Genomic DNA, 130042 nt, shown 5'->3' on the forward strand with positions numbered 1-130042 from the left:
TGAGCATAGCTGGGCAAACATTTGTAATTCTGAGTAAGTGGTGACAAATTCTTTGAATTTGTTCGTCTTAGAAGATCTTCATTTCACCTTCATCTGTGAATGAAAGCTTTGCTGGCTATAGTGTTATGGGTTGGCAGGTTCTTTTTTACTTCTGTTTTCTTTTAAGACTTGGACTGTCTCTGCACTCTTTCCTGTCATGTAGGATTTCTAATGAGAAATCTACCGAGAATCTAACTGAAGGTCTTTTGAAAGTTATTCGGTAGGACCGCACCAGGTTAGATTTTTATTTGCTCTTTTGTTTCCCTGTAAATCACTTTGGAGCTTTCTGTTTCTCAAATCTGGAAGCAGCAGGCGTGTAATTTTGGCAGCATCTTTCCCAGTGAGTTCCTAGGCATTTTATTGCTTATTTAGGATGTGGGGGTGGGTAATAACAAAGAAATTGGTACCATAAGTTTAAGACCAGGCAAATCTGTGTTTACAGCTCTGCATTCTGGGCAAAAGGGAGGGTTAAGCCAATAATGCAGGTGGTTGAGATAAAAACAAAGGGAAGATGTAATCGGATGTGCTCTCCCATCCTGTCCTTGTAATTGAGGTAGCATCCAGAATGCTCAACTTCTGGTTATGGACACTTGAGCTCTGCCTGTGACTTGCTGGGGAAGTTTATATGTCCACTCAAAAGTTTGTAATCGTCTGTGTGTGACAGAAGGAATATATGGCATTAACTAGGACATATAGATAAACATGATCTAATTCTTAGTTCAAAATGTATTCTTTCCTGCTTTGTTTCTTTTCCTTTTTTCCTATGCTCTCAAATCCCCAGCATAATTTGTCACCAATATATTTAACCTGGTGTGGTCCTACAGAGCAGGTTTTACTGGTAGAGCTACAATTTTCCTAGCAGGCTGTGAGAGTGCACTATTCCCCACTGAGGGCCATGCCCTCGGGCAGCTGGACGGCCTCCCATCACCATCCTGTCCCCAGAGGGTATGTATCAGTGATAGCTGTTAGGATGGCAGGGAAGACATTATTTTGTTTTACTAAAATAAACTTATTTTTTGTTATTAAAAGTTATGATGACTGCACCTTCAATATAGCTCAGCATGTGGGGTGTCAGTTTTGCTGTGCATTATTTTCCTATTACTATTCCGGGAAAGGTCTCTATCAGGGATTGCCTGCTGAGTATGAAGGAGAAAAAAAGTGTAAAGTGGAGCATTATAACTTATAGTCCAGAAAACAGCAAAAGCAAAGGAAAAGCAGAAAAAAAAAAAAAACACAACCTGCCCTGCATTCCCATATCCATGTGACATTTAGGAAAGGGGAAGATGAACCTGATTTGGGGCAGTTCTGTTCACATACACAAAGTTTTTTGTTTTTGTTTGTTTGTTTATGCCTACCAGAAAAAGTGTTTCAGCCAAAAAAATTGAAGTGCATTTAAGATGTGGAACATATGAAAAAACCTTGCAGCTGTGGGACATTGCCTGTCTTTCCTGAACTCCATATGATTCATCCTCCTCCACACTATTTGTATGTATGCCGGAATGCTCCATATTGTTCTACAGTCTCTTCCATTCCCACCTTTGGCCCTCTTAAAAAAAATAGCATCAATGATCCTTTGCTTGAAGAGATTTTCCCTGCCGTTTTTATCAGTCTTTCCTGCTGGAGCTCTCGTATGAGTTCTTCATCAAAATTATTATGGATTATAATTATTTAACCTATTTTTTTTATTTCATCTGTTTCACTCAATAAAGTTTAATTTCTCAAAGTGCAAAAAAAACAGTTACTTAGTATTCTCCTTGTGCATATGTTAGCATCCTTTGTTTATGTTTTACATTTGAAACTAAATGTCACGCTGAAGATCTTTTATTTCCATGTCTGTTAGAAGGTCTACGTACTTCCTATTTTGACTGTCCTTATATTTCCCTAAATTATTTCCTACTGTCATATCTTTGAATAGTTATTTCAAGGGATTCTCTTTTTATAAGTAAGGCATTCAGTATCCATGACTACTAAACTATGTGTGTTTGATCACTTGATATAATAAATCTGAAATACTGCTTTTTTTTTAATATTTCCTTGTTTTTTCTTCATTGAGATATTTTGAAAGTTTTGTTTTCCAGTTCAGAGTTTCTTTCTTCTATCTCAAGGAGTTCAAGTGTCTTTCTATTATTATATTTTTTATACATTGAGTTTTTATTTTAAATATTTCAGTTTGATTTCACATTAGTATCACTATGTGAAAAAAGTTTGCTCTTCCATGTCTTATATGGATTCTTGGTGTTCATGCATTTACTTTTCAGTATTTCTGGATAATCTTATGATCATTATTCTGATTTTCTTCTCAAGCATTTCATCCACCTGACTTTTTTAGGTTACAATATCAAAATGTTTTTGTTTTCTGTTTGTGGACTCATTATTGTCTCCTTTCTTCATGCTTCTTTTATTTCTATTTTCTTTTAGCATTTGTGAAAAATGCTGATTTTTCTCTTCTGGAGGCTTTCATCTTTGAAAGAAGGCTAAGTAGCCAGTGCATTAGGGTGTGTTCAGAAGGGTGTTCTGGATGGGTATGGTAAACTCTGGCTGAGGTTTGGATGTGGGGCCACTGTCCAAAGTGACACCCAGGTTGGTTGTAGATCTCCTCTGTCGTGGGTAGGAAGAAAGATGTGATCATGTGAGCCTTCATGATCAGATAAAGTCCTCTCTGTCAAGGTAAACAATTGCACAGGATGAGCCCCACTGCCTGTGACCTCACCCGTGCAGCTGTCGGAGGCACACATAGAAACTGTGCACTTTTCAGAGGACATGTGCCAACACCTCTCCTGAAAAAGGCTGTGGGGTCCAAGTGTCTGCCTGTCTCTGTTAAGTGCATTACACTGTGCCAGTGTGTCTGTGTGTAACCTGTTTCCCTATGTGTGCCTCTATGTGCACATGTCTGTGTGTCTGTGTGTATCTGCCAAAACTTATGAGTGAGGTCTCATTTCTGACTTTGATCCACTTATTCTGCACGAAGGGATTTCCCAATTTTATTCTCTCCATTTTTTTTTACCTGGTTGTGGTGATTGTTTTGTAAAGCAAAAATCATTTATTGAGGCTTGTTCACATTAATGTAAATCTGCTCTGTGCTTTCATGTAGACTCAACTAAATTAGTATGTGCCCTAATGCCCTTATTGGTAATGGTGGTACATTCAAGGGTCACATTGCTCATGCCAGCAGGTGGCATCTGAAACTTATCAGGCGGCACACCATAAAGCTTTTGCCAGTTCCTTGTAGAAATGTGGACAGGTTCCCTAACCCAAGGCTTCTATGATCAAGGGGTTTGTAACTAGCAATAAAAAGAGCTTCCTGTTTTACCACTGTGTTATTTTGTACTTAATTATGTGTGATCCTTTGGACTTTGGCCATTAGCATGGGTTGGCCATTTTCCCACTGCTGAGATGGCCCTGCATTATGGACAATGCACACAGCCTGTTTTCAGAAACTCAGGTCCAGGTCCATCCTCACTGCTCGCCAGTCTCACTGCCCTCACAGCACCCTGATCTTTATTCTGAGATTTCCTATCTATGTCTCCTATATAAGGTTTCATTTGATTCTGCTCATGATCTATTTCCTCTGTAACTTTAATTCTGCTATGTGTCTTGTCCTGACCCGTCCATGTGACTCATGATATGCCATATCCCAGATTTCAAGGAGGGTTTCTTTTTCTGTGTAAATCTCATCCTATTTCTGGTGCACAAATATGCACTGCGGCTGTTTAATGTCTGCAATGTGATACAGAATCTGGGTTATTTCAGATAGTGAGTGCACATACAGACGGCCATTAATTGTGGCACTGTACAAAATGGATGATTAGGACAATGTATATGCTTGGATACTGCTTCTCGCTTAACTTTCACTAAGGTCTCAAACACCATCATGCTCTTCAGCCTTATGGGACATACTTTGCCCAGACATAGAGAAATTAAGGACTGGAGTACTGATATATATATATATATATATATATATATATATACATATATATATATATATAAACACAACATGTTTATAAGCAAACTGAATCTGAATTTTCTGAATGCCTATGAAAGCCTGGAAATGAGAATAGTGTTGTTACCTTTCTAGTGGGTCCTTGAACCAAACTGACTTAGTCTACACCTGTGCTAGCAGGAACAGTGACCTTGCCCAACTGGCCCACACCCATTCTGCTTCTTACTGTTGGGTGCTACAGCCCAGCCACATCCAGTCCACACCCAAACACAGCTTTCACATGGCTCTACAGCAGCCAAGAACTAGACTAGCCCGTCTTGCACCCAGCCTGGCTCTCATGAGAACCAGTGGTTGCTGGAGTCTATCCAAGTCTGGCACACTCCAGGCCCAGTCCACACTTAAGCCATGGGGTACTACAGCCATGTCCAGCCCAGATCACCACCCCCATTCTGGTTCTTGTGTACACTATTGGTAACCATAACCCAACTCGGCCATCTCTTTATCCCCAACCAGGCCTGTTCCCAGCCACAGATCTTGTGCGTGCCAGTGGTGCTGTTACCCAGCTCAACATAGTCCCTCCCCTGCCTTGGCCTTTGCCATCAGATGCTGCAGCCTGGCCTGGCCTGGCCTGCTTCCAGTCTGAAAATTTAAATGTAATTTACAATTATAAAATTAACTTATAATTTACTATAATTTACAAGCAATTTCAGGATACCATATTAATATACAACTTCCTTTTTTTAAAAAAACATGAGAAGGCATTAGTCAACTTACTCATTCATGCAAAGGGACTGTACATGCTGTATCAACCAAAGTTTAAATCTGCTGTTTCACTTCCATTAGAAACCATAATATATGACAAATTTAATTTTATTATTAAACAGGAAATCGCACTTAGGTATCAGTCCTTCAGTCACATTCACAGTACAAGTATTCATGGCTATGGATTTCTAGTGTCAAATACACAGAAAAACAAACACACTTTTAGGTTTATAACCAGTTTCTACCTGCTAATTTTCTTGATTTACATTTTGAAACAATCATGTGAGACTTTAAATTAAGACATTTTCTAAATAAAAGCATACCAATTTTAAACACAATGGCTTTAAGCAATTTTTAACCATTTCTCCCAATTCGTGGAAACATTTTAACATAAACCCACCTTAAAACCTGGAAGCAGCAAGTTTTTCAGATTACCTTCTTCTAGCTGATTTGAGACTTTTTTTTGCAACAGGACAGGGCCACCGTCCTGAATTTTTTAAAGGGCCAACTTTAAGCATGCCTCTCTCTTTTTATGACTGTTAGTCCTGGAGTCTCTTCTTATTTTCTATTTTATTGAAGTCAAGGATGTTCAGGAAAACAAAAATCTTCAGTTTGGTTGTTGTCTTAAGAGGCTACCTAAGAATTTACTGAAGTTAGTTAGCAGGTTTAGTTATCAATAAGATGAAAATAACTTAAAAGGACATGTTAAAACAATATAATTATTTTTTCTACACATCCTTTAAGAATTTGTTGTATTTCTGTAAAGCAAATCTCACAAAGGGTACTTTTTGTAAATGAGAACACAGATAATCTTGAATTATGATCAGTTTTATCATTAAAAAATATTTTAACCAATAACCATAAACGTCAATACGCATTCTTTGTAACTTTGCAAATATTCATTTACTTTAATAAAACATATGAAGTAACAAACTTGTCACAACTTTATAACACTAACACATTATGATTCAAATTATTTTAAATAATAATTAAATTATCCATTGCCCAGCAGCGTGGCCTAGCAGCTAAAAGTCCTCCCCTTGAACATATGGGTGCCGGTTCTAATCCCGGCAGCTCCACTTCCCATCTAGCTCCCTGCTTGTGGCCTGGGAAAGCAGTCAAGGATGGCCCAAAGCCTTGGGACCCTGCACCCATGTAGGATACCTGGAAGAAGTTCCTGGATCCCGGCTTCGGATCGGCATAGCATCGGCCGTTGCGCTCACTTAGGGAGTGAATCATCGGACGGAAGATCTTCCTCTGTCTCTCCTCTCTGTATATCTGACTTTCCAATAAATAAATAAATCTTAAAAAAAATTAAATTATCCAAATTTTGTCTCTATCTTTGAGAGTTCCAGGGGTTCTGCTGGATGTCCCAAAGTCAGAAGACTTGGTTCAAATTCTTGAAGTACTTAGAGGTCCAATTGAATTTAATAAACAAAGAAACCTTAATTCAGCAGAGGGAAAAATCTCTCAGGTTAGAAAGGGTTAGTGAAGCCAAACCTCTCTCTGGCCGGGAAGGGTGGGGGAGTCTGGTTTGGCCAGCTCCTGCTAGGTATCCTTTCAAGAGAGAGCTTTCTCTCTCACACACACACATACACCAGTTTAAGAATTTAAAGGGAATTTACTCAAGACGAGGACAGGGCTGGAAATAAGTGGACTCAGGGTGATGCATTGGGCTTAAGACCCTCATTTTCGCTCTCAGTTCCAGGAGCCAGCTGCGCTGCGAGTTTACTTTTTTTTTTTTTTAATCATTTTCTAACTCACTGGGAAAAACTCCCTTTTTATGTATGTGTTTATTTATTTTTTTATCTCTAGGAGCATTGAGGCTAAATAGAGCCACTTAAAGCAATAGCCTTTTATTTTGCAAACTGCGCCCTAGGACACTGCAAGAATCGAGTTTTGCTTATCAGTTATCTTGACACTGAACCTGTTAAATCAGACAATTTTAATAAAAAGACATACATGAAGACAGACATAGGTGGCCCCACACTCACAGAATTTAGAAATCTAATGGATAGGTAAAGCTCAGTGTAAATCTTGTAAACTTGAAAGCCAGGATCGGCAACTGGGGCTGTGTTAATCATCACGGTGGCCAGCCCCAGACTACCGAGCTGGGTTCCTGAACACAGGATGTCACTGCCCTTGACCGAGACCTCAAATCTGAAGCTTTTGAGTTTCTGAATACCTGAAAGGAATGCCAAAATTATCTGATAGAAATAGGATCCTTTTGTATAACACAATATAGATTGTTGATATAATACCATCGCTCAAATATGTCTAAAGTGAGAACACAAATTTTGTTATTTTTAAACAATGAGATGGAGAATACAAAGATTACCTTAATATAAAAGGTTGTAGATAAGAATTACCACATTGCTTTAGCTCATATTTATGTTAAGAGTTTTCAGTGTCTTGTTCTAAATTTTTAGCCCATTTTCATCCCATTAATACTGAGAAGTACTACTTGAACAAAGCCCAAGTTATCCAAAATTGCCCTGGAAGATGCTCATCTTTTCTATTTGCTTTTAAAATACTCTCTTTTACTCTTTCCCAGACATCTAAGTCTAAGGTCCGTTCACCAGGCAACCAAGGATTGTTTTCTCCCACAGTGTCCCAGCACTGCTGCAGCTGGGATCTTGAAACCACAGTGCTGTTCTGCTTCAAAAATGATGAAGCAGTTCAATGTAGGGAAAGCACTTTCCTTCCCCTACCATTTGCCCCATTCCGTCCCTGCTTACCTCCTCCTGCAGGGTTTGTCTCCTCCCTTTTTCCTTTTTCTCACTTCAGGTCCCCTGTTGTGGCACCAGTTGCAAGTTTACCTTGCGGGTTCCTGGGAGGAGATGCAACCTGAAGAAGGGGGGGGGGGTGCTCTCTTTTGGCAACTGACAAAGTTTATTTCCAGGGTTTCAGTTTTGATACATTTCATGAAACAATGATTCAGACATAACTCAGAATTAGATCATGTCTAAGAACACAGAGACAACAAAGAAACTAACAAGGCGACCTAGTCAGAGTTATTGTAACAGGCAATAGGTAACATCCTTGATTGACTAGACAGAGCACAGATGTCTGCCTATCTTCAGGGAGAGCACAAAAACACATCCAAGGACTCACTGGGGCAAGAGCACACTGTGGGTGAGAGGCCTTCTGCCTGCTCTTTCCTGGAGCCTCTTCTCAACAGGATCCAACACGCCTCTGCTGTCCCAGCTTCCCTATGGGCTGTGTTCCTTCAGTCCAATCTGAAAAAACTTAACAGCCACCACTGACATCGTTGCTAGTGTCTAGACCTCTTATCACAGATGTCTATCCATGGCTCAAAATCACTCTTTCCAGGACATTTTCTGCAAAGGCAGAGCTCAAACCTCAGACTTCACTTTCAACAAGGTGGATTTCATCCTTGCTGAAGAACCAGACTTTAATGATTTTGAAATTTATTTTGTCACTAATGTTCTACTTGCTGTATGGAATGTATTCCTTATGATTTGTTTTAATTTCTGCTCCTTCCTCAAGTATTAAAAATTAAAATTCTTGTGGTGATGTATTGTGTAATTTTAACATTTTCATTAGTTTAAAAATTTTCTGATAAGGAAAACATTTTATGCATTCCACAAGGTATAGTTTCAAAAACACAATGACCCTTCCCTCATCCCCTGCTAATCTTCATATCCCTCTCTTCCTCTTTTCTCATTTTCAATGACATATTTTAAATCCACTTCATTTTCAGAGGTTAAGTTTTGGACTACACCTAATATTCCATAACTAAATACGAGAAAAACTGCAGTTATATTGCTGTATAAATATCGAAGAAAAATAATATCCCAAAGTGATCATCTACTGCATTTTTTGTGTTCAAGAATACTGCCACATATCAGGAAAGCATATTTGTTTTAGACATATGTTTAAGACAGACATTTTTACTAAAAATAATGGATTCCAGTTGCAACTAATAAAATGTAAAAGAATTTCATTGATTTCTGCAACCAAGCAGTATTCTATATCATAAACATACATAGGCATGTATAATGTGAATTTATATAAATTATCTTTATAGAATTTCCACTAATGGAAATATGAGCTACTTACAAAAAAATAGCATGGCAAAAGCCATAGAACAAAGCACTGACACCAACATCTGTGAAGGGAGGCAAACCTTAGTTGAATTCCACAAGCTTCTGGATTTATTGAATCCAGATACAGACATTCACACCATTGGGGAGCAAGTCATTGGGGAGCAAGCCACTGGGGAAAAAAAAACAAACAGCTAGCCAATGGAGGTAACCAGGAAACAAAAGTGGAGTCCACCCCACACCCATAAGTTTCACATCCTAAATACCCTGAGGATATCAGAACCACCTGAGAGGTAGATGATGTAACCTGAGTATAGGGCACAAGCTAGACTGGGATTAGCTAACTGAATCCTAAAGGAAGCCATAGTGAAAGTCAAAGTGCACTTGCATCAGTGGACACTAGGACCTTGACGTTTGGACTTCAGCACGCAAGGCTTGAGCAAGGCAGAAGTGGGAGTGAAGGCTGAGACAGTGCAGGCATAGGCAGTGGTTCCGGCCCAAAGTACATTTGAGCAGTCCAGGACCACAAGGGTTGAAGTTGGAGACTACAACCACTGGAAGCTTGATTATTGGTGCACACCTGGGAGAGGCAGGAAGGAACAAAACCACTGCCCTGATTGATTTTGCTGCTCCACAGGCTATGGGGCAGAGAAAAACACAGTACGGCACTGTCCAATTTGACATGCAACTCTGTGGCTCTGAAGCTGCAGTGGTACCAGCCACAGCCCCTGACCCAGTGACCAAGGTACCAGCGGAACAGTGATCCTGCACTGTGCCCAGCAAATTGATGAAGTCATAGAAGCAGAGCAGGAGTACTGGGGTCAGTGCTGTACGTGTAGATGAAAGAAGGTGTGAAGAGAACAGCTCCCCTGTTTGGCAGGGCCCAGAGGAGCTTCCACCTGTTTAGCAGCGCCCAGCAGATTTCTCTCTGACCACCTTGACACAGTCTCAGCCCCTTTTGCTTGGACACTCAAGCACCGCACTAAGAATTCTGTATTCTATTGAGGCATTGTTGTTTGCCCCTGTGAGATGGTTTTTGCAACCGATGTGAGCTTGAGAGTTAATGTCACTGATAATGTCTTGGTGAGTGGATCATTGACAATTTACACACAGGAGCACAATTAAGCCCATGCCATTTTTGGACACTTTATTGGGTACTTAACCATTGCCTCAGAATCTGGCCCCGACATGTATCACTTCTTCTGGAAAAGGGCTTGATAATGTCCTAAATAATAATGAAAGTGATGAGAGTAAGAGCTGAAGCTACCATGGCAACATAGTTGTTGTTATCTCAAAGGCTAACCTGTCTTTGCAATTTCTTTGGAGCATAGAAAATATAACTGTTTGAACCACTTTTATCATTTTTAGCTAGAGGAATTAAGGATGCTTTTATTAAAGAAATATGCTTTTGATTATTGTTTTGTTGTTTATGGGTTTTTGGAGCCTATAGTTGTAGGGGAATTTAGCATTTGAAACTTTTGTCTTGGATTTTTGTTTTTTTCACTTGTAGCCATTTTTTCCCATTAAATAATGGGTGAATTGTAGAAATAGAAATGTGGTAGGAATGTACTACTGATTAGCAGGTAACCGCCTGTCCTTGGCCTTGGAGTCCTGGCTCTTGCTCCATGACTACTACTGAAGAATGAATAATGGCTTGCTTTGAAGAATATGAATACAGTATCTCACAGAATTATCTTTAGGGGCATCTGCTTAGCCCTGAAGTGCAGACAGAATGACCAAATATCTGTGCATGCCCCATTAGTCTTGAAGTAAAAATGGAACAATTGGTTGTTTGTGTAGAAGCTTATGATGTGTCTGAGTAAATAAAAAAGGACAGCTTCTTGAGCTGTTGCAAGAGGGCACCAGGTGACAGTGTCCCACAGTTTCTTTATCGCCGACTCCACGCACCCTTCCCAAGCTTTGAACTGGGCTGGAGCTGGTTTCGGGCACAACAGACTGCCACAGATAGCAACAACAAATAGGAATTAGGCATAGAATTCCAAGGAACCCCTCACTCTTCTCTCCAAAATAGAGAAAGAGAGAGAGAGAGAGAGAGAGAGAGAGAGAGAGAGAGAAAGCAAAAGGACATCTCCTTACTTCTAATCCCTACTCACTTAACGAAACTTGAGCTAATTAAAGAGGAACAACATAGTTTAAAATAGTGGCAGTAAGTCCCTGTTCCTAACACCCCTAAAACCATGAGAGAGAGAAGCTAGGCAGACAAAAGCTGACTATGACCTAGGAATGCCCAGGCCAAGGAAGGCAACAAGGTTGGCACTGCATGCAGAGACTGAGGCTGAAGCCCCCAGGATCAGTGAAAACAAAACCTAGACATCATCCCCGAGCAAGAATGAATAGGAAATTGTTGTTACTGAATGAGACGCTTAAACTCTACCCAAAAAGTTGGGAGTGACAGAAAAAAACAAAAACAGTATGCCATAAGTGAGAACTTGTTGATCTAAAAGCTGATGGACATGGGCAACAGAAGAATCACAAACAGCACAAATGAGTATTTCCCTCAAAAAACAAGCAAAACACCATTTCAGTGTTAGAGGTACAGGATGAAGACACTGAGGATCTACAGAAAATTGATTTTGAAAAACCATTATAAAGCTCTTCAGGGACAGGGAAAAACAAGCATTTAATTCATTCAAGGAAAACAACAAAATACTAGCCAACAGATTTCAACAATACATCAGACAGATCATTCACTCAGACCAGGCTGGTTTGCCTCTGTTATTGGGGGGAACACAACAATAAATGTGATACACTACATCAACAAATTGAAGATAAAGACCATAGGACTATTTCAATAGATACAGAAAAAAACTTTTGCTAATATTCAGCACCACTTCATTTTACAAAACATTGAAAGAAAAAAAGAAACAAATACAAGAAGATTTGAATAGATGGAGCAGTTACCATGTCCCTGGAGAAGCAGAGTTAAAATTATCAAAATGTTCATAATGCTGAACGTAATATAGATGCAATATGATCCCAAACACAATGCTAAGAACATTTTTGCAGAGTTTGAAAACATGACACAAAAAGCCATCTGGAAACACAAGAGACTGCAAATAACCAAAGCTGTCTTGAAGACTAAGAATCAAGTCAGGTGAATCACAATACCAGATATCAAGATATGTAAGAGGGCACTGGTCTTCAAAACAATCTGGTGTGGATACAGAAACAGAAAGATCAATGGAACAGAGATGAAACACCAGAAAGCGGCACACACACATACAGCAAACTGATCTCTTCAACAACAGGTCCGAAAGGAAAGCAGAGAGCAGTTTGGTCTCGTCAACAAACATTGTTGGACAATTGAATAGCAGCCTGCAGAAATAAGAAGGAAGGCCTCCACCTTTCATCATTACAAAGATCAAATCTAAATGGATCAAGAACCTAAATCTGAACCCAGAAATCATCAAATTATTAGCAGAAAACAATAGGAAACACTCTACAAGATATAGGCATAGGCAAAAGTCATAGAAGCACAGCCCATGGAGACCACAATAAATAAGTGTGACTGTATCAAACTAAGAAGTTTCTGTATAGCAAAGGAAATTGTCAACAAACCAAACAGGCAACCAACAGTACGGGAGAAAATCTTTGCACACGGCACAACAGAAAGGGGGCTGATATCCAGGAACTACAAAGAGCTCCAGAAATACAACAATGGCAAAACAAGCAAACCAGTTAAAAAATTTGCAAAGGAAATGAGCAGACATCATTTAAAGCAACAAATTCAAATGGCTACCAGATACGTGAAAAAGTGTTAAGGTCGCTAGCAACAGTGGAAATACAAATGAAACCACATTGAGATTCCATAAGACACAAGTCTGTGAAATCGGAAGTTTATTATTTCAAAAGTAAAATTTAAGAAAAATACTAAATAATATCTATACTGTATAATGCCAAAGAGGAAGAAAAGAAACAAATGAGAAAAGAGGGATCATAGTTCACAAAAAGAATAAAATTCACACAATTCATATTTTGTCATGAACTACATATTCACAGATCATAGAGAAACTGTCACTAAAGCTGGAAGTGGATACTTAATTATCCAACAAAGACAATTTTGTTTACTTTCAGAGGTAAAAAGAGCTGTGGATTAGGTTTCAAAAGGTGCTTATATGTGAGCACACCCCCCAAAAAAATGATTCCTGTATTAATTGCAAAAGTGCAAAAGGCAGAAATTTAAACACATGGGGAACTTTGAATTCAGAGAAGCATTGTAGCAGGGTGAGAGCGAAATTATGCCAGACACGTCTAGGACATATTAAGAAGTCTTTATTAACCACGCTTAGTGATAACAGGGACCCCTAAAATTTAGCAGATGACAAGTCCAGTGACGATCCAATCTTAACCAAAACTTTGAGAGGAAAAAATTAATGGTCATAACCATGAAACCCTTTACATTCAACTGAAGATCTGTGTCTTAGCCTCCTGGGCAACACAATTTACCCTAAGAGACATGCAACAAACAACCTGGAAATACTTAGAAAATTCAACATTCATCTTTTCTTGATTTCTTGTGCATATTCCATTTCTGATAGGCCTTACCTCTCCTATAATACTTGAAAGCACATAAATTAGAAATACAAAGTATCTTAGCATTGACATCTTTACCACCCTGCCCAAGCAGTGAACGGAAGTTGATGATTACAGACACACATGGCACATGCTCAGGGGATACCTATTCTTGCAATCTGCTCATGAGAAGCCAGAGAGCAAGTAGGTACGATGCTAGCCAAGATACAGAGTGCCAGCATGAAGGAAGCATGCAACCAACAGAGTGAGTGCTTCCCTACCAGGGGTCTTTATGGGAGCCTGTGAGGGGAGTGGGTATGCAATAACATGCTACTTCCCCATCTCAGGTTCCAGGTGACCATAGGTGAGCATCACATGTGGGTGGAAAGAATTATGTGGTAGTTCCTGAACATGAACTAGCTGCCTAAGACAAAAACATTGCACAAATTTTGGCAGTGTCCAAGGGAAGAAAATTAAGATACAGATTGAAACTGTTAGGTTCAGAACAGATTAATAGACTTTTAATTCAAGCAAGAGTTTCACTGGTCAGGAGAGAGTCTAATGGACCACACCCTGGTGTGAGATGGCATGGGACCACTTCCATATGGCAGAGTGAATGCAAGAGGGTGAAGAACTTTTATACATCTTAGTTGAGGGGCTGGAAAATAGCAGCTCCTCAGTTTGGGCCTACCTGTGATGTGTAATATGAAATACTCATCATGGCAGGTGCTGACCTTCTGCACAGAGATGAGGTTATGGTGAATCAGCATTCCAAACATTCCTGGATGGGAGTGTCACCTTGCCTTCAGCAGGGTGCTGGAGTCACTTCTGCTCTGCCCAACCAAACACAAACTGTAAGTAAGATCTGCACATTTATATTAGCTTGAGAGCCATGGAATTCTAATTAGCATATGACAGAATTTATCATTTCAACTTGCTTGAACTTGTTAAGATTCTTACATCAAACATGTTCTGTGAGCCCCAATTATTCTTTTCTCAGAACTAATTAACACCAAAGAGCTGACAGTAGCATAGACATTTGTCATCGGCTCCTGTACATACAAGAGAACTAGTTTGTATTCCCACAATACAATTGAGAAGGATGAGATGATGATATTCACACAGTACATAGTCACAAAGAAACTCACCAGCACTAGGACAGTACAGGTGGCCCTTTTGGCTGGGGAGATTCTTGGGGAAATGCTCCTGCTGTGCAGGTACTCAGACTTCCTCTGGTGACAGCATAGGATGTCTAAATTCTCACAGTCTGAGAGATGTCTACTGTAGGGTGTCAAGCAGTTGGCTCATTGCTGCCTCATGCATTGTATGGACACTCGGTCACCTCTCCTATATTGTTTCAGGGAATTCATGTTGTTTTCCTGCAAATGTGAAATGGTTTGTGTGACTGATTTAATGCTGGAAACTGATTTTATCAATCATGTTATGGCAAAAGGGTTTTTAGCAACGTAACATAATGAGACATGGCTAAAAGCGTACAGTAGCACAATTGAGCCAATATCGTTCCCAATGTCAGATTGTTGTCCACTTTTCACCCGGAACTTACTCTAAGATGTGTGAAGTTCTCCATAAGAAATGGCTTGATAATAACTTGGAACAGATGGCAATTACAGAGATACAAACAGTTTGTTTACTGTGCATCCTCAAACTGTTGGAACACATAAATGACGCATTTTGATTTCTCACCACGGAAAGCAGAAAGTATAGGGGACATCTTCTAAAGGGAGACAAATGCGAACCCCCAGAGGAAAATGGCTTAAAATTTCTACCTTATATCGGCACTTATAATTAGGGAAAGAAAACAGTTTGAAAATATAAAAAGCATTTTGTAAAGGCCCTCCATTTGCAGAAAGGCTGAGGTGCCCCGATCATTTCCACTGCCGTTTAACAAAAGAACAAAAAACATTTGAATCAGTACTAGGTGAAAGGTGATAGTAATTAGTGTAAAACTGACTATAAGATTTAATAAATAATCTATGCTATATGCCTCTGTAAATTCCTTTAATTTATAAACTTTCTTTATAATTATGTATTCTTGATATTTTAAGTGATATTAGTTTAAGTTTAGTGAAAATTGATTTTGGATGTAAGTAAGCCACCTGTCACTATGTAACTGCATGTTCTGCCAATGGTGGAGTTCCTGGTTTCAGCCAGTGACTGCAGGTTTGAATGAGTAATGGTTTCCTGAAAATACTTTCTTTGAAGTAAAATAATAATGATTTTTAGGATCGTTTTTGTATTCTCTTTGGTGTAAGCCTCAAAGCATCATCTACTATTTATGTGGATTTCAAAGTCAATTCTGTATATTATATTTTTATGTGAGTAATCTGGCTGGCACATCTTGGAAGGATCACTGACTTTGCAATAAATACCACTGATTGGGAGACACAGAATAGAAGAACATTAGGGCACAGACACTATAATCTGACTCAGTGTATTTAGTTCTTTTTTGGAGGAACTTAACACTTCCAACATTCTGAATATGCAGCTCAGTTCTAAATGCGAAGAGTGACAGTCTGGCATGTTTGGGTCTGACAGTGAAGTCCCAGGGCAGCCTCAAGAGACAGAAAATGTGGACAACATTCACCCTCTTTATTCTGACTTTCACCTCAAACTCCAATGTCTTCATGTAATCTTTCACCACAGTGCAGAAAATAACACAACTAAATGGACCAGGAACCGAAAACCCATGATGAAATCTTTGGGCTTGTAGTAGCAGGTGCGTAAAACAGAAGCAATCCCTTGTCCACTTGTCCACAAACTGAAGGACTAAGTTGTAATGAAAGTGTACTTTTAAAATGATTTACTCATAAAGAGCAGTGGTTCACTATGTCAGCCAGCCAGATGCCCACAAAATTGTGGTTGGGCATGGCCAAAATTAGAACTTTAGAATTTCATTGTGTATCAGGGTCCAAGTGCTTGGGTGCTCAGCTACAAGGGTATTAGCAGTTAGAAGCCAAACCAGAAGCATGCAGCAACCAGGTTTGGAACTCCCAATCTGATATGGGGGTGCTGCTGTTCCAAGCGACAGATTAACCACAATGGTACCCCAAGAAAAATGATAGTATAAGTCATCTTTTTCCCTCTTGGTCACAATTTTAATGATTAAAATATTGCTGTAATATGACTATATATTACAGTGTTATTTTATGAGTGAATTTTTGCACTCTGTAAAGATTTAAGACTATACATAGTAAAACATACTATTATTTTATTATTATATCAATCAAAAGCATTATCTTCATTATAAGTTTTACCATATTTATTTTTTAGCATTTTAAGATATATTAAAACATTTACAACATTAAAACATCATGAGAATTTCAAATGAAGGAATATATATGATTTGATAGCATTGTTGATGGAACAAAGTCAGATGGAAAATTAAGAAATAAGCATCTTTTCTCTCATGACTAGCTCCACAAAAGGATTTTTTAAATAAAATGGACAAATTCCAGATAATAAATAAGGCAAACACCCAATAGCATTGAATTACTGGAATGTGTCACCTACTCTTCGGAACCAACTATAATGTAGGTACAGCCAAAACACAGTTAGAGATTAGATTATTCACAATGTCGTCATCCCCCGTGCAACTGGAAAAAAGAAGAGGGAACTAAACTGTCACTGAGAGGAAGGAGAACAAAGCCACAGCAGGAGAAAACAATAAGAAATTGCCAGAGTCCAGCTCCAGCTGAGTTCAGGACTCAAGAAGGGTGTAGAGAAGTTAAAACGCACCTCTACAATCCCAGGATCATAATGAACAATGCGAGAAAGCTGTCCGCTTTATTTATACAGAAGCTGTCACAAAGACTGGCATAGACGTTTAACACCTGGTCAAGCCGACATTCCTAAGGATATTTTTGCCACATGTTTCCTTGAGTCAGGATATCCGCCCATCCTAATCCTGTGACCAGGAAGTTCTCAATAGATGGCACATAGCAATCAGTAACACATTCCTACTACAACCCTCTTACTATAACTTCGTCTTGAATCAGTTATGGAAGGGAATGCATCACAGAAGAAGGGAGCTGAAGATCAGGAAGAGAGGGAGAAATAGATTCCCACTGCACCTGGGAATCTATTAGCATATAGTCAATGATTAGCATATAGTCAATGGGGGCGGGGGGAGGGGGGAGAGCCCTAAGCATAGGTTCCTGCTAAACCCTTGATTAACATATGATCCATGGGGAATTTAACACCCTGGATTAGCATATGGTCAATGGGGGAGTCTGAGACAGCATGAATAATAAAAGGCCCTTTGGCTAAAACAGTATCAGCAACATCAACTTCCAAGCTCACATTGGTAGTAAATACCAACTCCAAAGTGGCAGACACTGTCTAAATATATGACAGAAATCTCAGCGGGATTGTCCTGTGTCCATGCAAAGGGAGGCGGAGCTGCATTCAGGTGGTTATAGAGACATCCACCGGGTCCTGCCATGCAGCAGGAATTTCCTTGCAGCCCTGCTTGCAATGTTCACACCTTCCTGCCTTCCACACCCACCACCCAGCAGGAAATCATAAGCAGTGAATCTTGGGACACTGAAAACTGCTCCACACAGGCACATTATAAAAACCACTAGATTACATAGACACAGGAAAGAGTAAAACTTTTTTTAAGGGCTAATCATATGCCTACCTGAGCATCACTCCAATGAGGAGCTGATAGCCCTCGCAATCCTGTCAATGGTGAATTTAGAAAAAAATCAATGTGCCCTGTGCTGCCTGCTCGCTAAAGTCAGCCTCATTAAGACATTAAAGCTGTACATGATATGTAGATTTTATGAATTATATAAATGCACATATAGGCTTGCAAAAGAACAGTTGTAGTTTGTTTTAAGATTATATTTTTATTGCAAAGTCAGATATACAGAGAGGAAGAGAGACAGAGAGGACGATCTTGAATTCACTGATTCACTCCCCATGTGACCACAGTGGCTGGAGCTATACTGCTGTGAAACCAGGAGCCAGGAACTTCTTTCAGGTTTCCCATGCAGGTGCAGGGTCCCAAGGCATTGGGCCATCCTCAACTGCTTTCCCAGGCCACAAGCAGGGAGCTGGATGGGAAGCAGGGCTGCCGGGATTAGAGGGTGTGCCCATATTGGATCCCAGTGTGTTCAAAGTGAGAACTTTAACCACTAGGTTAGGCCACTGCACCGGGCCTCAGCTGTAGTTTTTTTTTTTTTTATGTACTTGAATTAGAATTACATTTAGTTTCCCTCATTTTAATATATTTTCAATTAAACTTACGTTATTCATTTCAGTTAGCCTTATTTCCACCAAACATGAACTAATTTACTATACATTCTTATATTTATTTTACTTCAGATAATTTCATAGTTGTTCTGTCTCATGGCAATATAAATCATACAATATTCCAACTCTAAACAATGATGAGCTTTTATCTGATAGCCACAGGAAAAAAGTTTCCATTAGTGATTGATAGTTGTTCTCCTTACTATAAAATAACATTTGTGCCTTTTTTCACTGATTTCCCAGGCATATTAGCAGAGAACCATAAGAGCGAGCCTTAGAAACTCCTCCTTCTACCATGACCACCCCATCCTGTCTCTGCACACCCAATTTTAGTCCCATTTTGAGTAGAAGTTGGGGGTTGGGTCTTCTGCCTCACCCTTTCAGGACTGTTCCCCACATGCCTGAACCATTCTTCTTCTTGATGATCTAAAGCTGAAACAAGAGATAACAGGAAGTATTCGAAGCCAGATTAAAAATATGCTCCTTTCATTTTGGCATAATTCCGTCTTGGGTTTTAATATAGATTGATTGAAGTTGCATCTGTAAGAACCAACTAAGGAGCATATTGGTGCTGTCACAGGTGTTCCTGTGACTCTGTCAGTCACAGCAAGAGGAAGTCCCTGAAAACATCCCATGAAGTGTGCTCATTTTTTTAAATTATAAGTTTTCTTCTTGTCTCCTTTAAATCAGAAATCAAATGGAGCCACCCTCCCTGGAAAAATCTCTTTTGCCTTCTGCTCCACACTGCCTATTCTTTCTCCTGCCTACTCCTCAAATCCTCACCTCCAACTCTAACTCCATTCACCTAGCCATGCTCACTGTCCCAGGTGTATGATTCACATGCCCATGAAATGTTGATCACAAACTCTTGAATGCCACAGGCCTGTTCCAACGTATCAGATGTGCTTGGGCTGTCCAGATACTAGTCAGAAATGGGCAGACTCATTTCCTGCCTCCAGCAGCCTTGTGATTCCCACAGCTTGCATTGTCACCCCTGGCCTGGTTATTTTATTCAATTATTCCAAGTTACTATGGTCTGGGGAGCTTACCCAAAAGTTATGATCCCTGTTGTGTCTGAGGCATTGCTGGGTTATCATCTGACAGAGAGCTACAAACTGTTGCAAGGAGTGACAGATCATGCCAGGCATTTCTCGCATGTCTAAGCTTGGTGATAACCGTGCCAACTAGAAATCAGCAAATGAAACTCCAGTAACAAACCAGACTCAATTGAAATCCTGAGAGGAACCAATAGTCATTACTGTGAAACCAATCCATTAAACCGAAGACTTATTTCCTACCTTCCTCAGCATTACAATTGATCCTGAGAGATATGCTATGAACAACCTGGACACACTTAGATAGCTGCAAACAGCTGAGAAACCTGACGCATAAAACGAAAGAATTATTTCTGAAACTTGATCAGATTTGGTTTGCCTTTCTCCTACTGCCAAGGAGAAATTACAAAACCCTTTCCAGCAAACTCTCCTCTTGTAAATGAGTGATAAAATTAACCTGTGGATTTAATGACACGACACAAGGAACTGATTCCATTAACCTGGCTTCTAGAAGACACCCAGGAATGCTAGTTCTCTATCCAAGTCCCCTGTTTATGTTTCTGTACTTGCTGAACTGAAAGGATGCTATAATGATATTGTAAAAGAATACAAACATGAATAAATATTTTCATCTTATTTGTTTAAAATTTTCCCCCAAGTTTATTTTATTTATATTGGAAAAGCATAAGGAAAAGAGAAGGAAATACAGAACAACCTTCCATCTGGTGATTCAATCCCCAGGTGGCCACAATGGCTGGAGCTGAACCTATCCAAAGTCAGGAGCCAGGATTTTCTTCCGGGTCTCCCACAAAGGTTCCGAGTCCCACAGCCTTGGGTCCTCCTCCTCTTCCTTCCCAGGCAGAAACAGAGAGTTGGAAGGGAACCTTGGAGGAGCAGGAACAGGAATCTTCACCCATATGGGATCCAGGATCCTAAAAGGGAGGACTTTAATCACTAGGTTATCTCTCTGGACACCAAACATTTTATTTTTACAAGTGGATGGTAAGCTGTATCCTCTGCACACACCCCACAGTTATTGCATTCACTCTCGATGAGTTTATTAGTTGATTCATTAGTTGATTCTTACAGGTAAAGATGCAGAGATGCTTTGCAGGAATAGAGCAGGTTATGAGGCAGCCAGGATGTGATCCTCAGTCAGAAGCAGCAGGTGTCGCTGTTACAGTTATTTGTTCTGTAATGGAAGAAGAGCCTGGAATCATCCTTGGAATTTAGAGGTGGGGCGGAGGTGGGGAGGCTGTAAATAAAAACAAACACCTTGTAATTGTCCCAGGTTTCCGCTGGAAGCTCCAGCCCCTGGTGAGCAGCAGCAGGTGTGTTGCCTGCGTGCGCCCTGCGCGCGGACTTCATTTCCCAGAGTTCCCGCGTGCCCTCCAGTGCTCCGTGCCCTACGTGCCCGTGTGCGCTCCGGCCGCGTTGGAGCGGGGTCATTCGCCGACCAGAGCCGGGGCAGAGACGGCGCCCCGCCTTCCCCGGCGAGCGCGGGCCTCGCTGGGATCTGCCCGCCCTCCGCGTCCCCGGGCGGCCGCCCGCGCTTCCGCTTCCGCGGACGGGCCCGCGCCGGAGCTCCCCTGCCGCTTGCGCTGCGCCTTGCTCGGCTGGTGCGTGGAAGAGAGCCCGGTGCGCGGGATTGAACGGCAAGTACAGAGCCGGGCAGGGGCGCGGGTGCAGGGGCGCGGGTGCAGGGGCGCGGGTGCAGGGGCGCGGGTGCAGGGGCGCGGGTGCAGGGGAGAGGTGGGGGTGCTGGGGCGGCTGTGGGATTAGACCCGACTCAACTTTCCTGGCGCGTTTCTGGGGATGCGGGCTGCTGCCCCCCGGCAGGGGCAGGGCCTTGGGGAGGGGTCGGGTCGGGGCGGGGTAGGGACCCGGGCCGTCTTGTCCCTGACCGACGCCCCCAAGGCTCCCCGTGCCCTCCGGGCCGTGCGCCCTGCTCAAGGCTCCCCTTTATGCGTTCTACTTAGCGGTACAGGCGGGGATGGCGCCGACGCGGGAACAGGACTAGCAGGGCAAGCTAGAGGTGGGTGCAGAAAAACCGCTGGACTCCTGTGCTTTTTTAGTAAGTCCAGGCTCACTTGGTGTTTGCAGCAAGGCCCTCCTTCCCCAGGGTACGCCCTGGACTTTCCAGCTGGGCCGGTGGGCTCCGCGGAGGCTCAGGCGGCCTGCTGGGTGGGGAAGGTGATCCCGGGAGAGAGTGCCATGCGGCCCCCATACAGCATGCTGCTGGTCAGAGGCGAAGCTGTGATCAGGCTTGGCAGCTGGGACCCTAGGAGCTTGGCTGGCTCCTCCAAGACTTTATAGCACCTGCGACTTGTCCAGCTGTGGAGAAATAACTGGAGATCTGTTTGGCCTTTCAGTCTCTCTTAGCAGGAATCGCAGCTCTTACCATTGCCTTTGTTGCTTTGCAAAGGGAAAATGTCAGCTGAAGTTAGTGTAGGTCTCCTGCTTGGGAGGGTGATTGGAGCTGCGTTCGTCTAGATTTGCCTGCAGTGCTAAACCACAGAAATATTCAGGCAAAAGTAACTTGGCTTTTTCTGGTTCTTTACGGTCGCCTCAGGGTGCACCGATGCTGTGACAATACATGTTGTTTTGAACAAGAGGGCGAGCTGACTTTCCCTGTTTATAAACCTGAGGTTTTTGGCCTTGGGAACGTATCAGCTCTGGATTTCTACAGTAACTGGTTTGCTGGAGTCTGTAGAAGTGTGAGGAGGGCATAAGAAAGAAAAGGCAAGAGGAGAAAGTGCCCTTCTCCCAGGGAGAAGCTCCCACAATGGGGTAGTTGAGATGTGGCCTTGAAAATTGTTGCAAACTTGTTTTCAGCTTAATAAGGTCTTCAGATGAGTCTCCAGGCTCCAGGGACTCATGTGGCCATGTAGCCTGTTTGAGGCTGTCAGTGAAAGTTTTGAAGCTTACTTGTAAAGTGAGAGTGACTAAGAAAGTAAAAGCGGTGACTCCTGGAAGGGAGTGTTAGGTAGCAGCATTCAGTCCCTGCCCCATGCCCCAGGGGTCATTCTTGTCCTTCTCTTTAGCATACTTACTGTCCTAGAGCCTGGGGCTGGAGAAGTAGCTCTGTAGAGTTCACTCTGAAGAGCTGTTCAAATCCTAGAATCTTCCCTGGGCCCACTTTGAGAGCAACCTTGTTGTGAGGGTTGACTTGGACATAGCAGGTGTCAGGGTGACTGGTGATCCTTGGCGGCTCACTCCCCGTGTTGCTATTTAGTTGGTAAGCACACTAGTTAAAATTGAGAAGACGGTTTTTAGAAATATGTGGTGCATAATCTGATGATTGAACATCTTTTTTTTTTTTAACACATTTTTATTTTTATTGGAAAGGCAGATATACAGAGAGGAGAGACAGAGAGGAAGATCTTCCTTCCTATGATTCACTCCCTAAGTGAGCACAACGGCCGATGCTATGCCAGTCCAAAGCCAGGAGATTCTTCCGGTTTTGCCACGCGGGTGCAGGGTCCCAAAGCTTTGGGCCGTCCTTGACTGCTTTCCCGGGCCACAGGCAGGGAGCTGGATGGGAAGCAGGGCTGCCGGAATTAGAACCGGTGCCCATATGGGATCCTGGGCGTGCAAGGCGAGGACCTTAACCACGTTGCCACCGCGCTGAGCCCATAATTGAACATCTTTAATGAGGAAGCAACTGGATGCAGTCCTTGAGATCTGTCACAGATACTGGAAGGGAAAACTCCCTTTGAACTGCATTAAACCGGCTGACTCATCTCCACTTTAACTGAGATTTCTGCTTCAGGGAACAGCCAACATGCTTCTTTGTGCTGGTGGACTCTGAAAGGATGAGGACTAAGCATTTCCTGCTGACTCTCAGTGCAGCTCTTTTCTGGTACCTTGGACTAGCATCTCTGGGTGCCTTCATCCCCCTGGACACTCTGTCCTGTTGTGCATTTGTGGATGATCCTTCAACCACCTTTCTGTCCCTTTTTCTCCTTAATATTTTGTAATTTCATTGTAGAGATCTTTAATATCTGTGGTTACATTTATTCCAGGGTATTTACATTTTTTGTTACTGTTGAGGATAGAAGTGTATTGCAGGTGCTTTGTCAGCCTTAGTGTTGCTACTGACTTACTGGCAATACTATATGAGAAGTATGCTGTTTTATGTGATGTACATACCAATTTATTACCTTAGCTGAACATGTCTATTATTAGGAATGATAACATTCAGACACTGAATAATATTCTATTATATATGGAAGTATTTTCTCATTCAAAAGGAGAAAGGGAGGAATATGATTTGAGTAAAGGAAATATTTTTTCTGCTTCACATTATCATGCAAACTCAAAGCAACTGCAATGTATCCTGGAAGTAAGTATTTACGTATCATAAGGAAAGCCCACACCTCCCTTCTTTGCATAATGGAGGTATATTGTTGGATATCATGGGGAAAAAAAAAACCTTTAAGATCAAAGTAAAATAGGAAGTGAATATCTACTTTTCTTTGCCCAATGCCTTTCTGCTGGACTTCCAGCACCCAGAGTGATTGAAGAAGGAAGCCAGGATTAGTGCAGTTGCTCTGGGGAGTTCTTAGAATGCCATGGGACATAAGAGAATGCTTTACTGTGGAGCAGCTCCTTCCTCTATCTTGGATACCAGTACTTTAGGGGATGGCATAATTAGAAAGTTCTGAAAGAAAATAGATTCTCCTGTGATTGCCATACATAGGAAATATGGTGTGAGTCATTTCATGGTTAATAACCCAGCCTGTTACCTGAAACTCAGTTTGGAAGCCAAAGGAAATCAGACTTTATCTGGATTTGGGACAGCCATTGGATTTCCTATCAGTAGGTTGTGAACTGTAATGTATTTGTAAGAATGCCTTTTTGAAGAGATTTGTTTAACTTGATAGAGTTAGAGAGAGAGAGAGAATGAATGAATGAATGAATGAATGGATATATCTTCCATCTGCTGGTTCACTAACCAAATGGCTGCAATGGCCAGAGCTGAGCTGATTTGAAGCCAGATAGGAACTTCTTCTGGGTCTCACACTTGGGTACAGGCACTCAAGGTCTTGGGCCATCTGCTGCTGCTTTGCTAGGTGCTTAGGAGGGAGCTGGGTTCAAAATGGAGCTGCCTGGACACAAATTGCAGCCCATGTGGGATGCCTGTGTAAAGGATTCTAGGGGTTACAAAGAGTATGACTGACTAAATATTATTAATATTAATATTAATACTATTGCCATTATTAATATTAGTACTATTAATATCAGTGTTAATATTGATCATTTTATATGACATTACATCACATATTTGAGTCTTTCAATAGGTTCATGGAAAATGGGAGAAAAAGCCATTTTTCTTCAAAAGTTCTTTGAAATTCATGTATAATTTGTAAAAATAGTATGCATTTCCATGAAGCTTTTTAAGATGTGTTTGAAAGCCAAAGTGAGAGAGAGACGAAAAAGGAAGAAACGCTCATCAGTTTGTTGATTTACTCCTCAAATAAGGAATGCCGGCATCTCGGGCAGTGGCTTAACTCAGTAAATCTCAAGGCCAGCTCCAGTAGCTTTCTTGTAATAGCTGTAAATAATAAGCCTCCCAGGTAGACAATGAGGACCCCCAGAGAAAACTCCCAGGGCTCTCAGAGCCTCTTGGAATGGGCACAAAGTTAGAATTTGTAAGAATGGAATGAGGAGTAGACATGACACAGAATGGCGTGAGTGGCAGCACTTTAACCCGGTGAGTGTTGCCATGGTGGATGCTGACCAGACCCAGTTCCAGCATCTGGGATGTGCTGCTGAGAGCCACGGCCCACTGCTACACTCCTCCCTGACTTTCACTAATACCTACTTAAATCACATTTAGCTAATAAAAAAAAGAGAAGGCTTCTTCCAAAACAGTTTGAATTTTGAGCTTGTATGTTTCCTGAGGGGGAGGAAGCATCTCTCTCTACTTCTGCTGGCCACTTCTGAGTTCTCTGCCACATCCCCAAGACAGGGAGACTCATCCATGCTAAGTGGGAAGGGGAGTGTTCACAGGCAGAAGCGACTGCATGTAATCCATTGTTCAGGAGACAGTAGTATTTCTGAAATGACGGGAAGCGCTGTGATTTTTGTAAACACATGTGCATTTTCTGTAGCTAGTTTCCATCTGAGAAATTATTTGTGATATGTTTTAGTCTCATACCAGAGTGATGCTGGAGTGATCCAATAACAGGAGTATGTTGAACAGGTTGGAATGAATGTTCTAATTTTACTGTTTTTTTTTTTTTATTTGAGACATATTTGATTTTAAATGGTGATACACTCCTAAAATAAATTCAAGTAAAATGTCTGAAGCATCCTTTGAAAATTTTGAGGCACCCCAGAGTCAACCATAATAAATAAAGAATATCTCAAGCGTGCATGCATGTATTCCTTATTTGTTTACTCAGTTCTGTTTGTAGAATTCTGTGTAAAATGGGAATACTTCAGACCATTCATGGAAAGTGACACTGTAAGCTTGTTTTAGTTAAAGATGCTGAGCTTTCTGTGTTGTGGCTGTCACAGCCTGCTTTGTCCGTGAGTGTTTAAGCTCCTGGTGAGAAGCCAGAGGAAGCCCTGTCCTGCAGCCCATACTTCTTTCCGTGCTCTAACTGCTTAGTCACTTGGTTCTAGACCTTGTTAACTTTATTTACTCCTTGCTCCAGAAGTTGCTACTAACGTTTGTATAAAATTTTTGCAGCTGATTTGTGAACAGTTTCGATATGTGTGATAGGACTTACCCAAGCCATGTATCTCCAAGTATAACCCACTTTAGATTGTCCTGGGAGGTTTGTTAAAACACTGGTTTCTAGCTGTGACTTTTGCTCCCATCACTGACTTAGCTATGTTTCTTTCCATGTAAGGGCCTTGGCAGATCTTTTTGTGAAACAGTAGTGTGGTGTGGTTTTGTGATGACTCATACTAACCAGGGGAGTCTTGGTTCCCTTTTTGCTTACAGAAATTCATGTTTAAATTTATGTTCTAGCTTTAATAAAATATAAAGTTTCTGTCTCAACTTTTGCCAAGCCTTGCTTTCCTATTCCAACTTTTGCGTGTGTTTATCTATTACAAGTTCATATATAGCTATTCTTAAAACCCAACTTCTCTATGCAATAATATATATCTGTAGCTATAGATACACACACACACACACACACACACACACACACACACTACAGTTCATGTTCTTTTCTTGGGAATTTGGTCTTAAATTTAACTCAAAAAAAGAAAACCCATATTTTGAATTTTTGAAATACCCCATCTATGGGTGTATTTGTCCAGAACCCTTTGATTGGTAACTCTAACTAAAAGATGAAAAAAAAAGTTGGAGACATGTAAGAAAGTTCTCAATAAAAAATCATGATTATTGTATTTAACCAACACAAAGGCAGTAGGATTTACAAGCAGAAATACTTTTGTATGTGTATATGTCGGCAAATATTTACACACTGAGCATCTAAACTTTGCAAGTAAAAATTAGAAATGTCTAAATCTTGTGACATCTGACATGATACTCACAGTGAGAGATTGTCTGACCTGATGTTTAAAACCCAAATGTACTGAAACTGTTTGTGAAAGATATGCTTACATTTGTACAAGGTGATATGAAATGTAAATAAATTTCTGGTTTGGACTTAGGTCCCATTCTAAAGATTTGTTGTTATGTCTCTGCAGATCTTACAAACTGAGAAAATCTGAAGTCAAAACAGTTGGTATCCAGGTACTTTTCATAAAGGGTGCTTGACTTGTATAAATTTTTTTTTTAAGATTTATTTATTTATTGGAAAGGCGGATATACAGAGAGGAGGAGAGACAGAGAGGAAGATCTTTCATCCGATGATTCACTCCCCAAGTGAGCACAATGGCCGATGCTGTGCCAACCCGAAGCCAGGATCCAGGAACCTCTTCCGGGTCTCCCATGTGGGTACAGGGTCCCAAAGCTTTGGGCCTAGGATCGACTGCTTTCCCAGGCCACAAGCAGGGAACTGAATAGGAAGTGGAGCTGCCAGGATTAGAACCGGCGCCCATATCCCGGGGTGTTCAAGGCAAGGACTTTAGCCGCTAGACCACGCCGCTAGGCCTGACTTGTACAAATTTTAAAGTTGAGTATTACAGTGTATATATTTAAAGTAGATTCTCTTTGATTATTGAATGAAAAGAAAAGGAATGCGTGGTGCTGCACTGCTGTCAAATGCTGGTGGGTTTCAAAGCTTTTTCTTTTAAAGACTTATTTATTTTTTATTAGAATGGTAAATTTACGCAAAGAATTAAAATATGATGGAGACCTATCTTCTGTCTGCAGATTCACTCCCTAAGCAGCCACAGTGGCCGGAGCTGAGCCGATCCGAAGCCAGGAGCCTAGAGCCTGTTCCAGGTCTCCCCCAGAGTTGCAGGTTCCCCAGGCGTTGGGCCATTCTCCATTGCTTTCCCAGGCCACAAATAGAGAACTGGATGGGAAGTGGAGCAGCTGGGATATAAGCCAGCTATTATAGGATCCTGGCTCATGCAAGGTGAAAATTTAGGCACTAGGCATTGCACCGGGTCCTTAATCTTAAAGTCTGCCTAACCTAGTATTGTATATAACACCTAACCACATTTCAAAAATATAGGCCAGGACTTTAAAACTAACTTGACAAACAATTTTTAAGAATAATAAATTACATAGACATCAATTATATTGATTGATGATGTTGACCACAATAATTGAATGATGGTATAATCAGACTAGATATTGTCCAACAGGTAATCAGATAGGACTTCTCAAATGTTAGGCATTTGGGCCCGACCCGGTGGCCCAGTGGTTAAGGTCCTCACTTTGCACGCCCGGGATCCCATATGGATGCCGGTTGTAATCCTGGCAGCCCCGCTTCCCTTCCAGCTCCCTGCCTGTGGCCTGGGGAAAGCAGTCAAGGACAGCCCAAGGCTTTGGGACCCTGCACCTGCACGGGAGACCCAGAAGAGGCTCCTGGCTTCGGATTGGCATAGCATCGGCCGTTGTGCTCACTTGAGGAGTGAATCATGGGACGGAAGATGTTCCTCTCCGTCTCTCCTCTCTGTATATCTGCCTTTCCAATAAAAATAAAATAAAACAAAAATAAAAATAAAAATCTTTCCAATAAAAATAAAATCTTTAAAAAAAAAAACTTAAAAAAAAAGAGGCATTCCAAATCCGAGTATCAGTTATTTTCCATGTGATTTTTCTATCTTCTAAGTGGGTAATCTGAAACTCAATGTCAACCCAGCTGTTATTCAGATGGTTCCATATCTGTAATTTTGGGAGACATTTAGTCTGGTGTTCCAGGTGCCTGAACCTGACATCAGAGTACCTCCATTCTGTAAGCATCTTCAGGTTCTGGCTCTGTTTCCTGGCATTGCAGGCCTTAAGCGACAGCAGTGATGGCCCGTGTTGTTGAGGGCTTGCCTCCCTTGTGGAAACCTTGATTGTGGTCCTGGTTCCCAGCTTCGGTGTTGGCTCAGTCCTGGCCGTAGTGGATACTTGGCAAGATAACTAGAGAATGTGAGTGTTCTCTCCCTGAGGGGGAGGAATTAAAAATGTCATGCAACCTTCAATTACTGAAAGGGACACTGGTTGATTGGAAACAAGTGAGATGAACTTAGCAGACTAAGAATTTATCAAAATGTTCTGTTGTGCTCCATGCAATCTTTTGTGAAGTGAAAGTTGTTGAAAGTAAACACATAATTTCTTCTTAACCCGAAATTTAACTCTCGTCTGTTTCCTGGAAGTGCTACTTGGCCTCCTTCCTGGTACATCTAACTATGGATCAGTTGCGTTTGCTGAGGAAGCATTTCCCTCTCATTGCACGAGAACTCCTCTCTCTTTGCCATTTCCTTTGTCACACACGGGTAAACACACTGTGACGCTCTCGTGGTTAATGAGAATATTTTCTCCCCAGTGCCATGGGATAGAAGAAAACAGCATTTTAATGTTTACATAGTTGAGAAGGATTCAGGATCATGTGGACTGTTGGTTAGGGTGAACAAGGTCAAGGAATAGGTGAATAAATGAGACCACTGTTTCCAATTTTCCTTCATTGTGTATCTTGGGAAAGGTTGGGGAGAGAGAAACTGCTCCCAGCCTTTTAACCACCTTAGTGCTCAGGGATGGAGGACAGCCACACAGTGTCATCCCAGGGCCCTGATGTGGCACACACTCCAGCGGGACTGCTCAAGTGGTTTCAGTAGTTCTGAGGTGTTGTTGATCTCATTGAGGAATCTTTCCAAGATCCATTGACTGACACAGTCCAGCTTGCATTCTTTACTTGCCCAGATAACTTGCTTCGACACTTGGCTGGGAGAGTTGTCAAATTTATCCTGCCCTCCATCCTCTGCCGTGGTACTAGCTGCCCTCTGCAGGCCCCAGTGAATTGTCATATCCTCCATGTGCATCTGGGCATGCTGTCCATTGCCCGGGCTTCTGCCACTGAGGAGACACAGTTCTGACACATGAAGTCCACAGTCAATTCACAGATCCTGTGATTCTCCCCATGGTTGGAGTTCTGAGTCCAGAAGTTCATTTGGAAGGGTCCCCAAAGAAACTTCATCTCAGGTGGTCCCAGACCTGACTCTTGTGTGTGTCAGCTAGTACGGGGAAGGCTCAGTCTGTCATCCATATCAGCGTATACCTACACTGGTGGTTGCAGTTGCTGGGTCAGTTCTGCCTCAAGCCCCTTCTCTTGCACAAACCAAAGGATACTGTAGTCCATCCTAACCCTACCCACCACACACTTATAGGAACTGCAACCCAGTTCAAGAATCCCCCGATAACCTCCACCAGACCTGGCCCCAGCCCTGGTTCCTGGGCATGATGGTGAATGCAGCAGATTGGTCTATTGCCCATTTGGCTTTTGTATACATCAGTGAGTGCTGCAGTCTTGCTCAGCCCAACCAACCCCACTATCAAGCCCACGTTTAATCTGGTGGGTGCTACCACCTGTTCAGCCAGTTCTACCTCCAGCCCTGCTTCTCATCCTCACTGGTGAGAGCTGCTGCCCATCAGAAGGGTGCCCCCAGTTTCTCTAATAGGCTTACTCCCAGCCCCAGAGCCTGCACTTTCCAGATGGTTCTGTTGTCAAGCTTGAGAGGACTTGTGCTCATTCCCAGCACTTGCCAGCTGCTGGAACAGCAAAGCCCAGTCCCAACTCTTGGCTGGTGGGTGCTGCAGCCTAGCCTGTCCCAATGCAAATCAGTAGTTGTGCTAGTCTAACCCAGCATGGGCCACACTGCATTCTGGCTCCTGCTGGTGCCAGTATGCTAAGGTTTGGCCCAGCCTCCCCTCCCACGCCCCCCTGCCGCAAGAAGCAATCCATACTCTTGCTGACAGGTAGAACAGCCTTGACCTGCTTGACCAATACCCATTCCTGATTTTCATACTCATCAGTGAGAACTACAGCCCACCATGGAACCTGCTGCCACTAGACCCACTCCCAGGCCCAGATCTCACATGTGCCAAGTGGATAGGTCCTTATCCAACATAGTCTGCCCCCTCTGTCTCTATTTCTGTGTGTGCAGGTGGATGTTGCTACCCAGCTCATCACATACCCTATTCCTGGGTGTGAGTGTAAGTGCTGCAGCCTGGAGCAGCCCAACCTGCTCCCAGCCCTAATACCCATGAGTGTCAAGGGTTGTCAGGGTCATGTCTAACTCAGCCTGTCACCCCCTTACCTCTTGAACAAACCAGCTGTATAATAGTCCCACAGGGTGAGTCTACAAATCCACCACAGATTTTACTCCCAGATCTGATTCTCTTGCTTGCTGGTTAGTGTCACGGCCAGCCTAATGTGAGCCATACCCTGTTCTGACACTCACTGGTAGGTTCTGTGATCTAGTTTTGTCAGGTAGGCCCGCAGCTGTAGCTTTAGTGTATACCAGAGGGTGGTGGTTGGCTGTGGTCAATGATAGCCCAGCTGGGGTATCCCACAAGGTCAGGCACATCATTCTGACCCAGAAAGGCTCTTTAGCTTCCCTGCAAACTGGGCAGCCTCAGCCTCCTTGCTTACCTTCAGGTACAGTTGTCTTGTTAGCAAAAGCCTCCCAGAAATCATTCATCGGGTGTGAATTATTCCCTCAGTGGTCCCCCCTCTCCAACATTCTATACCAGCTTTGCTGATTAATCTATAGCCCCACCTGCAAGTGCCTGGGTTCCCCAGCCTGGTAGCATGATGGCCTGAAGACCTGTCTGCACAGCTGGGACTCAAGATTCAGCCCTCCAACAGACAAGACAGCCATGGATGCTACCCCTCACCCAGCTGAGACGCACGCATGTGAATGAGTTCCCAATCCCAGTCCATTAGAACACCATACCAGCATGCCAGCATGGGCCCCAGTATTCTCCCCCTCCCCTGCAGCTCTGGAGTCAAACACACATGGGAGTACCCAGGCCTGCTGTGCTCCATTGGGCCCCAGAGTGAGCCTCCAAGCCCCCTGGAGGCCTCCAAGGCACCTGCTGGAAGCGAGGCGCCTAGGCAACCCGATGCTATATTTCCACCAGTGTCCTAGTGAAATAAAGTAGGAACTTAACATTTCCTGAGTGCAGGTGGAAGCGCCAAGCTAAAAGAATACTGTACCTTTCCCTGACAGGTATGGATTTATATGACTCAGCTCTTAAGTTCATTTTCATGAATTTGGTGGACATCTGTTTGTCTTTTTGTATCTGCAAACAACGGACAAATCTGGAAAGAGAGAAAGGGGGTGTGGGATTGCAGCCTTTCCCAGCATTTCTGCACGTCCCACCTACAAGTCCAAACATCCACCTGGAGGTGATCTTCCGTGAGCAGAAGTTGCATGTACTTGCTTAGTTACCTAAGACCCAAAATAGGTGGTCCTTACTCTCCCAGATTCATGTAGAAGAGGCGTTGGATACCACATCTCACAAGAAAATATTGATATTCTCCTTTGTTTTTGTGATAAAAATATGTAAGATGCAATTTACTGTCTTCCACATCCTAAATATACACTTCAGTAAGGACACATTAAACATAGTTATTCAATATATGTCTAGAACTTTTTCATCTATCTGAATTACTTAAAGGACAAAGCCCTATTGGGTCAATAACCCATTTCTGCTTGCTGTTTCTGGGAGCCGGACTTCATGTGAATGAAAACTTACAGGATTTTTGCTTAGCTAATTTGCTCAGCATAGTATTTCCAAAACTTCTTAAACAGTGTTTTTTATGGTTTTGTAACATACCACTGTGTGTATAGATCATATTTTCTTTAAAAAAAAAAGGCTACTGCACCAAGCAGTAGCTAAAGTGGCTAAAGTCCTTGCCTTGCATGCACTGGATCCCATATGGGCACCGATTCCAATCCCAGCGACCCCACTTCCCATCCAGCTCTCTGCTTGTGGCCTGGGAAAGCAGTTGAGGACGCCCCAAGGCCTAGAAACCCTGTACCCACATGGGCGACCTGGAAGAAGCTCCAGGCTCCTGGCTTCAGATTGGCTCAGCTCCATCCATTGCAGCTGCTTGGGGAATGAATCAGTGGATAGAAGATCTTCGTCTCTGCCTCTCCTCCTCTCTGTATATCTGACATTCCAACAAAAATTTTAAAAATTATATGTGGAGTGACATTTTTTCCCCCAACTCTTGGCCATAGTGAATTATGCTGTGGTAAATTTTTTGGCTATATAATCAGAAGTGGAATTATAGAATATGGACACCACCAGAACACCTATACTTGCTTGATTTTCCACTGACCTATTTGCTACATCCTAATTCTGGTGTGTTCTTGAGCCTACTAATCACCAGACAGACTGAAGAAAGTCAATGCTTACGTTTCTTGAGAACAGTAGAAGATTCCAGTTTGGAGAAGAAGCATATCCATCTCATGTATCCAGCTCACAGCATTTTATCTAAAACAGGTCTCTAGCTCTGGGGCTTCAATGACACGAATTGAGTTACAACCCGTTTTCCTCCTCATCTTCATTCTGAGCCACTTCAAACATTGAGCAAGCAGAGGTGAGCAGTGAGTAGAGCTTGAGGTCCAGTTTTGTCCATAGTTCCCAGGCCGACCAGGAATGAATCCCCTCAGAAGGGCTTCTGCCCAACCTACATGAACAGGCACAGTGCTGCAGGAAACAGGAGAGCGCTCTCCTCCCACTGTCAAAAACCAGAAGCTGTTGGGTAATGCTGCTGATAGAATTCCTCCATATCTCCATGGAAGAAAGTGCAAATTAATGTTTCATGTGAATTTTTCTTCTGTGTTCAGTAGTGCTCAATATTCTTACCTCTCTGCAGATTGGGTGTTTCTTGGTTTGGTCTCAGGCTTTACCTCGTTCCATCATCCGTCTTGTAACGCTCCATTTGCAAATCTTCTGCACCCTCATCTGCTTTCAGATCACGAGGACAAGTGACTTTAGCTATCCTGAGTTTTTCACAGGGCTGATTCAAGCGACATTGACTTCTCGGTGGTGATCGCTGCCTCTCTCCCTACCACAGTGTATTTAGTGCCCAGGCAACTGTAGAGTTATTTCACGGTAGGTTAACTATGTTGGAAAATTCATAGCTTACCATCAGTCAAATCTAACTGTCAATTCTCTTTAAATAGAATGGCAGGTGTGCCCAGACCCTAAGACTAGATTTGCATTGTATGACCCATGAAATGCAGCAAAAAATATACAAGGAGTCTGGGAAATTTAGCTGGTTCCATCTGTCATCTGATATGTTATAGGACAGCTGGAGTGTGGTCCTGTAATCGTTATGAACACCAGTTATCTTGCAGTAGATGTTCGTCTATGGGAAGCACAAACTAAAGTTCCACCTAAACCAAGAACTGCTATATTAAATATACTGCATAGATAGGTGATAGTTATGCGGCCTAATAAGCAAGACAATTAACAACCCTTTGATACTGAAGTATCCAAAAGAAAATGATAATTGGGGCTATGTTGGAGTTTTACATATTTTTGCTTATTTAGTTCTTAAGGTTAGCCTGCTACTTAAGAACTAATTACCTAATTCCAGATAAGAACTGTGTTTCACCAAAATAGGACACAAATTAGAATTTATGTCTGCCTCTTTGCAGCAGTCGTGTTAAATCTTAGGGGTACAGTCACACATGAACTTTATATATAATCACTACCAACCTTATACACACAACTATTCTACAGGACTCACTGCGTTATCACAGAGAACTCTTCCCTATTTTGGATCCACATTGCATTGCAACCTCTGATTTTTCTCCTAATTCACCTTGTGTTTTACATATTTGTTAAGGTTGCATGTTCTTATTCACCACATCTGCTGGTTAGAAGCCTGAGCCTTGTGGGTCCAAATGTCTGCCTACCCCATAGTAGATTCATCATTTTATAAATAGTTTTGTTTTAAAAAGATGTTTTTCTGTAATTTGTTTTGGCTTTGTTTTGAACCTCAAGCCACATTTTTGTGTTGTGTTTTTTTTTTTTGGCAAAGATTTATTTATTTGGGATGCAGTTTTACAGAGAAAGAGGGAGTTGATAGAGAGATTGATCTTCATGTGCTGGTTCACTCCCTAAGTGGCCATCAGCCAAGGATGGACCAGGTTAAAACAGGAGCGTCTTGCAGGTCTCTGTGTGGGTCAGATGCTTTGTAGGTTTAAAGGAGAATAAATGATGGGATGCACATGAAAGTCACATTTTTTCCATTCCTCCCACCTGGTTCTGGGCTACTTCTTATGCGGAATTACAAAGTCCTGGTATGCTGTAGTCTGTCGCTCTATATGTTTGTACCTTTAGGAATCTGTTGGGATCTTTTTTTTTTAAACAACTCAATGTTAAAAAACATTGTCTCAGAATGTAACTTGTACACATGAAATCCTTCAATATTAGGTGTTTTTATACAGTAAGTGTTGCTGAAGCACCCTGTGAAGATGTAATATTGCATCTATGAATGTGCCAGAGAGTGGAAGCTTTTTCACCACCTAAGAAAAACATTTAGGAGAAGGGTGAGTAGTCCGTCAGCCAGCAGATGCGGCCCCGGGTCATCTCGATGCCACAGCGGCAGCTCGCTGCAGCAAGGCTCTGGTCCTTAGGGTGCAGTAGGCATGGCACAGGTCTGAGCAAGGTTCACACCCGTCTCAGGCTGCCTGCTCACTGCTACATGATTGAGCTCTCCTCTGTTCTGTGTTAGAACCGCAGAATGTTGGTGCTCAGATGTAGGTACTGTGATTGGAAGCAAAGGGGAATGGAGCAGCATCAGTGTCTCGTGTGTACACCAGCTGGAGTAGACAGGAAGCACTGCACGGTGTCTGTCAGCTTTCTACTCCTGCAGTGCACGATTGTACTTCAGTGTTCAAATGCCCTTTTTCGCACCTTCCCAAAAGTTAAAATGTAGCAAAGATGTGTAAAAATAAAGTTGTAGCAGAACAAAATCTAAACAAATGAGCACTATTAAATTCATGACTTGTGTTTTGAATACTGACAATCCATTGTTTGTTTTCAAGTTTATTTATGGGGTAGTTCTAGTAACATTTTTATGGAGTTATTTTCTGAATTGTGACAAATGGTTTATAAACGTATCATCAAGTGTTTGTAAAACAAACCATATATAAACTATGTAATGATAAATAACGAAGTTGAAGCAGTTATGGCTTTTACTTTTTTTACTTACTGTAAAGCAAAGGACGGCTAGATTGGGGCAAAGGGTAAAAGATGCCACTTGTGCAGTGACGACTTCTTATATTAGGGGACTGGTTCCAAACCAAGTTATTTTCATTCAGCCTTCGGCTAATGCATCTAGGAAGGCAGTGGATGATGTCTCAAGTCATTTTTTAAAAAAATTCATTTATTTTTATTTTGAAATGCAGATTTCTACAACAGCCAGAACTGAGCTGATCTGAAGCAGGGAGCTTCTGGATCTCCCACATGAGTGTAGGGGTTAAAGGCCTTCAGCTGTGCTCCACTGCTTTCCCAGATGGTCAGCAGTGAGCTGGATCGGAAGTGGAGCAGCCAGGACACAGACCAGCACCAGTTTGAGTGCTGATGTCTCAGGCCGAGAATCAGCCTGTTACTGCCTCTGTGCTGGTGCTGATGACTCAAATGTTTAATCCCCTGTCATTCCTGGTTTTGACCTGTCTCAGTCCTGGCTATTTTAGCTAGCTTAAGAATGTACCAGATAATGTAAGATCTCTTTGTGGCAGAAAGACAGAGGAATAACTGATTACCAACTTTGTTCTGCTATTTTTGATTTCTATTTTTATTCTCCAATATTGTGAATATGAAAGTAATGAGGGTTATGAATAGATTTCGGTTATTATTTACTTTTTTTTTTGGTGCAACAGGTAATTCCTTGAAGAATGTGTAGTCTTCCCAACAAATAGTGATGGTACAAATTGATAAATATATTTAAAAGATAGGCTATCTTTATGTGACATGCAGTCTTTCTTAAAATACTGACTAGACATCTATGTAAATTTTAATGAGTATCAGTTCTAGAAGAATGCATACAAGAAAAGTTCTAAAAATTTCATTATTTTTACATAATGTATAACTGATAAAATACATAATGTGTACTTTGATAAAAATGCCCTATGTTCAAAACACATTGTTCAAACAATAGAAGATACATCCTTTACTCAAAGATACTGTATACAAAACATGTATCTACAGAAATTAAATACAAAATTTCTCAATAATTTGTAAGACTCAACAATAAAGTGATAAGCTCCTGAACATAAAACTGAATAACTAAATGTAGAATAATTTTTGCAGGAGTAAAAGGCACATTAGAAATTAGCATACAAATATGGCAAACATTGGTAATTATGAGATGAATGAATTGTACACTAATGAAATGTCGATTAGAGCAACAATGATATAGATGCACAATGCATTTATGATTATAATAAATAGTCTCATTTTTTTCTCAGAATGTTTATGGCATTTTACAAAGCATCTGAATATATTATTATAAAGCCTGTATTAATTTTGTTCTGCAAGGGTCTTTTTATGTATTTATCTAACTGGCATGAAATCATATATGCACATAAATCCTGTATTTTATGCATTTCTGGCTAAAACCTGTGCGAACCCAAAGTGTCCTTTCGTAGGTGAGTGGATAACTACTGTCACGGTGGTAGGGAAGCTTGAGGCAGGACAGATGAGGACACGGAAGCCCTTGAAGTGCAGAAATTGGACACAGGGAAACAAGAAAAAAGCCATGACGTAGAGTCAGCGGTTTCCAGAGAAGAGATGTTGGCCACAGGTAAACAGCACAGAAGCAGCTAAGGGAATCCATGGCTTTAGGCAAAGGGCATTGTGGTGACCAAATGCTGCACCAAGCTTAAAACTCAGATTAGCAAAGCCAACCTAGACTGTGGACAAAGTCACTGTAGAGAGAAGAGATGGTTACCCGGGATTAGCATGGGATGCAGGCAGAGAGGAAGGAGTTACTTAAGAAAAATGTGCTGTAAATTAAATGAATGGAGACTCATCTGCTGCTTTGAAGAGTGGATATGGATGGTTCACGGAAGATTTTTTTTTAACATAATTGTAAGGATAAACGTGGGTCACATGAGATGGTCAAGCATCAGAGGTGATGCTTGGATTGCCAGCACAAGTAACATTTGAGAGAATCAAGACCTGGCCCGGCTACAGGCCAGGGGGCTGGACACACTGGAGGCAGGTGGGGCATGAAGGTAACAGGATTTTCTGAAGGCAGAGAATGCTGCCAGTGCTTAGCAAAAACATAGTCTCGGTGGATACTTTAGAAGGCTGAAATGCAGTCGATTTTGCCTTACTCTTAGGAACTAAAGTGAATTATAAAATAGAATCAGCAATAAAATATGCAGGTAAAATAATGGCAGGTGGGCCCGGTGTGATAGACTAGTGCCTAAAGTCCTCACATTGCATGATCCCATGTGATGTCCCTATTGCTCTAGATCCCAGGCAGCTCCCCGCTTGTGGCCTGGGAGGGCAGTAGAGGACGGCCAAAGCCTTGGGGCTCTGCACTCATGTGGGAGCTAGCGCAGCTTCTTGGATCCTGGCTTTGGATCGGCTCAGTTCTGGCTGTTGTGACCACTTGAGGAGCGAATCTATGGACAGATGTTTTTCCTTGTATCTCCTCTCTCTGTAGATCTGCCTTAACAATTAAATTGATTTAAAAAAAGATGCATAGCAATGAAATAACCTAGAACTATACAAAAGAAGAAAACAAGGAAAAAATTTATACAATATTAACAATTAATAGAATCCAGTAAGATTCATTAAAGAAAAAAAGTTATGTAATACATTAAAAAATTTAAATAATTTTTTACAAAGCTTATAAATTTTGAGATATTAATGGAAATCTCCAAGAAATTTAGGAATAAAATGGAAATGGGTAAAAGATAGAACAAAAGCACACAATTATGGAAATCAACTTGTCAAAACACAAATACATAGAACTTATGAAACCTAATGTAAAATATTAGTAAGTTGAACTAATATTTTAAAAATCAAAACAGCCAATGGACAAATAAATTCCACACACAAAAAAGTTCGGGTCCAAACATGCATCCCAAATTCTAAAGGAAAAAAAGAAACAAACTAAAAAACAGGTTCCCAACTCAAGAGTGTCAATAAACAATATGTTTGAATTTCTTTTTTACAAAAGATTTATTTTTATTGGAAAGGCAGATCAAGTTTATAGAGAGAAGGACATACAGAAAGATCTTCCATCCACTGGTTCACTCCTCAGATGGCTCCATTGGCCAGAGCTGAATCAGGAGCCATGAGCCTGGGGCCCACGGATTTGGGCCATCTGCTGCTGCTTTTCTCAGGCCATCAGCAGGGACCTGAAAAGGAAGTGAAGCATCTGGGACAGGAACCCATGCCCACATGGGATCCCGGTGAATTCACCATCAGGATTTATCCCATTGAGCCTTCGTGCTGGGCACTTGAATTTCTTTTCTTAGTCCAACATTATATTGATGATACCAGACCATGGTATGAAATAAACAGAAATGCAAGGAACCACTCTTTTTATTAGTGAGAAATGAAATATTTTAAGCAAAATATTGGTAATCCAGTATAAAAACACTGTAGATACAATGAGTACAGGACAAGACTCAAAGATAGTTAACATTCAAGAAAAATTATATGCATCATTCATGTGGATTTCAGTACAAGAAAATAAATTGTTTAGATTACATGTTTTAGAACATTTAATAAAAATGAGATATCTAGTCATAAATGATAAACTTAGTAGAATACAAAAAAAAGCAATTACTCTATTAGGACTCTGCAACAAATGGTATAATTAACAGAGAGCATTGAAAGTTTGTTTTCTTGGGAACAGGCTTGCTGTTACCACCTATCTTCAACATTGTTCTGGAATTATATCCACAGAAATTGAATAACAGACAGTAAATATTGGTACAAGAATAAACTTTTATGCAGCAAAATTCAATGAATGTGAAGGAATTTTGCACACTCAGTGATAATCTAACATAATCCAAAATCAAAAACCGTTGAGAGAATTAAGCAAGATGTCCAAATACAAGAGCAAATAATATAATCAAGTGGGTTAGTCTATCAGCAAAAACAAAGTTTTAAAGAATAAAATGCAGACTAGTAAATTCATACCTATAATAAATATTAAGCTATGTGGTATCTTCAAATCTAGGAAGTCAAGTGACATAAACAGAAAAGTAACTGAGCAATATGCAGATAAGACTCAAAATCCATGAGCATTGGATAAATTTAAGGAAACCTTGTAGGATCCTAGCTGAAGCAAACATCCTGGGAAGAGGACATCAAGGAGGCAACAGCACCCCCTGCTGTCAGAAATGCCAAACCCCCCAAAAGGAGGCAGTTTCAGACCTGAGCCTACATTTTTGACCCCTTCCCCCCCCAACGTGTCCAAACCCCCTGTTACCATGCCCACGCTAGTGTTGATTCTTGTTTGCATATTCTCTGGTGTCATATGCTTATGGCCTGTGCAAAGTGTCCGACCATGAGCTGACAAGCACCAACCATTCAGAAGAAGCGTGTGGGATCTTTGCTTTTACCAGGCCTCTCTTCTGAGGGAGCCTTCTGGTTCAGCAGGAGTTTTCTTCAACACGGGAGTCATCAGAGGGATGCAGAAATTTGTGGAAGCTGGAAAGTGTTGAGTGTGTGGTGCCAGTCATCATCAGCACCCTGCAGGATGAGGGCTGGGTCAAGAGTGGGGATTTTTCTATGTAGTGATTTTGATTCAGCCCTGGGACCTCAGATCTCACCGAATCTGTGGGAGAGACTAAAGAGGGCTCAGGGAGAATCATCCATATGACTTTGGTGAGCAAAGAAGCTCTGACCTGTGGGCCGTCAGTGACTCAGTGGCTCCGGGTTCCCCTCAGTTGTGAAACTTGGACTAATGCCCACGTCCCAGACCTCAGCATCGATCCTCTGTTTCTAATAACAATATCATAAACTGAGTGAATAATAATAATAATATAATAATAATAAAGACGTTACGGCCAAGGACTTGGATGAGGGACAGTATTAGTGATGGCCTTACTGTTTGCTAAAGTTGGGGTAACACAGGGACGACTCAGTGATTCTGGAATCATTTCCTCTGAGTTTGTGGCACAGTTTGAAGGATTGGTGTTGATTGTTTTTGGAAAGTTTGGTGGGATTTAGTCATTTAGACATCGGCTATTGACCTTTTGTTTGGAAACTTTTTATTCCTTCTTGGAGTGGGAAAATCATACTACTAATAGTTGCCTATTCTTAAATCATTTCTCTGTTTCTTCGAAATACGTTCATATAATTATTAGGGATCATGATTTTGCACACTGCCTCAGTGATAGAAGCTCTAGTAATTAAACTGCAATGAATAAAGGAACAAACGGTGGGAATTTGTAGAGGTGAATCATCCATGTGTTAAATGTGGAGGGAGAGGTGCCAGAGAACAGGCCTGCCAAAGACTCACAGGGATTGCACTCTGAGATTAGTCTATTTAAAGACTGATTTGAAAGACCAGGCAACAGAGAGTTTATGTGTCTGCTGGTGCATTTCTAAAACAGCTGCAAGAACTAGAAACCGGTTAACTCCACTTGGGTTTCCAGGCGATGGAAGCTTTATGTTCGTATACAAATACCTTAAGACCTGTCTCTAGTACGTATATCATTGCAATATATACATTAGAAAATGATTTTCTGTCATGAAATGTGATCCATGAATATATTACTAATTATTTTGAGCAAACAGTTATTTAAAGGGTCAGGGAGGGGTCCGGCATGGTGGCCTAGCGACTTAAGTCCTCACCTTGAAAGCACCGGGATCCCATACAGGCGCTGGTTCTAATCTCGGCAGCTCCACTTCCCATCCAGCTCCCTGCCTGTGGCCTGGGAAAGCAGTCGAGGACGGCCCAAAGCCTTGGGATCCTGTACCCATGTGGGAGAGCCGGAAGAGGTTCCTGGATCCCGGCTTCACATGGGCATAGCACCGGCCATTGCACTCACTTGGGGAATGAATCATTGGACGGAAGATCTTCCTCTCTGTCTCTCCTCCTCTCTGTATATCTGACTTTCCAATAAATAAATAAATCTTTTAAAAAAAAAGGGTCGGGGAGGGATGAATCTCTATAGTGTATCATGGAAAAGAGTAAATTTTTTATAAAGGTTTGGACCTGAGTTGCCATAAGTATATTGCTTTCAAGCTTTAGTGTTTTAAAGAAAAATAGTAATTGCTTTTTTCCTTTAAATAAGCATGTATATAGCCACAATGTAATGATCTGAACTGAAATTGAAAATAAAATTACTTAAAATTTTTGTAAAATTCTCTGTCCACATTTCAGGTTCTCCATTAAGTGTGGATTTGTCAAGCTAAGATTTAATCATCAGAATTCCACACAGTTAGCACATGGGTATAGAGCAATTCTAATGTATCACACTTGGTTTCCGGGTAATGCGGCTAGAACACACAGTCCCCATGTCGTTCTGATTTCCTGGTTGAGGGGTATAACATCTTGTGGGAATGGTGTGTCTTCCTCCCCTGATATCGTCAACACAGAATCAGGCTTTTTCCCATTGTTTCTGAGCACGGACCTTTCTGCCTGTGCCTCCCCTCTTTTCCCCCAAAATTGCCAAGTGGTGCTATCCAATGGACTTTAAATAGATTCTGTAATCTTGAAGCTTGGATCCAGAGGTAAAGAAGCATATTACAGATTTGGGGAGCGCTGCATTTTGCTAGGACTTCTCTGCCCCTTCCCACGTATAAAGTTCTGTTCCTGCACAGGTGACGGTCTTCAGTTGTCCAGCTAATCCGTTATTTGGTATTTGTTTCCACTGTATTCTTGCTTAGCACAGAAGAATGTAGGTGCAAACTAGATTATTTTCTCACTATTCCTTCTGTTCATCTTTTCTTCCAGACTGAATTCTAGAGAACCTTACAGCTTTGCAAGAAAAAAGAAAATGAGTACATCTCTCGTAAGTTGCTTATTTATTTCTCACTTTGTTTGATATTGTTTTTAGGGGCTTTGTGAGAGTTAGTGAATTAAAATGAAAAAGTGTAATTCAGCATCAAAGGATGTATATATAGACAAAGTAAAATTGTGACAATTGCTACATATGAGAGCTACCCGAGGTTGCTGAAAATTAGTCTCTGGTCTTTCTTGTGCTATAACAAGAAAGACATTTGTGTTTGATAGTTCAAACTGAATCTAAGGAGATACTGTGCTGAATTCCTGTGGGTTATGAAGTTCAAAACAGTTTGTCATTGGTCATGTGGATGATGTAATAGACAATGGCTAACGCCAATTTGTAAGTAAACATAACATTCAGCAGTGATGGAATTTAGCTAGTGCTAAAGTACAGAGTTAGTTACTACGAATTTTATTTGGAGTTGCTGAAATAGTGTGGTCCTCAGTATCTTTGGGGGCCTATGCTGTGTTCATGGATTGGACAAGAAGTGTATGGAATTTTCTTCAGGTTTTTAACAGCCTTACATTTCTCCAGCTCAATGTACATGCACCGAATATGCTATAGACTTAGTAATTTACAGACTCAAATAATTCCATTCGTCATTTGAACCTTAACCTACTTAACATCTTAATTCACTTCCTTAAGGATTTAGCAATAACATCTATAGTCAAAAACAAGTTTTGTTTTCTAATATTTACCTTACCAGAATCTTTTGCCATAAAATATGTGTTTATGTGAAAGAGAGAAACATAGTGAGAGACACATACTTAGATTTGGAGATAAAGAGAAAGCTCTTATCCGCCGACTCACTCCCCACATAACCACAGCATCCAGGACTGGATCACAGCTGAAGAATGAGCATGCAGTCCCGATGTTCCACATGGCTGACAGAAGCCTGGTTGCTTGAGTCATCGCTGTTGCCTCCTGGGGTCTGCGTAGTAAGACGATGGACAGCCGGAGTTAAGAATCCAGCCCTGGCACCTTGAAGTTGGATTAAGGAGTCATGAGTGATGTCAAAGTCACAAAAATAAATGGCTCCCTGCACTTTTTAGTTTCTCTTACATGTTTGAAACTAGTATATTTGAGCTTCTGAAAATTGGTTCTATCCTGACCTCACTGATGCTTTCTGGTCCGTAATATCAGCCATTCAAGTATTCCATGTGCTCTCTCACTCATCCTTCCCTTCTGTTATCCTTGCAGACCTCACCACCGGTGGGCTGACACTCTGATTTTGTTCTAGTTACAGTCTCCTCCACAGTCTGCAGACCACCCTTCGACTCCCTGTTGAATATATTTGGTAGCTGTTCAAATCTCATCTAAAGCTTATGAATTTTTAAAAAATTTATTTTTATTGAAAACTCAGATGTACAGAGAGGAGGAGAGACAGACAGGAAGATCTTTTGTCCAGTGATTCACTCCCCAAGTGATCACAATGGCCGGTGCTGTGCTGATCCGAAGCCAGGAGCCAGGAACTTCCTCCAGGTCTCCCACATGGGTGCAGGATCCCAAGGCTTTGGGCCATCCTCAACTGCTTTCCCAGGCCACAAGCAGGGAGCTGGATGGGAAGTGGAGGTGCTGGCACCCATATGGGATCCCGGTGCTTTCAAGGTGAGGACCTCAGCCACTAGGCCACCATGCTGGGCCTAAACTTAAGAATTTTAAAATGAGGGTCAGAGCAGTGGCTCAATAGGCTTCTCTTTGTTCCTGTGGCATGCACACCCATGTGATCACTGGTTCCTGTCCTAGCTTCTCTACTTCCAATCTTGCTGTCTGCTTATGGCCTGGGAAAGCAGGGCCAACCAAGTTGGAGACCCAGAGGAGGCTCCTGGCTCCCAGCTATAGAACAGCTTGGGTGTGACCATTGTGGCCAATTGGGAAGTGAATCAATAGGTGGAAAACCTTATCTTTCTCTCTATCACTCTGATTCTTGCTCAGTAAAATCTGCCTTTCAAATGAAAATAAATATTCAAATGAAAATAAATATTCATCCTTCCCTTAATTTTGTAAAGTATATATATATAGCCTGACCCGCGTCATGAAAATGGGAATTTTTCTGGACTCTTCCTCACCTCTCAAGTATAACTTTATCTAGCATTGAAGGTTTGTGATTTTGTTGCTCTTTATTCTAGTGTTTATATGCCATGTGTCAATGTAGGAACAGCTGTTGCTCATTAAAACCAAAATACTTTGGAGGTTAGCACTGTGGTAAAACAGACTAGTCCTCTGCCTGGGATGCCAGCATCCCACATGGCAGCCGTTCATATCCCGGCTGCTCCAATTCTGATCCAGCTCCCTACTAATGACCTGAGAAGCAGCAGAGGATGACCCAGGTACTTGAGCCCCTGCACTCACATTGGAGAACTGGAAGAAGCTCCTGACTCCCAGCTTTGGAATGGCCCAACTCTCCATTGGTGGCCACTTGGGGAGTGAACTTGCAGACAGAACTCTCCTTCAGTCTCTGCCCCTCTCTCTTATAGTTCTTACAAGGAAAGAATAAAGAAATCGTTAAAAAAAACCTGAAAGCATTTTCTTATGAGGAATGTCACTCTTGACAAAAATTGTGAAGGGTGTATTATCTCAGTGATAAGCTTTGATCTCTACTAAGGTGTGGTTGTAGGTTTAGGAGTCATCAGAGGAAAGCAGGTGGAAATTAAGAGTGGAGGGAAGCACACGTGGACCAGTGTAAAGGGAAAGATACATAGAAAAGAGGAAAATATGTCATCATTTCTACCTGTGTTGAATATTTGACGTGGTGGCTAAGGTGCCTTTTCGGGATGGACTTTCTCACAAAAACTTAAGTTACCATTTGGGACAGCCATATCCTATGTTAGAACACCAGATTTAAATCCCGATTTTGGATTTCTCACAGGCATTTTCTCGTTAAGTGAATACTGATAGTCGGTGGTAATGGCTACTTACTGAAGTCTCTGCCATCCATGTGGGAACCTCATATTCTACACTACTTGCTAGGGACTGGACCTCCTCTGGCTGAAGTTGCATTTTTGGAGTAGACCAAAATTTGTTCATTTGTGCTCTCTCTCTTTTCCCCTAAATCGAAGGAAAATAAATGAATAGTAATGATTAACAATACTCATTCTACATCACCTACATCTCATATTGGTTTTTATGGAATTGAGTCTTAACTGTGCTCCTAATTATATCCTCCTGTTGATGCAGACACCAGGAAGCAGCAGATAAGGATGGAAACCTTTTTGTTTGTTAGATGTGAGGCTTTCAGAAGCGGCGAGGCATGGGGTCATTAGGATGGCTGCTCAGGGCTCATCAAATACTCCTGACTGTAAAAGACAAGACTGACAGGAGAGGCTCGAGGTCTTTGTTTTTCCATGTGGTCTTCCAGTGCTGCCGAGGGTCTGTCATCAGTAATAGGACCAAGAGCTACTGGTGCAGAATTTTATTCCATCATTTACATTCATTACCACCATGTGTTAGAGTTGGTAAGTTATTAAATGAGAAGGACAGATATGTCTGGGAAATGTTCATGGGTGGAGTATGTCGGGCAGGGGAGGTTGGAGAAGGGGAAATGGTCTTCCGTCTGTGTGCTGGGAAGAGAGATAATCGCCCCTACACATTGCCAGTCTTTATGTGGTCTTGGGAAGGGGGAAGTTCTCATGATACGATCCCAGGTCTCTGGGGAGGGGAAGGATGTCATGTGGGAGGGATCATTTGATTGATAATTTGGCTCATAGGATTTACAAGGAGTGGGGGAAGTGTGGCTTCCAACTTGTGACCTGTGTGTCTTATTCATTTACCCCTCAGAGATTTCTGACTTTTTTTTTTTAAGATTTATTCATTTTTTCTTACAACCAAAGAAATACAAGAGAGGAGAGACAGAGAGGAAGATCTTCCATCTCCATGAATTCACTCCCCCAAGTGAGCCGCTATGGCCGTTACTGCCCATCCGAACCCAGGAGCCAGGAACCACCTCTTCCGGGTTTCCCACTCGGGTGGCAGGGTCCCCAAAGCTTTGGGCCGTCCTTGACTGCTTTCCCAGGCCACAAGCAGGGAGCTGGATGGCAAGTGGAGCTGCCAGGATTAGAACCAGTGCCCATATGGGATCCCAGGGCGTTCTAGGAGAGGACTTAAGTTGCTAGGCCACGCTGCCGGGCCCAAGATTTCTGATTCTTAATTTAAGGGTTGCTGAGGGGTTCAAATTCATCATATCCTCTGTAATTACTCCCCACAGATTAAGGATTTAGAGCTTGCCTATCCCAGGTTTGGCGATCTTAGTCTCATCCAGTGGATCCTTCTCAGGGGGATTTCTGTTCAGTGCTAATGGCGAAGTCCTCTGCATCTTCATCATTACTGAGATGTTGTTGCCTTCTTTGCAAAGGAGTCAGCAATGTAGGTAGTCAAATGATGTAGTTTATGAACAGAGGCTAGACCATACACCTGTGAGTTCTGGTGTCTGATTCAGAGATTCCAAGCTTTCTTACCATCCTGAGATGAAAGGATTTGCTGCTTGCCAAAGTGAAAAGGTCTTGCTGGGCCTCCTCTAAAATATGTGCTGTGGCCTGGCCCCGGGATCCCCAGCATGCAGACTCTTTGGGCGCCTTGCATGGCTCACTCTTGGTGGGCGAGGAAGCCTCGCCCTGGAGGTTCTCCAAGCACCCCTGCTTGGCCCACCCCCAGCCGTGACTCTCCTATATGCAGGTGGGTGGAGCAGCCTAGCCCAGAGAGGCCTTTGACCACAGCTCTGCCCACATCAAAAGCCCTCATTGGCCTCCCAACCCAGCCCAAGTACCCTTGATTATGGGCAGTGATGGTACTCTAACCCTCTCCCCCACAGATTCAATGTTAACAAAGGGAGAGCTATGCTGGCACACTGAGTTAGCATGCACCGGGCCCATTATTCCAGCCAGCTGATTTCTCCCAGCAGTGATACTTACCTAGGTATAAGGCAAAGTTGTTGCTCACGCTGTGGTTATTGTCTTTTGTAGTATACATGGCAGTGGTTGTAATGTGATATCACATTGTGATTGTCATTTGCATTTGCCCAAATATAAGTAATGCTGAATATTTTTTCATGTGCTAATTAGCCATTTGTACGTCTTTTTCACAGAATACTTTTAAGTTTTATTTTTAGTATTATTTACATAGTTGAGGGATGCATGCCCATGTGGATTTTTGATTAGGCTGGGCAGGCTCAAGGTGTGGAGGTAGATGGGGCAAATATTTCAAATTTTTTTCCACTTATATCCCCAGTTGAGGAAGGGATAGAGGCCACTCCTATGCTGTCAAATCACATCAGCACCCTGGGATAGGGGATGGTTCTTTGATGACGCCTTAAAGACTCTGGTGTGGGGAAGAGTGTTCCAAGGGTGTTATTTGAGTGCTTTTGACTGTTCTGAGATGTCATCCACTTCATTGCATCAGAGTTGAGAAAATCTTGCAAAGGTCTGTTGGCTGACTAGGTCTACCGTAGTGTCTTCCCAGGCCCAGGAACATGGAGCAAAGCTTGGCCAGGAAAATGGTCTGAGCTGTTCTGCTTTCCATCCTTTGTTGCAATAGTCATCGTCCTCTGCTGCCCTAGATGACCTGTCGCATCCCCTAGTGCATCTGGGCATGCTTTCCAGTGCAGATACATCATCTACTGAGGAAGCCCAGTCCTAATACTTGCACTCTAAGATGTATGGTTTTCCCTGTGATGGGATCTCAGTCTAGTGGTCTAGTTGGGAAATCTCCCAAGAAAGCTCACCTGGAGAATTCTTAGATTTTACTCTTATGTGCACCAGCTACTGCAGGGGCAGGTTCCATCTGTCACATGCACCAGCCAAGGCACATAGCAGTGGTTGCAGGTGCCTGGTCAGTACATCTCAGTGCAATCTCTTATTATAACTGCAGTTTAATGCAGCCCACTTCTGGCCCGATTTTCACAGTCATAAGTGCTGCAGTTTAGCTCAGCCTGAACTATTCCCACATTCTGCCAGAAGGTATGCTGAGTGCTGCTGTATTTTCCAGGTTGGCCCATCCCCAGCCCTGGCTCTGATTATCACCACTGAGAATTGCAGCCCAGTAGGGAAATGCCCATATTTCTTCTACCAGGTGCAGTCCCAGACCCAGATCTTGTGCCTGCCAGGGGTACTGCGGTCTAACTTGACATGATCACACACAGTCCTAGCACTTGCTAGCAGGGACTTTGGGATAGACCAGCTGGCCCATACTCATTCTGGCTTATACACATGCCGGCAGGTGCAGCAGTGTACCCCAGACATCTCCCTCAATCCCAGGTCTCCTGCTCACGCATGAAAGCAGCAGCCAAGTAAGGAAATACATGAAGTTTTTTTTTTTTTTTTTTGACCAGGCTCACTCCCATGCCAGGTCTTGCAGGTGCCAATAGGTGTGTGGGCCATTCGGGGAAATGGCCTTCCTCCAGTCTAATTATTCACCAGCAAATATGACAGCCTGGCTCAACCCAGCCTCTTTACCAGCTCCAAGCTCCAACTCTCACCAGCAGGAACAGCAGCCTATGCCAGCCTGGTCCTTCCCCAGCGCTCATATGAATGAACTGTCAGATGTTGTGGTATAACGCAGCCTGGCCAGCACCCCATCCTGGCTCTTGGTCATGCCAATATGTGCTGTGGACTGGCCCAATCCAGCTTGCCCCTAGACCTAGCTGAAACATACACCAGCGGGTGCTGAAGCCTAAGCTAATCTGATCTGCCTCAGCACCAGATCTTGTGCTCACTGTTGGGAGCTGCAGCCTAGCAGGGGAGTTCCACAAGTTCCCTTACCAAGTCCCCTCCAACCCAGATCTGATTTGTGCCTGCTGGTGCTGCATCCCAGGGTGAGATGGCCTGTCCCCAGGCTTAGCACTCTGATGGTACTGCAACCAAACGCAACCGGCTTGTACCCTTCCTGGCTCTCTCACTAATGGGTGCTACAGACTAGCCCAGCCTGGACAACCCCCAAGCCTGGCTCTCATGTGAACTGGGTGCTGTGACCTAGCCTGACCATCCATACCCTTTCAGCTTTCATGAGTACCAGTAGGTGCTGGGGCCTAGCCTACTCTGGTCCTTTCGCAAACCAGGCCTACACATGTCATTGGGCGCTACAGCCTTGCCCAGCCTACTTTCCACCAGCTCTGGCTGTGTCACTCACTAGTGTGAGCTGCAGCCTAGCAGTGGGGTTCCCAGTTTCCCTCCCAGTCCTGTTCCCACACCCACATCTTAGGTGTGCTAGTTGGTGCTTCAACCCAGTCTGGCATTGCTCACCTACAGTCTCAGCTCTTGCCTAGTGGGTTTGCAGCCCAGCCCGGCCAGGCACAGCCCAACTCTGTCCTGAATCTTCCACGTACCAACAGGTTATGCAACTTAGAACATCCCAGTCCGTCCCCAGACCCGGCCACCCAGATGCTGATGAATGCCAAATCTGTGCCTGGCCTGGCCTGCCTCCAGCGCCAGCTTGTGTGCTCAGAAGCAGACTAAGTAAAACTTGAACTGTCACTCCAGTGTGGGTTGCCAGCGTGCAAATCACAGATTAAACCACTGTGCCACAACGCCAACCCCTGTGGAAGTGTTTCATTCATTGCTTTTTTAAAATCTATTTTTATTACTTTTGAGTTCCAAGATTTTGCTACATGCCATTTATTTCCAATATTAATCTCAACCTAATATTATTATTTTTGTCATAAGTACATTGGTTAACCAGTTAGTTAATGTGCATTAGATTCCATCTCTAAGATAGAAAAAGGCAATTTAATTCTTAGAATAATTTTTCCATTTTCTAATTTACCTTGAGTTTTTTTGACTCATTATTTAGAAATAGATTACTTCGAAATATTAGAGACTTGGGTTTGTTTTTCTTGATTTCTAATTTAATTCCATCTCGTCAGAAGAAAAAATAGTCTTACAATTTTGGTTGTATCTTGATTTATGCTCAGTTCATCTTTTGTGTTGGTGAATGTCCTGCAGAATGATCTAAAATATGAATGAGGTCACTACTATTCATGTTTATATTTAACATTCATTTCATCAGTGACTTTAAAAGGAGTGCTATTGGTCTAACATTATTTGTGAATAGCAAAGAAATGTGTTATGATTTTCTATCATTTTTCTTTTATTGATAAAATCATTATAAGCTTTTATTTGTTATTCGGTGCATTAAAAATTACAAGGTGAGTAGTTTATCATAATGTACATGGAGCTACATGTTGTATTGCTCATATATAGGGACTTTTACAGGGGGTAGTTCCATTTTTGACCCCAATGCATTGTACTGTTTATCCTTCAAATACATATGGAATCAGCATATGAATATTGCATACCATGTGCTATTTTTTCAGATCTTTCCTCTTTTGAAGAAGTTAATTAGAAAAAATATGTAGTCTTTCAAATTTGACCATAGACAAGGTGTTTTTTTTTAGTGGTTCTGATTCCTTACTTTGCGTACAAATAATGCTCCTGCATGATTTAATCCACCCTGGGGAGCTTCTTTTAGCATTCTGTAGTGGAGATCCATGTCATTAGTTACGTGTCAGGATTAATCGGACAACAAGAGGAAGCTTAAGGGAGAAATGATTCTAGTACTCTCCACTGCAACCATCACCGCACTTTCAGGATGATGCAATTTATTTGAGAATACAGACTTTTATACCCCAAAAGAACGCAGATGTCACACAAAGGCTTTCATTAATTCTTATCTTATGTGAAGTTAGCAGTTCTTAGGCTAATTATTCTTATGTTAGTAAAACTAAAAAAGGCAAGAGAGAAGACATTAACACAGCATCTTGGTATGCTTTGGTGTGTTATTTACACTCAAGGAAAGCATAAGATAGTACTGAGGCCAGGGATGCTGTCTCTGTCAGTTTTAACCAGAGGGAGGCACAGTGGAGAGGTAGCACTGTGGAGGAAGCGCTGCCACTTAGTGTTCCAAGCCAGAACACCTGGGCTTTGAACAGCGCCCTTGTCCACGGATGCACCCAGTTCCTTCAGTTATGTTAGCTTTTTTTTTTTCCCCAGAAAATCCTTTATTTATCTCAAGTAGACTACTTCCTATTAAATTTTACTTATCCCTTAAGCTTTGAAAATGCATTCTCTGTTACCCTATTCCAGTAATACTCTCTTCTTTTCCTCTGACTGGATGTCAGGTTTTGCTCTGATTCTGTGCTGCTCCATTTTCTGCCTGCTGCCTCCGCACCGAGTCTTGCATTCACTGTGATGGCCTCAGGCATCACTGGAATGGTGCCAGTCATTTGAGGTTTGGCACTTTCTGCTGAGTTATTTATCAGATAGCCATTGGCATTTGGACATCCACACATATTTGCCTACAGAAATGTCAAACAAAGTCAGTGTCTTTCCTGCCACATTCATTGTCTTTTATCCCATTTTCAGCATGCATTGCCAGTATTTACCCCATACCTCATGCACAGTGGCAAGGAAACAAACTCTGCATTTTCACTCTCTATACAAAAAATTATGGTGAATCCTTTGTTTGCTGTTCTTTTGTTTTGAATTACAGTGAGTTCTTCTGTCTCCTTACTTCCCTTTGTTCTGATAAGTTACAATGTCTCATTCTGTTTTTTCCCCTCTATGCAATTATTTCTTTGCCATCTGTCTCACAGTGAATTGAAAATGAAAACCTTTTAAGTTACTACAGCTGTATTTCATTGGTTTCCTGTTATCTATATTGTGTGTTTTAAGAAATGGGCATCTATTTGTATGTGAAAATAGCAATTATTTTTGTTGGGGAAGGAAATATAAATGTTTATGAAACTACTTATCAAATACTTTCCAGATACATTCACAAACAGAGTAAACATATAAAATTGTTATTGCTGTAATTGTTTAGGAATGGGAGTCAAACAAATCTTAATTATCAGCATTGAACGTGATTACTCATTTAGTTTGTAGCCCCCATTACCTGGCCTGTGGTTTTAAATGTTTTTATCACCTAATTTGTACTGTATTGTATTCATGAAAACATATTCAAGCAGATGTAAATATTCTCATTGTTTTAGTGAACTACAACCTGATAATATAGAAAAAATAATTCCATTTTGGTTTCATATTGAAAAAATGTATCTTGTGTTGTTTCTGCAGCATTTCCAGTCAGTCATATGCTTCTATCTAGATAACAGTGTGAACTCCTCAGGATCGTGAGGAGGAAGTTTACTTCTAAAATATGAAAACTCTTTTGCAGTAATGGTGAAGCTTTAAATTAACATAGAGCTCATATTTTATTATGATTTTGATTTCTGTCACGACGTAATTTATAAACTTACCTGGATCTTTTGGCATGTAAGATACTCACAAAAGGATGTACTTCAGTCTTTGTTTTGTAACAAAGATGATATGTTGAGCAGAAATGTGCTGTTACAGGTGTTGTCATTTGAAGACCTGGTTGTGGACTTCACCAGGGAGGAGTGGCAGATTCTGAACAATGATCAGAGGGCCCTGTACAGGGATGTGATGCTGGAGACGTACAGCAGCCTGGTATCTGTGGGTGAGTGGTTTTCCTCACACTTTCCAATCTGGAACATTTTCTTCTTACTTACAAACCAGTGAACAAGTCACGAGGTTTAATGCTGGGTGGGTTTGTAATTTGTGCACATAAAAAATCTGAGTATCTGTTCTGGTACGAGATTCAAATGGGCACATTTCATTGCTTAGCTCCTGCATCAAGTTCTTATCTGAAAAAAAAAAAAACTTAATTATTGATTTGATGATGTCGTGTTATTTCCCATGAACAGGGCACTGCATTCCCAAACCTGGCTTGATCTCCAAACTGGAACAAGGAGCAGATCCATGGATTTTGCAGGAATGCCTAAACCAGGGTCTCCCAGGTGAGTCGGCACACAGTGGCAGGGGGACTGGGAAGGAACGAGTGTGGCAGACACTGACTGGAGCTCTTCCCACTACCGCACTCCCACATCCCAGACCTGAGGCAGCTGCTCCCACAGGCAGGGCTCGTAGGTGCAGAACTACCAGCCTAGAGTAAACTCATGTGTCCACCAACCTGCTTCTTGTTCTGCTCTTGGTGATATTTTCATTGTTTCAAAAAGCATCCAGTCTTGGGTGCAGCTTTGTGATACAGTGTGTTAAATGTGTGTGTATGCTTCTGGCATGACATGTAGAACCCTTCATGTGCTGGCTGCTCTACTTCTTGTCCAGCTCCCTTCTGATGTACCTGAGAAAGAGAGGATGGTGGCATGACTACTCAGGGCTCCGTTCCCCATGTGAGGGATCCAGACAAAGCTCCTGCCTAAGGCTTGACTCAGTCAGCAGCTGTTGTGACCGTCTGCGTGGGGTGATGGATAGAAGCTCTGTCTCTGTAATTCTGCCTTTTGTATAAATAAGCAGGTTATTTTTTTTTTAAATAGAAATATTCAGTCCCTTTCTAGCTCTAGTAAGTCTTTTTCCTGGATTAGATACACTGCATAAAATCTCACTTGTTTTTCTCTCACACTTTATGTATTTACATAAAGGGAATAGATTTCATGTATCTCATATATACAGTTATAAGAATATAATGACACTAACTGTCCTTCATTCTTTTGCTTCCCTACTCCCATACTGCCATGACCTGCACAGCATGAACCAGACAGTGTACCACTAGATATAAAAAAAGAGACAAAGTATAGATTTGTAAACATGGGAGACCATAGGTTTCTTCTCTACACAAGGGATAGGAGCCCTATTCTACAAAAACAGTTTCAGTTTACTTAATCAGGGTGTCAGATTTTTCTCTGCAGATGTGGCAGTAGTCTAAGGTTATATCCCCATTGCCATTGCTAACTAGCTGCTGAGATGGCCCGAGAGCATCCTATACTGGAGGAAAAAGAACAGGATTCCTTACTGAGCACACAAGGTCCACCTGCAGGTGGGGTTCCACTGGCTGCTGCTTTGCATGCAAAAATCACTCAGTTCAGAACTGTCTCATTCCTTCTCAGATAATGTCTGCCCTAAACAGTCTTGAAGACTGTACTTCCTCCTCCTCCCTTGATTTTCTTTGGAATTTTGCATGGCAAATGTTGAGATAATAATCACACTGACTCCTACAATAATAGAAAAATTCAGTAAGTTGGAAGAACAACTGTTCTTTAGCTGTTTACACAAAGACTATGAGCAAGCAAACCTTGAAATGTCAATTATACTCATATGTATTATGTTTTCTGTGCTCAATATCTTAGCACAAATCAGAAAATAGAGTTTTCTAAGGGAAGGTATGTTAATTCTCTCTATATAGTGACCTCTAATTACACCTATTTTCTTGTGAAAAATAGGCTTTCATTTTCTTCTATGTCTGAGTAATGTCCCATAGTGTGTATGTATTGTATTTCCTTTATCCAGTCATCAGCTTGTGGCTATCTGTGTTGATGTTGTATCTTTAACTATTGCAAATTGATCTGCTATAAATATAGAGATGCAGATAATTCTCTTATAAGCTGATTTCATTTCCTTTGGGTAAATTCCCAGAAGTGGGATGACGGTCATACAGTAGCTCTGTTTTCAGATTTCTGAGAAATCTTCTGTGTTGTCTCCCATAATGGTTGTACTAGTTCCCATTCCCACTAACAGTGTGTTAGGGTGTCTTTCTATCCATATCTTGACTTTGTAATGCTAACCATTCTAACTGGGGTTGGGGAGGAAGTCTGATTGTCATTTTATTTGCATTTCCCTGATAGCTAGTGATCTGGAGAATTTTTCATAAGTGTGAAAACTGCCTGTTCATATCCTTTACCCATTACTTAATTGGATTTTTTGTGGCTGTTGTTAAGCTTTATGAGTTCCTTATATATTCTGTACAGTATTACTTTATCAGATGTATTTGGAAATATTTTCTCCTATTGGTTTTCTCTTCATTTTTTGTTTCCTTTACTGTGCAACAGCTTCTTTCTTGATATAATCCTATTTGTTTACTTTGTTTTGTTGCCTTTGCTTCGAGTGTCTTATCCAAGAAATGCTTTTGAATGACAATGTTTGTTTGGTAATGCTTTGCCAGTCTTGTTCTGGTCACATGATGGTCTCAGGTCTTGTTAGATGCTTGATCCACTATCATTTGATTTGTGTGTAAAATGTAAGCTAGGGTTCTTGTTTGATACTTCTGCATTTAGAGAAACAGTTTTCACAAGATCATTTGGTGAAAGAAAGTTAGCTGTTCCAGGAAGTGATTTTAGCTCATTTTACAAAAATTATTTGGTTGTAGATGTGTGGATTTATTGCTGTGGTTTTTGATCTGTTGCATTGGTCCAAGTGTCTGTTTCTGTCCCAGTACCAACGTTTTGATTATAAATGCCTTGCAATATGTCTTGGAATATAATATTGTTATGTTTCTAGCCTTACTTTTATTTAAAATTGCCTAGACTATTGGATCCTTGTGTTCCTGTTAGAGTTTTCTGCTTGCTTTTTATAATACTGAGAACAAGAACCCTTGATATTTTGATTGTATCTCTAAATTGCTTTGGTTATAATGGACATTTTGATAATTCCAATCCATGAGCATCAAAGGATGTTTAATTGTTTCTGTCTTCTGTTGCATTCTTTAATGACTCATAATTTTCCTTATTGAGATCTTTTATATTCTTAAATTTATTCCAAGATATTTAAATTTATTTGTATGGTTTTTTTTGTTTCCTGATTATATATCCTGCAACTTCACCAAACTGTCTTATGAGTTTAGTAGTCTTAATAGAGTCTTTTCATTCCCTCTGTGCATAAAATTTTATCTGAATACTGGAAAATTTTGATTTTTGTCTCTTTTGTATCCTTTGATTTTTTTTTTCTTGTCTGATTTGTCTGGCTAAAACCATATTGGATATTAATGGTAAAAGTCCATATCTTTGGTCTTGGACCTAAATTAAAATGCTTTATGCTTTTCCCCATTTAACAAGATACTGGCTGTGGGTTTGTCATATATTTCTTTCTTGTGTTGATATGTTTCTCTGTGCCCAATTTGCTTAATTTTTATATCAAAAAAGGATATTGTGTTTTTACCAAATATATTTTCTCTGAATGATAAGCATCACCTAGATTTTACTCTTCAATTTTTTTATCTGATATAGTCACATTTGTTTTTGCATGCATTGACCATCTTTGCCATCAAGGGACATCTCCTTTAGTCAAAGTGAATGATATTTCTGATTTGTTGTTGGATTTGATTAGCTTATGAGGAATATTGGCCCACGTTTCTCTTTTTTGTAGTTTTTGGTTGCTTTGGAATTAAGTTGCTTTGGTTGCTTTGGAATTAAGTTGCTTTTGGTTGTAGTTTTTGGTTGCTTTGGAATTAAGTTGATACTGGCATTATAGAAGGAGTTGGGGAGGATTTTTTACCTTTCAATTAATTTGAATAGTTTCAGAGTTGGAATTGCTTCTTGAAAAGCTTGGTAAGTAGTGAAGCTATCAGCTCCTGGTTTTTCTTCGTTGGAAGGTCATTAATATTGATTCAGTCTCCTACATCTTTACTGGTCTATGTAGGTTTTGTATCTTCATGAGGCAGTTTTGATAAATCAGTTGTGTCGAGAGTTCTGTGCATTTCTTCCAGATTTTCCAGTTTTGGGGTACATACATATTAATACTAACTTCTGATCATTCTGTTTCTGTGCTTTTTCATCTTTTTTTATCTTTTTTTTTTCATTTGTTAGTTTTACTTTTTTATTTGAAAACACCAACTTTTTCATGAATTTTAAGAATGATAATTTTTGTGATTGGCTTATGTCCCTGAGCATAATGGTCTCCGTTTGGGACCACTTTTTGCAAATGCTAGAATATAGCTTGTTTTGTTTTGCTCTTTTATTTTCCTGAACCATTTTCATTCACTCAGGATGACCACCTTCCCAGTCACCCCCTCCACACACACTATTGTATTCTATATTACTGCTTTGGTCCTATAACAATAGTCACTACTGCATCATTCTTTTTGTTTTACATTGACTAACATTTATTTCAAAAGAAGTTGCAACTTCCAGTAGTCATAGAATTTGAATAAATGACTTAGGATTTGTTCCTGGTTTGATCATTATAGCACTCACTAATTACCAGATTGTAGTTGAACAATATGTTTACACAATGCTATGCCCCAAATTCAAACTAAATATGTAATCCCCAGTGCAACAGTGTTCACAGCTGGAACTCAGTAAAACTTAATAGAGTCAGGTGCGCACAAACTTCAAGAGTATATTCGGATACTCAGTTTTGGCCTGGAGTAGTGATTCTTAGAGGAAATTGCAATAAATGTGAACCTGGTCATTCATACCATCTTCCAAAGCATGTGCTTTCTCTTTGCCACATTGTTGCACAGGACAAAGACCCTCGCCAGATACAGCACTGCTCTTGGACTAGGCACAGCCTCCAGCATCATGGCCCAAGTGGATCAGTTGTGTAGCGCAATTACCGAGTCTCTGCTATCCGGGTACACTAACACCTATAGACTAATATTGTTTCTGCTTGCTTCCCAAGTACAGACCTATTATGGTCAATATTTTTTTAAAATTAGTTTATTTTTATTGGAAAGGCAGATATACAGAGAGGAGAGACAGAGGAAGATCTTCTGTCCAATGATTCACTCCCCAGGCAGCTGCAACGGCTGGAGCTGAGCCAGTCCGAAGCCAGGAGCCTCTTCCGGGTCTCCCACGCAGGTGCAGGGTCCGAAGGCTTTAGGCTGTCCTCAACTGCTTTCCCAAGTCACAAACAGGGAGCTGGATGGGAAGCAGGACTGCCGGGATTAGAACTGGCGCTCATATAGGATCCCATTGCATTCAAGGTGAGGACTTTATTACTCTCCATACTGAATCTGTAGTGATTGCAGTAGCCTACTACAAATTCCCATGAACAGCAGAGTAGGGTACATCCATGCCAGCAGTTGTTCTTGCTAGAGTTCTGAATATAGGACAGTCTCCCTGGAGTAAGGTAGAATCTCAATGTATTTTTTTCATTTGTATTTTTCTTGATAGCTACGGGGCCTGAGCATTTTTTCAAATGCCTGTTAGCCATGTGTATTTGTTCTTTTTATAAATGTTCGTTTCCTTCACCTATTTCTTCACAGGGTTGTTTTCCTATCATTGTATTTCTGAAGCTCAGTATAAATCCTACATGATAGTCCCCTATCAGTTTTGTAATGTGCAGAGTTTCCCCCATTGTGTTGGCTTGCTTCTTCACTTTGTTGATTGTTTCCTTTGTTGTAATAAAGCTGTTTAGTTCAATGTAGTCCCAAATGTTTATTTTGTCTTTTGTTGCCTCTGCTTTTGGTGAGTTTAAATAAAAAAACTTTTCTCAAAGAACCTCCACTTTATCTGCTACTTTCCCATGTCCATGGGTTTCCAGTGTCATTCTTGCCTGTCCTCTCCTGCTTCACAGGATTGCACACTCTCTTCTTTTTCGTGGCTAATCCTTCTTTTATTTTAACTTGTCCTCAACCTATTCTGCCATATTGCTCTCTCCTCACTTTTTGTAACACTTTTTAAAATTCAACTTTTAAATTTTTATTTTTTTCTCTTACTTTTGGCTTTGCTTTTCCTGATTTTTCTAGTTCCATGAGATGCATTGTTAGATCATTTATTTGATGTTCTTACTGTTTCTTGATGAAGGCGTTAAATGCCATAAACATTGCTCTTAACAGTGCTTTTACTGTATCCCAAAATATTTGATATATTGTGTTATTCATCTTCATGAGGTGTTTGTTATTTGGCTGCTGATATTTGTCTGTGAGGCATGATTCACTCAGTAGAATGTTCTTTAATCTCTTTTTGTCCCATCTCCATGTAATTCCATCTCCATTTATTGATTACTCATAATTTTGTGCTACCATTTCCTATAAGTGTTGCTCCTCTTTGAATTTTCTTTGAAATTTTATTAGAAAATTTTCTGCATTCACATTTCTTTCATGATATTAGTAATATTTCTGTGTGTATCATTAAGTATCAAGTATAAGGCTGGCTGAATATTAGAGTCTTCCTATTTTTTTTTCTTTTAGAAGGTCTTTAATTTTCATGTGTGAGATCTTTGCTGCGAATTGACTGGCTAAGGTTTGTTAGGGAGCAGAGTTTGCTCTTTGAAGTTTTTCAGTATCAATCAGTAGCACTGAAAAACAATAAAATCATAGGAGACTGTTTCTGTAGAAGTCTGAAACGACTCTTGTATCTCAGAAATCAACAAGCTATAGAAATTTAAGTTGTCAAACAGAAGTGTGTATAACAAGAGCTGAGTGGAGAAAATTATGAAAGGAGATCTCAGAGGGAGCTAGCAAACACTTTTTAAATTATTTTGTATGCATATAAAGAGAACAAAGTTTAAATATTTCACAGGTATAGTTCCAAAACAAATATTTCCTCTCCTAGTTTGTTCTCATAACTTGTTCTTTTTCCTCCATTCAACAATTTTTAGCAGATATTTGTGAAAGAAAGTAAACACACTATTGGTGGACTATCATATGTTGTTGTCCTGTTAATTGCAGCTCATCTTCTTTAGAGTATAGACACATTTCCTTCTACTTCACTTGGATGTCAGTGACTCAATAAAACAATCCTTCTTTAATAATGAAATCAGCAGAAAAGGTTTTTTGGCAAGAAACACCAAGAGTACAAGGGCAGGGAACACAGATGGATAGTAGAAAGTACGGCATTTTACCCATCAGCGTTAATATATTTACTGAATATTTTCAGATTATTTCTCACCTTACTTGTTTTACTCTTCTTGATAGATGTAATGAAACAAAGGGACATATAGAGATAATCTCTTAAATGGTTCACTCCCCCAGAAGCCTAAAACAACCAAAGGGCTGGAATCTGTCATGGAGTCTCAAATGTGTCACGGACTCAAAAACACTAAAATGGTCATGTGCTGTTTTACAAGATATACTAGCAAAGGCTGCAGTGGAAACAGGTTATCCAGGACTGAAACTCTGAATTTTTCTTTGTTATGGGTATCTCATCTGCGGCTTAATGCGCTTTACCACCTAACCCATTTTGACGTAATTAGAAAATATTTAAAGAATAAGAATCATGATTGAATATTGGGAAATCTGTTAAAATTAACACTCCTAAAAAGGAGGAAAACTGCAATTCTTACTTATCTTACTAGTATGTTTAAAAATTTGTAAGAACTGAGATAGCTTATAACTTGTCTTTACATGAGCATCTCAAGAGAAGCTTTTACATGTTATTCAATTATGTATTTTTTTTTTCATTTCAGTTCCCCAGGAAAAGCATGGCTTAAGTGAAACCAACCAGGAAAGTGAAGACATTAATATGAGACAAGATTCAGTGACAAACAACATGCCAAATCTCAAAGTTGATTTAAGAAAAGGACTTAATTTCTGCCCAAGCCGTGTTCCAAAACTGGTTATCAAAAGGATAAGTTTTTCAAAAATGAAAAGGGGTGCATGGAATGTATTTCACAATGTGCATTTCTCTAGTGGGTCTAATACAACTCAACCTGGAGAGAAATCCAGTAGCTGTAATGTGCCTGAGAACTCTCCCCAATGCTCTGAGTCTCTTAGTCAGCATCAGGAGATTCAGACTGTGCGGCATGCTTCTGAGAAGAGTGGAAAAGGGAAAGCCCTCAAAAGAAAGAAGAAATGCATTGCATTTGAGAGGGTTCATATAGAAGAGACCTGTAAAAATAAGTCAGCTTCCACTGTCAGACATGCAGCCAAGATAGGAAAGGAAACTTTTCAGAGAAGCCCTAGTCATAGTAAACAGCAGATACACACAAGGAAGAAATTATTAGAATCTACTGACTGTGAGGACACTCTGATTAGCAAATCAAATATTACAGTGAGTCAGAAAGCACATATGCGCAATAAGCCTTACATGTGTAAACCTTGTGGGAAATCTCTCAATTGTAAATCCTGTCACACCTTTCATGAAATGACTCACAAAAGGGAGAAGATGCATAGGTGCAATGAATGTGGAAAAACTACCTATTGGAAGTTAGAGTTTATTAGAAATCAGACAATTCAGAAAGCTAAGAAGCCTAATGAATGTGATGAATGTGGAAAAGCCTTTTCTCATAAATCACTCCTGAAAACACATCAGAAAATTCACACACAGGAGAAGCCACACAAATGTAATGTTTGTGGAAAAGCCTTTTTCCAGAAATCACTGCTTTTAACCCATAAGAGAATTCACACTGCTAAGAAAACTTATGAATGTAAAGAGTGTAGAAAAGCCTTTTGGTTGAAGTCAGACCTCATCAAACATCGGAGAATTCACACAGGGAAAGCTTATAAATGTAATGAGTGTGGAAAAGTCTTTTGCTGTAAGTCATACCTTACTAAACATCAAAGAATTCATACAGGGGAAAAACCTTATGAATGTAAAGAGTGTGGAAGAGCCTTTTGCTGGAAGTCTCACCTCACAACACATCAGAGAATGCACACAGGGGAGAAGCCATATGAGTGTAATGAGTGTGGGAAAGCTTTTTACTGGAAGTCAGATCTCATTAGACATCATAGGATTCACACAGGAGAAAAACCTTATGAGTGCAAAGAGTGTGGGAAAGCCTTTTGCCAGAAATCAATCCTCATTACTCATCAGAAAATTCACACAGGGGAGAAACTTCATGAATGTACACAATGTGGAAAAGCATTTTGCCAGAAGTCACACCTCCTAAGACATCAGACTGTTCACACAGGCATAAAGCCTTATGAATGTAAAGAGTGTGAGAAAGCTTTTTGGCAGAAGTCTTCCCTCATTAAGCATCAGAGAATTCATATGGTGGAAGAGGTGTCAGAGTAATGAATATGGAAAATCTTTTGTTAGAAGTAATACCTTATAATTGTGTGAATGCATTTCCTGGGAGGTATAAGTTTGTTATGAATCAGAAAATTCATGATTAATGGTTAATTTAGTGACTTTAGAAAACCTTTTGAAGAAATCCCATATGGACAAGGACTATAAAAAAAATAAGATTCATAGAAATCAAGTAATCTCCAGTTGCAGCAGTCCATGAATACGGTTATACAAGCTTTCTAGTGGTAGCTTTTTTCTAAACCAAGTGGATCTCTCTTTGCCTTTCTGATAATCACACCTGTAATCAATTAAGATTGAAGTAACTGGTCGGAAGTTAGAGTTACAATCCTTTGTAGCGTTGATGAAAATAAAAGCAGTTAACTGACCTAATTGCCTTTGAACTGTTGTAATGTGTTATATAATGCTTCCCCTCACATTTCCTTTCAGAAGTATGAGGTATAGCTTTTGATAGACAAATGTGGCAGTGATGTCTCTAGCTGCATAATGCTGTAATAGGATTTCGTTGAAGGACAGCATCACAGCATTCTCCTCTGGCCCAATCTAAGTGCCTCTAGTCAAATGCAGATATGCTGGCTCTTTTATCTGAAGTGTGACCTGCAGTTGGATGGCTTCTGGTTTCTTAATCTGAAATACATGTGAATGTATCATGTTGGCATATGTGCTCTTAACAAGTGTATAAAAGATAATGCTGACACTGAAGTATCCAATATCATTTTTAAAGTACGTTCCCATTTTTGAAAAATTTCCTATCAGCATATGTATTCTTGTAGTTTATCAGTTTCTCTTTGAACTGGCATTGTGTTTGATTAAATTAAAAATACCCTCCCGGGAGAATCAAGATGGCAGAATAGGGTAAGGACACGTTAAAATGGATGGAGAAGCATTTAACCAGATTGAAGCAGAGAGGACATATTTCAAGAAATATGGAAGGACATGACAAGAGCAGAGGGGTACCTGGAGACTGACAGACACAGGAAAGCAGCGGGCACAGCAGTGTGGTGTTGCAGTGAATGATATTCCAGTATGGTGATCTAAACTCCACCAGCAGCCAGAACTCCACCAGAAACCAGGTGGGAAGGGACTTTCACAGGGAGCTTGGGAGGGAAACCCAGACGGGAAACTGTCTGTCCTGCTGGTCCGTTTGATTTGACCAGGAGAATAGACAAAACAACAGATTCCAGGCGGGCAGTGCGAGAACAGTGAGGATTTCATAGCCCAGTCAGCCCCCTAGAGCTGAATTGATCGCCATTTTGCCTAGGGAGGAAAGGGCAAGGGAAAGGACTGAACATGCTCTGAGAGGGAGTGAGCTCATTTCTGACTCTGTGAACTGCAGCGACGTGGCATTCTACGGGTTCCACCCAGGGCAGGTCTGGGTTTGTTGTTGTTGTTGTTTTGGTTTTGTTGTATGAGAGGAGAAGGCCTAAGATAGAGAGCAAGGCAGCTTGCTGTGGTACCCAGAAGGAATCGTCTAAGTTTTCTTCTAGTTTAAAAAGTATATAAGGTTTCTAGATGCTCATTTGATTTTTCTTTGGAGTCTTTGATGTGGATCCTGGGCTTCCTTCAGTGTAGGGGGTTTATTATAGACACTTGACAAGGGTTCTCAGCCTTTGAGGCAGCCCTCCAGTGCTCTCTACAAATGAGAATAATCCTGGGGTTTATTTTGACATCTGGTGAGCCGACAATTCATTGTCTGTAGTGACAGCACTTGTAATGTGATGTTTCAGTTGTCACTAGGAGCATACTTCCCCTGTCCTTTTGCTCCCACTGTTGGGGTCTCATCTCTGTTACTTAAGACTCATGGCTACTTTTAAGAGATTCTCCAGAACATCTTCAGGTCCCACCATGGATTTTTGAAATGTGCTCCTGATATGTTGAGACTAATTCAGAAATCTTCAAAATCAGTTCACTTTTTGGAGAATCTAGATCTGATGAGATCTATTTCTCAAGGGTTCAATAGAGGTAGATAATTTTTTCTATAATCCTTGATCAATCTTGAATACTTTGAAATATTTGAGGGATTTTGTTCTAATTTCCTATAGGACCTCAAACACATTTAAAAAAAAATATCCATCCTCTATAAATTGCATGTTGTTATGTCCTTGTTGGCATTGTTCTATGGAACTGCTGGTTGGTTGAGCAGTGGTAATGGTGATGTCCTTCATAGATTGCAATTTCAGGGTCTTGTCTGTGGGATACCCTACATTGTGGGATATCCCACAATGGGTCTTGTCTGAGGGATACCCCAAGTTTCTTTACCACTTCCACATCTTCAAGCTTTTGTGATATTTTTAGAACAGCGTTACTCCATGTTCATGTTTTTGAAAGGCTTCTCTGTGATATTTTATGGGCAATCTGATGCTAACCATATACATCTAATGTGCCTATGGTCTTACAGAGGAAAAAAAAAAGGTGCTTGGACCTTTTGCTGAAAAGGTGATAAACTGATATGATACTCTAAGGAAGATAACTATTTGAGGTACAGAGGGCAAATAGAAATACATTGATTATAGTGGAGCCATTGTGGTTCTGAAGGGCATTAGGGACACCACAGTAGTTGAGTCAGTTCAACAAGCTTTATAAAATTTTGCCTTTTGAAATAAATACCTGAACATAAAGGACTTCAATACATTTCTTTGTCCCAATAATAAGGGAAAATTTTGCGAATCTAGAGAAGGAATTGGGAAACAACATCCAGGAGGGACACAGAGCTCAGGTCAGAACAGACAGAAAACAATCTTCACCATGACACAATAATCAAGTTCTGTTAAATCAAACATAATGGAAAGAATATTAAATGTGCTTCTGAAAAAAAAAATCAGTTGACATATAGAGAAATGGCATTCAGACTCATAGCTCAGCTCTCACAGGAAACTACATGCCAAAAGAGAATATCCCACATTCTAAAAGCAAAACACTGTCGTCCCAGAATAGCGTACTCAATAAAGCTTTCCTTTGTCTTTGAAAATGAAATAAAATCTTCCACAGTAAAGAAAACTTAGAATAATACACCTCTTTCAGACCTGCCTTAACATGTTCTCTTGACAAAGAAAAGGAATAGCACCCATCAAAACCAAAGGCAAATGTGAAGAACATCCCAGTAAAATAACAACAGAATACTAAGTCAAACAATGAACACACATTGCTAAAATGACAGGCCCAAATTACTACCTACTTATATTTTCCTGAATGTAAATGGATTAAACCCATCAATCAAGCATCATAGATTATACACTGGGTTTATTTTTATTTTACATTCTATTATTATTATTATCACTGTATGATACAGTTCCATAGGCTTCTGGGTGCCACACGGACCTATTTTGACCCATACGATGCCATAGTCGGTATTATTTTCCTGCGGGACCAGTGCAATCCACAGAGCTCAGTGAGTTCTTGCGAGCTCAGCACATGCGTAGTTCACTGGTGTCCCCTGCAGTCCTAAAGCTATTGCCACAGTGTACCACTCCTGGAGTTCTTGATCTGCTGGCTGTAAGAACTGAGGGCTACCCAGACCTGTCTTGGGTGGAACCTGTAGAATGCCATGTCGCCAGAGTTCACCGTGTCAAAAATGAGTTCACTCCCAGCTCAGTGTATGCTCAGTCCTTTGCCTTGCTTTGCCTCCATAGGCAAAATGGCACCTAAGTGGCTCTAGGGCGTTGACTACGCTGTGACATCCACCCTGTTCTTGCACTGCCCATCTGGGATCTGCTGCTCTGTCTCTGCTCCTGGTCAAACGAACCAGCAGGATGGACAGTTCTTTGTCTGAGTTCACCTCCCAAGCTCCCAGTTAAAATCCCTTCCCATCTGGTTGCTGGTGGAATTCCAGATGCTGGTGGAGTTCAGATCGCCATTAGCTGAATGCTGCTGGAATATCAGTCACTGCGACACCACACTGTTATGTCCGCTGCTGTCCTGTGTCTGTCAGTCTCCTTCTGCTGTTGTTCTGTCCTTTCCTATTTCCTGGGATATGTCATCTCTGTTTCATCCTGATTAAATGTTTTTCTTTCCATTTAAACGTGTCCTTACTCTATTCCGCCATCTTGATTCTCCAGCTATCACTGGGTTTAAAAAAACAAAACCCATCTATATATTGTCTACAGGAAACACATCTCCCAAAAAAGATCAGCGTAAACTATATCATGAATTTTGATGTTTTTATTTTCATTTCCTCAAAAAAATTTTTCATTAAATTCTTCAGTGTTTCAGATCATACAATAGCACCATTTTCTTCAAGAAGGTTCTTGATTTTCGTTTCTTCAGTGACAGTTATTCAGTAGCATGTTAGCATGTTATTTAACTTCATGGCATTGTAAATTTTTATTTTTCCTCCTGTTGCTGATTTTGTTTTGTGGCTTTTCATTTAAATGGATTGTAGTAACTGCGTAATGGAGACTATCATATCAGATGTGAAGATACGATGCAGTATGCTTCTCTACTTCCAGATCATAGATAGACTCCCAATGATTCTGTTATATATATCTTGACAATAGGATCCTGGACTCTCTGCCATTGCCCATTCCAGCAATGATTAATTTATTTCTGTCTAAAGATAACTGTTCTGTTGTGATAATGTACGGGAAATCAGTGTGTGTGTGGTGGGGGGGAGCAGGAGTTTGTGGAGGGAGTAAGGAAATCCTAGAGGCTATGGAACTGCATCATAAAGAAATAATGAGAAATGGAAAAATGATATTGTAGTTGATACTTCCTCCTGGAAGCCAGCTTTCTGTATCTTTCTAGATTGCAACCAGGATAGGTAGTGTTGCATTAAAAAGACAAAATATTTTAAGCTCTGCTGGTCACTGGGACTTCAATAGCTGAGGATATATGTCATGGAAATACCTGCTATATACGGTTTCCTCCCATCTGGAGTGAGAGGAAAAAGCAGAAACATCATTCAGCATTTATTTCTCCATAATATGAGATACCAAACTCCTGTTGCCTGTAGCATTTGCACATGCTGACACCCATAGGGAAAGGAAGAAAATACAGATGGGATCAGGACCTGTCATCTATACTTCTTCAACCTTACATGCCTGTAACGTTTACTGTGTATTTTTCAGGACAGCACATTCAGGGAGTGATCATTGCCTATTACTGGCAAGGTGCAGGAACATAATCTGCCCAATCTGATATACGCCATCATTTCTTCCCATTACATGGAAACAGTTTATCATATAACTTTTAACCTTGAGTCACACCTTGTGAGTCTGAATTAGAAAACGAGCTTTCATGAAAACAATCTTAGTAAATGTGTTTTGAAGTAGAATTATTGCAGGAAGACAATAATTTGGGTTGCCATTGGAGTTGGTGATTGAGCAGTTGAAGGAACAAAAGGGCATGATATAGTAATAAAAATTCTCCCTGGTGTGTTAGTGCTGCAAATTTTGCTATATAGGAAGGAACTGATTGAGGTAGTCCTAAGGGAGGGATAGACATGAGACCAAAGAAGGAAGACAGCAAAGGACCAGTCTCCATTAATTCAGGTCACAACAGCATCAGTGAGGTAACTAGCTAGAAAATGCTCCCTGTGTATAAGAAAAACCTAAATTCTGAATCAAAATCTAGCAGATGCTTAGGAAGATACTGATCACTGGACCAGGAATTTGAAGTCATAAGGAACAAGAACATGCAGGATGAAAGAAGGCATCAAGTGCCTGCAGTGTCATGACACAAGCAGAAAAGATATTGTCAGAATCTAAGGTGCATTGGTGTATTGGGTCAGGAAGCCCACAATCTCACTTCAAACCACACCCACTGTCAATGTCAGTTTGATCTCTATGGGAATAATAAAATGCTGTTCTAAGCATGACAGGCTAGTTGGCTATTGGAGCCTAATGTTCACTCAAGGAGCCTTTGAAAAATAGCCTTGGCATAACTTGAATTTTGCAATTACTCTAACACCTTTAATCATTCTCACATAGCAAGCTGATCCCCATGAAAGGAAACTGAATGGGGCAGGACTCTATTCTCAGGACTGAGTCAAGAAGTTGGGGGGTGGGGTGGGGCCTTGGATGTTACAGCTTGTGAAAATTCCAAAAAGGCCACTTGAGTCCAAGGCAAATGACAGTGTTATTCCTCAGAGGAGAAACAACAAAAATAGGCAGAAGCAATTTGCTTGCTCAGTCATCCCACAATTGATCCAGTGTGGATCTGAGTTAGATTCCAGGGAATTTCTCACGCTTCCATGCTGTTGTAGGAGGATGAGGGTGATCTTGTCACATATCCAGAAGTTTATACATGAGCACAGAAGCAATGTTTGTTGCATTAAGAAATTGCGTGTTATAACATTCAGGAGGGATGCTCCAAGGGAGGAGCTTTGAAAAAGAAATTTATCAGTGCTGCTCTTTTATACACAAAATGGTTTTCTGACCCCTTTTAGATAACTAATTCTAGCTTTAACAAATCAGAGAGGGGCAGAATGTTCGCAAATGAGAAAGCGGGAATTACAATTCTTTATTGACTTGATTGAAAAAAAAAAAAAAGATATGGTTAACCTGCCTTCCATCTTAGCTGTCCATTAAACTGCGTAACTGCTTACATTCCAGCTGATCTGTTGGCCCATCTAACTTCAGAAGCAGAACTCATGCAAGGGAGAAATCTTATGAATATAATTGTTGTGAAAATTTTCTCCTGAGGCCAACTCATTATATATATGAGAACTCCTGCAATGGGAAACTTGAGGAAATAAATACAATGAAAGTAAAAAAATATTTTACCAGAAATCAGTCTTCAGAAGACTTCATAGACTCAGCGATGAGAAATAATGTGTGTAGGAAAATGTAGATACTATCAGAAAGCTCACAAAGAACTAACATCCTAGTAATATAATGGAGGTGGAAAAACTAAGATTTCAACAAATATCAAGAAAATTACAGACCCAAAACACTAAAACATGTAATGTTTATGGAAAAACTTCCTTGGAATCACACCCTCGTACATGTTAGAGAATGCAAGTGGCAGCATACTTCTTTGTGACAGATTAGCTATTCTTTAAAATTTGTATTTATCTATTTCTGCAACTTGGATTTTTTGTTCCCCCTGCTGTGCGGTACCATGTAAATGAATCGCACATTTATATAAATTTTTAAAAATTAGTCTGTAATTTGTTTTAAATTTAATATTCACTAATTACACTTATTTTGTGTTTGTAGTTTTGTCTTCTTATCCCTTCCCCCCACATTATTCCTATACATACCAATGGTGTGACTAAGGACAAGCCAGCTTTACCCCGAGCACTAGATGAATGGTTTTATCCTGGGTAGGGATGAATCTCTGATAACCTATACTTATTAAAATCATAAATTTCTGTGGGTGAGTCTGGACTTCACTACAATACCATCAAAATCTGTTTGTGGTGTAACTAAGTTGTGATTTGAGGGGCCAGCCTGATAACTCCACTAGCAAATCTAGTGCTGCCATCCAGTATGGGCACCAGTTTGACTCCTGGCTGCTCTACATCCAATCCAGCTCTCTCGTTATGGCCTAGGAAAGAAGTAGAGGATGTCCTAAGTTTTTGGGACCCTACATCCACTTCAGAGACCCACAAGAAACTCTTAGCCTTGGACCAGATCAGCTTTTTCCCTTGCAGCCATTTGGGTAGTGAATCAGCAGGCGGAAGATATAAATTTCTCCTCCACATTGTAAATCTGCATTTACAATGAAGATAATTACATCCATTTGAAAATTTCACATTTGAGGCAAGGGGTCAGGGCCCAAGGCTTGCACAGCACACTGCACCAGCACAAAATTTGTGCGCTTGATGATATGGGAGCTGAAGGTTTCTAAGGAAGTACTGGAATATGAAGAGGGGGGATTGTTAAAAGAGAACATTCCCCATGAGGAATTGTATCTGGGAGACTTCCAGTGAGCAGGCCACTGCACATGCAGGTAAATGAGGGAGCTGAGACTGGATGGTTTGGAGGAGGGCAACATTTCTATGTCAGACCAATGCGCCCGCCCACATGTGAGGCTTGAACTGGGCAGGTTGGTGTTGACTACCACCTGCTGGTGCGCATGAAATTTGGGGCTTGGAGGCTAACTGGCCAGGCTTTGCCATAGTATGTGCTGGTGTGTTGGGACTGGGGTGAGTCATGTGAAATTATGACATGGCACTAACCAGCACCAATAGAACCAGATGTTAGAAATTGTACAGGAGAATTTTTGGGCTCACCCCTGTAGGACTACAATACCCACAGGCTCAAGGGACGAAGGTGGTGACAGGCTGAGCTACCCAAGGAAATGGAATGCATGGATACTTATAGGAGTTTGGGCTGAGAATAGCCTGGGCTCATCCAGACAGCAGCACCCACAGGTGAACCCAAGAATTGGGCGTAGAGTGGGCTAGCCCACAACATCCACTAGGACACATGAAACAGCAAGACTAGGGAAACAGACTATGGTAGGTAGGGACCTAGCCCTTACTCTCACACATGAAATCCAGGTCTGAGAGTGGGCCTGCTGGGGGAACATAGGGAAATCCAATAGCGGGCTACATTTCCCACTGCTGAGCATGAAAGTCAGGTCTGGGTGTGGGGCAAGGCTGCCCCAGTTGTTGGTAGGTGTGGGGTTGGTTTGGCAGACAGATAAGGACAAAACTGAGCCAAATGGTACACTGGCATATGAAGGAACCAAGACAGGGTGCAGTCCATGTTGGGCTAGGCTATCACACACACCAACTATATTATAGATGTGGTTTGATTGCAAACTTCACTGTTGGGGATAGAATTTTGGTACAGTTGTTCCAATTGTAAAATTTGAGGGAAATTTTTAATTTGTAAGATTTAAAATTATAGGGAAAATTACAAAATTTTATAAATGTAAAATTATACGGAAAACGGGCCTATGAAGCAGTGTTTTTTGCTTCTTTTTTTTAAAAAAAAATTTATTTTTATTATTATTTTTTTATTGGAAAGGCGGATATACAGAGAAGAGAGACAGAGAGGAAGATCTTCCGTCCCATGATTCACCCCCCAAGTGAGCGCAATGGCCGATGCTATGCCAATCCGAAGCCAGGAGCCTCTTCCGGGTCTCCCACGCGGGTGCAGGGTCCCAAACCTTTGGGCCGTCCTCGACTGCTTTCCCAGGCCACAGGCAGAGAGTCGGAAGGGAAGCGGGGCTGCTGGGATTAGAACCGGCGCCCATATGGGATCCCGGGCATGCAAGGCAAGGACATTAAAAACTGTGCCACCGCGCCGGCCCCCCCCCCTTTTTTTTTAAGTGGACCTTTGGACAAATTTTGGGAATCCAATCCCTCTGAGAGCACAGCAGACAAATCAATCAGCATATAGCTCCTAGCACTATAGATTTGCACTACTTGAATGGCCAGCACATCAAATATGAGGAAGAAATAAATGATATGAAAGATTAGCTCCAAGAGCCCAACACACCCCCAGCTCTAGAGCTCCTGCTCTGACAGGAAATGTCTGTCACTTTTCACAAGCAGACTTTTCTTCTTGCACTTTCTCTCAGACTTTTCTCTTCATTTTTTTATTCACATATCTGACACATTTATTTATTTATTTGTACATTTTGACCAAATCAACCACTTCTATAAAATGAAAAATTATGAAGACCAAAACATAATTATGAACGTTCAAACTAGATAGCACACACACACATTGGTAGAAGCATTAACGGTGGGTTCAGATGCACAGGTAGATATTGTGTCAAAAGGTGTCAAACACTTGCATATGCCGGGATCCCATATGGGCACTGGTTCCAGCTCCCTGCTTGTGGCCTGGGAAGGCAGTTGGGAATGCTTTGGGACCCTGCACCCAAGTGGAAGACCCAGAACAGGTTCCTGGTTCCGGCTTCAGATCGGCAGAATACAGGCCATTGCACTCACTTGGGGAGTGAATAATTGGACGGAAGATCTTCCTCTCTGTCTCTCCTCCTCTCTGTATATCTGATTTTGTAAAGAAAATAAATAAATCTTTTTTTTAAAAAAAGACTTTGTTTTTATTATAAAGGCAGATTTATGGAGAGGAGAAATAGAAAGAAAGGTCTCCCGTCTGCTGGTTCAGTTCCCCGAAATAGTAGCAAGGGCCAGAGCTGAGCCAATCTGAAGTTAGGAGCCAGTAAACTCATTCAGTTCTCACAGATGATGTAAGCTTGCAAGACTATGGGGCATCCTCCATTGCTCTCATAGGTCAGGAGCTGTGGGCTGAACAGGAATTGGAGCAACTAGGATATGAATTGGCATCCATATAGGATGCTGGCAGACAGATTAACCCACTGAATCATTGATCTAGCCTCAAATATTCTTTTTTTTTAATTGTATTTCTTTCAATTATTATCATTTTTATGATACAGTTCCATAGGCTCTAGGATTTCCCTTATCCCCTCCCCAATTCCCTTCTTCCTCGCTGAGTTCCCCTATATCATTAACATAGTATAGTTCTTCATACACAATCGTTTATCCATTATTGCAGGCATGAACAATGGCAGAGTCCAGCATCTTATTGTCAAGATAAAATAAACAGTTTCATTGGGAGTGTATCTTTGGCTGGAACTAGAGATGCATACTGTGGTGTATCTTCACATCTTGATATGATATTCTCCATTGCACAGTTACTGCACATCCACTTAAATTAAAAGCCACAAAATAAAATCAACAATAGGAAGGAAAAAAAGTTAACACCACCGCAAATTTAAATAAAAGGCTATTGAATGGCTCATGTATCGCCAAAGAAATGAAAAAGAAAATCAGGAACCTTCTTGAAAAAAATGATGCTACTGTATGATCCAATGAGTCATTGAAGAATTTAATCAGAAGAAAGTATGTTGAACAGATGAAACTAAGAAAAAAATCAAAATTCATGAGATACAGTTTCTGCTGATCTTTGTAGGTGAAACGTATATCCTGTAAGTAACAAATAGAAGTGGTTTTTTTTAGTCCATTCTACTCATCTATGACATTTAAACCACTTACATTCAAGGTTAATCACAACGGGTAGTAGTCCTGTCATTTTAGGAATGAGTTGTTCTTCTGTTGTTATTTTACTGGGATATTCTTTGCATTCGCCTTTAGTTTTGGTGGGTGCTATTCATTTTCTCTGTCAAGACAACATCTTTAAATATCATTTGTAGGGCAGGTTTGGAAGAGGCATATTCTTTTAATGTTTCTTTACTGTAGAAGAATTTTATTTCATTTTCAAAGACAAAGGAAAGTTTTGCTGGGTATGTTTCACCGGTCCAATAGTATTTTTCTTTTAGAATCTGGAGTATGTCACTTCATTGTCTTCTGACCTGTAGAGTTTCCTGTGAGAGATCTCCTGTGACTTCAATTGGCATTCCACTATAGGTCAACTGGTTTTTCAATGAGCACACTTGTGGATCTTTTCCTTATGTTCAATTGAAGTGAGCTTGATTGTCATGTGTCTTGCTGAAGATCACTTCTGGTCAAACCTCTTGGGAATTTTGTACCTCTCCTGGATCTTGTTTCCTGATTCTTTCTCTAGATTAGGGAAATTTTCCCTTATTATTTCATGGGATACTCATTTAATCCCAGCCTCTCTTACTGCACCTTCTGAGGCTCCCATAACCTTTTTTTTTTTAATTACATTTCATTTTATGACACAGTTTCATAGGCTCTGGGATTCCCCCGTGCCCACCACCCATGGTAGATTCCTCCACCTTGTTGCAGTATTACAGTGCTCCCATAACTTTTGTATTTGGCCTTTTAATAGTGTCTTTCAATCCTTGAATATGCTTTTTTTTTTTTTTTTTTTTAGTTTGTGCTCTGCTTCCAGCTTTTTGTTTGTTTGTCCCTGGTGACAGGAAATGTCTTCTAATTTTGAGATTCTTTCTTTTGCCTCCTTCATTCTCTTGTAGAGACTCTGTGCTCTACTTTTAATTTGCTCACTGTATTCTTCATTTATGATATAGCAGCTTTCATTTGACTCATTTCCTGTGTGGCATATCTCTTAAATTTCTTGAATGCCTGTTTTATGTGCTTCTCATTATTGTTCTGTCTACCGATTTGCATAAACCAGGGATGGAAGCAGACTGAGCAAGGCCAGTTCCAGCAAAAGTTAGGACTGGGGCAGGCTGGGTCAGGCCAGGCAACAGCATCCAAAGCAAAGGCCATGACAGGAGGGGCATTGACAAGCTGGGTCAGAGCAACCACTGGCATGCACAAAACCTGTGGCTGGGATAAGGCCTGGTTGGGAAGCAAAGGAAACATCATGGCTGTTTTGTGCTTTTCACTTGTGAGTGCAAAGGCCAGGATGGGGGCTGTTGTCTAGTCTGGGCATGGCTGCAATGTTCCTCAGCACAAGCGTGGGCTGGGCCTGGGGTGTGCCAGACTGGGCTAGACTCCAGCACCCACTAGTTCCCATTAGAACCAGGGTAGATGTAGAATAGGCTAGGCTAGGTTTCTGTCCCTGTTGAGTAATGTGTAAGCTGTGTCTGGCTGTGAACCAGGCTTGGCTAGGTTGTAACTCCCAAAAGTAAAAATCAGAGTGGATGAAGCTTAGTCAGGAAAGGCCAGTGCTCCTGCTAGGAAAGGAGGTAGCCTGAGTAGGGCTGGCCCATGGACCCATCAATGTGCATGAGATCTGGCATTGGGAGAGATTCTGATGGAGGAGCATGGGCAAATTCTCTGTCAGGACACAGTCCCTGCAGATGAGCACAAGAATCATAACAGGGAGTGGCCCAGACTAGGCAAAAAAAAAAAAAAAAAAAAAAGGCACCCACTGGTATACATTTGGCTCGGGTAGGGGGTGAACCAAGCTGGGCCAGTTCATATAACCCGCTGGTGAAAATGAGCACCAGAATAGAGTATGGGTCAGGCCAAAATACAAACCAGTTCAAATGAGGGCTAAGTCTTGGGGTTTGCTGTGCTGGACCAGACTGTAGCCCCCACCATGTGAACTAGAATTGAGGGTGGGCTGGGCCCAGCCAGGCTGCAGCATCCACTGGAAAATGCTGAGGTGAGGCAGAACAGACCAGACTGGGCCACAGTGCTAAATGAGCACATGTAAGACCCAATGGGAGCGGAAGGGGTGAAGACAGTAGTGGGGGGTTGTATGGGTGTCCCCTGCTGTACCACCACTTCCACTGGTAAGTGCGAGGGCTTGGATGGGGGCAGATCAGGCTGGGTAGGGCCACAGTACCTGGTGGCCTTGTATGAGCTGGATCAGGGGAAAGGCAGGCTGGGTCAACTGTTCCTACTGGTGCATGCATAAGCCAGAGTGAGTGTGGATTGGTTGGGCTTTGCCACAGCATCAGCTGTCAGATGTTGGCACTGAGGGCAAATTTTATCAAGTTAAGCTGCAGAACCATCTGATGAATACAAGATCCGGGAATGGGTGTGGGGCCAGTAGGGAAATAGTGGGCCCCTGCCCCTCGGTTGCCACTCCAACTGGTGAACATGAGAACCGGGACTAGGATAGGCATGGCTAGACTGAGGGGCACACGCTGGCACTTGTGTGGGCTGGATAGTGGGCTGGTCAGTTTGTACTAGGCTTCAATGCCCGTTGAAAAGTTTGAGAGTTGGAGGGGATATAGGACAGGCTGGACCAGTCTGTTGTACATACTAGCAAGCACGAGAACCAGGATAGGGGCAGGCCTGGTGGGGGTTATGGTAGGTCGCTCTGACTAGGCTGCAGCTCCCACTGGTTTGCAAGAGGACCAAGTGTATGCTGGGCAGAATCAGGCTTGACTGCAACACCCATTGGTTTGTGGAGAAGACAAGACTGGAGACAGAGCTGACCCAGCAATTGCAAACACCAGCATATGCATAAGCTGACTGGGTTAAAGACTGTGCCAGACTCTGTATTGGCAGGCACAAACAAGAATTAGGTCTGGGGTCGCCTCAGGTAAAGTTTCTTTGGGGATCCTTCCAACTGAACTGCTGAACTCAGAACCCAATCATGGAGAGAATTGCATGTTCCATGGTCTGACTATGGAGCGCAAGTGTCAGAGCTGGGCCTCCTCAGTGGCTCAGATGGAGCAGTGGACAGCATATCCAGGTGCAAATGGAGGATTTGACAGTACATTGGAAACTGCACTAGACACCTGCTACCATAATGGAGGGTGGAGGACAGAACAAATTGATCAACGACCTTAGCCAAGTGCTGGCAGTGAACACCTACGTAAACGGAGACTCTAAGGTGGACTATGTCAGCCAGTCATTTCTGGAGAGATTTCATCGTCATTGGAGTGGCAAGATCCGCAGTAATTCAGAACTGTTGAACTATTAAAACTTATTGAGCATGACATTTAGAGCATGTCCTACATCGGTATTCCTGGGATGTTTTCAAGTGGCCATCCTATATCCGAAGGCATGGAGGTGGCTGGGAGGCTGGGTGTGGCTTCTCCCCTTAACTCCCCCACCCTCTCTAGACACGGGAAGGGAAAAAAAGAGATTGTTGAAATAATGGTCTCACCTTCCTTCCTGTAGCCCTTGACTGTTTGTACCCTAATCACCAATATAAAAATTTTTTTTAAGTTTTATTTTGCTAACTAAAAGTTAGAAAATAAAGTTATTTTAAAAAATTAGCTTGTTGGTTAGGTCTTCTTCCATCTTGGTGTTATTTGCGTATACTATGGCTGTTGATTTTCGTTCATTATGTTAGATAGATACGTTAGATATGTGTTTGCAAGGAATGAATCTCAACTGAACTTGAACTGTGGTTATGAATCAAGGTGGAGGTATCCACCATGGGGGGAGGGGTACGGGAGGGGTAGGGGGAACCCCCAGTAGCTATAAAACTGTATCACATAATACAATGTTAACAACAATAAAAAAAAATTAGCTTGACAGGGCAGAGACCTATGAATAGGAAATCAAATAGTTTGTGTTATTTCAGGCATATGTGTTCAGGCTCTTAAAATCCTTCTCTTTCATTTATTACGGCACCATATACAATACTCATTTCATCCTCTTTTTCTAAAGGAGTACTGAGCACAACATACTTCATTACTACTGACCACAGAAAGCTAGGGATCTCATTTTTCAATGTGAGCATTCCTAAGACACAAACCATCTTCTACTTACAGTAACAAAAAAATCAAATTAATCCATTCTATTCATGCATTCAGATTTTAAGGCAATTAATGATGCTGTTAGTGTAATCGCAGCATCAGAAACAACCCATGTAATGAGAGAAGCAAATACTTCACTGAACTGTCATTGTCAATACATTTCAAAGGTTTACACTCTACATTCCAATGGGCCGTTATTCTCCAATCACAGATAATGAAAACAATAAGCAATTTTTATTGAATGGTTAATCTTTGCACATTTGAAGGATTTTAAATACTGAACAGTGATCAAAACATAAAATACATAAACACCAATAATAACTACATATTACAATGAGGAATAACATCTAGTTCACCAAGATAAAACCTAGAATAGGGCCCAGCACAATGGAGCAGTTGTTAAGGTCCTCGCCTTGCACGCCTGGGATCCTATATTGGTGCCAGTTCCAATCCCGGCAGCCCTGCTACCCATCCAGCTCCCTGCGTGTGGCCCCAAAAAGCAGTCTAGGATGACCCAATGTTTACAGACCCTGCACCTGCGTGGGAGACTTGGAAGAAGCCCTGGGCTCCTGGCTTCAGATTGTTTCAGCTCTGGCCATTCCGGCTGATTGGGGAGTGAATCAATGGATGAAAGATCTTTCTCTCTGTCTCTCCTCCTCACAGTATATATGACTTACCAATAAAAATAAATAAATCTGTAAAAGTATTTTTAAAAAGAACTGGAAAAACATTTGAAAAAAGTTATTCAGAAAGTTTTTCTGAATCCTTAAACCCCTACCATATCTTTTATTTTCTACAACATATGGTGTGTTGATATCATATCCAAGCTCTGTTAGCACTCGAGCAATGGCATAGGAAAGCATTAGTTCTGAACATTATACATCGATGGCTCATTAACTTCTCTTCAGGTGTCTCTAATGTGAACACTATTACTCCACAACTAAAATCTGAGTATCTAGACATCAATCCTTGAAAATGATTAACAAGAAAAATTTAACAGAATAAGAAATAATAACCACTGAGTTACCAAAGCAGCAAGCTTTCTATGGGGAAGTGGCACAACCAGGTAAAGCTCTTGGATACCACAGACGTTAAGCAATAACAACTAGGCTTCAAATGTCAAATTAAGGATTTATAAAGATTTCCAAAGAGAATAAAAACCATCATCACAGTTACCAAATGAAATCAGATTGCATAATCTTCCTTCCTAAATCAGAGCGCACACTGAGGGATACAGAGGCGTATGAGAGCAGGTAAGACAGGACTAAAGCGAAAAGTATTCTGGAGAAGACAACAGCAGAGAGACAAACTGAGAAAGAAGCTGTCCACGGTAAGAGCAATTAACGAAAGAGTAGCATGTGCTGGCCATTGTTGTATGACCTGGTACAAAACCTTAAGACATAAGGCCTTGATTAAACACAGCTTAAATATTAATGGTCGGAGACAGACAATAACCAAATTAAAAAATACTTAGGTAAAAGGAATCACTGTAATGAAAAATATTTAAGTTGATGTAAGGCAGAGACATTGATGGCTATTTTAGACTGGAATATAGGAATCCAAAGTGCCATTTAAACAGACTTCAGTGAGGAAAGGTGTCTGTCATGGACATCGACGTGATTCTTTATTGCAGTGAAAAGAAATGGCTACATTATAGAAAACCAAAGACAGAAATGGGCATGAGAACAATGCCAGGGTTCCAGACTGGAGAAACGGTGTGTCCTAACATTTCACAGGTAGTGTTTTTATTTATTAGTACTTGTGTTTGCTGTTAATATTCTAATTCATAGTAAACAAAATACATCTTGCATGAGAGAAAAAAAAAAAAACATCTACAACAAAAAAAACCACAACAAATGTTCTTTATGCAAAGCTAGTGCCCAAAACAAAAGAGTAAATTGAAGGCATTCTTTTTCACTGGACTAACAGACTAAATTCAAACAGAATCTTGACTCACCCCATTTATTTAACCTAAGTAACAAGGACAGAATACAGCGTCACTTGCCCCTTGCCCCTACTCTTTAAGAACATGTCAGTCAATACAAAATATCCTTAGCCAAAGCCAAACAACTGCAACTTTTCTTGTAAAAGTACAATGAGATGCAATTCTTCAGGTATCACACTGTCAAAAATCACACTCAAGCAATATACAATAATAGAGAAAGTTGAGCTCTTTACACACATTGCTAGAATCTGTGGAAAACAGAATTAACATCAAGAATGAAAGAACCCCAACTGAACTCGAACTGTGGCAATGCAGCAAGCCGGGGGGATCCACCATGGGGGGAGGGGGAGGGAGGAGTGGGGGGAGTCCCAGCACCTACAACTGTGTCACATAATACAATGTAATAAATTTTAAAAATATATTAAAATCATGAGTAAAAAATTATGTATTCAAAAAAAAAAAACCCCAAAAAATCACCAAGGAAAGAAAATTGGCAATATTTAACACAACTAAAAATGTATTTTCTTTTTTTTTCTTTTATACAACATAAATTATTTTCCTTCCTAAAACAAACTAAAAGTAGAACCTGAAGTCGTTAACATGAATCAAATACATATTATCAAGCGATAAATTCTTGTCATTAGTTAAAGAATAGGTAACAGTAACATTTTTGGTGAAAGAACCTGGAAATGCAGAACAGTTGCTCACTATATAAATTAATTAACCCATGAAAAACCTTAGAAGCAAGAGTATCTAAAGAACAAGTGGTACGCCCTTTTCTCAAAACTATGTTGAATATAGTGACTCGAGAAAGTAAACACCGAATTTGATAAGAAGTTTGTCTGCCAATACTTCATTCTTTCAAATAAAACTATGTATTTTACAATATGCTGTGCTGATAACAGTATTAAAAAAAGAAATAGATTTTACTTGCCTTCTTGTAATTTCCCATTAGTAACCAGCGGGCCAGCCACCCGCACAGGGCCGCAGGGAGAGGTCTGGGGACCTGCCTCCTCCAGGCGCTCTCGCACCCAGCTCCCGGTGACGACATAAAACCTGACGACACAGGACAACCGCCATCCTCAGCTCCCTGGCCTCCGGGCACAATGGCCATCCTCGCACTCATCAGCCTTGAGCACGTGCAGCACGGAGCACAGGCAGCCTCACCAGGCACTGGCTCCCACAGGCTGTCACACACAGCCTGGCACTCAGGTGCAGGCTTTAATCTGGGGGACCTGTGACGGGCTGCCTGAGGGGAGCGCCCAGAGCCCCTAGCAGGTGCTATACAACCTCGACTGTGCTTGAATGAGAGCAGACCAGGCACCCGCCACAGGCTCCCCTGCTCCACCCCTGGCGGCCCTGGAGGGAAATTTCAGGACACAGGCTGAGAGCCACTTTCTTGAGTTTCTCACATTATTCAAAATGTATTTGCAGATTTTTGACAAGTGTGCTTTGTCTTGAAAGCAAATGTGGATTTTCTATTCTACTCCACAGACTGTGCCCTTTACTCTGATGTAAGACCCCCCAGCTTCCCACCTCCTATATCCTTTGCAGAACCTGATGCTACAGGAAAGAGATCTTTTCATTTTCTCATCTCCACATATTTTCTGTGTACAAATCCTTCCCCACAGAAGGAAAGATGTCTTCAGGCAGTTCTTGGAAAACAGATTTGAAATTGAAATCCATACATATGAGGGTGCTTCATGAAGGTCATAGAGATGCATATCATAAAGAAGATATAAATTTATATGTTTTCATGAACTCTTTGATGTAACCTTGCTTTACTTGTGATGGGACTTGGTCTTCTGGCTCAGTGGATCACAGCACCCTTTCCTCAGCATCTTAATGACTCATAAATCGGTGAAACGTCAGTAACCGCAAACATTTGTATTGTATGTTTTCTGTTCCAAGGCATCATGTGTGAGTGCATTCTAGAAAGTTCCACATCTGGAAGGTGATGTATTGGAGTGGAACCAGTGTTTACTGATTGAGGTCTTCCTGCACCCTGCATCTCAAAGCCAGGAGCCAGGAGATTCCTCCAGGTCTCCCACGTGGGTGCCTGGTCCCAAGGGTTTGGGCTCTCCTCGACTGTTTTCCCAGGCCAAAAGCAGGGAGCTGGATGGGAAGTAGAGTGGCTGGAATATGAACCATTGCCCATATGGGATCCCAGCACATGCAAGGCAAGCACTTTAGGTGGTAGGCTACCGCACAGACCTTGTACTGTGCATCTTAATTCTGGGTGATTTAGAAACCAATCACCAAGTCTGTGGGATGCATGTTAACATTGCTCTTTTTTTAATGCAGATGTCAACATTAAAGTTGCACAATGTCTTTGAAACCAAGAGTGGTGATTTTGATGAAACTTGGAACAAGCTGTTAATGACAGAGCACAGACATCATGCCGGAGTATGCTAATAGATAAGCCTGATATGATCACTTCCCATATCCTTTCAGAGAGAGCTGTGCAAGGAGGTGCTGAGGTTGATAGCCTAGTGACTAAACTCTTCACCTTACATGCACTGGGATCCCATATGGGCAATTGTCCATGTTCCACCAGTCTTGCAATCCACCCAACTCCCTACTTGTGGGCTGGGAAAGCAGTCAAGGATGGCAGAAAGCCTTGGACCCTGCACCTGCAAGGGAGACCCATAGGAAGCGCCAGATTCCTGGCTTTGGATCGGCTCACATCTGGCTGTTGCAGCCACCTGGGGAACAAACCAGCAGATGGAAGATCTTTCTCTTTGTCTCTCCTCTCTGTAAATCTGACTTTCCAACAAAAATAGACAAATCTTAATTTTTTTTTTTCTTGAGTGAACAAGGAATGAGAAACAGGACCAAATGAGATGAAATAAAAAGGAAATAAGTTTCTCGGCCTGGCCCAGCATGGTGGCCTAGCAGCTTAAGTCCTCGCCTTGAATGCGCTTGGATCCCATATGGGCGCCGGTTCCAATCCCGGCGGCCCCACTTCCCTTCCAGCTCCCTGCTTGTGGCTTGGGAAAGCAGTTGAGGACGGTCCAAAGCTTTGGGACCCTGCACCCACGTGGAAGACCCGGAAGAGGCTCCTGGTTCCTAGCTTCGGACTGGCACAGCACCGGCCATTGTGGCTCATTTGGGGAGTGAATCATCGGACAGAAGATCTTCCTCTCTGTCTCTCTTCCTCTCTGTATATCTGACTTTGTAATAAAAATGAATTAAAAACAAAAGGAAATAAGTTTCAACCATATCACTAAGTAGTTTAAACGTAAATGAATCAAACCAATTTTTTTCCATCTTACAGAACAAGATATTTCAATAAGCTGTCTCCAAGAGTCACACTTGAACTACATGACCTACAAAGACAAAAATATATTGAAAAGATGTGGACAGATACACCATGTGAAGTTGGATAGACAGCCACGTGGTTCATTCATTCATCATGAATGAATGTCTTGGTTTGATAAACATTGCAGCCAGTGCACTTTCCAGCTACTTCAGACACTGGGAGGCATCAGTGCTAATTTTTGTTATTGATCTCCTGACTTCTGGCTTCATTCTAGCATAATCCTGACTATTGTACTTATTGGGGAAGTCATCCAGTAAGTGGAACCTCAAAGTCATTGTCTCTCTGTCTCCTTCCCAAATAAATAAATAAGCAACTGAAAATATATACAAGATCTAAACAATAACTATGAACAAGTGCTTATCTTATTTAGCAGAAAACTAAGTAATATTCAACAAAATATGTATGACCAGAGATACAGTTTTCTTCATAGTAGATTATACATAATTAGAAATGTTAATGTTTCTAAAATCAAAGCCTCATAAATCAACAGAACAAGAAGTTCATAACTTCACAAAGATTATCACATAATACTTCTCTTATAGTCACCAATGAAACAACTGTGATAAACAAATATATTAATGAAAAGCAGTATGTTAACATAATACACTCAATATAATAGGAGAGACACCAATTTCAGATTATTCTCATGAACACATGGAACTAAAGTAGAAATAAATAAGAAAAAATCCAGAAAGTTCTCTACATCTGCTTGGGAGACCTGGAAGAGGCATCATCTACAAAGTGATGCACTTTTAAACAACCTGACTGAATAAAGACATCACAAATATAATGTGCAAATATAATATATAATTTTTATATTAAAAAATGTGCTGGGGCCTGGTGTGATGGCTCAGTGGCTAAATCCTTGCCCTGTGAGCTCTAGGATCCCTTATGTGCACTGGTTCATGCCCCAGTTGCTCCACTTTCCATTCAACTCCTTGCCTTTGGCCTGGGAAAGCAGTAGAGGATAGCTTAATGTCTTGGGACTCTGCATTCACACAGGAGACTCAGATAAAAAGGAAATAAGTTTCAAGCATATCACTAAGCATTTCACCAGAAGTAGCTCTTGGCTCGCAGCTTCAGATAGACTCAGCTCTGGATGTTGCAGCCACTTGGGGACTGAACCATTGGATGGAAGCTCTTTCTTCCTGTCTCTGCTTCTCTCTGCAAATCTGCCTTTCCAATAAAATAAAATAATCCTTAAAAAATAAACCTGCAGAACTGGGGCAAGTGCTGTGGCTCCTAGGCTAATCCTCCACCCAGTGGTGCCAGCATTCCATATGGACTCTGATTCCTGTCTTGGGTGCTTCACTGCCCACCCAGCTCTCCCCTTGAGACCTGGGAAAGCAGCAGAGAATGACACACGTCCTTGGAATCCTGTACCTATGTAGGAAACCAGGAAGAGGCTCCTAGCTCCCAGGTTCAGATCACCTCAGCTCTGGCAGCCAGTTGGAGAGTGAACCAGTGAATGGAAGACCTGCTCTCTCCAAATCATGAACATAAACAAATCTTTAGAAGCAAAAAAGAAAAAAGAATTATGGTGAACAAATTCTAATATAAAAATTACATTCTCTTTCATATTCACCGTCTCAGGCACAATCGAATGTATATTCATCCTGCACCAATTTTTTTTTCTTTTATTATTATTATGTCCATGAAATGGTTCCACAGGCACAGTAATTCACACCTCCACACCTACCCCCCCACACCACAACACTTTCTCCTTTGTTGTTACAGTAATATAGTCCTTGTCACAGCTAAATAACAGAATGGTGGACTTATGACTGCTTCTGAAGTACTATACTGTTGTGATAATATGGGGGAAATAAGTTGAGGGAGGTACTATGGAGAGAGGGTAGGGGAAATCCCAGAACCTATTGAATTTTACCATAAAAACAAAAATAAAATAGAGGGGGAATAAACAATAGTGTATTCCTGCAGCCACAGTAACAAGTCTGACATTTTTGTTATTTAAATATATTGTGACATTGAAGGTGTGAACAATGGTATAGTCTAGTATCGTATTGTCAAGGAATAGTTAAAATGTTCAGTGCAAATCTTCCTTTTATTCAGGAGTATAGATACATGCTACAACGTATCTTTACTTCTGGGTGTTCTGGTTTCCATTATACTGTTCATCTATAAAGATATTTTTATATACATGTTTACTTATGTTATCTTGTAGTCTGCATGGAGTTTGCCTTTTATCTGAGAGAACATATGATATTTGTCTTTTGGGAATTGGCTAATTTCACCGAGCATGATGGTCTCTACTTGAGACCATTTTGTTGCAAATGGCAGAGGTTCATTCTTTTTGCTTTTATTTTGTTTTATTTTAAAGATTTATTTGTTTTTATTGAAAAGGCAGATATACAGAGAGGAGAAACAGACAATAAGATCATCCATCCTCTGATTCACTCCCCAAATGGCCACCACGGTTGGAGCTGAGCCAATCCAAAGCCAGGAGCCTCTTCCGGGTCTCCCAGGCAGATATAGAGTCCCAAGGCTTTGGGCCATCTTCTACTGCTTTCCCAGGCCACAAGCATGGAGCTGGATGGGAAATGGGACCGCCAGGATTAGAACTGATGCCCATATTGGATCCCAGGGCAAGCAAGGCGAAGACCTTAATCACTAGACTACCACACAGGGCCCTATATTTACTTTTATTTTAAAAAAATACGTTTAAGGAGGATTTTCTAAAGATTCATTTATTGAAAAGTTACATTTCCAGAGAGAAAAAGAGAGAGAAAGAGAGAGAGAAAGAGAGAGGAAAAGATCTTCCATCCACTGGTTCACTATCCAAAAGGCCACAACAGCCAGAGCTGAGCCAATCTGTAGCAAAGAGCTGGGAGTTACTCTCTGGTCACAAGGACTTGGCTGTCCTCCACTGCTTTCCCAGACCACAGGCAAGGAGTTGGATCAGAAATAGAGCAGTCAGACATGAACCCGCTCTGGGATGCCACACTTGGAGGTGGAGGCCGGTTGTGTCATTGTGCTGGCCCCATTTCATTCTTTTTCATGGAAGAATAATTTCCCATGGAGTAGATGGTATACTGGCTTTAGTAACCTGCTAAATCAACAGAACTTAACATACTTACAATGTTGAAAATGTCATCATAGGCAAAAATTACACCTTAACTGGAAGCATGCTAAATTCAGAGTGAGAATTACTTTCTAAATAAGTCAAAATATCTTCATTTTTTTCTGACATAAAGCTATAGTTTTGAGTTTGTCATTAATAGAAAAATGGTAATATTATGATGTGAAAATAGCTTATTTGACATACCATTAATATCCTGGCAACAAATGAAAAATAAAAAGGAAGCACATAAAACTAAATCATTTGGGCATAACATCATAGCCTAGTGGCTAAAGTTCTCACTTTGCAAGCACAGGTATCCTGTATGGGCACCTGTCATATCCCAGCTACTCCACTTCCCTACCAGATCCCTGCTTCTTGCCTAGGAAGGCAGTAGAGGATGGCGCAAAACCTTGGGACCTATGTGGGAGACCCACGCACCTGGATGGAAGACCCGGAAGAATCTTCTGGCTTTTCAGCCATTTTGGCCACCTGTAAATGAATCATCAGATGCAATGTGTTTTTCTCTCTTTCTCCATCTCTCTTTAAATCTGACTTTCCAATAAAAACAAATAAATCACTTAACAAAACCTGAATGTTATTCTTGTATATCAAATGACATTTGCAATAAAGTGAAAATAAAGACAAGTACATAGCAGAAAATATGTGTAAATAATTTGACATAAAATTAATATTGATGGCCCGAGGAGCTGGCCTAGTGGCTAAAGTCCTCACCTTGCATATGCTAGGATCCCATGTGTGCGCCAGTTTATGTTCTGCCTGCTCCACTTCCCGTCCAGCTCTATGCTTGTGGCTTGGGAAAGCAGTCGAGAATGGCCCAAAGCCTTGGGAACCTGCACTCATGTGGGAGACCAGGAGAGGCTCCTGGCTTCTGATTGGCTCAGCTCTGGCCATTACAGCTGCTTGGGGAGTGAAACAGTAGGTGGAAGATCTTTTTGTCTCTCCTCCTCTATACATCTGACTTTCCAATAAAAAGAAATAAATCTTTTAAAAAAATTAAATTGAAAATATGCAGTATATGAGAAAATTCTAAAAGTCAAAACAGTACAAGCAGATTTTAAAACAAGGATTAGGGACCAAGAAAATAGTTCAGTGGCTAAATCCTCTATCTCCAAGCATCATATCTATCCCATATGGGCGCCGGTTGGTGTCCTGTCTCCTTCCAATCCAGCCCTATCCTTATGGCCTGTGAAAACAGCAGAAGATAGCCCAGTCTTGGGACCCAACCCATTTGCCCTTACTCTGGCTCATGCTTTCATCAGTGGATACAATCAGTTAGCCAAGCCTGGCTCTTCTCCTAACCCAGTTGACAGATTGTAGCCTTGCTGGGCGTCATATGCCTCCAGTCCCAGATCTCAAGCTCATCAGCAGGAGCAATGGCCCATCAAGGGAGTGCTCTCCACTCACCTACCAGGCTCATCCTCCGCTCCGCCCTCATTTGTAAACAAATGAGGCGATGAACATCAGTGAAGACAGATGTCACGTATCTTAGTGTAGGAGAGCAGAGATCCATCTGCCCATCTCCCCACTCTTGCAGTTGAAACGGTGTCTTCCTCCTTCCGTTGTTACCTGAACATTAATCATGGTTGTTGAATCAGTCAACACATACTCAGAATGCTTATACTAAGTGAGTCTGTGGTGAATGAGACAATGCAATCTACCCTCAAAGAGTGCCCACAGTAGAGGCGAATAGAGGGGGGAAATAGGAAATAGTAAGCTGGGAGTCAACGTTGTGTGTAGCAGGTAAAGCTGCTTATTGCGGCATTAGCATGCCAGCTGGGCAGCAGTTCAAACCCTGGCTATTCCAGTTCCAATCCAGTGCCCTGCTAGTGCTCCTGAAAGGCAGCTAAAGACAATCAAAGTACTTGGGCCCCAACATCTATGTGGAAAATCCAGAAGAGATTCTTGGCTGTTGACTTCGGACCAGCCCATCTCTGGTTGTTGTGATCATTTGGGGAGTAAGCCCACAGATGGGAGGTCTCTATCTCTCTGTCTCTCCCCCCTTTCCTATCTATAATTCTGACTTTTAAGCCAATCAATCAGGCAGTCAGTCAATATTTTTTGTGATACACAGTTTTGTAGAAAGATCCCTCTCGCCTTCCTCTTCACCTTTCTCCTTTCCTATTTTCACTTCCTGCCATCCTTGCCCCCCATAGTATCACAGTGGTACAGTCCTTTAATAACAGATACAAGTTTAACTTTCTGCCATTTAAGTGTTTCATGGCATTTTATATATAGGCTAATGTAGAACATATAGTTTCATACTGCTAAGTGATATTTGTTTCATTAGGAGTCCGTATATGATTTGGGAATAGAGATTTGTACTGCAATGCATCTTCACTTCCTGGTGTGCTCGTTTCCATTATGTAGTTCATCCTTCCATTATTTAGTTCATCACCTATATGTCTATTTAAAAATAAGTAACTCTTTGAAAAAATAACTGTATAAACAAAATAAAAGGCTATTGTATGTCCTCTTATATCTCTGACCTAGGATGCATTCAAGCTTTTTGGTGGTTATGAATCAAAAAACTCTTCCCATCTCTTCACACACCTTATTTAAAGCCCAGCCTAAAGCCTTTGCATGGCCATCGTATCAACATCCTGAATGCAATTTTCTTCATTAGTGTTTTAAGAATCAACTCTACAGCTTCCAAAACTTCATCAAATCATAAGTTGTTTTTGGATAAAGGCTAAGCAAAATGCATTCAAATAATAGAACAGGTTAAGAGTGCAGTATTTATTTGTTGCTGTGCATTGTGGCTTAACCCAACACCTTATTCTATTAAGTCTTGTATCTTGTGTGTGCTCTGATTTTCCTAGCAAACAGAATCCAAGGTGAAAATGATTAGTTCGGAATTAATCAGTAGGTTTAAGTCTAGGGCAGCAAGAATGCAGAGAAAAGAGAAGGAGCAAAAGAACTCTGAAGGGAATGCATATCTAAGTTGCTTATAGCTACAAAGAAATTGTAGTTATCTACTCTGTCACACAGGATGGACATCTGAGCACTCTATACTGACTGGGGAGGAGCACCACATCTCAGATGGAAAAATTGAAGGACTGTTTCACATATCACTCTGATAGCCATAGGGGGGTCACAGATTCCACACTCCAAATAGTTTTGACTTTTGTTCATCTAGGGCTGGATATCATAAGAATGGTCCAAGATCTGGGCTTGTCCCAATATTGGTATCAATACATAATCTTTCAGGGAAGGCTAAGAGATGATAAATGAAGTGAAAGTACTGGTAGCTGGGTTTTCCAACAATGAGATGACCAATGTCTGTATTCAGAGATGCAGTGGTGGAGGGTGGCTAATGAATTCAGGGAGATAAGTGAACCAAATCCAGTAAACAGACCTGGGTTCACCCTGGGCATGCCGCTGGCTTCTGGGTTAAGTGACTGAACTTAAACTGACATTGAGAACAGAAGCCAAAGACAGGACCAAATGGATTCTACTACCGTAACCACACAGCCTCAGATAGAAAAGCAGGGTAGTCACTAAAGTTGGCTTGATTAAGATCAGCAATCTAAGGGCAGTGATTGTAGAATTAAAGAACAGTGAATGGGAGTCTCAAGTTTGGAATTTTCAAGAGATACAAATCTGGTTCAAAAATCTTTTATCTAAATACTCAAAAATCACTGTTTCTTATACAGTCTCCCAAAGCACAAAACAGTGCAGTGCAGTTTCAAGGAGTAAGGACTCAGAAAACGTGTCCATATTTGAGTCCTTGTTCTGTCTGTGACTATGTAAGTCATTCTGAGAGGTTCACATTCACCGTCTAGGTTACCTACTTGCAGTTGGGACTAAACACATCAGCAATAAGCATGGCACCTACAAGTCATGACTTTTAACATTATTCTCAGCCTTCTGTAACTCTCCAAGTCTTCCTGTTTAAAGATTTGTTCATTCATGTGAAAGGCAGAGTTATTTAGAGAGAGGGAAAGACACAATGAGATAAGGAGTGAGCTTTCCTCTACTTGTGCGGGCTTCTAATGACTGCCTTGGTCAGGGCTTGCCCAGGCTAAATCCAGGAGCCACGGATGCAACTGGGTTTTCCACTTGTGCCTTTTTTTCACTGATTTCCTGTGCATATTAGCAAAGAACTGGATCAGAAGTGGAGCAACGGCCATCTAAGGCAGCAGCTTAGCCTGGTGCCATAATAGTAGACCTTAGAAATTCTTCCTTCTCCCATGACCACCACCCCATCCTGTCTCTGCACACCCAATTTTATTCGCTATAAGTCATCATTTTGAGTATCAGTTGGGGTTGGGTCTTCTTTCTCCTCTCTCTAGGTCTGCTCCCCACATGCTTGAGCCATGCATCTTCTTGATCATCTAAGGTTCAACTTAGGAACAAATGGGGATAGCTCAGACTAGACTGACACTGAGCTCCCCTCACTTTGGCATGGTGAACGTTTTTCTCATGGGTCTTAAGAACCAACTGAGGCAGCATACTGGTGCTGTCACAGGCCTGGGAATGCCTGTAAATTTGCCTTCGTTAGGAATGAATGGTCTTTCTGGGATTTCAGTCCCTGGAAACACCTCATGCAGTTTGCTCACTTTTTAAAATTAGAATTTTTCTTCTTGTCCCCTTTAAATCAGAAACCAAATGGAAAAAAAAATATCTTTTGCCTTCTGCTCCATTCTCTACCTGTTTACTCTCCCTTTTAGTCCTCAAATCCTCACCTCCAACTCTCTAACTCCATTCACCTAGCCATGCTCACTGTCCCAGGTGTATGATTCACATGCCCATGAAATGCTCATGACAAACTCTTGAATGCCACAGGCCTGTTCCATTGTATCAGATGTGCTTGGGCTGTCCTGATACTAGTCAGAAATGGGCAGACTCATTTCCTGCCTCCAGCAGCCTTGTGATTCCCACAGCTTGAATTGTCACCCCTGGCCTGGTTATTTTAATCAATCATTCCAAGTAACTATGGTCTGGCAAGCTTACCCAAAAGTTAAGATCTGTTTTGGGTGTGAGGTGCTGCTGGGTTACAGTATGGAAGGACACTGAAATCTATCCAAACAATATTGCCTAAAATAATAGTGTGACATGAATGAATAAAGATTTGAATATTTAAACAATCAACTCTATTTCCATGAATTATGAGACAGAAATTGTCATTACACAGAATGTTATGTCATCTAGTTAATCATTTAAAGAGTTTCTAGCTAAAATTTAAACGTACAGTTTGTATACAGCTAAGAATATGTGATAGTTAGATGCCAACTTGATATTTAATGCAAGAAAGTATAACCATGGAATATTAGCAAGAATGAGGTTTTAAGCTGGTGTGGTGGCATTCTCCCTCCTGTGGTGCCAGCACCTGATGTGGATGCTGGTTTGTACTTTGGCTGCTCCACTTCCTATCCAGCTCTGTGCTAATGGCTGGGAGAGCAGTGGAGGATGGACCAAGACCCTGGGCCACTGCACCACCATGGGAGACCTGGAAAAGCTCCTGGTTCCTGGCAATTGTGGCCATTTGGGGAATGAACTCGTGGGAGAACTTCTCTCTCCATCTGAACATTTTTCTCCGTAAAATATACCTTTCAGATAAAAATGTTTTAAATGAAGTTTTCAGTCGCCTCCCTTTTGACACAATCTGCTAGTCTTTGTGATTATTTTGGTGTGGATTATCATTTACAGTATTCTTCATCTCACATTCCCCCCCCCAGCCGCACCCTCCACCCCGAGGTGAGAAATCTGAGTCACAAATTAAAGAATTATTTCTTAAACCTGTATCAGATTTTTGTTTGCCTTTCTCCTACTGACAAGGAGAAATTACAAAACCCTTTCCAGCAAATCGTCCTCATGTAAACTACTGACAGAAGTAGCCTGAGAATTTAATGAGATAATAAAAGGCATTTAGTCCACTACCATGGCTTCTAGAAGACAATCAGGTATGCTAATTTTCTATCCACCATTCCTGTTTATATTTCCACACTTCATAAGCTAAAGATGGCATAAAAATATTTTAAAAGAACTAAAAGATAAATAAAAAAATTTACTATCGCATTTGAATGCTAACCTGCAACCCCTCCAGAATTGTTAGCGCATTCATTCACCATGAGTTTATTAGTTGATTCATTAGTTGATTCTTACAGGTAAAGATGCAGAGATGCTTTGCAGGAATAGGGCAGGTTATGAGGCAGCCAGGATGTGATCCTCAGTCAGAAGCAGCAGGTGTCGCTGTTACAGTTATTTGTTCTGTAATGGAAGAAGAGCCTGGAATCATCCTTGGAATTTAGAGGTGGGGCGGGTGTGGGGAGGCTGTAAACAAAACAAACACCTTGTAATTGTCCCAGGTTTCCGCTGGAAGCTCCACCCCCTGGTGAGCAGCAGCAGGTGTGTTGCCTGCGTGCGCCCTGCGCGCGGACTTCATTTCCCAGAGTTCCCGCGTGCCCTCCAGTGCTCCGTGCCCTACGTGCCCGTGTGCGCTCCGGCCGCGTTGGAGCGGGGTCATTCGCCGACCAGAGCCGGGGCAGAGACGGCGCCCCTCCTTCCCCGGCGAGCGCGGGCCTCGCAGGGATCTGCCTGCCCTCCGCTTCCCCTGCCGCTTGCGCTGCGCCTTGCTCGGCTGGTGCGTGGAAGAGAGCCCGGTGCGCGGGATTGAACGGCAAGTACAGAGCCGGGCAGGGGCGCGGGTGCAGGGGCGCGGGTGCAGGGGCGCCGGTGCAGGGGCGCGGGTGCATGGGAGAGGTGGGGGTGCTGGAGCGGCTGTGGGATTAGACCCGACTCAACTTTCCTGGCGCGTTTCTGGGGATGCGGGCTGCTGCCCCCCGGCAGGGGCAGGGCCTTGGGGAGGGGTCGGGGCGGGAGCGGGGTAGGGACCCGGGCCGTCTTGTCCCTGACCGACGCCCCCAAGGCTCCCCGTGCCCGCCGGGCCGTGTGCCCTGCTCAAGCTCCCCTTTATGCGTTCTACTTAGCGGTACAGGCGGGGATGGCGCCGACGCGGGAACAGGACTAGCAGGGCAAGCTAGAGGTGGGCGCAGAAAAACCGCTGGACTCCTGTGCTTTTTTAGTAAGTCCAGGCCCACCTGGTGTTTGCAGCAAGGCCCTCCTTCCCCAGGGTACGCCCTGGACTTTCCAGCTGGGCCGGTGGGCTCCGCGGAGGCTCAGGCGGCCTGCTGGGTGGGGAAGGTGATCCCGGGAGAGAGTGCCATGCGGCCCCCATACAGCATGCTGCTGGTCAGAGGCGAAGCTGTGATCAGGCTTGGCAGCTGGGACCCTAGGAGCTTGGCTGGCTCCTCCAAGACTTTATAGCACCTGCGACTTGTCCAGCTGTGGAGAAATAGCTGGAGATCTGTTTGGCCTTCCTCAAGTTTTGTCTTCAGTCTGTCTTAGCAGGAATCACAACACTTACCATTGCCTTTGTTGCTTTGCAAAGGGAAAATGTCAGCTGAAGTTAGTGTAGGTCTCCTGCTTGGGAGGGTGATTGGAGCTGCGTTCGTCTAGATTTGCCTGCAGTGCTAAACCACAGAAATATTCAGGCAAAAGTAGCTTGGCTTTTTCTGGTTCTTTACGGTCGCCTCAGTGGTGCACCGATGCTGTGACAATACATGTTGTTTTGAACAAGAGGGCGAGCTGACTTTCCCTGTTTATAAACCTGAGGTTTTTGGCCTTGGGAGCGTATCAGCTCTGGATTTCTACAGTAACTGGTTTGCTGGAGTCTGTAGAAGTGTGAGGAGGGCATAAGAAAGAAAAGGCAAGAGGAGAAAGTGCCCTTCTCCCAGGGAGAAGCTCCCACAATGGGGTAATTGAGATGTGGCCTTGAAAATTGTTGCAAACTTGTTTTCAGCATAATAAGGTCTTCAGATGAGTCTCCAGGCTCCAGGGACTCATGTGGCCATGTAGCGTGTTTGAGGCTGTCAGTGGATGACCATGTTTTGAAGCTTTCTTGTAAAGTGAGAGTGACTAAGAAAGTAAAAGCGGTGACTCCTGGAAGGGAGTGTTAGGTAGCAGCATTCAGTCCCTGCCCCATGCCCCAGGGGTCATTCTTGTCCTTCTCTTTAGCATACTTACTGTCCTAGAGCCTGGGGCTGGAGAAGTAGCTCTGTAGAGTTCACTCTGAAGAGCTGTTCAAATCCTAGAATCTTCCCTGGGCCCACTTTGAGAGCAACCTTGTTGTGAGGGTTGACTTGGACATAGCAGGTGTCAGGGTGACTGGTGATCCTTGGCGGCTCACTCCCCGTGTTGCTATTTAGTTGGTAAGCACACTAGTTAAAATTGAGAAGACGGTTTTTAGAAATATGTGGTGCATAATCTGATAGCTTTGCCAGTCCAAAGCCAGGAGATTCTTCCGGTTCTGCCACGAGGGTGCAGGGTCCCAAAGCTTTGGGCCGTCCTTGACTGCTTTCCCGGGCCACAGGCAGGGAGCTGGATGGGAAGCAGGGCTGCCGGGATTAGAACCGATGCCCATATGGGATTCCGGGCATGCAAGGCGAGGACCTTAACCACGTTGGCACCGCGCTGGGCCCATAATTGAACATCTTTAATGAGGAAGCAACTGGATGCAGTCCTTGAGATCTGTCACAGATACTGGAAGGGAAAACTCCCTTTGAACTGCATTAAACCGGCTGACTCATCTCCACTTTAACTGAGATTTCTGCTTCAGGGAACAGCCAACATGCTTCCATTAGAATTTATGTCTGCCTCTTTGCAGCAGTCGTGTTAAATTTTAGGGGTACAGTCACACATGAACTTTATATATAATCACAACTATTCTACAGGACTCACTGCGTTATCAAAGAGAACTCTTCCCTATTTTGGATCCACGTTGCATTGCAACCTCTGATTTTTCTCCTAATTCACCTTGTGTTTTACATATTTGTTAAGGTTGCATGTTCTTATTCACTACATCTGCTGGTTAGAAGCCTGAGCCTTGTGGATCCAAATGTCTGCCTACCCCATAGTAGATTCATCATTTTATAAATAGTTTTGTTTTAAAAAGATGTTTTTCTGTAATTTGTTTTGGCTTTGTTTTGAACCTCAAGCCACATTTTTGTGTTGTGTGTTTTTTTTTGGGGGGGGCAAAGATTTATTTATTTGGGATGCAGTTTTACAGAGAAAGAGGGAGTTGATAGAGAGATCGATCTTTATGTGCTGGTTCACTCCCTAAGTGGCCATCAGCCAAGGATGGACCAGGTTAAAGCAGGAGCATCTTGCAGGTCTCTGTGTGGGTCAGATGCTTTGTAGGTTTAAAGGAGAATAAATGATGGGATGCACATGAAAGTCACATTTTTTCCATTCCTCCCACCTGGTTCTGGGCTACTTCTTATGCGGAATTACAAAGTCCTGGTATGCTGTAGTCTGTCGCTCTATATGTTTGTACCTTTAGGAATCTGTTGGGATCTTTTTTTTTTAAACAACTCAATGTTAAAAAACATTGTCTCCGAATGTAACTTGTACACATGAAATCCTTCAATATTAGGTGTTTTTATACAGTAAGTGTTGCTGAAGCACCCTGTGAAGATGTAATATTGCATCTATGAATGTGCCAGAGAGTGGAAGCTTTTTCACCACCTAAGAAAAACATTTAGGAGAAGGGTGAGTAGTCCGTCAGCCAGCAGACACGGCCCCGGGTCATCTCGATGCCACAGCGGCAGCTCGCTGCAGCAAGGCTCTGGTCCTTAGGGTGCAGTAGGCATGGCACAGGTCTGAGCAAGGTTCACACCCGTCTCGGGCTGCCTGCTCACTGCTACATGACTGAGCTCTCCTCTGTTCTGTGTTAGAACCGCAGAATGTTGGTGCTCAGATGTAGGTACTGTGATTGGAAGCAAAGGGGAATGGAGCAGCATCAGTGTCTCCTGTATACACGAGCTGGAGGAGACAGGAAGCACTGCACGGTGTCTATCAGCTTTCTACTCCTGCAGTGCACGATTGTACTTCAGTGTTCAAATGCCCTTTTTCGCACCTTCCCAAAAGTTAAAATGTAGCAAAGATGTGTAAAAATAAAGTTGTAGCAGAACAAAATCTAAACAAATGAGCACTATTAAATTCATGACTTGTGTTTTGAATACTGACAATCCATTGTTTGTTTTCAAGTTTATTTATGGGGTAGTTCTAGTAACATTTTCATGGAGTTATTTTCTGAATTGTGACAAATGGTTTATAAATGTATCATCAAGTGTTTGTAAAACAAACCATATATAAACTATGTAATGATAAATAACGAAGTTGAAGCAGTTATGGCTTTTACTTTTTTTACTTACTGTAAAGCAAAGGACGGCTAGATTGGGGCAAAGGGTAAAAGATGCCACTTGTGCAGTGACGACTTCTTATATTAGGGGACTGGTTCCAAACCAAGTTATTTTCATTCAGCCTTCGGCTAATGCATCTAGGAAGGCAGTGGATGATGTCTCAAGTCATTTTTTAAAAAAATTCATTTATTTTTATTTTGAAATGCAGATTTCTACAACAGCCAGAACTGAGCTGATCTGAAGCAGGGAGCTTCTGGATCTCCCACATGAGTGTAGGGGTTAAAGGCCTTCAGCTGTGCTCCACTGCTTTCCCAGATGGTCAGCAGTGAGCTGGATCGGAAGTGGAGCAGCCAGGACACAGACCAGCACCAGTTTGAGTGCTGATGTCTCAAGCCGAGAATCAGCCTGTTACTGCCTCTGTGCTGGTGCTGATGACTCAAATGTTTAATCCCCTGTCATTCCTGGTTTTGACCTGTCTCAGTCCTGGCTATTTTAGCTAGGTTAAGAATGTACCAGATAATGTAAGATCTCTTTGTGGCAGAAAGACAGAGGAATAACTGATTACCAACTTTGTTCTGCTATTTTTGATTTCTATTTTTATTCTCCAATATTGTGAATAGGAAAGTAATGAGGGTTATGAATAGATTTCGGTCATTATTTACTTTTTTTTTTTTTTTTGGTGCAACAGGTAATTCCTTGAAGAATGTGTAGTCTTTCCAACAAATAGTGATGGTACAAATTGATAAATATATTTAAAAGATAGGCTCTCTTTATGTGACGTACAGTCTTTCTTAAAATACTGACTAGACATCTATGTAAATTATAACGAGTATCAGTTCTGGAAGAATGGATAGAAGAAAAGTTCTAAAAATTTGATTACTTTTACATAATGTATAACTGATAAAATACATAATGTGGACTTTGATAAAAATGCCCTATGTTCAAAACACATTGTTCAAACAATAGAAGATACATCCTTTACTCAAAGATACTGTATACAAAACATGTATCTACAGAAATTAAATACAAACTTTCTCAATAATTTGTAAGACTGAACAATAAAGTGATAAGCTCCTGAACATAAAACTGAATAACTAAACGTAGAATAATTTTTGCAGGAGTAAAAGGCACATTAGAAATTAGCATACAAATATGGCAAACATTGGTAATTATGAGATGAATGAATTGTACACTAATGAAATGTAGATGCACAATGATATAGATGCACAATGCATTTATGATTATAATAAATAATCTCATTTTTTTCTCAGAATGTTTTGGCATTTTACAAAGCATCTGAATATATTATTATAAAGCCTGCATTAATTTTGTTCTGCAAGGGTCTTTTTATGTATTTATCTAACTGGCATGAAATCATATATGCACATAAATCCTGTATTTTATGCATTTCTGGCTAAAACCTGTGCGAACCCACAGTGTCCTTTCGTAGGTGAGTGGATAACTACTGTCACGGTGGTAGGGAACCTTGAGGCAGGACAGATGAGGACACGGAAGCCCTTGAAGTGCAGAAATTGGATACAGGGAAACAAGAAAAAAGCCATGGCGTAGAGTCAGGGGTTTCCAGAGAAGAGATGTTGGCCACAGGTAAACAGCACAGAAGCAGCTAAGGGAATCCATGGCTTTATGCAAAGGGCATTGTGGTGACCAAATGCTGCACCAAGCTTAAAACTCAGATTAGCAAAGCCAACCTAGATTGTGGACAAAGTCACTGTAGAGAGAAGAGATGGTTACCCGGGATTAGCATGGGATGCAGGAAGGAGTTACTTAAGGAAAAATGTGCTATAAATTAAATGAATGGAGACTCATCTGCTGGCACAGGAGTATCTTTGAAGAGTGGATATGGATGGTTCACGGAAGATTTTTTTTTAACATAATTGTAAGGATAAACGTGGGTCACATGAGATGGTCAAGCATCAGAGGTGATGCTTGGATTGCCAGCACAAGTAACATTTGAGAGAATCAAGACCTGGCCCGGCTACAGGCCAGGGGGCTGGACACACTGGAGGCAGGTGGGGCATGAAGGTAACAGGATTTTCTGAAGGCAGAGAATGCTGCCAGCGCTTAGCAAAAACATAGTCTCAGTGGATACTTTAGAAGGCCGAAATGCAGTCGATTTTGCCTTACTCTTAGGAACTAAAGTGAATTATAAAATAGAATCAGCAATAAAATATGCAGGTAAAATAATGGCAGGTGGGCCCGGTGTGATAGACTAGTGCCTAAAGTCCTCACATTGCATGATCCCATGTGATGTCCCTATTGCTCTAGATCCCAGGCAGCTCCCCGCTTGTGGCCTGGGAGGGCAGTAGAGGACGGCCAAAGCCTTGGGGCTCTGCACTCATGTGGGAGCTAGCGCAGCTTCTTGGATCCTGGCTTTGCATGGGCTCAGTTCTGGCTGTTGTGACCACTTGAGGAGCGAATCTATGGACAGATGTTTTTCCTTGTATCTCCTCTCTCTGTAGATCTGCCTTAACAATTAAATTGATTTAAAAAAAGATGCATAGCAATGAAATAACCTAGAACTATACAAAAGAAGAAAACAAGGAAAAAAATTTGAACAATATTAACAATTAATAGAATCCAGTAAGATTCATTAAAGAAAAAAAGTTATGTAATAGATTAAAAAATTTAAGTAATATTTTACAAAGCTTATAAATTTTGAGATATTAATGGAAATCTCCAAGAAATTTAGGAATAAAATGGAAATGGGTAAAAGATAGAACAAAAGCACACAATTATGGAAATCAACTTGTCAAAACACAAATACATAGAACTTATGAAACCTAATGTAAAATATTAGTAAGTTGAACTAATATTTTAAAAATCAAAACAGCCAATGGCCAAATAAATTCCACACACAAAAAAGTTCGGGTCCAAACATGCATCCCAAATTTTAAAGGAAAAAAAAAACCTAAAAAACAGGTTCCCAACTCAAGAGTGTCAATAAACAATATGTTTGAATTTCTTTTTTACAAAAGATTTATTTTTATTGGAAAGGCAGATCAAGTTTATAGAGAGAAGGACATACAGAAAGATCTTCCATCCACTGGTTCACTCCTCAGATGGCTCCATTGGCCAGAGCTGAATCAGGAGCCATGAGCCTGGGGCCCACGGATTTGGGCCATCTGCTGCTGCTTTTCTCAGGCCATCAGCAGGGACCTGAAAAGGAAGTGAAGCATCTGGGACAGGAACCCATGCCCACATGGGATCCCGGTGAATTCACCATCAGGATTTATCCCATTGAGCCTTCGTGCTGGGCACTTGAACTTCTTTTCTTAGTCCAACATTATATTGATGATACCAGACCATGGTATGAAATAAACAGAAATGCAAGGAACCACTCTTTTTATTAGTGAGAAATGAAATATTTTAAGCAAAATATTGGTAATCCAGTATGAAAACACTGTAGATAAAATGAGTACAGGACAAGACTCAAAGATAGTTAACATTCAAGAAAAATTATATGCATCATTCATGTGGATTTCAGTACAAGAAAATAAATTGTTTAGATTACATGTTTTAGAACATTTAATAAAAATGAGATATCTAGTCATAAATGATAAACTTAGTAGAATACAAAAAAAAGCAATTACTCTGTTACACTTAGGACTCTGCAACAAATGGTTTAATTAACAGAGAGCATTGAAAGTTTGTTTTCTTGGGAACAGGCTTGCTGTTACCACCTATCTTCAACATTGTTCTGGAATTATATCCACAGAAATTGAATAACAGACAGTAAATATTGGTACAAGAATAAACTTTTATGCAGCAAAATTCAATGAATGTGAAGGAATTTTGCACACTCAGTGATAATCTAACATAATCCAAAATCAAAAACTGTTGAGAGAATTAAGCAAGATGTCCAAATACAAGAGCAAATAATATAATCAAGTGGGTTAGTCTATCAGCAAAAACAAAGTTTTAAAGAATAAAATGCAGACTAGTAAATTCATACCTATAATAAATATTAAGCTATGTGGTATCTTCAAATCTAGGAAGTCAAGTGACATAAACAGAAAAGTAACTGAGGAATATGCAGATAAGACTCAAAATCCATGAGCATTGGATAAATTTAAGGAAACCTTGTAGGATCCTAGCTGAAGCAAACATCCTGGGAAGAGGACATCAAGGAGGCAACAGCACCCCCTGCTGTCAGAAATGCCAAAACCCCCAAAATGAGGCAGTTTCAGACCTGAGCCTACATTTTTGACCCCTTCCCCCCTCCCAATGTGTCCAAACCCCATGTTACCATGCCCACGCTAGTGTTGATTCTTGTTTGCATATTCTCTGGTGTCATATGCTTATGGCCTGTGCAAAGTGTCCGACCATGAGCTGACAAGCACCAACCATTCAGAAGAAGCGTGTGGGATCTTTGCTTTTACCAGGCCTCTCTTCTGAGGGAGCCTTCTGGTTCAGCAGGAGTTTTCTTCAACACGGGAGTCATCAGAGGGATGCAGAAATTTGTGGAAGCTGGAAAGTGTTGAGTGTGTGGTGCCAGTCATCATCAGCACCCTGCAGGATGAGGGCTGGGTCAAGAGTGGGGATTCTGGGTTTCTTATCTCATTTTTCTATGTAGTGATTTTGATTCAGCCCTGGGACCTCAGATCTCACCGAATCTGTGGGAGAGGATAAAGAGGGCTCAGGGAGAATCATCCATATGACTTTGGTGAGCAAAGAAGCTCTGACCTGTGGGCCGTCAGTGACTCAGTAGCTGCGGGTTCCCCTCAGTTGTGAAGCATCGATCCTCTGTTTCTCATAACAATATCATAAACTGAGTGAATAATAATACTAATATAATAATAATAAATACGTTACGGCCAAGGACTTGGATGAGGTATAGTATTAGTGATGGCCTTACTGTTTGCTAAAGTTGGGGTAACACAGGGACGACTCAGAATGATTCTGGAATCGTTTCCTCTGAGTTTGTGGCACAGTTTGAAGGATTGGTGTTGATTGTTTTTGGAAAGTTTGATGGGATTTAGTCATTTAGACATCGGCTATTGACCTTTTGTTTGGAAACTTTTTATTCCTTCTTGGAGTGGGAAAATCATACTACTAATAGTTGCCTATTCTTAAATCATTTCTCTGTTTCTTCGAAATACGTTCATATAATTATTAGGGATCATGATTTTGCACACTGCCTCAGTGATAGAAGCTCTAGTAATTAAACTGCAATGAATAAAGGAACAAACGGTGGGAATTTGTAGAGGTGAATCATCCATGTGTTAAATGTGGAGGGAGAGGTGCCAGAGAACAGGCCTGCCAAAGACTCACAGGGATTGCACTCTGAGATTAGTCTATGTAAAGACTGATTTGAAAGACCAGGCAACAGAGAGTTTATGTGTCTGCTGGTGCATTTCTAAAACAGCTGCAAGAACTAGAAACCGGTTAACTCCACTTGGGTTTCCAGGCGATGGAAGCTTTATGTTCGTATACAAATACCTTAAGACCTGTCTCTAGTACGTATATCATTGCAATATATACATTAGAAAATGATTTTCTGTCATGAAATGTGATCCATGAATATATTACTAATTATTTTGAGCAAACAGTTATTTAAAGGGTCAGGGAGGGATCCGGCATGGTGGCCTAGCGACTTAAGTCCTCACCTTGAAAGCACCGGGATCCCATAAGGTGCTGGTTTTAATCTCGGCAGCTCCACTTCCCATCCAGCTCCCTGCCTGTGGCCTGGGAAAGCAGTCGAGGACGGCCCAAAGCCTTGGGACCCTGCACCCATGTGGGAGACCTGGAAGAGGTTCCTGGATCCCGGCTTCACATGGGCATAGCATCGGCCATTGCGCTCACTTGGGGAGTGAATCATCGGACGGAAGATCTTCCTCTCTGTCTCTCCTCCTCTCTGTATATCTGACTTTCCAATAAATAAATAAATCTTTTAAAAAAAAGGGTCGGGGAGGGATGAATCTCTGTAGTGTATCATGGAAAAGAGTAAATTTTTTATAAAGGTTTGGACCTGAGTTGCCATAAGTATATTGCTTTCAAGCTTTAGTGTTTTAAAGAAAAATAGTAATTGCTTTTTTCCTTTAAATAAGCATGTATATAGCCACAATGTAATGATCTGAACTGAAATTGAAAATAAAATTACTTAAAATTTTTGTAAAATTCTCTGTCCACATTTCAGGTTCTCCATTAAGTGTGGATTTGTCAAGCTAAGATTTAATCATCAGAATTCCACACAGTTAGCACATGGGTATAGAGCAATTCTAATGTATCACACTTGGTTTCCGTGTAATGCGGCTAGAACACACAGTCCCCATGTCGTTCTGATTTCCTGGTTGAGGGGTATAACATCTTGTGGGAATGGTGTGTCTTCCTCCCCTGATATCGTCAACACAGAATCAGGCTTTTTCCCATTGTTTCTGAGCACGGACCTTTCTGCCTGTGCCTCCCCTCTTTTCCCCCAAAATTGCCAAGTGGTGCTATCCAATGGACTTTAAATAGATTCTGTAATCTTGAAGCTTGGATCCAGAGGTAAAGAAGCATATTACAGATTTGGGGAGCGCTGCATTTTGCTAGGACTTCTCTGCCCCTTCCCACGTATAAAGTTCTGTTCCTGCACAGGTGACGGTCTTCAGTTGTCCAGCTAATCCGTTATTTGGTATTTGTTTCCACTGTATTCTTGCTTAGCACAGAAGAATGTAGGTGCAAACTAGATTATTTTCTCACTATTCCTTCTGTTCATCTTTTCTTCCAGACTGAATTCTAGAGAACCTTACAGCTTTGCAAGAAAAAAGAAAATGAGTACATCTCTCGTAAGTTGCTTATTTATTTCTCACTTTGTTTGATATTGTTTTTAGGGGCTTTGTGAGAGTTAGTGAATTAAAATGAAAAAGTGTAATTCAGCGTCAAAGGATGTATATATAGACAAAGTAAAATTGTGACAATTACTACATGTGAGAGCTACCCGAGGTTGCTGAAAATTAGTCTCTGGTCTTTCTTGTGCTATAACAAGAAAGACATTTGTGTTTGATAGTTCAAACTGAATCTAAGGAGATACTGTGCTGAATTCCTGTGGGTTATGAAGTTCAAAACAGTTTGTCATTGGTCATGTGGATGATGTAATAGACAATGGCTAACGCCAATTTGTAAGTAAACATAACATTCAGCAGTGATGGAATTTAGCTAGTGCTAAAGTACAGAGTTAGTTACTACGAATTTTATTTGGAGTTGCTGAAATAGTGTGGTCCTCAGTATCTTTGGGGGCCTATGCTGTGTTCATGGATTGGACAAGAAGTGTATGGAATTTTCTTCAGGTTTTTAACAGCCTTACATTTCTCCAGCTCAATGTACATGCACCGAATATGCTATAGACTTAGTAATTTACAGACTCAAATAATTCCATTCATCATTTGAACCTTAACCTACTTAACGTCTTAATTCACTTCTTTAAGGATTTAGCAATAACATCTATAGTCAAAAACAAGTTTTGTTTTCTAATATTTACCTTACCAGAATCTTTTGCCATAAAATATGTGTTTATGTGAAAGAGAGAAACATAGTGAGAGACACATACTTGGATTTGGAGATAAAGAGAAAGCTCTTATCCGCCGACTCACTCCCCACATAACCACAGCATCCAGGACTGGATCACAGCTGAAGAATGAGCATGCAGTCCCGTTCTTCCACATGGCTGACAGAAGCCTGGTTGCTTGAGTCATCGCTGTTGCCTCCTGGGGTCTGCGTTAGTAAGACGATGGACAGCCGGAGTTAAGAATCCAGCCCTGGCACCTTGAAGTTGGATTAAGGAGTCATGAGTGATGTCAAAGTCACAAAAATAAATGACTCCCTGCACTTTTTAGTTTCTCTTACATGTTTGAAACTAGTATATTTGAGCTTCTGAAAATTGATTCTATCCTGACCTCACTGATGCTTTCTGGTCCGTAATATCAGCCATTCAAGTATTCCATGTGCTCTCTCACTCATCCTTCCCTTCTCTTATCCTTGCAGACCTCACCACCGGTGGGCTGACACTCTGATTTTGTTCTAGTTACAGTCTCTTCCACAGTCTGCAGACCACCCTTCTACTCCCTGTTGAATATTTTTGGTAGCTGTTCAAATCTCAACTAAAGCTTATGAACTTTTTAAAAATTTATTTTTATTGAAAACTCAGATGTACAGAGAGGAGGAGAGACAGACAGGAAGATCTTTTGTCCAGTGATTCACTCCCCAAGTGATCCCAATGGCTGGTGCTGTGCTGATCCGAAGCCAGGAGCCAGGAACTTCCTCCAGGTCTCCCACATGGGTGCAGGATCCCAAGGCTTGGGGCCATCCTCAACTGCTTTCCCAGGCCACAAGCAGGGAGCTGGATGGGAAGTAGAGGTGCTGGCACCCATATGGGATCCCGGTGCTTTCAAGGTGAGGACCTCAGCCACTAGGCCAGCTCCTTGGGCCTAAACTTAAGAATTTAAAAATGAGGGTCAGAGCAGTGGCTCAATAGGCTTCTCTTTGTTCCTGTGGCATGCACACCCATGTGATCACTGTTTCCTGTCCTAGCTTCTCTACTTCCAATCTTGCTGTCTGCTTATGGCCTGGGAAAGCAGGGCCAACCAAGTTGGAGACCAGAGGAGGCTCCTGGCTCCCAGCTATAGAACAGCTTGGGTGTGACCATTGTGGCCAATTGGGAAGTGAATCAATAGGTGGAAAACCTTATCTTTCTCTCTATCACTCTGATTCTTGCTCAGTAAAATCTGCCTTTCAAATGAAAATAAGTATTCAAATGAAAATAAATATTCATCCTTCCCTTAATTTTGTAAAGTATATATATAGCCTGACCCGCGTCATGAAAATGGGAATTTTTCTGGACTCTTCCTCACCTCTCCAGTATAACTTTATCTAGCATTAAAGTTTTGTGATTTTGTTGCTCTTGAATCTTTATTCTAGTGTTTATATGCCATGTGTCAATGTAGGAACAGCTGTTACTCATTAAAACCAAAATACTTTGGAGGTTAGCACTGTGGTAAAACAGACTAATCCTCTGCCTGGGATGCCAGCATCCCACATGGCAGCCGTTCATATCCCGGCTGCTCCAATTCTGATCCAGCTCCCTACTAATGACCTGAGAAGCAGCAGAGGATGACCCAGGTACTTGAGCCCCTGCACTCACATTGGAGAACTGGAAGAAGCTCCTGACTCCCAGCTTTGGAATGGCCCAACTCTCCATTGGTGGCCACTTGGGGGGTGAACTTGCAGACAGAACTCTCCTTCAGTCTCTGCCCCTCTCTCTTATAGTTCTTACAAGGAAAGAATAAAGAAATCGTTAAAAAAAAAAAAACCTGAAAGCATTTTCTTATGAGGAATGTCACTCTTGACAAAAATTGTGAAGGGTGTATTATCTCAGTGATAAGCTTTGATCTCTACTAAGGTGTGGTTGTAGGTTTAGGAGTCATCAGAGGAAGCATGTGGGAATTTAGAGTAGAGGGAAGCACACATGGACCAGTGTAAAGGGAAAGATACATAGAAAAGAGGAAAATATGTCATCATTTCTACCTGTGTTGAATATTTGACGTGGTGGCTAAGGTGCCTTTTTGGGATGGACACAGCTCTGCCCACATCAAAAGCCCTCATTGGCCTCCCAACCCAGCCCAAGTACCCTTGATTATGGGCAGTGATGGTACTCTAACCCGCTCCCCCACAGATTCAATGTTAACAAAGGGGGAGCTGTGCTGGCACACTGAGTTAGCATGCACCGGGCCCATTATTCCAGCCAGCTGATTTCTCCCAGCAGTGATACTTACCTAGGTATAAGGCAAAGTTGTTGCTCACGCTGTGGTTATTGTCTTTTGTAGTATACATGGCAGTGGTTGTAATGTGATATCACATTGTGATTGTCATTTGCATTTGCCCAAATATAAGTAATGCTGAATATTTTTTCATGTGTTAATTAGCCATTTGTACGTCTTTTTCACAGAATACTTTTAAGTTTTATTTTTAGTATTATTTACATAGTTGAGGGATACATGCCCATGTGGATTTTTGATTAGGCTGGGGAGGGTCAAGGTGTGGAGGTAGATGGGGCAAATATTTCAAATTTTTTTCCACTTATATCCCCAGTTGAGGAAGGGATAGAGGCCACTCCTATGCTGTCAAATCACATCAGCACCCTGGGATAGGGGATGGTTCTTTGATGACGCCTTAAAGACTCTGGTGTGGGGAAGAGTGTTCCAAGGGTATTATTTGAGTGCTTTTGACTGTTCTGAGATGTCATCCACTTCATTGCATCAGAGTTGAGAAAATCTTGCAAAGGTCTGTTGGCTGACTAGGTCTACCGTAGTGTCTTCCCAGGCCCAGGAACATGGAGCAAAGCTTGGCCAGGAAAATGATCTGAGCTGTTCTGCTTTCCATCCTTTGTTGCAATAGTCATCGTCCTCTGCTGCCCTAGATGACCTGTCGCATCCCCTAGTGCATCTGGGCATGCTTTCCAGTGCAGATACATCATCTACTGAGTAAGCCCAGTCCTAATACTTGCACTCTAAGATGTATGGTTTTCCCTGTGATGGGATCTCAGTCTAGTGGTCTAGTTGGGAAATCTCCCAAGAAAGCTCACCTGGAGAATTCTTAGATTTTACTCTTATGTGCACCAGCTACTGCAGGGGCAGGTTCCATCTGTCACATGCACCAGCCAAGGCACATAGCAGTGGTTGCAGGTGCCTGGTCAGTACATCTCAGTGCAATCTCTTATTATAACTGCAGTTTAATGCAGCCCACTTCTGGCCCGATTTTCACAGTCATAAGTGCTGCAGTTTAGCTCAGCCTGAACTATTCCCACATTCTGCCAGAAGGTATGCTGAGTGCTGCTGTATTTTCCAGGTTGGCCCATCCCCAGCCCTGGCTCTGATTATCACCACTGAGAATTGCAGCCCAGTAGGGAAATGCCCATATTTCTTCTACCAGGTGCAGTCCCAGACCCAGATCTTGTGCCTGCCAGGGGTACTGCGGTCTAACTTGACATGATCACACACAGTCCTAGCACTTGCTAGCAGGGACTTTGGGATAGACCAGCTGGCCCATACTCATTCTGGCTTATACACATGCCGGCAGGTGCAGCAGTGTACCCCAGACATCTCCCTCAATCCCAGGTCTCCTGCTCACGCATGAAAGCAGCAGCCAAGTAAGGAAATACATGAAGTTTTTTTTTTTTTTTTTTGACCAGGCTCACTCCCATGCCAGGTCTTGCAGGTGCCAATAGGTGTGTGGGCCATTCGGGGAAATGGCCTTCCTCCAGTCTAATTATTCACCAGCAAATATGACAGCCTGGCTCAACCCAGCCTCTTTACCAGCTCCAAGCTCCAACTCTCACCAGCAGGAACAGCAGCCTATGCCAGCCTGGTCCTTCCCCAGCGCTCATATGAATGAACTGTCAGATGTTGTGGTATAACGCAGCCTGGCCAGCACCCCATCCTGGCTCTTGGTCATGCCAATATGTGCTGTGGACTGGCCCAATCCAGCTTGCCCCTAGACCTAGCTGAAACATACACCAGCGGGTGCTGAAGCCTAAGCTAATCTGATCTGCCTCAGCACCAGATCTTGTGCTCACTGTTGGGAGCTGCAGCCTAGCAGGGGAGTTCCACAAGTTCCCTTACCAAGTCCCCTCCAACCCAGATCTGATTTGTGCCTGCTGGTGCTGCATCCCAGGGTGAGATGGCCTGCCCCCAGGCTTAGCACTCTGATGGGTACTGCAACCAAATGCAACCGGCTTGTACCCTTCCTGGCTCTCTCACTAATGGGTGCTACAGACTAGCCCAGCCTGGACAACCCCCAAGCCTGGCTCTCATGTGAACTGGGTGCTGTGACCTAGCCTGACCATCCATACCCTTTCAGCTTTCATGAGTACCAGTAGGTGCTGGGGCCTAGCCTACTCTGGTCCTTTCGCAAACCAGGCCTACACATGTCATTGGGCGCTACAGCCTTGCCCAGCCTACTTTCCACCAGCTCTGGCTGTGTCACTCACTGGTGTGAGCTGCAGCCTAGCAGTGGGGTTCCCAGTTTCCCTCCCAGTCCTGTTTCCACACCCACATCTTAGGTGTGCTAGTTGGTGCTTCAACCCAGTCTGGCATTGCTCACCTACAGTCTCAGCTCTTGCCTAGTGGGTTTGCAGCCCAGCCCGGCCAGGCACAACCCAACTCTGTCCTGAATCTTCCACGTACCAACAGGTTATGCAACTTAGAACATCCCAGTCCGTCCCCAGACCCGGCCACCCAGATGCTGATGAATGCCAAATCTGTGCCTGGCCTGGCCTGCCTCCAGCGCCAGCTTGTGTGCTCAGAAGCAGACTAAGTAAAACTTGAACTGTCACTCCAGTGTGGGTTGCCAGCGTGCAAATCACAGATTAAACCACTGTGCCACAACGCCAACCCCTGTGGAAGTGTTTCATTCATTGCTTTTTTAAAATCTATTTTTATTACTTTTGAGTTCCAAGATTTTGCTACATGCCATTTATGTCCAATATTAATCTCAACCTAATATTATTATTTTTGTCATAAGTACATTAGTTAACCAGTTAGTTAATGTGCATTAGATTCCATCTCTAAGATAGAAAAAGGCAATTTAATTCTTAGAATAATTTTTCCATTTTCTAATTTACCTTGAGTTTTTTTGACTCATTATTTAGAAATAGATTACTTCGAAATATTAGAGACTTGGGTTTGTTTTTATTGATTTCTAATTTAATCCCATCTCGTCAGAAGAAAAAATAGTCTTACAATTTTGATTGTATCTTGATTTATGCTCAGTTCATCTTTTGTGTTGGTGAATGTCCTGCAGAATGATCTAAAATATGAATGAGGTCACTACTATTCATGTTTATATTTAACATTCATTTCATCAGTGACTTTAAAAGGAGTGCTATTGGTCTAACATTATTTGTGAATAGCAAAGAAATGTGTTATGATTTTCTATCATTTTTCTTTTATTGATAAAATCATTATAAGCTTTTATTTGTTATTCGGTACATTAAAAATTACAAGGTGAGTAGTTTATCATAATGTACATGGAGCTACATGTTGTATTGCTCATATATAGGGACTTTTACAGGGGGTAGTTCCATTTTTGACCCCAATGCATTGTACTGTTTATCCTTCAAATACATATGGAATCAGCATATGAATATTGCATACCATGTGCTATTTTTTCAGATCTTTCCTCTTTTGAAGAAGTTAATTAGAAAAAATATGTGGTCTTTCAAATTTGACCATAGACAAGGTAGTTTTTTTTTAGTGGTTCTGATTCCTTACTTTGCATACAAATAATGCTCCTGCATGATTTAATCCACCCTGGGGAGCTTCTTTTAGCATTCTGTAGTGGAGATCCATGTCATTAGTTACGTGTCAGGATTAATCGGACAACAAGAGGAAGCTTAAGGGAGAAATGATTCTAGTACTCTCCACTGCAACCATCACCGCACTTTCAGGATGATGCAATTTATTTGAGAATACAGACTTTTATACCCCAAAAGAACGCAGATGTCACACAAAGGCTTTCATTAATTCTTATCTTATGTGAAGTTAGCAGTTCTTAGGCTAATTATTCTTATGTTAGTAAAACTAAAAAAGGCAAGAGAGAAGACATTAACACAGCATCTTGGTATGCTTTGGTGTGTTATTTACACTCAAGGAAAGCATAAGATAGTACTGAGGCCAGGGATGCTGTCTCTGTCAGTTTTAACCAGAGGGAGGCACAGTGGAGAGGTAGCACTGTGGAGGAAGCGCTGCCACTTAGTGTTCCAAGCCAGAACACCTGGGCTTTGAACAGCGCCCTTGTCCACGGATGCACCCAGTTCCTTCAGTTATGTTAGCTTTTTTTTTTTTTCCCAGAAAATCCTTTATTTATCTCAAGTAGACTACTTCCTATTAAATTTTACTTATCCCTTAAGCTTTGAAAATGCATTCTCTATTACCCTATTCCAGTAATACTCTCTTCTTTTCCTCTGACTGGATGTCAGGTTTTGCTCTGATTCTGTGCTGCTCCATTTTCTGCCTGCTGCCTCCGCACCGAGTCTTGCATTCACTGTGATGGCCTCAGGCATCACTGGAATGGTGCCAGTCATTTGAGGTTTGGCACTTTCTGCTGAGTTATTTATCAGATAGCCATTGGCATTTGGACATCCACACATATTTGCCTACAGAAATGTCAAACAAAGTCAGTGTCTTTCCTGCCACATTCATTGTCTTTTATCCCATTTTCAGCATGCATTGCCAGTATTTACCCCATACCTCATGCACAGTGGAAAGGAAACAAACTCTGCATTTTCACTCTCTATACAAAAAATTATGGTGAATCCTTTGTTTGCTGTTCTTTTGTTTTGAATTACAGTGAGTTCTTCTGTCTCCTTACTTCCCTTTGTTCTGATAAGTTACAATGTCTCATTCTGTTTTTTCCCCTCTATGCAATTATTTCTTTGCCATCTGTCTCACAGTGAATTGAAAATGAAAACCTTTTAAGTTACTACAGCTGTATTTCATTGGTTTCCTGTTATCTATATTGTGTGTTTTAAGAAATGGGCATCTATTTGTATGTGAAAATAGCAATTATTTTTGTTGGGGAAGGAAATGTAAATGTTTATGAAACTACTTATCAAATACTTTCCAGATACATTCACAAAAAGAGTAAACATATAAAATTGTTATTGCTGTAATTGTTTAGGAATGGGAGTCAAACAAATCTTAATTATCAGCATTGAACGTGATTACTGCCCAATCATTTAGTTTGTAGCCCCCATTACCTGGCCTGTGGTTTTAAATGTTTTTATCACCTAATTCGTACTGTATTGTATTCATGAAAACATATTCAAGCAGATGTAAATATTCTCATTGTTTTAGTGAACTACAACCTGATAATATAGAAAAAATAATTCCATTTTGGTTTCATATTGAAAAAATGTATCTTGTGTTGTTTCTGCAGCATTTCCAGTCAGTCATATGCTCCTATCTAGATTACAGTGTGAACTCCTCTCAGGATCGTGAGGAGGAAGTTTACTTCTAACATATGAAAACTCTTTTGCAGTAATGGTGAAGCTTTAAATTAACATAAAGCTCGTATTTTATTATGATTTTGATTTCTGTCACGACGTAATTTATAAACTTACCTGGATCTTTTGGCATGTAAGATACTCACAAAAGGATGTACTTCAGTCTTTGTTTTGTAACAAAGATGATATGTTGAGCAGAAATGTGCTGTTACAGGTGTTGTCATTTGAAGACCTGGTTGTGGACTTCACCAGGGAGGAGTGGCAGCTTCTGAATAATGATCAGAGGGCCCTGTACAGGGATGTGATGCTGGAGACGTACAGCAGCCTGGTATCTGTGGGTGAGTGGTTTTCCTCACACTTTCCAATCTGGAACATTTTCTTCTTACTTACAAACCAGTGAACAAGTCACGAGGTTTAATGCTGGGTGGGTTTGTAATTTGTGCACATAAAAAATCTGAGTATCTGTTCTGGTACGAGATTCAAATGGGCACATTTCATTGCTTAGCTCCTGCATCAAGTTCTTATCAGAAAAAAAAAAAACTTAATTAGTGATTTGATGATGTCGTGTTATTTCCCATGAACAGGGCACTGCATTCCCAAACCTGGCTTGATCTCCAAACTGGAACAAGGAGCAGATCCATGGATTTTGCAGGAATGCCTAAACCAGGGTCTCCCAGGTGAGTCGGCACACAGTGGCAGGGGGACTGGGAAGGAACGAGTGTGGCAGACACTGACTGGAGCTCTTCCCACTACCGCACTCCCACATCCCAGACCTGAGGCAGCTGCTCCCACAGGCAGGGCTCGTAGGTGCAGAGCTACCAGCCTAGAGTAAACTCATGTGTCCACCAACCTGCTTCTTGTTCTGCTCTTGGTGATATCTTCATTGTTTCAAAAAGCATCCAGTCTTGGGTGCAGCTTTGTGATACAGTGTGTTAAATGTGTGTGTATGCTTCTGGCATGACATGTAGAACCCTTCATGTGCTGGCTGCTCTACTTCTTGTCCAGCTCCCTTCTGATGTACCTGAGAAAGAGAGGATGGTGGCATGACTACTCAGGGCTCCGTTCCCCATGTGAGGGATCCAGACAAAGCTCCTGCCTAAGGCTTGACTCAGTCAGCAGCTGTTGTGACCGTCTGCGTGGGGTGATGGATAGAAGCTCTGTCTCTGTAATTCTGCCTTTTGTATAAATAAGCAGGTTATTTTTTTTTAAAATAGAAATATTCAGTCCCTTTCTAGCTCTAGTAAGACTTTTTCCTGGATTAGATACACTGCATAAAATCTCACTTGTTTTTCTCTCACACTTTATGTATTTACATAAAGGGAATAGATTTCATGTATCTCATATATACAGTTATAAGAATATAATGACACTAACTGTCCTTCATTCTTTTGCTTCCCTACTCCCATACTGCCATGACCTGCACAGCATGAACCAGACAGTGTACCACTAGATATAAAAAAAGAGACAAAGTATAGATTTGTAAACATGGGAGACCATAGGTTTCTTCTCTACACAAGGGATAGGAGCCCTATTCTACAAAAACAGTTTCAGTTTACTTAATCAGGGTGTCAGATTTTTCTCTGCAGATGTGGCAGTAGTCTAAGGTTATATCCCCATTGCCATTGCTAACTAGCTGCTGAGATGGCCCGAGAGCATCCTATACTGGAGGAAAAAGAACAGGATTCCTTACTGAGCACACAAGGTCCACCTGCAGGTGGGGTTCCACTGGCTGCTGCTTTGCATGCAAAAATCACTCAGTTCAGAACTGTCTCATTCCTTCTCAGATAATGTCTGCCCTAAACAGTCTTGAAGACTGTACTTCCTCCTCCTCCCTTGATTTTCTTTGGAATTTTGCATGGCAAACGTTGAGATAATAATCACACTGACTCCTACAATAATAGAAAAATTCAGTAAGTTGGAAGAACAACTGTTCTTTAGCAGTTACACAAGGACTATGAACAAGCAAACCTTGAAATGTCAATTATACTCATATGTATTATGTTTTCTGTGCTCAATATCTTAGCACAAATCAGAAAATAGAGTTTTCTAAGGGAAGGTATGTTATTTCTCTCTATATAGTGACCTCTAATTACACCTATTTTCTTATGAAAAATAGGCTTTCATTTTCTTCTATGTCTGAGTAACATCCCATAGTGTGTATGTATTGTATTTCCTTTATCCAGTCATCAGCTTGTGGCTATCTGTGTTGATGTTGTATCTTTAACTATTGCAAATTGATCTACTATAAATATAGAGATGCAGATAATTCTCTTATAAGCTGATTTCATTTCCTTTGGGTAAATTCCCAGAAGTGGGATGACGGTCATACAGTAGCTCTGTTTTCAGATTTCTGAGAAATCTCTGTGTTGTCTCCCATAATGGTTATACTAGTTCCCATTCCCACTAACAGTGTGTTAGGGTGTCTTTCTATCCATATCTTGACTTTGTAATGCTAACCATTCTAACTGGGGTTGGGGAGGAAGTCTGATTGTCATTTTATTTGCATTTCCCTGATAGCTAGTGATCTGGAGAATTTTTCATAAGTTTGGGTTTCATCTGTTGAAAACTGCCTGTTCATATCCTTTACCCATTACTTAATTGGATTTTTTGTGGCTGTTGTTAAGCTTTATGAGTTCCTTATATATTCTGTACAGTATTACTTTATCAGATGTATTTGGAAATATTTTCTCCTATTGGTTTTCTCTTCATTTTTTGTTTCCTTTACTGTGCAACAGCTTCTTTCTTGATATAATCCTATTTGTTTACTTTGTTTTGTTGCCTTTGCTTTGAGTGTCTTATCCAAGAAATGCTTTTGAATGACAATGTTTGGTAATGCTTTGCCAGTCTTGTTCTGGTCACATGATGGTCTCAGGTCTTGTTAGATGCTTGATCCACTATCATTTGATTTGTGTGTAAAATGTAAGCTAGGGTTCTTGTTTGATACTTCTGCATTTAGAGAAACAGTTTTCACAAGATCATTTGGTGAAAGAAAGTTAGCTGTTCCAGGAAGTGATTTTAGCTCATTTTACAAAAATTATTTGGTTGTAGATGTGTGGATTTATTGCTGTGGTTTTTGATCTGTTGCATTGGTCCAAGTGTCTGTTTCTGTCCCAGTACCAACGTTTTGATTATAAATGCCTTGCAATATGTCTTGGAATATAATATTGTTATGTTTCTAGCCTTACTTTTATTTAAAATTGCCTAGACTATTGGATCCTTGTGTTCCTGTTAGAGTTTTCTGCTTGCTTTTTATAATACTGAGAACAAGAACCCTTGATATTTTGATTGTATCTCTAAATTGCTTTGGTTATAATGGACATTTTGATAATTCCAATCCATGAGCATCAAAGGTTGTTTAATTGTTTCTTCTGTTGCATTCTTTAATGACTCATAATTTTTCTTATTGAGATCTTTTATATTCTTAAATTTATTCCAAGATATTTAAATTTATTTGTATGGGTTTTTTTTTTGTTTCCTGATTATATATCCTGCAACTTCACCAAACTGTCTTATGAGTTTAGTAGTCTTAATAGAGTCTTTTCATTCCCTCTGTGCATAAAATTTTATCTGAATACTGGAAAATTTTGATTTTTGTCTCTTTTGTATCCTTTGATTTTTTTTTTTCTTGTCTGATTTGTCTGGCTAAAACCATATTGGATATTAATGGTAAAAGTCCATATCTTTGGTCTTGGACCTAAATTAAAATGCTTTATGCTTTTCCCCATTTAACAAGATACTGGCTGTGGGTTTGTCATATATTTCTTTCTTGTGTTGATATGTTTCTCTATACCCAATTTGCTTAATTTTTATATCAAAAAAGGATATTGTGTTTTGACCAAATATATTTTCTCTGCATGATAAGCATCACCTAGATTTTACTCTTCAATTTTTTTATCTGATATAGTCACATTTGTTTTTGCATGCATTGACCATCTTTGCCATCAAGGGACATCTGCTTTAGTCAAGTGAATGATATTTCTGATTTGTTGTTGGATTTGATTAGCTTATGAGGAATATTGGCCCACGTTTCTCTTTTTTGTAGTTTTTGGTTGCTTTGGAATTAAGTTGCTTTGGTTGCTTTGGAATTAAGTTGCTTTTGGTTGTAGTTTTTGGTTGCTTTGGAATTAAGTTGATACTGGCATTATAGAAGGAGTTGGGGAGGATTTTTTACCTTTCAATTAATTTGAATAGTTTCAGAGTTGGAATTGCTTCTTGAAAAGCTTGGTAAGTAGTGAAGCTATCAGCTCCTGGTTTTTCTTCGTTGGAAGGTCATTAATATTGATTCAGTCTCCTACATCTTTACTGGTCTATGTAGGTTTTGTATCTTCATGAGGCAGTTTTGATAAATCAGTTGTGTCGAGAGTTCTGTGCATTTCTTCCAGATTTTCCAGTTTTGGGGTACATACATATTAATACTAACTTCTGATCATTCTGTTTCTGTGCTTTTTCATCTTTTTTTATCTTTTTTTTTTTCATTTGTTAGTTTTACTTTTTTATTTGAAAACACCAACTTTTTCATGAATTTTAAGAATGATAATTTTTGTGATTGGCTTATGTCCCTGAGCATAATGGTCTCCGTTTGGGACCACTTTTTGCAAATGCTAGAATATAGCTTGTTTTGTTTTGCTTTTTTATCTTCCTGAACCATTTTCATTCACTCAGGATGACCACCTTCCCAGTCACCCCCTCCACACACACTATTGTATTCTATATTACTGCTTTGGTCCTATAACAATAGTCACTACTGCATCATTCTTTTTGTTTTACATTGACTAACATTTATTTCAAAAGAAACTGTAACTTCCAGTTGTCATAGAATTTGAATAAATGACTTAGGATTTGTTCCTGGTTTGATCATTATAGCACTCACTAATTACCAGATTGTAGTTGAACAATATGTTTACACAATGCTATGCCCCAAATTCAAACTAAATATGTAATCCCCAGTGCAACAGTGTTCACAGCTGGAACCCAATAAAAATTAATAGAGTCAGGTGTGCACAAACTTCAAGAGTATATTCGGATACTCAGTTTTGGCCTGGAGTAGTGATTCTTAGAGGAAATTGCAATAAATGTGAACCTGGTCATTCATACCATCTTCCAAAGCATGTGCTTTCTCTTTGCCACATTGTTGCACAGGACAAACACCCTCACCAGATACAGCACTGCTCTTGGACTAGGCACAGCCTCCAGCATCATGGCCCAAGTGGATCAGTTGTGTAGCGCAATTACCGAGTCTCTGCTATCCGGGTACACTAACACCTATAGACTAATATTGTTTCTGCTTGCTTCCCAAGTACAGACCTATTATGGTCAATATTTTTTTAAAATTAGTTTATTTTTATTGGAAAGGCAGATATACAGAGAGGAGAGACAGAGGAAGATCTTCTGTCCAATGATTCACTCCCCAGGCAGCTGCAATGGCTGGAGCTGAGCCAGTCCGAAGCCAGGAGCCTCTTCCGGGTCTCCCACGCAGGTGCAGGGTCCGAAGGCTTTAGGCTGTCCTCAACTGCTTTCCCAAGTCACAAACAGGGAGCTGGATGGGAAGCGGGACTGCCGGGATTAGAACTGGCGCTCATATAGGATCCCATTGCATTCAAGGTGAGGACTTTAGTACTCTCCATACTGAATCTGTAGTGACTGCACTAGCCTACTACAAATTCCCATGAACAGCAGAGTAGGGTACATCCATGCCAGCAGTTGTTCTTGCTAGAGTTCTGAATATAGGACAGTCTCCCTGGGGTAAGGTAGAATCTCAATGTATTTTTTTCATTTGTATTTTTCTTGATAGCTACGGGGCCTGAGCATTTTTTCAAATGCCTGTTAGCCATGTGTATTTGTTCTTTTTATAAATGTTCGTTTCCTTCACCTATTTCTTCACAGGGTTGTTTTCCTATCATTGCATTTCTGAAGCTCAGTATAAATCCTACATGATAGTCCCCTATCAGTTTTGTAATGTGCAGAGTTTCCCCCATTGTGTTGGCTTGCTTCTTCACTTTGTTGATTGTTTCCTTTGTTGTAATAAAGCTGTTTAGTTCAATGTAGTCCCAAATATTTAGTTTGTCTTTTGTTGCCTCTGCTTTTGGTGACTTTAAAAAAAACTTTTCTCAAAGAACCTCCACTTTATCTGCTACTTTCCCATGTCCATGAGTTTCCAGTGTCATTCTTGCCTGTCCTCTCCCGCGTCACAGGATTGCACACTCTCTTCTTTTTCGTGGCTAATCCTTCTTTTATTTTAACATGTCCTCAACCTATTCTGCCATATTGCTCTCTCCTCACTTTTTGTAACACTTTTTAAAATTCAACTTTTAAATTTTTATTTTTTTCTCTTACTTTTGGCTTTGCTTTTCCTGATTTTTCTAGTTCCATGAGATGCATTGTTAGATCATTTATTTGATGTTCTTACTGTTTCTTGATGAAGGCGTTAAATGCCATAAACATTGCTCTTAACAGTGCTTTTACTGTATCCCAAAATATTTGATATATTGTGTTATTCATCTTCATGAGGTGTTTGTTATTTGGCTGCTGATATTTGTCTGTGAGGCATGATTCACTCAGTAGAATGTTCTTTAATCTCTTTTTGTCCCATCTCCATGTAATTCCATCTCCATTTATTGATTACTCATAATTTTGTGCTACCATTTCTTATAAATGTTGCTCCTCTTTGAATTTTCTTTGAAATTTTATTAGGAAATTTTCTGCATTCACATTTCTTTCATGATATTAGTAATATTTCTGTGTGTATCATTAAGTATCAAGTATAAGGCTGGCTGAATATTAGAGTCTTCCTATTTTTTTTTCTTTTAGAAGGTCTTTAATTTTCATGTGAGATCTTTGCTGCGAATTGACTGGCTAAGGTTTGTTAGGGAGCAGAGTTTGCTCTTTGAAGTTTTTCAGTATCAATCAGTAGCACTGAAAAACAATAAAATCATAGGAGACTGTTTCTGTAGAAGTCTGAAACGACTCTTGTATCTCAGAAATCAACAAGCTATAGAAATTTAAGTTGTCAAACAGAAGTGTGTATAACAAGAGCTGAGTGGAGAAAATTATGAAAGGAGATCTCAGAGGGAGCTAGCAAACACTTTTTAAATTATTTTGTATGCATATAAAGAGAACAAAGTTTAAATATTTCACAGGTATAGTTCCAAAACAAATATTTCCTCTCCTAGTTTGTTCTCATAACTTGTTCTTTTTCCTCCATTCAACAATTTTTAGCAGATATTTGTGAAAGAAAGTAAACACACTATTGGTGGACTATCATATGTTGTTGTCCTGTTAATTGCAGCTCATCTTCTTTAGAGTATAGACACATTTCCTTCTACTTCACTTGGATGTCAGTGACTCAATAAAACAATCCTTCTTTAATAATGAAATCAGCAGAAAAGGTTTTTTTGGCAAGAAACACCAAGAGTACAAGGGCAGGGAACACAGATGGATAGTAGAAAGTACGGCATTTTACCATCAGCGTTAATATATTTACTGAATATTTTCAGATTATTTCTCACCTTACTTGTTTTACTCTTCTTGATAGATGTAATGAAACAAAGGGACATATAGAGATAATCTCTTAAATGGTTCACTCCCCCAGAAGCCTAAAACAACCAAAGGGCTGGAATCTGTCATGGAGTCTCAAATGTGTCACGGACTCAAAAACACTAAAATGGTCATGTGCTGTTTTACAAGATATACTGGCAAAGGCTGCAGTGGAAACAGGTTATCCAGGACTGAAACTCTGAATTTTTCTTTGTTATGGGTATCTCATCTGCGGCTTAATGCGCTTTACCACCTAACCCATTTTGACGTAATTAGAAAATATTTAAAGAATAAGAATCATGATTGAATATTGGGAAATCTGTTAAAATTAACACTCCTAAAAAGGAGGAAAACTGCAATTCTTACTTATCTTACTAGTATGTTTAAAAATTTGTAAGAACTGAGATAGCTTATAACTTAATTGTCTTTACATGAGCATCTCAAGAGAAGCCTTTAGATGTTATTCAATTATGTATTTTTTTTTTCATTTCAGTTCCCCAGGAAAAGCATGGCTTAAGTGAAACCAACCAGGAAAGTGAAGACATTAATATGAGACAAGATTCAGTGACAAACAACATGCCAAATCTCAAAGTTGATTTAAGAAAAGGACTTAATTTCTGCCCAAGCCGTGTTCCAAAACTGGTTATCAAAAGGATAAGTTTTTCAAAATGAAAAGGGGTGCATGGAATGTATTTCACAATGTGCATTTCTCTAGTGGGTCTAATACAACTCAACCTGGAGAGAAATCCAGTAGCTGTAATGTGCCTGAGAACTCTCCCCAATGCTCTGAGTCTCTTAGTCAGCATCAGGAGATTCAGACTGTGCGGCATGCTTCTGAGAAGAGTGGAAAAGGGAAAGCCCTCAAAAGAAAGAAGAAATGCATTGCATTTGAGAGGGTTCATATAGAAGAGACCTGTAAAAATAAGTCAGCTTCCACTGTCAGACATGCAGCCAAGATAGGAAAGGAAACTTTTCAGAGAAGCCTAGTCATAGTAAACAGCAGATACACACAAGGAAGAAATTATTAGAATCTACTGACTGTGAGGACACTCTGATTAGCAAATCAAATATTACAGTGAGTCAGAAAGCACATATGCGCAATAAGCCTTACATGTGTAAACCTTGTGGGAAATCTCTCAATTGTAAATCCTGTCACACCTTTCATGAAATGACTCACAAAAGGGAGAAGATGCATAGGTGCAATGAATGTGGAAAAACTACCTATTGGAAGTTAGAGTTTATTAGAAATCAGACAATTCAGAAAGCTAAGAAGCCTAATGAATGTGATGAATGTGGAAAAGCCTTTTCTCATAAATCACTCCTGAAAACACATCAGAAAATTCACACACAGGAGAAGCCACACAAATGTAATGTTTGTGGAAAAGCCTTTTTCCAGAAATCACTGCTTTTAACCCATAAGAGAATTCACACTGCTAAGAAAACTTATGAATGTAAAGAGTGTAGAAAAGCCTTTTGGTTGAAGTCAGACCTCATCAAACATCGGAGAATTCACACAGGGAAAGCTTATAAATGTAATGAGTGTGGAAAAGTCTTTTGCTGTAAGTCATACCTTACTAAACATCAAAGAATTCATACAGGGGAAAAACCTTATGAATGTAAAGAGTGTGGAAGAGCCTTTTGCTGGAAGTCTCACCTCACAACACATCAGAGAATGCACACAGGGGAGAAGCCATATGAGTGTAATGAGTGTGGGAAAGCTTTTTACTGGAAGTCAGATCTCATTAGACATCATAGGATTCACACAGGAGAAAAACCTTATGAGTGCAAAGAGTGTGGGAAAGCCTTTTGCCAGAAATCAATCCTCATTACTCATCAGAAAATTCACACAGGGGAGAAACTTCATGAATGTACGCAATGTGGAAAAGCATTTTGCCAGAAGTCACACCTCCTAAGACATCAGACTGTTCACACAGGCATAAAGCCTTATGAATGTAAAGAGTGTGAGAAAGCTTTTTGGCAGAAGTCTTCCCTCATTAAGCATCAGAGAATTCATATGGTGGAAGAGGTGTCAGAGTAATGAATATGGAAAATCTTTTGTTAGAAGTAATACCTTATAATTGTGTGAATGCATTTCCTGGGAGGTATAAGTTTGTTATGAATCAGAAAATTCATGATTAATGGTTAATTTAGTGACTTTAGAAAACCTTTTGAAGAAATCCCATATGGACAAGGACTATAAACAAAATAAGATTCATAGAAATCAAGTAATCTCCAGTTGCAGCAGTCCATGAATACGGTTATACAAGCTTTCTAGTGATAGCTTTTTTCTAAACCAAGTGGATCTCTCTTTGCCTTTCTGATAATCACACCTGTAATCAATTAAGATTGAAGTAACTGGTCGGAAGTTAGAGTTACAATCCTTTGTAGCGTTGATGAAAATAAAAGCAGTTAACTGACCTAATTGCCTTTGAACTGTTGTAATGTTTTATATAATGCTTCCCCTCACATTTCCTTTCAGAAGTATGAGGTATAGCTTTTGATAGACAAATGTGGCAGTGATGTCTCTAGCTGCATAATGGTGTAATAGGATTTCGTTGAAGGACAGCATCACAGCATTCTCCTCTGGCCCAATCTAAGTGCCTCTAGTCAAATGCAGATATGCTGGCTCTTTTATCTGAAGTGTGACCTGCAGTTGGATGGCTTCTGGTTTCTTAATCTGAAATACATGTGAATGTATCATGTTGGCATATGTGCTCTTAACAAGTGTATAAAAGATAATGCTGACACTGAAGTATCCAATATCATTTTTAAAGTACGTTCCATTTTTGAAAAATTTCCTATCAGCATATGTATTCTTGTAGTTTATCAGTTTCTCTTTGAACTGGCATTGTGTTTGATTAAATTAAAAATACCCTCCCGGGAGAATCAAGATGGCAGAATAGGGTAAGGACACGTTAAAATGGATGGAGAAGCATTTAACCAGATTGAAGCAGAGAGGACATATTTCAAGAAATATGGAAGGACATGACAAGAGCAGAGGGTTACCTGGAGACTGACAGACACAGGAAAGCAGCGGGCACAGCAGTGTGGTGTTGCAGTGAATGATATTCCAGTACGGTGATCTAAACTCCACCAGCAGCCAGAACTCCACCAGAAACCAGGTGGGAAGGGACTTTCACAGGGAGCTTGGGAGGGAAACCCAGACGGGAAACTGTCTGTCCTGCTGGTCCGTTTGATTTGACCAGGAGAATAGACAAAACAACAGATTCCAGGCGGGCAGTGCGAGAACAGTGAGGATTTCATAGCCCAGTCAGCCCCTAGAGCTGAATTGATCGCCATTTTGCCTAGGGAGGAAAGGGCAAGGGAAAGGACTGAACATGCTCTGAGAGGGAGTGAGCTCATTTCTGACTCTGTGAACTGCAGCGACGTGGCATTCTACGGGTTCCACCCAGGGCAGGTCTGGGTTTGTTGTTGTTGTTGTTTTGGTTTTGTTGTATGAGAGGAGAAGGCCTAAGATAGAGAGCAAGGCAGCTTGCTGTGGTACCCAGAAGGAATCGTCTAAGTTTTCTTCTAGTTTAAAAAGTATATAAGGTTTCTAGATGCTCATTTGATTTTTCTTTGGAGTCTTTGATGTGGATCCTGGGCTTCCTTCAGTGTAGGGGGTTTATTATAGACACTTGACAAGGGTTCTCAGCCTTTGAGGCAGCCCTCCAGTGCTCTCTACAAATGAGAATAATCCTGGGGTTTATTTTGACATCTGGTGAGCCGACAATTCATTGTCTGTAGTGACAGCACTTGTAATGTGATGTTTCAGTTGTCACTAGGAGCATACTTCCCCTGTCCTTTTGCTCCCACTGTTGGGGTCTCATCTCTGTTACTTAAGACTCATGGCTACCTTTAAGAGATTCTCCAGAACATCTTCAGGTCCCACCATGGATTTTTGAAATGTGCTCCTGATGTGTTGAGACTAATTCAGAAATCTTCAAAATCAGCTCACTTTTTGGAGAATCTAGATCTGATGAGATCTATTTCTCAAGGGTTCAATAGAAGTAGATAGATTTTTTTATGATCCTTGATCAATCTTGAATACTTTGAAATATTTGAGGGATTTTGTTCTAATTTCCTATAGGACCTCAAACACATTTAAAAAAAAATATCCATCCTCTATAAATTGCATGTTGTTATGTCCTTGTTGGCATTGTTCTATGGAACTGCTGGTTGGTTGAGCAGTGGTAATGGTGATGTCCTTCATAGATTGCAATTTCAGGGTCTTGTCTGTGGGATACCCTACATTGTGGGATATCCCACAATGGGTCTTGTCTGAGGGATACCCCAAGTTTCTTTACCACTTCCACATCTTCAAGCTTTTGTGATATTTTTAGAACAGCATTACTCCATGTTCATGTTTTTGAAAGGCTTCTCTGTGATATTTTATGGGCAATCTGATGCTAACCATATACATCTAATGTGCCTATGGTCTTACAGAAGAAAAAAAAAAGGTGCTTGGACCTTTTGCTGAAAAGGTGATAAACTGATATGATACTCTAAGGAAGATAACTATTTGAGGTACAGAGGGCAAATAGAAATACATTGATTATAGTGGAGCCATTGTGGTTCTGAAGGGTTTTAGGGACACCACAATAGTTGAGTCAGTTCAACAAGCTTTATAAAATTTTGCCTTTTGAAATAAATACCTGAACATAAAGGACTTCAATACATTTCTTTGTCCCAATAATAAGGGGAAATTTTGCGAATCTAGAGAAGGAATTGGGAAACAACATCCAGGAGGGACACAGAGCTCAGGTCAGAACAGACAGAAAACAATCTTCACCATGACACAATAATCAAGTTCTGTTCAATCAAACATAATGGAAAGAACATTAAATGTGCTTCTGTAAAAAAATCAGTTGACATATAGAGAAACGGCAGTCAGACTCATAGCTCAGCTCTCACAGGAAACTACATGCCAAAAGAGAATATCCCACATTCTAAAAGCAAAACACTGTCGTCCCAGAATAACGTACTCAATAAAGCTTTCCTTTGTCTTTGAAAATGAAATAAAATCTTCCACAGTAAAGAAAACTTAGAATAATACACCTCTTTCAGACCTGCCTTAACATGTTCTCTTGACAAAGAAAAGGAATAGCACCCATCAAAACCAAAGGCAAATGTGAAGAACATCCCAGTAAAATAACAACAGAATACTAAGTCAAACAATGAACACACGTTGCTAAAATGACAGGCCCAAATTACTACCTACTTATATTTTCCTGAATGTAAATGGATTAAACCCATCAATCAAGCATCATAGATTATACACTGGGTTTATTTTTATTTTACATTCTATTATTATTATTATCACTGTATGATACAGTTCCATAGGCTTCTGGGTGCCACACGGACCTATTTTGACCCATACGATGCCATAGTCGGTATTATTTTCCTGCGGGACCAGTGCAATCCACAGAGCTCAGTGAGTTCTTGCGAGCTCAGCACATGCGCAGTTCACTGGTGTCCCCTGCAGTCCTAAAGCTATTGCCACAGTGTACCACTCCTGGAGTTCTTGATCTGCTGGCTGTAAGAGCTGAGCTCTACCCAGACCTGTCTTGGGTGGAACCTGTAGAATGCCATGTCGCCAGAGTTCACCGTGTCAGAAATGAGTTCACTCCCAGCTCAGTGTATGCTCAGTCCTTTGCCTTGCTTTGCCTCCATAGGCAAAATGGCACCTAAGTGGCTCTAGGGTGCTGACTAGGCTGTGAAATCCACCCTGTTCTTGCACTGCCCATCTGGGATCTGCTGCTCTGTCTCTGCTCCTGGTCAAATCAAACAAACCAGCAGGATGGACAGTTCTTTGTCTGAGTTCACCTCCCAAGCTCCCAGTTAAAATCCCTTCCCATCTGGTTGCTGGTGGAATTCCAGATGCTGGTGGAGTTCAGATCGCCATTAGCTGAATGCTGCTGGAATATCAGTCACTGCGACTCCACACTGTTATGTCCGCTGCTGTCCTGTGTCTGTCAGTCTCCTTCTGCTGTTGTTCTGTCCTTTCCTATTTCCTGGGATATGTCATCTCTGTTTCATCCTGATTAAATGTTTTTCTTTCCATTTAAACGTGTCCTTACTCTATTCCGCCATCTTGATTCTCCAGCTATCACTGGGTTTAAAAAAACAAAACCCATCTATATATTGTCTACAGGAGACACATCTCCCAAAAAAGATCAGCGTAAACTATATCATGAATTTTGATGTTTTTATTTTCATTTCTTCAAAAAAATTTTTCATTAAATTCTTCAGTGTTTCAGATCATACAATAGCACCATTTTCTTCAAGAAGGTTCTTGATTTTCGTTTCTTCAGTGACAGTTATTCAGTAGCATGTTAGCATGTTATTCAACTTCATGGCATTGTAAATTTTTATTTTTCCTCTGTTGTTGATTTTGTTTTGTGGCTTTTCATTTCAATGGATTGTAGTAACTGTGTAATGGAGACTATCATATCAGATGTGAAGATACGATGCAGTATGCTTCTCTACTTCCAGATCATAGATAGACTCCCAATGATTCTGTTATATATATCTTGACAATAGGACCCTGGACTCTCTGCCATTGCCCATTCCAGCAATGATTAATTTATTTCTGTCTAAGGATAACTGTTCTATTGTGATAATATAGGGGAAATCAGTGTGTGTGTGGTGGGGGGGAAACAGGAGTTTATGGAGGGAGTAAGGAAATCCTAGAGGCTATGGAACTGCATCATAAAGAAATAATGAGAAATGGAAAAATGGTATTGTAGTTGATACTTCCTCCTGGAAGCCAGCTTTCTATATCTTTCTAGATTGCAACCAGGATAGGTAGTGTTGCATTAAAAAGACAAAATATTTTAAGCTCTGCTGGTCACTGGGACTTCAATAGCTGAGGATATATGTCATGGAAATACCTGCTATATACGGTTTCCTCCCATCTGGAGTGAGAGGAAAAAGCAGAAACATCATTCAGCATTTATTTCTCCATAATATGAGATACCAAACTCCTGTTGCCTGTAGCATTTGCACATGCTGACACCCATAGGGAAAGGAAGAAAATACAGATGGGATCAGGACCTGTCATCTATACTTCTTCAACCTTACATGCCTGTAACGTTTACTGTGTATTTTTCAGGACAGCACATTCAGGGAGTGATCATTGCCTATTACTGGCAAGGTGCAGGAACATAATCTGCCCAATCTGATATACGCCATCATTTCTTCCCATTACATGGAAACAGTTTATCATATAACTTTTAACCTTGAGTCACACCTTGTGAGTCTGAATTAGAAAACGAGCTTTCATGAAAACAATCTTAGTAAATGTGTTTTGAAGTAGAATTATTGCAGGAAGACAATAATTTGGGTTGCCATTGGAGTTGGTGATTGAGCAGTTGAAGGAACAAAAGGGCATGATATAGTAATAAAAATTCTCCCTGGTGTGTTAGTGCTGCAAATTTTGCTATATAGGAAGGAACTGATTGAGGTAGTCCTAAGGGAGGGATAGACATGAGACCAAAGAAGGAAGACAGCAAAGGACCAGTCTCCATTAATTCAGGTCACAACAGCATCAGTGAGGTAACTAGCTAGAAAATGCTCCCTGTGTATAAGAAAAACCTAAATTCTGAATCAAAATCTAGCAGATGCTTAGGAAGATACTGATCACTGGACCAGGAATTTGAAGTCATAAGGAACAAGAACATGCAGGATGAAAGAAGGCATCAAGTGCCTGCAGTGTCATGACACAAGCAGAAAAGATATTGTCAGAATCTAAGGTGCATTGGTGTATTGGGTCAGGAAGCCCACAATCTCACTTCAAACCACACCCACTGTCAATGTCAGTTTGATCTCTATGGGAATAATAAAATGCTGTTCTCAGCATGACAGGCTAGTTGGCTATTGGAGCCTAATGTTCACTCAAGGAGCCTTTGAAAAATAGCCTTGGCATAACTTGAATTTTGCAATTACTCTAACACCTTTAATCATTCTCACATAGCAAGCTGATCCCCATGAAAGGAAACTGAATGGGGCAGGACTCTATTCTCAGGACTGAGTCAAGAAGTTGGGGGGTGGGGTAGGGCCTTGGAAGTTACAGCTTGTGAAAATTCCAAAAAGGCCACTTGAGTCCAAGGCAAATGACAGTGTTATTCCTCAGAGGAGAAACAACAAAAATAGGCAGAAGCAATTTGCTTGCTCAGTCATCCCACAATTGATCCAGTGTGGATCTGAGTTAGATTCCAGGGAATTTCTCACGCTTCCATGCTGTTGTAGGAGGATGAGGGTGATCTTGTCACATATCCAGAAGTTTATACATGAGCACAGAAGCAATGTTTGTTGCATTAAGAAATTGCGTGTTATAACATTCAGGAGGGATGCTCCAAGGGAGGAGCTTTGAAAAAGAAATTTATCAGTGCTGCTCTTTTATACACAAAATAGTTTTCTGACCCCTTTTAGATAACTAATTCTAGCTTTAACAAATCAGAGAGGGGCAGAATGTTCACAAATGAGAAAGCGAGAATTACAATTCAATTCTTTATTGAGTTGATTAAAAAAAAAAAGATATGGTTAACCTGCCTTCCATCTTAGCTGTCCATTAAACTGTGTAACTGCTTACATTCCAGCTGATCTGTTGGCCCATCTAACTTCAGAAGCAGAACTCATGCAAGGGAGAAATCTTATGAATATAATTGTTGTGAAAATTTTCTCCTGAGGCCAACTCATTATATATATGAGAACTCCTGCAATGGGAAACTTGAGGAAATAAATACAATGAAAGTAAAAAAATATTTTACCAGAAATCGGTCTTCAGAAGACTTCATAGACTCAGTGATGAGAAATAATGTGTGTAGGAAAATGTAGATATTATCAGAAAGCTCACAAAGAACTAACATCCTAGTAATATAATGGAGGTGGAAAAACTAAGATTTCAACAAATATCAAGAAAATTACAGACCCAAAACACTAAAACATGTAATGTTTATGGAAAAACTTCCTTGGAATCACACCCTCGTACATGTTAGAGAATGCAAGTGGCAGCATACTTCTTTGTGACAGATTAGCTATTCTTTAAAATTTGTATTTATCTATTTCTGCAACTTGGATTTTTTGTTCCCCCTGCTGTGCGGTACCATGTAAATGAATTGCACATTTATATAAATTTTTACAAATTAGTCTGTAATTTGTTTTAAATTTAATATTCACTAATTACACTTATTTTGTGTTTGTAGTTTTGTCTTCTTATCCCTTCCCCCCACATTATTCCTATACATACCAATGGTGTGACTAAGGACAAGCCAGCTTTACCCCGAGCACTAGATGAATGGTTTTATCCTGGGTAGGGATGAATCTCTGATAACCTATACTTATTAAAATCATAAATTTATGTGGGTGAGTCTGGACTTCACTACAATACCATCAAAATCTGTTTGTGGTGTAACTAAGTTGTGATTTGAGGGGCCAGCCTGATAACTCCACTAGCAAATCTAGTGCTGCCATCCAGTATGGGCACCAGTTTGACTCCTGGCTGCTCTACATCCAATCCAGCTCTCTCGTTATGGCCTAGGAAAGAAGTAGAGGATGTCCTAAGTTTTTGGGACCCTACATCCACTTCAGAGACCCACAAGAAACTCTTAGCCTTGGACCAGATCAGCTTTTTCCCTTGCAGCCATTTGGGTAGTGAATCAGCAGGCGGAAGATATAAATTTCTCCTCCACATTGTAAATCTGCATTTACAGTGAAGATAATTACATCCATTTGAAAATTTCACATTTGAGGCAAGGGGTCAGGGCCCAAGGCTTGCACAGCACACTGCACCAGCACAAAATTTGTGCGCTTGATGATATGGGAGCTGAAGGTTTCTAAGGAAGTACTGGAATATGAAGAGGGGGGATTGTTAAAAGAGAACATTCCCCATGAGGAATTGTATCTGGGAGACTTCCAGTGAGCAGGCCACTGCACATGCAGGTTAATGAGGGAGCTGAGACTGGATGGTTTGGAGGAGGGCAACATTTCTATGTCAGACCAATGCGCCCGCCCACATGTGAGGCTTGAACTGGGCAGGTTGGTGTTGACTACCACCTGCTGGTGCGCATGAAATTTGGGGCTTGGAGGCTAACTGGCCAGGCTTTGCCATAGTATGTGCTGGTGTGTTGGGACTGGGGTGAGTCATGTGAAATTATGACATGGCACTAACCAGCACCAATAGAACCAGATGTTAGAAATTGTACAGGAGAATTTTTGGGCTCACCCCTGTAGGACTACAATACCCACGGGCTCAAGGGACGAAGGTGGTAACAGGCTGAGCTACCCAAGGAAATGGAATGCATGGATACTTATAGGAGTTTGGGCTGAGAATAGCCTGGGCTCATCCAGACAGCAGCACCCACAGGTGAACCCAAGAATTGGGCGTAGAGTGGGCTAGCCCACAACATCCACTAGGACACACGAAACAGCAAGACTAGGGAAACAGACTATGGTAGGTAGGGACCTAGCCCTTACTCTCACACATGAAACCCAGGTCTGAGAATGGGCCTGCTGGGGGAACATAGGGAAATCCAATAGCGGGCTATATTTCCCACTGCTGAGCATGAGAGTCAGGTCTGGGTGTGGGGCAAGGCTGCCCCAGTTGTTGGCAGGTGTGGGGTTGGTTTGGCAGACAGATAAGGACAAAACTGAGCCAAATGGTACACTGGCATATGAAGGAACCAAGACAGGGTGCAGTCCATGTTGGGCTAGGCTATCACACACACCAACTATATTATAGATGTGGTTTGATTGCAAACTTCACTGTTGGGGATAGAATTTTGGTACAGTTGTTCCAATTGTAAAATTTGAGGGAAATTATTAATTTGTAAGATTTAAAATTATAGGGAAAATTACAAAATTTTATAAATGTAAAATTATACGGAAAACGGGCCTATGAAGCAGTGTTTTTTGCTTCTTTTTTTTAAAAAAAATTTATTTTTATTATTATTTTTTTATTGGAAAGGCGGATATACAGAGAAGAGAGACAGAGAGGAAGATCTTTCGTCCCATGATTCACCCCCCAAGTGAGCGCAATGGCCGATGCTATGCCAATCCGAAGCCAGGAGCCTCTTTCGGGTCTCCCACGCGGGTGCAGGGTCCCAAAGCTTTGGGCCGTCCTCGACTGCTTTCCCATGCCACAGGCAGAGAGTCGGAAGGGAAGCGGGGCTGCTGGGATTAGAACCGGCGCCCATAT

The 130042-nt window shown here is 41.1% G+C and overlaps 3 protein-coding genes across 3 annotated transcripts; all 3 read left to right on the plus strand.

The window, feature by feature from the left end:
- The first annotated feature begins 42656 nt into the window (after nucleotides 1-42656).
- LOC121146974 (zinc finger protein 717-like) lies at nucleotides 42657-61538 on the plus strand. Its single transcript, XM_040966569.1, has 5 exons — nucleotides 42657-43055; nucleotides 53387-53510; nucleotides 53758-53850; nucleotides 61193-61389; nucleotides 61500-61538. Exons 1-5 carry the CDS (start codon nucleotides 43041-43043, stop codon nucleotides 61536-61538), a joined length of 468 nt encoding a protein of 155 aa, XP_040822503.1. The 5' UTR covers nucleotides 42657-43040.
- On the plus strand, nucleotides 61449-121267 carry LOC121146923 (zinc finger protein 260-like). Its single transcript, XM_040966510.1, has 2 exons — nucleotides 61449-62656; nucleotides 120132-121267. The coding sequence occupies exons 1-2, from the start codon at nucleotides 61795-61797 to the stop codon at nucleotides 120881-120883; spliced, it is 1614 nt and encodes a 537-aa protein (XP_040822444.1). The 5' UTR covers nucleotides 61449-61794; the 3' UTR covers nucleotides 120884-121267.
- Nucleotides 102704-119517, plus strand: LOC121146962 (zinc finger protein 39-like). Its single transcript, XM_040966530.1, has 4 exons — nucleotides 102704-103102; nucleotides 111527-111650; nucleotides 111897-111989; nucleotides 119339-119517. Exons 1-4 carry the CDS (start codon nucleotides 103088-103090, stop codon nucleotides 119515-119517), a joined length of 411 nt encoding a protein of 136 aa, XP_040822464.1. The 5' UTR covers nucleotides 102704-103087.
- Nucleotides 121268-130042: the final 8775 nt, after the last annotated feature.

Source organism: Ochotona curzoniae, unplaced genomic scaffold, assembly GCF_017591425.1.
Source record: "Ochotona curzoniae isolate NIBS_2020 unplaced genomic scaffold, NIBS_Ocur_1.0 contig_1399, whole genome shotgun sequence".
Classification (NCBI taxonomy): Eukaryota; Metazoa; Chordata; class Mammalia; order Lagomorpha; family Ochotonidae; genus Ochotona; species Ochotona curzoniae.

Excerpts from the sequence above, each read along its gene's own strand:
- LOC121146974 (XM_040966569.1), top strand. Across the intron at positions 53,511-53,757 it reads CAGCAGCCTGGTATCTGTGG|GGCACTGCATTCCCAAACCT; the intron begins GTGAGTGGTTTT and ends TCCCATGAACAG. Across the intron at positions 61,390-61,499 it reads TGAAAAGGGGTGCATGGAAT|TCAGCATCAGGAGATTCAGA; the intron begins GTATTTCACAAT and ends TGAGTCTCTTAG.
- LOC121146923 (XM_040966510.1), top strand. The coding sequence starts at position 61,795 with ATGCGCAATAAGCCTTACATGTGTAAACCTTGTGGGAAATCTCTCAAT. Across the intron at positions 62,657-120,131 it reads CATAAAGCCTTATGAATGTA|ATGAATGTGGAAAAGCCTTT; the intron begins AAGAGTGTGAGA and ends CTAATGAATGTG.
- LOC121146962 (XM_040966530.1), top strand. Across the intron at positions 111,651-111,896 it reads CAGCAGCCTGGTATCTGTGG|GGCACTGCATTCCCAAACCT; the intron begins GTGAGTGGTTTT and ends TCCCATGAACAG. Across the intron at positions 111,990-119,338 it reads CCTAAACCAGGGTCTCCCAG|TTCCCCAGGAAAAGCATGGC; the intron begins GTGAGTCGGCAC and ends TTTTCATTTCAG.